At 39.2% G+C, this 137108-nt stretch overlaps 3 protein-coding genes across 5 annotated transcripts; all 3 read right to left on the bottom strand.

Moving 5' to 3' along the window:
* Positions 1-1523: 1523 nt before the first annotated feature.
* On the bottom strand, positions 1524-16511 carry LOC144043800 (insulin-like growth factor-binding protein 3). Its single transcript, XM_077557783.1, has 4 exons — positions 16136-16511; positions 12982-13223; positions 11006-11125; positions 1524-4239 (listed from the first exon to the last, which is right to left on the bottom strand). The coding sequence occupies exons 1-4, from the start codon at positions 16509-16511 to the stop codon at positions 4114-4116; spliced, it is 864 nt and encodes a 287-aa protein (XP_077413909.1). The 3' UTR covers positions 1524-4113.
* A 13936-nt stretch (positions 16512-30447) lies between these two features.
* tns3 (tensin 3) lies at positions 30448-81379 on the bottom strand. Of its 2 annotated transcripts, none has more exons than XM_077558126.1 (27): positions 81081-81379; positions 70165-70333; positions 69930-69980; positions 66957-67079; positions 65435-65499; positions 62687-62770; positions 60555-60667; positions 59835-59895; positions 59675-59750; positions 59458-59587; positions 58956-59021; positions 57626-57739; positions 48050-49213; positions 43817-43968; positions 43601-43733; positions 42135-42221; positions 41048-41168; positions 40445-40971; positions 40271-40357; positions 38805-38936; positions 35393-35488; positions 34356-34433; positions 34194-34271; positions 33758-33926; positions 32314-32382; positions 32210-32239; positions 30448-32132 (listed from the first exon to the last, which is right to left on the bottom strand). In XM_077558126.1, the coding sequence occupies exons 2-27, from the start codon at positions 70312-70314 to the stop codon at positions 31988-31990; spliced, it is 4101 nt and encodes a 1366-aa protein (XP_077414252.1). In that variant the 5' UTR covers positions 70315-70333; positions 81081-81379; the 3' UTR covers positions 30448-31987. The 2 variants fall into 2 exon arrangements, with proteins under 2 accessions (XP_077414252.1, XP_077414253.1); XM_077558127.1 differs by having other exon boundaries at positions 70165-70330.
* Positions 81380-82819: 1440 nt separating this feature from the next.
* Positions 82820-105297, bottom strand: dspa (desmoplakin a). Of its 2 annotated transcripts, none has more exons than XM_077556942.1 (24): positions 104850-105297; positions 103192-103276; positions 102923-103041; positions 102608-102836; positions 99861-99986; positions 98709-98768; positions 98460-98627; positions 98292-98396; positions 98099-98194; positions 97880-98005; positions 97060-97218; positions 95849-96003; positions 94587-94713; positions 94321-94507; positions 94045-94235; positions 92525-92706; positions 92306-92444; positions 91255-91448; positions 91000-91162; positions 90835-90918; positions 90605-90712; positions 89802-89900; positions 87919-89733; positions 82820-86529 (listed from the first exon to the last, which is right to left on the bottom strand). In XM_077556942.1, the coding sequence occupies exons 1-24, from the start codon at positions 105128-105130 to the stop codon at positions 83329-83331; spliced, it is 8199 nt and encodes a 2732-aa protein (XP_077413068.1). In that variant the 5' UTR covers positions 105131-105297; the 3' UTR covers positions 82820-83328. The 2 variants fall into 2 exon arrangements, with proteins under 2 accessions (XP_077413068.1, XP_077413069.1); XM_077556943.1 differs by having other exon boundaries at positions 89236-89733; positions 104850-105280.
* Positions 105298-137108: the final 31811 nt, after the last annotated feature.

Here is a 137108-nt window from a genome sequence, read left to right as displayed (position 1 = left end):
TGTAGGAACGTAGATCGACCGGTAAATCGAGAGCTTTGCCTTTTGGCTCAGCTCCTTCTTTACCACAACGGACCGATACAGAGCCCGCATCACTGCAGACGCTGCACCGATCCGCCTGTCGTTCTTGCTCCAACCTACCCTCACTCATGAACAAGACCCCAAGATACTTGAACTCCTCCACTTGGGGCAGGATCTCATCCCCAACCAGGAGAGGGCACTTCACCCTTTTGCCACTGAGGACCATGGTCCCGCTTCATACTCGGCTGCAAACTACTCCAGCGAGAGTTGGAGATCACGGCTTAAAGAAGCCAACAGCACCACATCATCTGCAAAAAGCAGAGATGCAATGTTGAGGCCACCAAACCAGACCCCCTCAATGCCTTGGCTGCGCCTAGAAATTCTGTCCATAAATGTTATGAACAAAATCGGTAACAAAGGGCAACTTTGGCGGAGTCCAACCCTCACTGGAAACAAATTCTGGCAATGCGGACCAAACTCTGACACCGGTCGTACAGGGACCGAACAGCCCGCACCAGGGGGCTCGGTACCCCGTACTCCCGAAACACCCCCCACAGGACTCCCCGAAGGACACGGTCAAATGCCTTCTCCAAATCCACAACTGACATGGTTGGGCGAACTCCCATGCACCCTCGAGGACCCTGCCGAGGGTGTAGAGCTGGTCCACTGTTCCACGGCCGGGACGAAAACCACACTGCTCCTCCTGAATCCGAGATTCGACTTTCTGACGGACCCTCCTCTCCAGCACCCCTGAATAGACCTTACCAGGGAGGCTGAGGAGTGTGATCCCTCTATAGTTGGAACACACCCTCCGGTCCCCCTTCTTAAAAAGGGGGACCACCACCCCGGTCTGCCAATCCAGAGGCACTGTCCCCGATGTACACGCGATGTTGTAGAGGCGTGTCAACCACGAGAGCCTTTAGGAACTCCGGGCGGATCTCATCCACCCCCGGGGCCCTGCCACCGAGGAGCTTTCCAACCACCTCAGGGACTTCGACCCCAGAGATAGGGGGCCCACCTCAGAGTCCCCAGAACCTGCTTCCTCAAAGGAAGACGTGTCAGTGGAATTGAGGAGGTCTTCGAAGTATTCTCCCCACCGATTCACGGCGTCCCGAGTCGAGGTCAGCAGCAGCCCATCTCCAGTGTTAATGGTGCACTGCTTTCCTCTTCTGAGACGCCGGATGATGGACCAGAATTTCATCGAAGCCGTCCGTAAAGTCGTTTTCCATGGCCTCTGTTATTTTTGATACATCATCGGTTTAAAAGAAAATTCAGGAAATATGATGCCAAAGATATTTGCATTTTTTACTCTTTGTACATAATGCTTAATGCAATACTGGAAAATGACTTATAAGTCTTGTATCTTTTTAAACATGAAGTGTTTTGTTGTACAGTAGTCACAAAATCTCATTGTATTTATTGGTTACAAATGTTACTAGTGATTGAGTTCACAAACAATCCCACAAAAGGAATTTAACAAACAAGACATTAAAATACACAACATGCATAGTTTCCTTGTGCCTTTATTAAGTAAAAATAGACCTTTGAGAGTTGCCTTGTACGTACTGTACATGCAAACGACATATTAACCTCACACAGGGTTTCCCAAATGTTTTCAGCACAAATATACATCCATAAAATTAACATAGTATAAACCAATAATAACATGAGCAGACAGTATTTTGGAAGAAAGAAATTGTGCGCTTGTTCAATATTTAAATAGCGATCCAATAAAAATGTGCCTGGATCCTATTTTGGGCCCCTGACCAAAACAACGGCTACAAGAAATAAGGAGTTGCAGCCTTTTTTCTAATTCTTATCATATGCTGATTAAATAAGTTAATAAGAAACCATCATGCTAATTTCTGTGCTAACTGATGTGATGTGGTATGCATTGGACAGGCTGACTCCCTGAGTAGTGTAAGCTTCCTCTGGAGAATGAATGCAAATGCACATTTGTAATTATTATTAGGGCCAAAGCAGCAGGCAGCGCAAAGGCATTTATGGAATTGATGTTATAAAAGTGGAAGTCAAGAATTATTATTATTTTTAAATCTTAATACTGTAAGTTCCATGTGCACCCACTAGTCTAAACACGGTATTCTGGTTAATGTTGCGTTTGTGGAATAGGAATTAAGCCGCAAAATCCACCCGTTTTTATCTATCACAGGGAGAGGCCATTTTGTCACTGGTTGTCAACTGAAAATGACATCACAGCTGCTCAGAGCTCAGGTAACGACCAATCGCGGCTCACCTGTTTTCTGAGTTTGGTCATGTGACTTTCACAAGCTGAGCCATGACTGGTCGTCACATAAGCCCTGAGCAACTGTCATTTTCTGTCAAAATCAAGTGGCAAAATGTCCGCCCCCTGAGATGGATTAAAAACGGGCGGATTTTGCTGTCTTATATCATGTTCAACAAATGCAATATTAAAACTCATTCAAACCCCAAAACGTATAAATACGTTTTTAATGCTTTGTCCTTCACTCCCAAAAAATGTATTTATACTTTTTTTTATGCTAGAGTTTAAAGAAGGCTGTGATCCAACTTCTGACCTGAAGAGCTTAAAAGCAATGGTAGTTATTACAAAAAAACGGCCAGCAGGTGGCAGCGTAGAGTATAAGAGATCAGCCAGGGCCATGTTGAAACAAGCTCTTTTTTTTTTCAACAGGTTTGTGAATGATGAAAGAAATCTAGCTATGATCTCGTGCTAATTGCTGCAAAATGGAAACAGATGCAAATATACTTTTTCCCTCAATAAAAGAAGAGACTCTAATCTTTCTTTTGGTAGGTTTCATGTTTTTATAGCAATAGAACTAGTGCTGTCAAAGTTAAAGCGTTAACTGATTCATTAATCACAAAAAAATATTGTATTCATTATTAATTAACGCAGATTAATCACACTTTTAATTTTGACCATAGATTACCCTTTAACGTGACAGCGGATGGCTAAATTTAAGGTAGCACAGGTTTTGTTTGAGCAATAGACATAATTACAAGCATTAAATAAATGTTTGCGTATCACATTTAGAATTTTTGTTCATGTCAAAATATTGGGGTCATATTTTTTTTTTCATTTTAAATCATGCAAGTAATCAACTGATTAGAAAAAGAGGAGGATGAGCGTGTGCAGTGGATCAAAAAAAATGTTGAAGACATCCTCATAACATTAAATATCAAAAGAATGAACACATAACTGGTGCTCTTCAAATTTGGCGGGAAAAAAATGTTGATAATAAAAGCCTTTTTTTAAGCCATTAATCAGAATTCTAAGATGTGAAAAAAATGTAATCGTTTGACAGTTCAATATTGTGTGGACCTTGCAAAAACAGTCAAAATCCAGTAAAACAGACAGGAATGGAGGGTATGAATGAGTTAATCAGATTATGTTTAGACTAGTGGGCCGCACACAACAAATTATTGTACAGAACATTTTTGACTTGGCTTCCGCTTTGAATTCATTTTTTTGAAAGCTTGACATGCTTGAAAACTCACCAATTTTTCCATGTGCTTGAATTCTGGTGAAAATGTTGGTATTTTTGGGGTGTTGAAAATGAACACACACCAAACAATTCATTAGGGAAATTAGAAATGTTCAGCCCATCGATGCAAAATTTGATATATACAAACAAATCTTAAGAGCTGAATAGCGAGTCGGCCATTTTGGCATGAAGAAGCCATTTTAGTCCAGTTCCACAGCTCATACTTGGTCCAATACTAACTAGTGAATTTGTCCAAATAGGGCGCGAATGGAAGAAGGTATTCTTGCCAGATGGACATTTGGGATGTCATCGGACTTTGATGATTTTGACGATTCACCGAAAAAATTGTGACCACTGATCAGTGATCACTCATGGCTGCTAGGAGGTTCATAATAATAATTAGTATTATTATTATGGCAGCACAACTGTGAGTTCCATCATCTTTGGACATCAATCGCTCGGCTCTTCTTTGTCAGAAATGTTCATGAAGAATCCATCTTGTTCCTTGTATAAAAAGGTCCCGCAGATAGAGAGAGCAAACGTCCACATATCGGCTCTCTCCCAATATCCTCAGTGTCTCTGCTTGTTTACAGATTTTTAGCCGTTTGGGCTCCTATTGGCTCTGCGAGCTGAAGTGCCGGGCTACTCCTCGCTCCTTCCCATCGAAACCTGGCAAGGGCTGCCCGTATTTGTCCACACACCAACAGAAGCCTCGCTTTCTGCCCTTGGATGGTCGGCACTGCGAGTGAAGAGGAGGGACAAGGTGAGGCTAAATGTACACAAAAAAATAAACTAGTTGAATGTGCGGCATTATGGCTAACGGGCCACTTTAGTCAATGAAGGAGAACGGCAATAGTTAAGAGGCATTAATGGGCAGATTGTGCTTGAGTGGACGCAGCCTTGGCCGCGCGGCGCGCTGTGGTATTTTCAGCAACTTTTATGGTCCACCTCCTGTTACGCACACATATAGAGGCCTTAAAGGTAAACAGAAACCTGCTCAAATATTTGCTTAGGGACCTTCGTGAACAACTGAGAACCCAGATCTATTTTCAGGAGCCGGTGGCAGCACGAATCATCTGTTGCTGATTATACCCCACAGCTCCAAATTATGGGTACTACAAATGACTTACAGAGTCTGCGTGGAGCAACCCGAGGGCTGTTATTTTATTGCCAATTTTACTAAAGGTCAACCCCCGCTCTAGTAAAACATGCAAGTGTTCGTTGCCGATCGGGATGGAAGTTGTGTGCCTGCATCACAGCACGCTTCATCACACTCTAAAAACAATATTTTGCCTTAAAAAAGATAAATAAATTTAAAAAAATCAATGCAACAGTTTCCATTAGTCATTCGTAGTTGTGACAACTTATTTGAATGGTGTTGAACCAACAAATTATATTACTTTTCCTCTTCAGTAAAATGTTATCAAGTACTGCTTATTTAATAACTGTTCGCATAAGGATACATTTCTTAGTTGGCAACTCAAAAAATGCATTACGACAACTGACTTTCCCATATTTTGAAATGCAAGTAGGCTAGGCTACTTTAGCTAGGCTAGGCTACTTGTACTTTAGCTTTAAAGTACGCTAGGCTACTTTGAATGGTGTTGAACCAACAAATGATATTACTTTGGATGAAATCGCTTTTCCTCTTTAGTAAAATATAATCAAGTACTGCTTATTTAATAACTGCTATCATAAGGACACATTTTTAAGTTGGCAACTCAATAAAGGCATTACGACAACTGACTTTCCCATATTTTCAAGTGCAAGTAGGCTAGGCTACTTTAGCGAGGCTAGGCTACTTGTACTTTAGCTTTGAAGTATGCTAGGCTACTTTAGCTTCTTGTCTTCATTACGAGCGTTTTCACATAGCTTTGTCAATACAAGTAATTAAACTACAGTTGTGATTAAAATTATTCCATCAGTTACTCTGTCAAACACGTACAAAAGTGGCATTCCAAACTCAGAAGCACATTACAACATGATTAGCAGCTACAGTTCACTCCCTGTGAAATACAGTAGTAAGCAAGACACTTAAGTAAACAGCAGACACTTCATATAAGTAATGGTGGGTCCCTCACGTATGTGTTTAATGTAAAACTAACAAATAAAAAAGGAATACAATAGAAGTAGAAAATACCCTAAAACACTATAAGTCACTTCGTAAATACATTAAAGAGACGTATTTACATCTTGAACATGGTGAAAGGCATTGTGGGAGTAAATCATCAAAATGGAGTCAATGTTGAGAAAAATTATCAAGTTTATGAAGTTATGCCAACTTAAATTTCTTTTCAGCCGACCCACAGTGAATTTTGAGTGTACATGACATGAGATATAAATAAAAATGATGGTAATTACATCTACTTGATTTTGCAACTAGCAGCTTAGAAAGTTTATCTAAATCAATAAATTACATTTATTTAACTTGCATTTATATATTAAATCAAGTGGTGTTAACAGATCTTCTCAGTTAGATATTTTTTTTAAGAGTGTAAAAATAGCAAAATGTCTCTAAGGGGACATTTATTGCTATTAAGGGATGGTTTGGCTCCACATTATGCGCATGTCCAAATTAGAGCCAACCACATGAAAGGAAGCACCCGGAGGCCTGCGTGCACACCGCGCACTGCACTGCATCGCATCCACTCTGCATAAACAAAGACAATGAGCCTGACTGCTTTTGAGATGATTGCGGGTCAAAGGAGAGCACGTCCATTAAGCAGGAGCGCCGCGCTGTGCAATAAGAAAAGTGACGCAGCAGCGCCCTAAGTGCCTCCATATGAACGCGTCAGAACCGCTCATTTATTACAACCCCGTTGTGGGCTGAGCCGCTTGCGCGAGGGATGCGGGAGGGGTGGGATGGCGGGGGCATGGCCGCCCGCCCGCCACTCTATTTCTGGGACCGCTTCTCAAAAGTCCGGCAATTATGGGGTGAGGACGTCGGGTGCCGGCAGCCACCTTGACGTCTGTCTCGCTGGGAAGGTTCCCGAGCGTCGTCCCAGCCAGGCAACGGCACTGGGGTTTGGGCTCCTGTGGTCGCAGTCTCCAGTGCCAGTGGCTCGGGGTCTACCTCACTGGTGTGGCGGTGCAATGATGAGGCTCTAATAACTACCGATGAATACAGGAGGACAGATTCACGTCTATAATTGGGATGCTGGAGGCCCACAGTTTGAGTCACTGCAGTTGGGATTGAATCTCTATTAATGCAGCCTGCAATAAGTAAGACATTTGGGCTTGCTCTTTAGAAGTAATACAGCGCTTAGGGGCTGTTTATGTTTTGAACTGACCTATTTTGGAACCTCAAAACAGCCTTACGAGTGTTGTTGTTGCAACTTTCGGCTTGTTCCATCTGCACTTGCCACAGAGAGTCACTAATTCGTTTGGCACAGTTTTTACGTCGGGAGCCTTTCCTGACGCAACCAACTCATGGACCAGCCACTGGGTATTGGGGCACAAGCCAGGAATTGAACGCACACGATCTGCATGAAAGGCAGCAGCATGTACTGTACCTCGAATATTGCAACAGGTGATATTGATTTGTGTTGAGGTCATTTTTCCGCCACTAGATGGCATAATTGCATTTGTAAGACATATGTGGCAGCTCAATGCATTTTTCTTTTCACATTAAGAGCTATCTAATCTTTAACATCCAGTAACTTGTGAAATTCTGCACATTTTGAAAATTGTAAAATACAACTTGACCCCATCTCCACAAATATATGCATTAATATTAAATTTAGTACTGCTAAATTTTGACGTGGACATGTCTGCTACGTTGCGACTGGAATTCCCCCAGTACAGGCTTTCCAAGTATAAGGGGCAGTCATTAAAAAAAAATTGTGGCATTAAAGGAACTTTAAATTAACTCAAAATTAATTTATATTTCTTGACAATAATGTTCTATGCAGCCCCACTAGTGTAAATAAGGTATTCTGGTTAATATTGTGTGAGTGGAATATGAGTTAAACAGCAAAATCCAGCAGTTTTTATCAATATCAGAATGTGGCCATTTTGCCACTTGCTGTCGACTGAAGATGACATCACAGTTGCTCAGGTAACAACCAATCACAGCTCAGCTTCAGAAAACAGGTGAGCTGTGTTATTGCCCGTTGCCTGATGCTGCATTTGAGCAAAATGGGATGTCAAACTTTTCCGACTTCAAACCAGGAAGTGTGTACGGGAACGCCCCTTGAAATCGGAAATCCCACTTGCAAAGTCGGAAAAAAAAGTACCCAGATTTCACCGACCGACTACAATGTGACGTCACTCAACTGCCATGTTTCGGTTTTGTGGGGTTGGGTTTTTGTTTAGTTTTGGGTGTTTGTGTCATCTGTTTTTTTATGTTGTCTTTGTGTCCTTCCCTTGTCTCGTCAAGCTTTATGTGATCCGCCTGTGTTTGCCTGACCTTCCTCGTGTGTCAACCAATCAGTGCCGCCTGCCACTTGTGTCTTGCCCAGCTGTGTCTCGTCATGTCAGTTAGTGTTGATATATTTAGGCCCCGACCAGACGAAAGCAAAGCTTTGTTCCTCAAACAAATCTCGCACACACAGAAGCATTTCAATACTTGCGTGTATCCTAAAGAAGACCCTGCCGACGTTTAACGGCTGTAATGTATATGCCAGGTCTGGGAGTATCGGAAAGCGTAGAAGAAGAATCAGCGAAGAAGACAAACACTTTTTTTTTACTAACTTTATTGCAATCTACACAACAAACATGGCGTTGCGTGTATCACAACAACATGAAAAAGACAAACACAGGAGAAGTGACAATGGCGGGTGATTCAAGTACAACACCGCTTGTTGAACGTGGGAATAAAGAAGCAAAATATTTTGCTGCGCAAAACGACTACGACACGGCTATCCGCCATTGTTGTTGTTCGCGCGCAGTCGCGCAAGAATTGGCGCATACGTCATCAATCTACGACAATGCGTCATCGAGCTGCGACCATTACGTCATCACTGGAGGAGTATCCTGCATATAATGTCCAGACGGACGCGTACGGGAGTGCGTTTTTTAAATCTTTCCACTCTGGAGCCCGGTTTCAAAAGTGATCGGTTTCAAGCTCTGAAACCGCGCCATTGTCTGGACGAACGGATACATTGAAACTGGCTTTCGTGTGGATGGTGCCTGATGGTGGGCTGACTGTCCAGACCATTTTTAGCAAGTGTCCAAATCCGATCTGGCCCTGTTCAGACTGAGCCACATTATTGACCCATCTGACACGTTGCTGTAGCGACGACGTTGAACGGAGGCGGCGCCCAACTAAGCGCGTGTAGTGTTTGACGTCATATGACGCGGTTTACCGAGCCGTACTTCCAGTTCCTTGCAAGCGCGTTAAGCGGTTTTCTTTTATTTTTCTTTCTTTTATTTTTTATATATATATATTTTTAACGACCATATATCCATGGCTATGACACTAGTTTGCTATTTCCGGTTGCGCATGTGAAGATGTGACGGGGTAGCGAGACCGGCTTCAGCGCAAGTAATGTAAACTGTCACTATACTTCCGGTTGAGCATGACGGGAGCCGTCAAGGCGATTGACTGCGGAGCATGCGAGGATACAGCCTGGCAGTGAACCGATTGGACGTTGACAGCGCGGGCGCATTAGTTTTGCACGCGTAGACAACGACAGTCAAATCCGTTCTGAGTGTTTCGAGCTGATCAGACTTAGACGCGCATCCTGTCCAAATCGTATATGAAACCCATTTTCCATTTTAATCCGTCCCGCAAAAATCGTATTTCATGTGCTTTGTGACTGTTCAGACTACAAAAGAGCCATCCACATTCAATCTGGATGGACTAAAAATTATATTTGGGCTGCCGGTCTGAACAAGACGGGAGCCAACAAGGTAAGTCTTTTTTTATTGATCCATTGTTTGTTTGTTGCTGTCAGTCTGTCATCCCCTTGTCATGTTTCCCTTTTTGTTCCTAGTCTGTAATTAAGCCCTTTTCCCCCGCGGTATTTGTTTGCTCTTGAATTGGACTTTGTTGAAATTAGTTTTTGGTGAAATTTAGTACCTGGTTTGCCTTTTTGGTTTGGCTGAATTTAGCAAGACTTTTCGGACTTCGCCTCTGCCTCCTCGCCTGCGCTTTTCTACATTTGGGTCGTCCACCCCACGCGCCTCGTGACATCAACAATGGCGACCCCTTTGGCAACACACACCGCTAATGGTAAAACGCAATTTACTCGAGTATAAAACTAGATAGTTTGCTTCATTGATAAATATTTGACATAACTTCACGTAACACATGAAATTGTACGGTTAACTACGGAACTGTATGGAATGCTTATGAAATAAATACATGAATAAATTGTGAAAAGGGAAGTTTGCTGGAAGTCAAAATGTGTTTTGAGGACCAAAATAAAACTAGAAAAATTCCCGCGGAAATAAAATAATTATCTCTATCCGCCATTTTGGTTGTTTACTTTCTTGTTGAACGCTTTCAGGTCGGAACTGGGACAATCCAAGTGGGATAAATCCAACTTCCGACCTTCCTCGAATGCAGCATGAGCCCTGAGCAACATTGTCATCTTCAGTCAACAGCAAGTGGCAAAATGGCCGCCCCCTGAGATGGATAGAAACGGCTGGATTTTGCTGCATAAGTCATATTCCACAAATTTAACATTAATGAATGTCATGTTTAGACTAGTGAGGTCACATATAACATGTTATTGTCAAATGTTTATGGTTAACTTTTCTGTTAAAGCAGTGGTGTCCAGACTATTTGTGGTCCTCTATCCATTTTAAGTAGCCTGCAATATATATATATATATATATATATATATATATATATATATATATATATATATATATATATATATATATATATATATATATATATATATATATATATATATATATATATATATATATATATATATATATATATATATATATACTAAAAATTACATATGCTACTATTTGTTTGATATACTTTAGAGCCTTTCTATATATGCAAATGAATTGTTTACAGTTAGACAAGAAATATATATAGTCTTTTTCTATATCTATCTATCTATCTATATATATATATATATATATGACAAAATTCTACTCTGTCAAGGTCCGAATTGTGAAAATATCACATGAACGACTGCCAAGTAACAAAAAAGGTCAGCTTTTGACAGATTGCTCCTGTTTTTGTAGAGAATGTATGAATGTAGAGATGGGATTCGGCTGCTGTTGTTATTCAGGTGGCTTAGGGTCCGACCATCCAAAAATATTGGCAAATCGGAAACTATTTGCCATTTGGAAAGCTGTTCAGGGAGCAGTTTTTCCAAAACAACACTAGAATGTTAAACATTGCATAATTTTTTGATTGACTGATTTTGGTGTGCTTGAAAAATAAATGTAAAAAAATCTTCAAAGTGGCCCTTGCATCCTTCGATTTTTCTGTATGTGGCCCTCGGGGGGGGTTTGGACACCCTTGTTTTAAAGGCAGTGTGAAAATTCATTGATGACACCCGACCACCAGCAACGATTGTGCTCATGTTCCCTACCTGCTTTTTCTTATAAAAGCCCTTTTTGTCGCAGTTGGGTATACGGAAACCTCGCGGGTTGAGGATGTCTGTAATCTTGAGGCTGCTGAGGATGCTCTCGATCTCTCGCCGACAGGGACCCTGCGCACAAAAGAAGACGCAAGCAGTTACGGTAAATTCGTACTAAAATTGTTGTGTGTCAATAATTGTCTGTTCATGTTCAGTTATGGCTCAAGTAAGACATTTAAGATACTAAAATAAGGCTACATTCACACTGCAGGGCTTAATGCTCCATTACGATTTTTTGGGGTGAAATCCGATATATATATATATATATATATATTTTTTGAGTAAGCATTCTCAGTGACCAATTTTGGGGAATTATTTTTTTGTACATTTTCATAGCTACTTTTAAATGTTTCAATTCTGCCTTTTATCTTCTTTTTGTTTGTTGCTATTTGATGTATTTTTTATGGTCATTTTCAAGATTTCTTCTTTCGTTTTTGGACAGTTTATAGTTTGTTTGTTTTTTTTGTTTTTTGTTTTTTTTTTTGGGGGGGGGGGGTGAAGGGTGGTATGGGGGTATTCCAAAGCCATTTTATGGTCATTTTTGGGATTTCTTTTTTTGTTTTTTGAACATTTTATGATTACTTTTTGAACAGTTTCTTTTCTAGCTTGTTATTAAATTCTCTGACATTTGTTTTCAATTTCACAGACATTTTATATGAATTTTCTGATTTTCCTCTTCCTTTTGGACATTTTTAAAAACTTTTTTTATCTACCTTTTATCGTTCTTTTTCTGACAACTTAAAAAAATTTTAACCTGACTAAAATTTATATTTAATTATGAATTTTTAAAATCTAAATTATTAATTTATTCAAAGAATATTTAACCTGAAAAAAATGTTAATACATATATATATATATATATATATATATATATATATAGTCTACTTTTTTCTAGAGATCCACAGGGAGCCACAGGAGAGGGACTAAAGAGCCAGATGTGGCTCCAGAGCCACAGGTTGCCGATCACAAGTCTAATCAATGCAGTCAATTGATGAAGAGCTTTTTTTATCCAGGTAAGAGATTTGATTTGGTATGGACTGTTATGTTTCCACTCTAGTACTCTGATCACAACCCGTTCTTGAAAGTCACATCCTAAACTTAATATCTGACCAATTGCAAACAAAAATAATGTCTTCCATTAGTGTTACTTTTCCTATGTTTTTAACTCTGGTTAACTTTTGGTCTTTGGGATGTGCATAGTTCTCACTTAAGATGATCTGAACTGCTTGTTGGGATCAATCTTGCTAAAATAACTAGTACAGCAACAAGAGTTTGTTTTAATCCAACCCAACACGGCAAATGTGAACAAAGCCTTAAAAATCCGTTTTCAGCCACACAAACTCCATAATTCAATTTCCTGTAATGTTGACTTGCGACCAGAACAAGATGTACCCCGCCTCTCGCCCTAAATCCACTGGGATGGGCTCCCCTGACACAGCATAAGCGGTATAGGAAATTGATGGATGGATGTGGGAAGGGGGAAGCTTAAAAGTCGGGCCAAAAAGGCCTGTCCTAAGCTCCAAGTACTCTGGTCGCTAATTAAAGCGACCATGCAGCCAAAGCCCAGTTCTCGTGTGCGTTCACGTCTCCGGCCAAAAGAGGAGATGGAAATAGTAGCAGGGCTTCCCAACAGGCGCTCGAGCCAACCAATCCATCATCCGTTGGCTCTCGGCGCAGCCGGCACGCGGACGCCTTGTGGTCAAACAACCGCCTGACCCGGGTCAGCCGCAGGGCCACGGTCCCCGCTCGCTGTCATGCCATTCTGTTGGTCACGGCGCCTGCCAACCTTCAGCACGCTTCCCCCAAAACATTTCATCACCCGCAGGAAGAGGAAAAACACCAAAACACAGAGTGAGAGAGCGAGAGAGGAAGAGAGGAGAAAAACATTCCAACTCCAGAGGAAGGAAACTATTGGTTGTGGTACTTACATACTCAGGCTCCGGTTTGATCTCGAGGGAGAAGTTCTGTTGGTCTGTCAGGAGTGGTCCGGGCACTTCCTCCATTTTAAAGCTTTTAATTCGCTTTTGCTTCTCCCGTCGTAGGATTTCAGCCTTGGCAGAGGGCAGGAAGGCGTTAAGCGGAGGTCGCACGGGTCCCGTGGGTCTGCTGTGCGTCTTCTGGAGGACGGCGCTGGTAGAGTTGTGCTCCTCGTCCTGAGTTTCGATGGTCTCTGCCAGTGTTTTGAAAGAGCACGTGGTTGTTCACTGTGCTGTGTTTTGGTTGCAGACACAAGCACACACATTCAAATACTGTTGGGTATAATTGTTTTTAGCCGTATGGAAAAACTCTGACATGCTAAGCGGTTTAATCGGTGTCAGTCCCTAAAGGTACAATCTAAAGTACTTATTATAGTTACAGTAGTTAAAGTGTCAAGGGCACTGTAAAAAAAAGAAAAAAAGTAATATTTACTTAAAAAAAAAAAAATATGTCAAGTTTTTTCACTCAAAAATTCTAAATACATTTTACAGGGAAAGTTGTGAGTACCTTTTACCAGTTAATTAAAAAAAGAAAAGGTATGTAAAGGTTGAGGAACAAACCTTCAAGTTGGGAGACAGCCACTCTACCACCTGAGCCACGCCACCCATGCAGTGTGTTTTTATATTGATGGTGTCAGACAGAACCCTTGTACCGCCAAGAGACCACACTAAAAATAGTTGGGTCAAAAATAACCCAAATTGGGTCAAGAATGGACCGACCTAACTTTTCCAGTTATTAAACCCAAAAAGTTGACTGAAATTAAATGATAAACTCACAAAGCAACCCACTTTTTAGGGGGTTGATTTATGGGTTATTTATTTGACCCAACTGTTCAGGCTAATTTAAGAACCCAATTGAATTGGGGGAAAAAAAAAAGAAAAAAAAAAAAGAACCGACCCAACTTATGGGGTTAAATAACTCAAAAAGTTAACTTTTGGGGTTAACTGAATAACACAATTGAATTGGGTCAAAAATTAACTGACCCAACTTTTTGAATTATAAAACCCAAAAAGTTTTTGTATTTTACCCAACTTTTTGGGTTAAATAACTCAAAAAGTTGGGTCAGTCAAATGTAACTAATAACCCACAAAGCAACCCAATTATTATGGGTTGCTTTGTGTGTTACTCATTGGTCCATTTTTTTTAATTTTTTAATTTTTTTTAATAACCAAGTAAGTTGGGTCGGTCCCTTTTGGGCCCAATTTGTGTGTTTTTTATTTTATTCTGAACACACCAGCAATGCAGGATAGTGACAAATGGCAAGTGTAGCATGGCTCGGGTGTTTTTTGTTTTTGTTTTTAATAATGATAAAATGTACTCAAAACTCTCCTTGTAAAATGTACTTAGAATTTCTGAGTGAAAAAAACGTAGCTAGTTTTTTTCAAGTAAATATTACTCTATTTTTTGTTATGTGTATTTTTATTTTTTAATTTTTTACAGTGATGCATTTCCTGGGGTCTGCCCCATTGTGAAGCCATACTGTGGTAAGCGTTCTAATCTAATCCCCAAACTACTAATTATGGGACCGCTGCGGAGCAAGCTTTTAGTTCCCCAAGGTATAGTTCCAGGGCAGAAAAGGTTTCGGTCAGCCCTACATGCAATCCATGCTGTAATTCAATGGATAACCCCCGAGTTACAACATTATACCAATGCACCCCATTAGGCTTATGATTTAGGACAGTCCCATTGTTGACAAGTCATATTGAGATAATAGTCCATTTCTAAGTCCCAAACTACCACAATACTGTTCATACAAAGCATTTGAGATGATCACTCCAGTGATAAAACACATAGTGATTCAATTTACAAAAATACATGAATGTTTAAAACTGAGTGCTGTGCCATCAGTGTCTGATTTGTTCAACTTTGGAACTCCATTTGTATTGGAATCTCTTGTATTACTGTATTTGGAAATAAAATATATAATTAAAATAATTAAGAAAAAATAACATTTTAAATAAAGATTTGCGCTCGTAAAAATTATCAACAAAGTGCCCTCCTTTGAGAACAAAGTAAAGATCTGTTCTTGAGAAGAAACCATTACCTTAATTTGAAATAAAAATAGATCTGCTAATAATTACCAGTAAGACATGACAACTGTCCAACCAACTGTCAAATCTGAACTTTGAATTGTTTCACTGAACTGAGAAGTAGTGAGACACTTGGGCTTGGGCTTCATAGAGGATCTTTTTTTTTTTTTTTTTGCACATCTTTAAATACACACTCTAAAAACAGTTGGGTCAAAAATAACCCAACTATGGGTAAAAAATGGACCGATCCTCTACTTGGGTCAATTTGACCCAACTTTGGGTAAAAACATTATAGTCTTTTCGTGTAAAACAACTCTTAAATATTGGTCACCTTTACGTGGGTCAAAAAATTGGGTCATTTTGTATAAAATAACCCAAAAAGTTGGTCAAATTGACCCATAAAGTGGATCGGTCCATTTGAGTTACTTTTGACCCAACTGTTTTTAGAGCGCATTTTAAAATCTCACCCTGCTGGATGTGCCTTCACACACCCCCATTTACATAAACCACTGCACTAATGCACACCTATAGGAATTATTATTGGCCTCATCCTGGTCCTTGGATGGATCTTAAAATGTACAAGCCACATGCCAAGCCTTAGCTTTGAGTGTACCACAAGATATGGCATATTTTAGAGTACAATGATGATAATATGATAAAAGTAAAGTAAAAGTCTCATTCTGAGCTGTCCATCATCCATCCAATGCACCTTTCCTCATTGGGGTCACGGGTTAGGGTATACAGCCTATACTGGTCGCCAGCTAATCAATATAATATAATCAGTATAGTTTTTCATCAAATGCCATCTAATATATTCCCCGCAAAATGTGACATTCAATTTCAGTCCATGCCTAGAGTTGAACGAGTAACATTCTTACTTTTTGAGCTCACATTGAAGACCCTCTTGTCCCTCACCCCCCAACACTTAATTAGTAGCCTATAAAGGTCCAGTATGAGCCATAAAGACAACCCTGTGCTCATTTTGCGCGCCGTTCCAAAGTCCTCAATGCACGCCAGTGTGCGCGCATGCACGCCGTTAAAGCGAGCGTGATGAGTAATCAAGGTGCACGCATACCTGGCAGTTCATTGACAGGAGGCGTCGGTCTCTCCGCGAGCCGTCGAGTGGTCGTGGCGTTGGCGCAGACCCCTCGTCCCTCCAGGAGCGCCTGCAGAGGTCTGGTCTCGCCGGGCTGGTGCTGGCAGGAGAGCCCGGCACCGCATCTGCCCGTGTACACGCCGCAAGGCTGGCCGAAGCTGAGCGCGCACGTCAGGCAGCAGCCGCAGCCCGGCTCTCGGACCCTCTCGGAGCAGTCCTTGGGCAGGGGCTTGCAGGAGAGGCGCGCGCCATCGTCGCACGGCTCGCACCTGATCACCGGGCCCAGCGCACCTGACCCGCGGCCAAAAGACACCAGCACGAAAGTCACGCAAAGTGCGCGGAAGCACGAATCCATGGTGGGGTGTGTAATCCTGCCGCGGTGACTCCTTCTGCGCTCTCATTCACGTAAATCCACCGCACAAAACATCCCAATATATAGACCCTGGAACAGTAGTCACTCCCCCCGTGGAACTCCACTGATGAATAGCCTCCACTGCACTCTGCCATTTCTAATCACAGCAATGCACTGTGTCTATAGACTTTATTACTCAAATAGCTATACATGGACTATCTATTTTTTTTTTTTTAGAACTCCACTATTATTTCTTAACCTCCAACTGAGATTTAGCATTTAAAAAGCAACTAGAATCCATTATCATTAAAAAATATTTTTATTTTATTTTATTTCCCTAAGCAAAAGGCAAACTGCATTATTATGTATTGTGCATAATTATTTCATTTGCGAATCAACTGCGTCTTGTGTTTTAGTCGCGCATGTACACAAAGTCGTCCACAGGGGGCGCCAAATATGAGCCAGTAAGTATGTATGTGAGTGACGGGTTCAATGATCCTTTGTTGTCTGGTCTAGTCAGGCCCCAAAAGTTTTGACCCTTTGCTACTTGTGGCACAAATGATAAATTGACTGTTTTCTGCAAGTAATTTCCCCTGGAAAAGCGACAAAAGATTCTGTGTGACATTTGCTGGTTTGTTTGTTTTTTTGTGCACAAAAAAAGGCGACAGTTGTGGCAGAACAACTCATGGCTGCTTCACCAAGGACAGCTCTCCTGCTCACAATATCTTGAGCATCTGACAGTTCCTGGTCGAGAAGCTGCAGAGCATCCTGGAAGTGTGAAACTAAAGGGGGAAACTAGTATATAGTTTGAATATGCAATGGTTTTATTTTATTTTTTTGACTGTAGTGCTGGAACGTTTCTGACACACCTCGTATAAATATACCGGTACGTGTATAGTAGTCGACATTATACTTCGGATTACATCAAAGAAAATACAAAGGAGTATTAGGGCAACACTGCATTGGGAAATAAGTTATTACAGCATTATTTCAAATAAAATTATTGTATTCTATATAATTGTGAAGCAATCTGAATAAAAAACAGGACAACTGAAGCAAGCATGATAAACGTATAATATTCCATAATTCACTGTAAAATAAAATAAAATACATTAATACTTATATAATACAAACAATAAATGTCATATCTAAAAATACATTTGATGAAATATACTAAAACACTAGATACATAATAAAAAATAAATAAAATACTACTGCTACAAAATATGGTGTCATTTATATATTCAGTCGTAATTTTATGAGGTTGTTTCATTCCAAAAACATTCACGTTTAGTTAATTAAAGACTTGAAATTGTCCTCAGGTGTGAATGTGAGTGAACTGGTTGTTATGTCTATGTGCCCTGCGATTGGCTGGTGACCGGTCCAGACAGGAAGTAGCCCCGCTTGCCGTTTAAAGTCAGCTGGGTAGGCTCCAGCAATGGAAACTTTTATGAATCACTGTCATATATTCACATTTGATTTTTGCATTTATTTGTTTGTTAATATACATGTTTTTTTTAAGGGAGTCCGAGTGATGTGGCGTGTAAATTGAAATATTCATTCTTAAAAACAAATAAAACCACAGAGGGAAAAAATATCAACAAAGATTTAACCTACAGATGCTCATTCATTCACTGTCACCATGCAATCTGAGACCAAGACTATATATCGAGATATTTATATATAGATAGAATGAGACCAAGACAAGAACAAGACTGTAGGCCTATATAGCTATCAAAGAAAAATCACACACACACGCGTAAAACAGAACGAGACCTGTTTCTTTTTTTCCCCTCATTACGCTTCCAACAAAAACAAATTCTGACACAGAGACAAGACCGAATAAATATGCCTTCAATTCCGAGATGAGACGAAGACACTTAAAAAGTGGTCTAACTACAACACTGCTGTAGGCACAAGCCATCAGTTTATAAAACCGCTTGACAGGCATTATTTAATAGTTGTAGCTACTAAGCGATAACAAATTCTGATTTGTTTATCAGTCATCAGCAGGGTTTAAAGTACTCCGGCACAGTACCGGATTTCCGGCGTAAGAGCCAATAGCGCAATGACAAATCTAGAGAAGTCAACATTTGACATATTTAACACGTCTGGCAAAACACCGCCAATGCGGAGAGAAGGCCAACTTCAAAATAAACCTCCCCATACCAAGTAATATGTGGAGCGCAATGCCAATGAACGCTTTTATTTTGAAGTTGTTCCCGGAAGCGTTTTGTCAGGCGCGGGCCGCGGCGCAACGGATGACTTGACTCGTCCTGCGCAACGTGTCTTTGCCGTTCTTATTGCCGGCGTGAACAATTGCGACCAACGTCAACAAAACAACTTCGTACAGAAATCACATTCGATCACCAATTAAGGGCATTAAAAAAAAGACTTAATTACGCTGACATTGTATTGCACCGAGCCTGTTGCCAGTGTTTAGGGCATCTACAGCGTTAGCGTGCTAACGGTGCTAGCGGGTGCAGCTAGAGTCATCGGACTACTTTTCAAAGTCTAATCGACGTGATGATTTGCACTCTTGATGCTGACAGCTGGACACAGTTGCCGTTCCTAATAAATAAACCGAGCTCACTCAATTGTGCACTTGACGGTCGGCAAAATCACAACTGTGTTTATGACGTCATTTGACGTCACCAAAAACTATTCAATTCGGAATTTAATTTTATACGAAGTGTTGTACATGGAGTAAAAATCAGTCATGGAATAGAGACAGGTAAAACAAAAATAACACTAAGTTAATAATTATCTTAAGTGGGTTAAGGAATAAGTCAATAAAATAACACAAGTAAGTAAATAAAATAAATAAATGAATAACGAAGTACAGCAGGCACCATAAAACATTGAAACAATGAATGAGTCTCATGCCGAGTCAAACGCCAAGGAACAAAGATGTGTTTTAAGAGTTGCTAAAGAGGGAGGTTGTCTAATATTTAACGAAAGGTCATTCCAAAATCCATGGGCAGAGATTTGTCTAAAATCTCCATAACTTTCTAGAGAGGAAAATAATGTGCATTTTCCCAAATGCCCAGTCCATCCACGGCGACGAATCAAATAATTAATGGCTTGATGTTTGTCGAACAGCGAATCGGAACGTTGGACACTGCACCACCGCTCCCCGGGAAAAGTTCAGGCTCATGATTTTTTTTTTAACTTTAAGCCCCTGCCTACACAAGTAGTTTACTTCCATTAGTAGTGTAAACAGTGAAATACGAGTCTTTCAGCAGTCACTTTGGCAACCTATGACATTCTGATGAGGTCGTTTGTATCATCTGGCTGACAACAAACTGTTAACTGTTTTTTCAGTAAACAGGTTATGTAATCGCAATTGATCACTTTGACTTGCCAGCTAAGCTGTTGAGCCATAGCTAACTAGATTACATTAATAGCTAGCTAAATTTACATTATTAGCAAGCTAGCCGTTGAGCTACCTAGCTAGATTACATTACTAGCTAGCTAAATTTACAATAATAGCCAGCTAGCTGTTGAGCTAGCTAGCTAGTGGTTTGTGATTCCAGTAGATAACTATTTCTCAAATTGTCCATCATTCAAGCCATTAAAATTAAAGAAGCTGACCAATAGTGGTTGTCACTTTCAGGAAAAAATAAAAACCTGTAAAATCTTTTTGGACATAATAAGGCAGTTTTATTTACAGGGTGTTTCATAAGTCTAAGCCACTTCAGAACATATCTCTCCTATTGAGGAGTGGTCCGCACCTCTTGCGAAAAAGTGAGACATTCCAACTTAATTACATCTGTGTTGATTACAGATCATAGTGGGACGACGTTAAAAGTCAATAAGGTGCCTCCCGACCCCTCAATGGCGTTTGTCAAACCAGGCCTGCCACTGTCCAATTCTTAACTAGGCAGCTCTACAGCAGAGCGTTCTTCTCACTGGAATGCCAAACATTTGTTTCATATTCAGGAAAAGAGCTGGGGGATGGGGGGGGGATGACTTCCCTCACTCTCCTCCTCAGAAGAGGGTCTTTTTTGGAGCCACCTGCACATTTTCCGCATAGCAGCAGCCAACGCCGGCCGCTGCTGGAATGTCATCCCGCCGAGCAGCCACTCAATAAAGAGTGAGTGTGAAGAATGCCGCCAGAGCGCACACACAGGATATTACTGTACTGTACATGTGTTCAACAGCCGAGTTGACACATTTGAATCTGGTGCAATTTGAAAAGTGTTTTCCGACCATTTGGGCGGCACTAGCCAGGCAGGTGTCGCTAAAAATAAACCTTGCTGCAGGGTGTGCACCGGGCTTAATATACCACATATGTCGAAGCCCCGTATAATACTCTCAACTCAATAACGCCTTTATGTGGAATTCTTTTTCCACTATGCATTAAAGTGTTATTTCACCCCAATTACATGCTAATGATGCACCTCAGCGAGAGTACACCGTAACTGCAGTTTTATCGGAACCAGGGCCAATTCCAAGAAGCGTAAAGGATGATACTTTTTCACAGAAAAGAGCTTCCATCTATCTGTACGTTTTTTTTTTCATGCCGAGCTGACTTTTTTCTGGCTGGTTTTCATGCAGCCTATCGCAGAGAAAATTATTTGCCTTATGGCGTTATACTGCAGCAATTGTAGTATACAAGAAATGACGTCTTTTAAATGGTTTAAAACTAAACTGTTGTTATTATAACGGATGGATTTAAGGTGAAGAAATTAATCCATAGGAGGGAGGGTGCCACTAAAAAAAGGTTGCCTAAAACTGGCTATACAAATACTGTCAATCCTGCAAGCTTTGAACAGTTCTTCCACCCTCTGATCAAGGTCAGCAAAGGTCAGTTTATCTGATGTCTCTTAAAGGGGAAGTCAACATTCACTGCCAGAGACGGCTATAGACGTCAAAAATTCATTTGAACTATTTCTATTAGTTTAACCTTTTTTCTACTTTTGTTGACAAGAGTACGAAAACCTATGTTTTTTATTGTACATTTAGAACAGATATAACATTTGTGATTAATTGTGAGTTAACTAGTGAAGTTATGCGATTAATTACAATTAAAAAAAGTTAATCGCCTGACGCGACTTAAAGATTATTAAAAATTTGGGCCGTTAGGCAATTACATTTTTTAATTGTAATTAATTGTCAGCCGATTATATATATTTTTAAATTGTAATTAATCGCATGACTTCAATAGTTAACTCACAATTAATCACACATTTTATATCTTTTTTTTTAATCTAGGTTTTCATACTCTTGTTTACAAAAGTGGAAAAAATGTTAAACTAATAGAAATAGTTCAAATGAATTTTTGACGTCTATAGCCCTCTATAGCCGTCAATGGCATTGAATGAGTTAAAGTTCACCTGTTTTCTGAAGCTGCGCTGTGATTGGTTGTTATCTGAGACCTGAGCAACTGTAATCTCATCTTCAGTCGACAGCAAGTGGCAAAATGGCCGCCTTCTGATATGGATAAAAACTGCTGGATTTTGCTGCTTAACTCATATTCCACTAACGCAATATTAACCAGAATAACGTATTTAGACTAGTGGGGCTCCATTGAACATATTATTGTCAATTTAAAAAAAAATGAGTTGACTTCCTCTTTACAAACGATCCAATCTGTAAATATTGAGCAGGGAAAAAAATTCATGGAGACATCGGACAATCAGACCTATCGTAACCTTGATTGGAACGTGGCTATAATTGGCCATAAGTGAAATAGGCTGTGACCACTCCCACAACGGCGCATCCAAGACTTGATCAAATTTGGGAGTGGTTGCTCTTTATAGTATAAGTTGTAGAATTATTATTTAAAAATTTCAATCAAACCACTGCTCTGTATATGAAATGCATATTCAAAATAAAGACAAATGCCATCTGGTTAGGCGCTGCCCCCAAGTACCAGGGTGACTCATTTAATGACTTTAACCCCCCCCCCCCCCCCAGAAAATACCTACCCTTTTCCAAACACTTTCTACCACAATGAATTGTAAGACACATGGTGCAGCCCCATCCTCCATTTATCACAACTTGAAACCAGTCCAAAGACCTAACTGTACAGTTTGTTATTTTCGAATAATTACCTCAATTTGAACCCCATTGCCCTAACCAGTGTTTATGTCTATGAACACATACATACTGTATATATTCTGTAGGTGTGTTTGGGTGAGACAGGACGGGTGGAGTCGTTGAGGAATGAGTCTGTCGTACATATCACATGACTAGTCGGGTATGGTCAGTGTTTTTCTTTTTGGTTCTTTCCCTCGCTGATCTTATCACAAATAGACTGCGTGCTAACGACTAATATTCTCAATCTATCCGTTTAATCGGACTGACTTAAAATATATATATAAATAAATAAATATATATATATCTATAGGGCCTACAGTCAACTAAATTGAAAGTGAAGCATCTTTTGGGTAATTCAGGTTATCTCCTTTTTTTTTGTTGGGACATTCCACTTTACAGTTAATGTTGGTCTTTGGTCACAGGGTAACAGAAACACAATTTAAGGATGAAAGATGAAAATTAGAACAAGGTCATGAATCAAGTTATACCTCAAATTACATTTCCAAAGTGGGGTAGTATAATCAGACCAAATGTGAATTTCCCCCCTTGCTGATCAACGTCAGACAAATTATCGAATGTCTATAGAAGAATATCCTGAGTGATAATTGTGTAGCGTGATTTCTGTTAAAAGTGTTTTTTTTCCTCCCCTGTATGCTCATCGAATTGTAATGGGTAACGTTCAACATTTACAATTGCAAATCCACCACTATCTAAATAATCAGGCCTTTTACTGCCTTTAACTCATTTACTCCCAAAAATGTATAAAAATTTGAAATATTACCATGGTCCCAAAAAACGTATTTATAAGGTTTTTATGGTTTAAAAAAATGCATACAGAAGGCTTTGATTCAGCCTCTGACCTAAAGAGGATGCTTAAAGCAATGATAGCTATTACAAAAAACGACCAGCAGATGGCAACAGAGTATAAGAGATCAACCAGGGCCATGTTGCAAAAAAGCTCTTTCCCCCACTGTTTTAAGCAGATTTGTGAATAACGATGAAACTTAGCTATATTCTAAGGCTAATTGCTACAAAATGGAAATAGATACTTTTTTTCCTGATGAAAGAAGAGACTCTAATCTTTCTTTTGGAAGGTTCCATGTTTAGTTTTTTTTTTATAGCAATTTAACACAATATTCTGTGGGCCTTGCAAAATCTGTCAAAATCCAGTAAAACAGCCGGGAGCGAAGGGGGTTGCTTCAGTGAACATGGCTGGGAGTCAATGAGTTTTTTGCTTGTTTTTTTTTGTATCATATCATTAACAATATGCGCGTGCCTAGTACAGAGCCATACGTTTGGTCTGAGACCTTTCCCACTTAATCCACCTTTTAACCCTACCACTATTGGCTCATATCTGATCTGAAGCACTTCAGAATCAATACAATATTTATCTAATAACGAGAGAAAAACTAGAGCATTTGAATAAAAACTCGTTAAATACTCGCTAGAGATGCTGAATATAAAATGTGTTGTGTGCAGATTACGATAGGCATGTTTTGCTTGGCAGTTAGCTTAACCAAGTTTTGCTCTGAGCAACCAATCAGATCACAGATGGCGGAGAAATAATGATGTCATCAAGGGCCAGTGATCTGGCCCCTGTGAGGCCGAATTTAAAATACGATTTGTTAAAGAAACAGTCCCTTTGCTTATTGCTAAATCATGTGCTGACACACATTCTGAATTCTGATTGGACAGAGGCCAGCTCCTTACTTTTGGGGGATTTCTGACACCCTCCGGGCGTTAATTAGCAAGGTAGAGGATGTTGGGAGATGCGCTAGCTAGCTAGCTAGCTAGCATAGGCTCAATTTGCTGGGTGTTCAGTTAGAAATTCCCCACTCCCCTTCCCCCCACTCCCAGACAATATGGCTTCCTATGTGTGCACTGGTCTGTGTGGTCCAGACTTTTTAACATGTTTTCACACATGCGCGTACATTTCCTCACATGTGTGAAGGAGGTCTGACCGCTCTGTCAGTGGCGCACGAGTGGACGACAGAGACGCACACAAAGTGCCTTTTCATTCACGCTTCATTTAGTCTGTTCACACTTCACGGCAATGAGCCTGGCTTTAAATATACAGTGAGTGAAAAAGCACCTGAACCAAGTGGCCTTGGCCACGTATACCGTATCATTACCGACACGCCATAAGTCATTGTAAACAAAGACTCAATTAAAGTGGCGATTTCCCTTACAGAGCCTATTTTTAATGCCCTGTTTGTTTTTGCAAGCGCCGGTGGTCTGCAGTTATATAATGTGATGTGAATATTGTCGAGAGCAAGTTATCACTGTTGAATGTCAATAGCAGTCTGTAGAATAGGTTGAAGGCAGAGTGGGCAGCCTGCGGTCGGTGGGCCAATATGGGACCCTTGAGAGCATTTGATACAGCCCACCGCGCAATTGTAAAAACAAATATAACTGTTTATTAGCAGCATTGCACTAAAAGCATCCACAACAAATTAATTCTGAGAATTAAGTGAGAATTCTGACTTTATTCTCAGAAGTCAGAATTCTGACTTTAAAGTGAAAATTCTGACTTCATTCTCAGAATTCTGACTTTAAAGTGAGAATTCTGACTTTATTCTCAGAATTCTGACTTTATTCTCAGAATTCTGACTTTATTCATAGCATTCTCACTTTTAAAGTGAGATTAATAGTAGCACTAATAAAGTCAGAATTCTGACTTTATTCTCAGAAGTCAGAATTCTGACTTTAAAGTGAAAATTCTGACTTCATTCTCAGAATTCTTACTCTATTCTCAGAATTCTGAATTTAAAGTGAGAATTCTGACTTTATTCTCTGAATTCTGACTTTATTCTCAGAAGTCAGAATTCTGACTTTATTCAGAATTCAGAGAATAAAGTCAGAATTCTGGCTTTAAAGTGAAAATTCTGACTTCATTCTCAGAATTCTTACTCTATTCTCAGAATTCTGACTTTAAAGTGAGAATTCTGACTTTATTCTCTGAATTCTGACTTTAAAGTCTGGCTTTATTCACAGAATTCTCACTTTTAAAGTGAGATTAATAGTAGCACTAATAAAGTCAGAATTCTGACTTTATTCTCAGAATCCTCACTTTAAAGTGAGAATTCTCACTTTATTCTCAGAAGTCAGAATTCTGAGATTAAAGTGAGAATTGTGCCAAACTTTTTTTTCTCTCTTCACTGGCCCTAACCCTCTTCCGTAGAAAGGCACGGTGGATAAAAATAAAAAAATAAAATAAAAACCTGGCTAGCTAAAACTAGCTGGATAATCTCACTTAAAAAAAAAGTTACCCACAAATGCTCATCTCTGGGAAAATCTTTAGCTGCATTGGTGTGGAGGGATCAATATCGTTAGGTGGTTTCCATCATGAATTGGGTGTTTTGACCCAAACCCGCAACACCCTCCCGATGGTGGGTCTCTCCTTTCTCACGTTGTAGGACATTTTGCCGTGGAAGTAAAGCCTGGTTTCGTGGGCACAGCCATCTTGGAAATGGGAGTTGGCCCATTGTTGCCATATCGGCCGTCCTAAAAGTCGCTAGATGTTGCTAAATGACGCCATTGCCTAATTTGCATAATTGGCCATTTGCATGTCATTGTAATGGCCCCTGTAGGAGAGAGGAATAACATCGAGGGAAGGCAAATCGTGAATAAAAAACAACAACAAAAACACCCTAAATATGTTAACTCTTTCACTGCCACTGACGTTAAAAGACGTCAAGTAAAAACCTACGGAGGGCCGCCAATGACGTTAAATGACGTCATCCAATTTTTTTATTTATTTTTTTTGAAACGGGTTTAGGCAAGCCTTCCGGAGCTGTGGTGAAAGTTTCAAGTAGGTCTGTTGTGCCTAATGACTATTTTTGGCCCCTAGAGGGCAGCGATGACTCTCTTTTGACAAGATCGGGTGGGCGTCAGTAGAGGCGGAGCTAGAGCGTCGAGCAGGAGATGACAATGGAAGACAAAGGAAAAATGGCGACCGGTTGCGAGCAGCTCACGCCCGAGCCGTTTTTTTCAAAGACCAAAAGCATCGACCAACGCTAAAGACCACATTGATGACGACGATGATCATCATCGATGATGATGATGGTGGTGACTCCGTGGATGGAAGCATTGACGCGGCAGTAGGAGACGTGGGGGGGAGCTAGATGGCTGAGGAGGAAGTGGACAAGGCGCCCGTTTGCAAGCAGCTCTACACTTACAAGACGAAAGGCATCGACCAACGCTAAAAGAGCACATTGATGACGACGATGATCATCATCGATGATGATGATGGTGAATCCGAGGTTGACGGCGAAGTTGCAAGCACTGACGCGGCGGCTATGACGACGTCATAACGCGGAGCACAACCGAGCACATTCAGGCGGACGTTCAATCGGACGACGAAGAGTGCCCCGAGTCCAATGCATATTCATCGGAGGAGTGTGTACAGTCTGCTACTTGCTATTTATTCCCCGGAAAAAAAGGCCGTCAAGAAAGTGTAACGTTTGCACGCGAAACGGACAAAAGCGAAAGTGAAAGTAATCTGTTGTGCGAGTCCTGCGGCGTCTCCTTGCACGCAGGGGAGCGTTATAAAAAGAAAAACTGTATTTGAAACATCCACATAATTGTAAATAGTACCACAGTTGCACACATTTGTAAATAGTTTGCGAAATTGTTTTGTCAAATTGTTACACTGTTGAATGGAAATAAACGTATTTTGCAAACTAAAAACACTTTTTCATTGTTGGTGGTGGTGTATTACAGAAGTAAAGCACTATTTAGGTGTTTGTGGCATCATTCATGGACAAAAAGAAGTGTAGAATTCACTAGAGTGCATGAAATAACATCGTTTCACAAAAAGCTCTTTTTCTCCGCTTTTTGTTTCAAAACAGAGCATTTCGGTGAAACTAACCATTTTCTATTGTTGATTACTGAAGAACGGAATAAGCTAGAAACAAACTTTTTTTTTCTTATGAAAGATGAGTATCCAATCTTTCATCAGAAAAATTTGGTAGTATGTGTGTTTTCATAGTCGAAACACAACATTTTCTGTGGACCTTGAAAGATCAGTCAAAATGCTTAAATCGGCTGGCACTGGGGACATCCCGTTTCAGAAAACGTCTGGCAGTGAAAGAGTTAAGAACTACAAATGAACTTTCTTCAGTTTTTTTTTTTTTTAATGTTCCTTTCAAATAGGCCATCACTTCTCAAAATTCTTCTTCTTCACTTCTCTTAATAACTTGACTTAAATGATTTAGACCAGGGATGGGCACACTTGGGATGGGCACACTTGGGATGGGCACACTCGGTCCTCGAGGACCGGAGTCCTGCAGGTTTTGGATTTTTCCCTTCTCCAACGAGCTGATATATGATCAGCTCCTCAGCAAGCTCTGCATAAGCTTGGTAACGATCCTGTTGATTGGAATCAGCTGCGTTGCAGCAGGGAAACCCCCAAGACCTGCAGGATCCATATTTTATGCATCAATCTTGTCGTTAAATGCTAGAATATCAAATTTAATCAAAAGACTCCCTTTCACCAGAAAAAGTCACTTTTGACTAGTGGTGTCAAAGTTATAGCGTTAACTAATTAATTAATCACAAAAAATTATCACATTAATCATGTATTTACGCAGATTAATTGTACTATTAATTTTGACTGCATATGATCCTTTAGCTGACAGCGGATGTTACGTTAAAGGTAGCACAGGTTGTGTTTGAGCAATAAAAATAACTACATGCATTCAAGTAAAGCATTTAATAAATGTTTGTGTATGACATTCTGAATATTTGTTCATGTCACACCAATGGGGTCGTTTTTTTCTTTCATTTTGAATTATTCAAGTAATGAACTGATTAGAAAAAGAGAGCATGTGCAATGGATAAAAAAAATATATTGAAGACGTCCTCATAACATTAAATGTGGAAAGAATTAATACAAAACAGGTGCTCTTTAAAGTTGGCGGGCAAATTTTTTTGATAAAAAAGCCTTTTTAATTCAGTGATTAATTCTAATTTGTGGTAAATCTGATTAAAAATGTAATAGTTTGACACAATAAATGACTACATAAATGGATGGATAGTGTAAGATTACATGTTTTTGTAATATTTTGCGTGTTCAAATAAATCAGAGTTGAGATCTTGTGAAGAAGTTTCCTTGCAAGGTTTATTCAGAAAGTTTCTGATGACACAAAATGAATAGTCACTTAAGCAATGTTCCGTCCAAAATGTGTGTCGTCTCTTGAAGAAACGGCACTTTTGTTAGAAAAACAGTGATTCACAGGAAAACGCCTCTCCCCTCCCTTCAGGTGGAAAAATCAGATTAGACTTTCTTTGAGTATCCTAGCTCGTCCTTGAATTTTCAAAAACCGGATTTCTGACGAACAGAAACTAGAAACTAGACTACTAAATAAAAGAAACGTATTAACTATCTCATTTCTAGGAAAAGAGAGCAAAGATAACAAAGGGCACAAAAGCATTACTCATCAAAACAGTTAAAATATAAAATGAAATAGTAAAATGTTAACAATAGCTAGCTAGCTAGGTAGTTAGCTAGCTGAATAGCTAGCTAGCTAGCTAGCTAGATAGATAGATAGTGAAGGATTACCTTTATCTTTGTAATCTTGTGCTTGTTCAAATAAATCAAAGATGAGATTCTTGTGAAGAGGGTCCTTGCAAGGTTAATTTATTACAGAGATCTCTGGTCACACAAATGCATATCACCCAAGCAGTGTCATCCAAGATGTGTGTCTGCTCTTTTGCCCACACAGCCTCTTTATTCAAAACATGAGGGAACGCCTCTGTCATCCCGTGAGGTACAGAATGAGTTTGCATTTTCCCAGTAAACTAGACCGTCCTTGAACTTTTGAAAACCGGATTTCTGACGAACAGGAACTAGACTTCTTAGATAAACATACGAAACATATTAACTTTCTCATGTCTGGGAAAACAGTAGAAAAAAGCATTACTCATCAGGTTATATTAGGTCAACATAATTACACCTACATCAACACATCTATAATGAAATCTAAAACAGGTCAAATGTAAAATAAAACAATAAAAATGTTAACAATGTCAACAATAGATAGATAGATAGATAGATAAAAAGTTACCAAGATGCTTTTGGAAAGTCGCCAGATTTAGCGAGGAATTCGCCAAGTTGGCATCACTGAATTGTCCTGTTGCACTGATGAATCAGGAAAAGTGCTGAGTGTAACAATTGACTGCCCCCTACATGTCAAAATCGGAACTGATTTAGACTCTCTCTTTAGGCTCAATTCAGCTCACCAAAAAACAAAAACAAACGGAGGCCACAAGATTAATTATAAGGACTTAAACTGGGACTGCATGCAAAAATGAGCTCTCATATTATCTCTAAAGCACATGGCATGCTGCTGTTTATTGCCACAGGCCCCCTTTACTGTACAGGCAAGATTTAATGCCTTCAAACTAAAATCTGGTCTGCTCTCGTGTATTTTTCCCGCAATTACCTCTCCTGTGTCATTAATCTTCTGCGTGGACCCACATAAACGATACAAATCTGTTTGAAATGTATTGTAAGGCAGACGTGTTCTTGTGTAGATTGCCACTTTTTTTTTAATCTGGACTTCCCCTGCAGCTTCTTGTATATTTTAAATAACAGAGCAAGACAACAAGCTTTTGGTTCCGCTGCAGTCGCCACACCTGCAGACCTGCACTTCCTTCCTTTCCTGCCCACCCCGGGAATTCTCAACTTTCACCACCTGCAAGTGGATAGTAGGGAAGAGGTGGAGGGGGATGAAGACCTCCCCTCAAGAAAACCTGCCCAGGCTTGTGTTGCAGGTTTCTGTCCGCAGCAACCAAGGTTGACTTCTTTTTCGTTAGGCTCACCCGTGACCACCCTGTTAATGTTAATAAAGGGACTTTGCTGATAACTTAAAAAAAATAATAATGCACACTATTTGATACAAGCGTTTCCTTGTTTTTATTTACAGAGCACGTCAAAACAATTACATTTGCATATACAAAAAAACGGATGCACAGAGGTCCGGTATACATGAGGTACACATACTGTACATGTGGCCGATTCTACCGTTGTGTTAACTGTATAAAGAGAGCCACACTGTGAACGAGGCGGAAACAAAATGGAAATACATTGCAGAGCGTTCCCACAGAAGAGACAATTACAGCAAGTATCTCTAAGAACAGCAGTTTTCAAAATGTGTGGGAACATCTCCCTCTAGCGGGCACCTGAAAACTCGAGGGGAGCCGCAGCAGCATGAAACTCCGTTGAATGAAGGCTTCTACTGTCATCCTCCAGCCGTTAGAGGGCGCCAAAACGCTTGAGATGGGCAGTAAATTAAGTTTTTATTTTATTTTATTTTTTTACCTGCTTATCGAAATTCAGCCACGTTCAAGAATCTACTTTGGGTAAAATTAGCACAAAATTCAGGGCAATAGTACAGAAAATCAGTTGCTGCTGCGTCATCAGTTAGGCGAATGAGGAGACAAAAGCTTTGAGTACCTTGAAAGTAGAAAAGCACGATACAAGTGAAACCCTCTTTACTATTTGTTACTGAGGGCGCAGCACCCCTAGGGGGCGCCAAAGGGCTTCAGGGGAGCGGTACTGCAGCATGAGAAAAATAAATAATTTAAAATCAAATCAAAACTGCTCACAGCAAAATGTTTGTTTTTTCGGTAGGGGGCTCGAAGATAATAAATATTGTTTTTTCTTTACAAACCTACTAAGATAACTTCAGTTAATGGCAATATAGAGATTTAACAAATGGTGATAATATAGCTGGATCTCTTTATATCTTGCTTTTCAAAGTAGGGGTCGACTTAAAACAAACTTATTTTTAGGATTTTAAGGAGTTTCTAGATTGTTTTAGAATAAGATAATTTCATTGAGTTGTTTTCAAATATTTTATTTAAATATTAAATTGTCTCAGTGTCTCATAATCGTGAATGGGGATGTGCCCTCACAGACAACAAAAACACAATTTAAATTTGGTATGATTATAACACCGCAACCAGCTGGTGTCAAGGGGGAACGGGGGTGGGGGGTATATAATATATATTAGGGTTTACTTAAAATAATTTTCATCACACGCACACAAAACAAACACTCTTTTTCATTTAAATGTTGACAGCTTTCATACACATAGAACTTAGAGGAAGACTTATAATGTTTAACATGTTTAAGTATGGTTTAAAAAAATAAAACATTTTTATGTTGCATAGATCATACTATATATGCAGGCCATCTATCCCATGAAACCAATTTATATACACGCACACTGCTTTAGCACATTTTCCATGATTTCATAAGAAAAAATGCATTCATCTAATCAACAAAGTTAATGCCCTTACTGTAATATCAAAATAGGGAAAAATACAAAAATCATGTATGAGTGTGAAAATGAAGTCACGAGAGTCCAACGTTCCGCTGAATATCCTGCTCGTAATCGTGTCCCATTTAAAGCTTCTCCTTTCTCCTCCTACTTACTCTTCAGCGAGCCGATCATCACCTTGGACACAAAGTTGACGATGGCGCTGGCCGGCTGCTCGGGGTCGTGCTCAGCAAACAGGTGGCACACGTTGTCCACGGAGGTGCCACTTTTTCTCGCCACAAATCCAAAAATCCTGCACAGAAACGGAGCAAATGTAAGAAGAACGCTCGTGGTGTTAAAATGATTTTCTCTGTATGAATAATGTCTTACTTTGCTGTCATGCAGCCATCCCTTTTCCACCTGTTCAACAAAACAAGGACAAATTAGCACTAGGAAAGCGTCCACGGTCATTCTTATCCAGGAACCTTACTCACTTTCTATCTTGAGGGTCCAAAGCACAGAATATGACTGTGTTGACATTGTAGTGCCTCCTGAAGAAAAGCCTACAAACCAGACAAGGTGTGACAACTATCATCTTGTGTGTGTCATGTCATGTTCATTTCCTCAACGAAAACAAAAACAAAAAAATTTCATCAACACACATTTTTCAGCGGACTTAAACGAGACTAGACTAAAACCCTCATTAATGTGGAACTAAATCAATATGCATTTTTGTGACTAATCTATGGACATTTTCATTCATGAACAAAAACGAGACGAAAATGATGTGATTTTGTAAAAACTCGTCTCCGCTAATCTGTCACTGTGACACTGTCATGTCTGCAGCTAGCGAGTGCAACATGCACAAACACATGGGTCAGACAGAAGGTGGATTCAGGGTGAAAGGTAAAAAAAAAAAAAAAAAAGAGTAAATTATTAGGGGTGTGCCCAAAAAAATCGATTCTCATTTAGTGCGATTCAGAATCGATTTAAAATGTCTCAAAATCGATTTTATTTAAATTATTTTATACTGTCTTGCCTTTGTCTGTGTGTGCCTTTATTTGGAGCACTGTTCATGTTGTACCCGGTTTGGCCACTAAGGGGCAGTATGGTTCCATGCGGTCTAATACACTGTTAAATTGTAGCCACATTAGAGAGTAGAAGGAAAAAGTCACGATCACGTTATTCCAATAAAAGTTGTTTTTTTCAGCGTGGAGCCATTCTTTTGAGTGATAAAAGTGCCGCAAGTAGCGCGCTAATTAGCATTAGCGAGTCAGACTAGAGTCGATCATTACAATTCGTTGCACATCTATAAATTGAAGTAAAAATCATTGTCAATCAAAAATCGCACTTAATCAAAAATTGCTTCTGAATCGAATCGCAGGCCCAAAAATCGGAATTGAACCGAATCGTGAGACATTAGATTCCCACCCCTATAAATTATAGTTATAAAGTAATACTAATTCGACGGCTACAACGTTCCAACAATAACATTAATTCGACCGCTAACTAATGCTGGCTAATTTAGTAGCTCGTAGCATGGAGCCGTAATAGCCACTTGTTGATATACTGTAATTGTGTGCCAAGTTGTTTTCCATCAAAAAGATGTGAGAACACTTGATGTGAAATTGTTTTAGATCCGAAATGTTCAACATAATCTGCTGAGAAAAAAAATATAGAGGGGTAAAATGATTGTCTTGACTAAAACTAGACTAAAATGCTGACAGTTTTTCTTGACTAAAACTAGATGAATAAAATTATGTTTTCTTGGACTAAAATGCTAGCTTTATAGTCGACTAAAAATGGAGTAAATAAAATTGGGATGAGGTTGACTATCTATGCTAAAAACTAACAAGCGTGATTGAAACTGAACTAACACTGAGACAAAATTCTAAAATGGCGGACCAAATGAACACTAGTGTCATGTGTTCCACTTACTTCCTCTGGTTGTCAGTGAGTGTGATTCCCTGCGAGGAGACCTTGAAGTGGACCACTGTGGATGTTGGAGGGGGGTTTGAGCTCAGGGTCACGCCGGTGGCTTTCTGCACCGCCTGCACCCCCGTCAGGGACTCCATGTCCACCGAGCCCAGGTACCACACGTTGCAGGCTGTTAACAAACACAACACAGATTTGCACTTTGATTTTTATTATGTACATTGTAATTGACTGTCTCTAAGGTATGTATGGAAATGGAAGGTCCAAGTGCATATTATATTTTTTCAAGGGGTCTATCTGATTTAGGTATCTGATTTTCAGATCTGAAGATATCCAATTGCATGTGTTTTTTTTTTCTTGCTGAAATATTCCAATTGAGAGCAAAAAAAATATTCGCAATTGTGTAGAGCACCTAAACCAAATCATTCTTAGAAGTTACCTGCTCCCTGTTTGAGCAGTTCTGCAGCAGAGTTAGTGACGGACTGAGACGTATTCTCCACCACATCTTCTAGAGGGTCTACAAAAAAGTTTAGTTTAGTTTCACCTAAAAATATAGTTCATATATTCAAATCTGAGCATGAGTGTGTGTGTGTTTTTTTACCTCTGTCTGGTATGATGAGTTTACAAGGCAGGGCCAAGGGAGTTATTGAATGTTGGCAAACCAGTGCGGTTAAACTTCCTGTAAAGCAAAACCATGTTCTTTTTATTTTATTTTTTTACAATGCACACAAGGGATTTGTTAAATGTTTTTAACTATTTCTATTAGTTTAGCATTTTTTTCCACTTTTGTTAACAAGAGTATGAAAAGCTATAATTTTGTTATTGTACATTTAGAACAGATATAAAATTTGTGACTAATCGTGAGTTAACTAGTAAAGTCATATGATTAATTACAATTACAAATTTTAATTGCCTGACGCACCAAGTTTTTTGTTTTCTTTTTTTCTTTTTTTAAATTCATTCACTGCCATTGACGGCTATACAATTTAAAAAAAATAATCGCCTGACGCCCCAAATTTTTTATAATATATATATATATATATTTTTTAATTCATTCACTGCCATTGACGGCTATAGACGTAAAAAATTCATTTGAACTATTCCTATTAGTTTAACATTTTTTCCACTTTTGTTAACAAGAGTATAAAAACCTAGATTTTTTTATTGTACATTTAGAACAGATATAACATTTGTGACTAATCGTGAGTTAACTAGTGAAGTCATGCAATTAATTACAAAAAAATAATAATAATTGCCTGTCGCCCCTAATTTTTAATAATCTTTTTTTTAATGAATTTATGTCAGTGAATGAGTTAATTAACAGGCAACATCATCACACCAAAATCTGTGAATTTTTACCTAGGTATCTACTATAAATACATAATAGTAGTAATAATAATAATAATAGTAAAATTGGGTAGCAAAAATTCATTAATTCAGCCACAAAAGTGATTGGCACTCCATGTTTGTTGTCATTAGTTTGACACCTCATCAAATGTTGCTAAAATGAAAACGGTTTGGCAATTCCTGGATTGTAAAATGCACCCGTGAACAACAGAGGGCAGTAGAGTGCATTTAACGACTGTTTGGCATTGAGTTGATGAACAGCCAAATGATGCCAGCGTTCTAATCACTCACCAAAATAGGGCTCATTGGGGCAACCCTTCAAGCGAACACCCTTCTGTGTGCACTCAATCAGGAAGTGGCGCACTAATTCATTGGCAAGATCTCCGCCTGCCAAACACAAACGCACAAAACAAGATCATGACTTCATCGCGATCGTCAGTGGCCTGTTTCAGCGCTAAACTTTCCGCTCCCTCCAAGCACGTGAAGTTGCTCCCACTCGTGAGATGAATGGGATTATGATCCCGCGGAAGAGCCTGGGAGGGGGGGGCAGGAGGAGCTGAGGAATGTCTCCACACAAAGACCCGCTCCTTGAGATGGGTTGGGTTTCACACTAATAAGGAACCACAATGGGTTTTAAGATGAGAGTGCGGAGGTCATGATGTCACCACAGCTACCTTTGGACTGCTTTGGGAGGATGGCGGACAAAAGGGACAGGTGTGTGTGTCGGGAAGGTTCGATTAAGCAGAAAGGTATGTCCGTAAACTTTGCGCTTTTAGAAATGTAAAAAATGATGACATGCTGGAACATGTTCAGAATGTTTGGTTTCCCGCATTTGGTTCCAAAAATAACTTTTCTCGCTCAACAATCCCTTTTCTGTGACCTCATCGTTGTGGGGCAGGAACCTTCCCAGGAGAAGATGCAGCAAGTCCTTTGTTAAGCGCTGAAACATTAGCTGTTCATCTGAGCCACATCGGGCATTAGCGCTGTGTTTTGCTTCATGGCGATGACGCCCAAGACGAGCCGTACAGTGTGACGAAGGGGAGACCTCTCAGGTTCCAGGCGAGTACAGTGGATGGTAAAACGAGATGACTTTGGGGAGTGATTCCCAGGTTGTCCCTGCAACTCGGAGGCCAACTCAGGATCATTTACCGTGAAATCTCGTGGATAACACGCACCCGTGTGAAATACTCCCCAGATCGCCATTAAAAAGATGATTTTTCTCTGTACTCGTGTATAATGCGGTCCACAGATTTGCTGGTACACCCTTAAAACGGGCCGATCTGAGCCAAGATTCTGGGTTGTAATCCAAAACTGGGTCAAATTGACCCAAGTAGTGGGTCGGTCTAATTTTTTTTTTAACAAAAATGGGTTATTTTTGACCCAGCATTTGTAAGAGTGTATCCTTGATTGTCAGTGGAAAATGTGAATGAATAAAGATTCAAAACATACCAATGAAGTGTATTTTTGAAATCTTTTTTTTATTTTTATTTTTTAGAAAATCTTGTTTTTATACTGTATGCTATTTTAGTATTTTTAGTAAGCTATTTTTTTAATTCTTCCCTTATTTTCTTTATATTATTATATTTATATATATATATTTGCTTTATTTATTATTATTATTATTATTGTTATTTACAGCTAGGTACTGCCTAAGTACTAGTAAATGACTAATAAACAATGTGATGTAATTTTTATTTTATTTGTATTTATTTATTTTGGGGTTTCTTATTCAGCCCGCTATATAAGAACCCCCCCAAACCCCACCAATATTTATATGGAATATAGTTCAACAAAATGTTTGTTTGTTTGTTTGTGGGAGGGAGATTATTAGAAATTCTGAAAGGCACTGAGTCAATTATGGATGAAGAGCAAATGTTGACATTCAAGACTAAGAAATGTGGAGAAAGCACTTGACCTTGCTTAACCACTGACTACGGAAGCTCCACTGCTGATGTACTACTTGGGTCTGCTAGTTAGAACATGGAAGTTAACAACTCTCAGGTTGTAAATGGTTAAAAATGTTCATCGTGTCTTCTAATTCATACAGTCATTATTTTTCTTTTTTGAGACAAAAAGGATTTTGTTTGCTAGTTTTGGCGAAGCTTCTGAGGAAGGCAGCAGTGGATGCCGAAATTAGTAAAGGTAAACAAAATCCTTTTTGTCTTTAAAAAGAAAAATAATGACGGAACTTTCAGGTTGACTTTCATCAAACTTGTAGCATGGAAGCTACACGGAACCAAAGTAGGGAAACAGCAAAAATCTTAAAATGTAATATAGAATGTTTCGCTAGCTAGCTATTTTGCGCGCTCAAAGTGTGTGCGGTGTAGTAAATGATCCCCACCCCCCTTAAACTAACTAAAACTAACGAAAAAACTAAAACAAAAATTTAACGAAATGAAATAAAAATTAAAATGCTTTTAAAAAAACTGAAACTACTTTTTATGATTACAAAATTAACTAAAACTACCTATAATTATAGCAAAAATGTCTTTCATTTTAGTCTTCGGTAATCAATTTAACGCATGAGCCTTTGGGGATGCTTTATTTTGATATTAACCGGAATAAGGACATTTGAAAGTGTGTCACACAAAAGTGACATCATCTAGCAGCAGCCAATAGAAAAGCACCTTCAGATGACGTCGCTCACATGGTGTTTTTTATAAATATTGCGATCAGGTAATACACACTTAAAAAAATAAAATAAAATTAATACTGAAACTAACTCAAACAAAACTAAAACTAAGCATTTATAAAATAACTGAAACTAATAAAAACAGAACCACCCTGAAAACTAATTAAAACTAACTAAATTTAAAAACAAAACAAAATAAAAACTAACTAAAATGAAAAATTCCAAAACTATAATAACCCTGGACCCAACAATTGTAAATGTCAAAAATTAAAAATCCTTACAGTATGCGTGTGGTCAACTGAGTTTGGCCGAGTTCCATGAAATGTAACAATAGCCAAATAGGGAGCTCGCTGAAACTTGAGTTTGTAGGGTTGACTTGGAGTTTGTTGAGTATAATTTTGTCTTGCTGAGTTTGTAAAGCATGCCGTTCATCACAATGAAAACCACAGTTTGAGTTTATAATTGCAATGTAGATATAGTGAGCAAATTCTGTGTTAACTACAATTTGTTGCTCTTTTTGGAATTTCCCAGCATTCTCCGTGATTATGGTGATTTGTGGAACAGGCCGATTTATTTTAATTTTTTTAAAGGGCATTGAGACATTTTTAAGTCAAGTCATCTCATCAGCAGTGAAAAGTATCAAATATTTTGTCCAGAATTAATTTGAGAACTTCATTATTTTTCACGTACAATTAATCTTCAAAAACAATTTTTTCCACTTGCTGTCGACTAAAGATGACATCACCTGTGCTGAGGAAGTAGGTAACGACCAATCATGACTCACCTGTTTTCTGGGTTCGGTCCGTAAACTGAGCCATGATTGGCACGTTATTTAACTCAGCACATTAATTATAGACAAAATATGAACTTTTTACTGCTGAAAATGGCTCAATGAGTTAAGTATGAATATATACCTCATGTAGGTTCTCTCACATTTACAAAACCTGTTCACGTGTTAACATTTTGCCTGCCTGCTACAAAGAATCAAGCCGCCTCCCCAAAAATATTCTGGACATTCCAAAATGTGAAGCTAATGAGTGAGCAATTCATCTTCTCCGATGCGTTTCGTACCTTTTTTGCTCTGCTGGAGAACAGAGGGCGGGGGTGTGGCCACCTTCATGGCCAGCCCGTAGGCGCCTCTGAAGGAATGGCTGTCACGCACAATGAAGCAGCCCGGCTCCTTGTCCTTTAAGACTGAAATGGCTGTGAGATAGAAACATGATGAGCGTGAGTTGCTTTAAACATCATTTGAAAGAATAAATCAACCTGAACGGACAGAGGACTTGATGTGAGTACGAAGCGTTTGAAGGAGACTGAAACGAGTTATGTCATCTGCACATTTCAGCCAGTAGTGGCCGCCTCTTTTCTGGTCCATCTTAACCTTAACTTAACCTTAACATCTGCGTTATTATACCTGTTGTATGAAAAGTCAACAAACTTCCTCCCATCATGCTCTAACATGCAATGTTGAAAACTCTTTTTTTGGTTGCAGTTTTTCATCAGACAGTTCAAATCTAATCGCAATCTGACAAAATGGACGTGCTTATTTTAACGCTGCCTGGAAATGAGCCCAATTGGGCCACTATAAACCAAAACCGTATTCTTCCAGTAACTTTTCCGGCACAGCATTCATTTCATGATAGACATGCCTATAAAATTTCATGTTATTAAATTGACTGGATTTGAACATGGGTACAAAACTACAAAACATTTTGAGCATGTAAAAGCCCACAAAATGAAAAATGACCCCGTAATTTTAAAGGGAAAGTCAACCTTAAACATTTCTTGACAATAATATGTTATACGGGACCTCACTAGTCTAAACATAAAATTCTGATTATTATTACATTTGTGTAATATGAGTTATGAAGCAAAATCTGGGGGCGGCCATTTTGCCACTTGCTGTCGACTGAGGATGACATCACAGTTGCTCAGGGCTCAGGCAACGACCAATCACAGCTCACCTGTTTTCTGAAGCTGAGCTGTAATTGGTCGTTGCTTGTGGCCTGAGCAACTGTGATGTCATCCTCAGTCGACAGCAAGTGGCAAAATGGCCGCCTTCCGATATTGATAAAAAAACAGCTGGATTTTGCTAACACAATATTAACATTAATAATTAATATTGACTTCCCTTTAACTCATTCACTGCTATTGACGGCTATAGACGTCAAAAATTCATTTGAACTTTTTCTATTAGTTGTAGATTTTTTCCACTTTTGTTAGCAAGAGTATAAAAACCTAGATTTTTTTTATTGTTCATTTAGAACAGATATAAAACTATTGAAGTCATGCGATTAATTATAATTAAAAATTGTAATCGTCTGACACCCCTAATTTTTAATAATGTTTTTTTTCCAAAAGTTAACTCACGATTAATCACAAATTTTATATCTGTTCTAAATGAACAATAAAAAAAAATCTAGGTTTTCATACTCAAAAAAAATGTGAAACTAATAGAAATAGTTCAAATTAATTTTTGACGTCTATAGCCGTCAATGGCAGTGAATGAGTTAAGAGGTCCTACTGCATAAACCTACCTTGGTCTCTTGAGATGTCAGGCTTGTACCAGAATTTGGATGTGTCTTGTACGAATTTGACAGTAACCTGCTTGCTTGCAAGCACATCTGCAAAACAAACAACAGCAGAATGAATTTTGAGTGCTCGCCAAGCGCCATTAAGACCACTAGGTGCTTTATTAGCTCTCGGCTCACCTGGCAACGGTGAGCCCGTTCTCGGAATCTGAGCCGACAGGTCCGGCAAGATGTTAGGGAAGGGGATACTCAGCGAACTCCCACTGTGTGGACTTGAGAATCCACTCAGGGCTGGGGAGGCTGCACCCCCATGTTCCCCGTCTGATACCCTCTTCTTCTCAGGCAGATGTGGAGGTAGCATCAGAAGGGGCTGCGATGGATTCTCATCCAAGGAGGTCAGGATATCCCTTTCCCTACTCCCGTTTCCGAGTAAAGCGGGGGTGGGACAGTGTGAACCATGACCTAAACCCAAGTCATCCTGCTCGTCAAAACTTTGGGCGGGACTGTGGTTGAGGGCGTAGCGGGCCATCCGGCTTCGCTGGCTGCTCCGAGGCGAGCTGTGGGCGTTGGGTGCCGGGTGGACGCGTTGGTGGCTGTAGTCCAGTGACGTGGGGTGCTGGGGGGCTTGCCTGTCGGAGGGGAAGCTGTTCAAAGAGGTTTGGTGGCTCACGACGGGATGCTCTGGCCAAGACTGGGTCACTGGTGGACTTCCGTTGTAAAAAGGCGAGAGATGGTCAACAACGATAGCGCATATCGAATATACAGAACTGGACGGCATCCTACCTGTCTGTCCGCTGATGAGACCCAACAATGGAGGCAGAATTTTGCATCCTGTGGCAGTTGATGGTGGAATTTGACACATCAACTCCAGCGTGATTGATCGTCTCCGAATATCCTCGTGATTCTGTGAGAGAAAATGACAGAGCTGTTTTCTTTCCATGTTGTATTCATTTGAAGCCAATTGGAACGCAACTAAGTTAGGAGGCACACAAATAGCCGTATAATTGGGAAATATTGCCTTAGAGAAGAGCTGTGGATTGAGTCCAATCAATATTGTGGTCTACAGGAAATGAAATCACGGGTCATCAATCTTCATGAAACACAGCTACCAATTATTTCCACCACAAACCAGATGCAATTGAGCAGTTTGACATAATTAGGTAAAAGCTCGGTGTTGTTCAGCTTTAGGGGGTTTCACAGATGTAGAGACGCTGGTTTTCTTGCTTTGTATTTCCCACTGTGTACACGGAGACACTTTCAAAAAAGGGGAGAAGAAAAGTTTGTCTTTGTGTCCTGCTTCCTGGCCCGCGGTAACCATGGTAACGAGACAGACGTGAATGTAGCCGGGATCCTGGCCTGGGTGTCTGGTTTTAAGAGGCACAGCGGGGGGCGACGTTTAGTTCCCAGGCCTTCCAAGCGAAAGATGAGCAACCGTAGGCCGCAATGGCAATTAACGATAGAGGGAAGTTGAGTCAAAATGAAACACAAGACGGCAATATCATCTGTGTTTGTGGGCATTTGCAAATTTACAATGTTGCTGTGACGTCCAAACCAACATGATGAAAGGATTTAGTCAATTTCATTGAAGTCCTCCTTCGCATGCTGGTACCACTTCCTATCTCGGAGAACAATCTGGAAGACAGTCTTCCACCACAGATAAACCCCACAAAACCAAAAGGGTTTATTTGAGTAACCAGACTTTGTATCGTCTACAGAGGTTGCCCCATTGAGTCACAGGATCGGCCAGGAAATCTCCCTGGGTTTGAATTTTTGCTCTGTTTTCAGTTTCTCTCGCAAAACCATGATCGTAAAGATGTAGTCACAGGGCAAAACCAAATCATGTAATAACGTGATGACATATTGGATTTACCATGGTCTGTCCTGAAGCCTCCATAAGAATGAATGCCGGGAGGTGGTGTTTGCCGGAAGGATTGACTAAACTCTGACACGTTTTTCACTGAAAAGACAAAAATAAGATTTTTTTTAAATTACAGTCAGGTTAACGTCATCATCAGCCAGGAAGGAGACTGAACATTTCTCCAACAACTTGTTGCTATTTATTAGCAACAGTACTTGAACAGTGAACCTCCAACCTGCGCTTCTGGAGCCACTCTTTAGTCCCTCACCTGTGGATCTCTAAAAAAATAGTGTAAATAAATATTTTTTTTTACACTTTTTTATAAAAAAAAAAAATATATATATATATATATATATATATATATATATATATAAAAAGGAGACCAATGATGATGACATGTCAAATGATCAATACTGAGCTCTCCCCAAAAAAAAAAAAATAATAATAATAAAAATTATTTTTTTACATATTTATTTTATTTTTTGATCAAATATTCTGTAAATTAATTAATGATTTAGATAAAGTTTTAGGTTGTCAGGAAAAGAGAGGCAAAAGGTACCAGTAGAAGAAAAAGTTGTAAAAAAATACCTAAAAATGTCCACGAAGTGATCATAAAATGTCCAAAAAGAAAGAGAAAATTACCATAAACTGTCCATGAAATTTCAGTCAGAAAATTTCTTTTTAAAAAGGCAGAAAATAAACTGTTCAAAAAGTAACTATAAAATGTCCAAAAACAAAAGAAGAAATCCCCAAAATGACCATACAATGTACACAAAATTGCTAATAAGGTCAGAAAATTGATTTAGAGCAAAAAGGCAGAAATGAAAACGTTCAATTAAAGTAAAATGTACCAAAACAAGAATGAATCCCAAAAATGTACATAAAATGTACACAAAATTGCCAAAAAGGTCAGAAAATTTATAGCAAAAAGTAAAAAATAAATAAAAATTTAAAAAGGTCAAAAGTAGCCATAAAAAGTTCAAAAAATCCGAAAATTACCATCATATGTCTGTAAAATTTTCAAAAATGTAAGGAATTTGACAGAAAGGCAGACAATTCTGAAAGTATGAAAAAGTACAAAATAAATAAATAAATAAAATCCAAAAACGGAAGACAAAAGGTAAAAGAAAATGAAAAAAGTATTGGATGCTGCATATTTTTCTGTTATAGTGCAACTCTAAGTAGCTCTTGGGCTCTCAGTAGATTAGGCTAACACAAACACACAGTTTCCTTCATCAAAATGTTTAAATGTTTTGTGGCTCCAGACAGATTTGTTGTTAATTATTTGGCTCTTTTGACAGTAACGGTTGCCGACTCTAGGATAACATTGGTGTCTGGGGACGTGTCTCGTCAGCCTTGAGTAGTTGGATGGACTACGTGGTTCCCTTCTCTGGCTCTTAACTATTAACCAGAGAGGCATACTAGCATCTAGCAAGAGTACACATTAGGATAGCAAGTCAGTCGTTCACTCGACTCACCGTAGGGTGTAGGTGGAGATATTGGGAAGGAGGGCGTGGGCGGAGTCATGTCACTCCCAGCTTCAACTCCGCTGTCTATATCTTGACCTTGCACCCTGTAGTCAGCATAGTCGGTCCTGCACAACACGGTATGCTGGAGACAAACAGTGCAAATTGTATCAAGCCACATGTAATAGAAAAAAGGCATGGGGGGGAAGCTTGTGGCGTTTAATGTACCTGTGACTGTGGTAAACAGGGAGAATATGTCCTCTGGCTTCTGTACTCTTCTGGCCCCGCCCACCCTGAGCTGCATAACCTTGAGCGATCTGTGACGCCACTTCCTTGACGACTTAGATTCCTTGTGACATCACCTTCATTTGACTGGACAGCTGGACACACACACAACCACAGAGGAAGCGGCAGGGTCATTAAATGTAAAATAAATCCTTCAAGGTACTGAGAGTCCGGGGTTCAAATCTCGGCTCTGACATTCCTGTGTGTTTTTTGCGTGCTTGTGTGAATTTTCTTCCGTCATTGCAGCTTCCTCCCTCGTTCCAGTTCGTGCAAATGTATGCGAATGCTTGTTTAATTGTGCCCTGTGATTTTGCTGGTGACCACTCCATGGCATATACCACATCTCGCTTAAAATCAATTGGGAGAGACTCCAGACCCGAAGCGTTATAGAAAATGGATGGATAGATGGGTGTTGAGTAACATTGTGAAGTTCTTTTATCTTTAATGCTCGCTATTCTAATAATAAATAGTAATATAACAGCCTTTTGCTTGCCTGGTGATCAGTCGAGGTTGTAAGACTACACCAGTTGCAATAGCCTATAGATGATAAGATGATAAATTGTTAAACTAATACAAAGCTAGAACTAAGCGCTTTTATATAGCTATTTGTAAAGTCAAAATTCACATTTTGCACCTCATTAAAATACAATGAATAGCAATATTGATCATCAAAAATCAGTGCAGACCTTCCCAAAAAGCTTCACTGGGCTGGACACACGCGTGAACAGGGTGAAACGCTCTTACGTCACCTACACGTGACAAGCAGAAGGTGGAAGCAAATGGTCAGTACGCCGCGGTGTCGGGCCACCAAAATGTTACAGATCAACACAATCTCACAATCTTATTTTAAAAAACAACTAATGTTGCATCCACGATGAACAGACACCCATCCTCGCTGCTTTCCGCTGCTATCGAGGCTAGCTCGATGCGCCACACCAAGCTAGCTAGCTAGCAATGAGCTTTGGCTGGCTTTAAGCGTGGCTATTTCAAAGAAATTCAAAGTTATTTTGAGTCTTGATAATGGAAACTATTGAAATATCCTCCGTCCTGGTCTTTTCACGAAAGAAAAGTGTCTCAAGACATTCTGGCGAGTTCCTCAAAGACTAATGCCCGCAGTCATGTCGTTAGAGGACAGATGAGGAATGCTGGGAGGCTATCTGGTGGGAAATGTGTGTATGTGGGGGAGGGGGGGGTCGCTACTGTGACTACCACCACTGTCACCATTCAGCACTAGGGTGTTAATTTGAACCCTCCGAGTGAGCTCTGAACTGTCAAACCCCAAGAATGCTAATGTTGCCCAAGTGCTAATAATGGGGCTCATTAGTCAAATTGTTTGGCAATTTACCATAGCTGTCACATAGTCACTTATAATTTTATAAACTGTGTGTGCTATTGACCCCCCCCCCATTAATCCAAATACAGTAATAGGGAATTAAGTAGTTTTGTCTTAAAAGTCATAATAACAAAAACGTTAATCAAGCTAGCGAGCAATGCCTGTCACTAGCCAGTTTGCTAATACATTGTGACATAACGTTGACTAAAAGAGAACAACCCATAATTTACTAGAGGCTATTTTTTTCATATTTGAGCTTGATTTATCCCCCCCTAAATTGTAGCTGATACGCACAGACAGGTATGGCTTGCTTTTTTGGATCAAATGGAAAAATATTTGCCTGCAGGCTCACAGTTCCTTCTTGGAAATTCCTCAGGCCAACCATCACCTACAGCCCCCCCAACGCCAACCGCAAATGCATGCTGGAGTTGTGATTCAAACCCAGCCAGATGGATGACTGTCGTTTCTCTCTGCCTCATTAGTTTCCTCTTCAAAACACAGACTTAAAGTGCATCGCAGCTGTCATGGACTACTCAAAGAGTTAAGAGAGTGAAACCTAATAACCTTGCTGTTGTTTCTTGGCTTGAATCACTGAAATTTGAAGAAGATAGTCATCGGTGACTTTCCAGTGTTGTCAACATCACACTAAAAGCTATTAAGGCACTTACATACTGCCTTGGTTTTTGCAGCGCCCACCTTGGTTTTGGGCACAGAACGGCAACTGAATGATGCAGCACGGCACAATCTTGCCCATATTTGGCTCAGTTACGAATGAGCAATTGAAAAAACTGTCTGGATTTCCTACCTAACATATAGTTGAACTTAAAGTGTATATACATTTTTTGTCATCTAATGGTGAGCTAATAGAATACAACGACCACACTTCACAAGCCTACCACTGTTTAATACGGTCGCCAAATTTGTCTCCTTCGGGTATCCGTAGGAGAAAGACGGCGACGAAACACGTCAGCCTCCTGCAAGGTGAGGCGAGACCCTATAATTAGCCATTATTTTAAATATTATTATTATTATTATTACGATTATTAGACCTATGATTATTATTTTTTTTAAGTAAATTGATGTGATATTATAATTTTTTTGCATATTAATAAAATTAATAGTGCGGTTTTAAATTAATGAACATGAACATAAAAAAATCTAAAACTTCGACACACTATCCCTTTCAAGATCATTCAGCAAACCAGATGAACTGTCTGGTGGGTGGATGTGTAATGAAATATTGCATAGAGAACATAGTGCCGTATCAGATATGCAATGGTAATAAACACATTTTCCATCCCCAAAACCACCTCATTATTTTTAAATAATTAAACTTTAGCCAACAGTAAGATGAATGTCCATCCATCCAGCCATTTACTATGTAACTTATCCAAGCTGACTTCTGAATTGGTCGGCAGTCAATCAAAGGGCACATGTTGATTGGAGTAGGTCAACCATTCACACAGACATTCTCACTGTCACCTGTACCAAATTCAGGCCAGTGTACCACTGCATCATGTGACTTCGACTGTGAGTAATTTCCGGAAAAAGGCGCCTTAGCAAAAATGACAAATTGAAGCAAAAACGTAACCATACAAAAGAGCTGGTAATGATAGAGGAACAAAGTTTAAAAAGGTCCTCCCTCCCTTTCCTCTCGTAATGTGCTGATGCCCCTTCAAATAGCTATACGGGCAGGCCTGAACAGAGAGCCGACCTGCGAAACAGACTGCAAACATCTGAAAAAGCTGGCAGCAACCCCGCTATTTCTGCCACTCAAACGCGCCAGGTTGGGAGAGGGGAGGGGAGGGGAGAGCTGTTCACTTCACTGTGCAGTGGAGAAGAAATTATGTTTTGGAAAGTTATATTAGCTAGTTATACATTCTAAATTATTTTCGGGCTTTTTCTTTAACCCTAAAAATTGCACCAAATGAATTACTCACACTTTTTTTGTGAGTACTCCGGTAAAAAAATAACTCAATTTGGGTCACAAACGGACTGATCCACGACTAGGGTCAAATTCACCCAATTATATAAAATACCAACCTCCGGTTATTTTATACAAAACAACACAAAAAAATGGCAAATTGACCCAGTTTTGTACAACACAACCCCACAAAAATGGGGTCAAATTGACGCAAGTACTGTTTCGGTCCAGAGTTGAACCAAATTGAATTATTTTTTATCCAACTGTATTTAGAGTGTGTTCATTTTGACAGGCAAAAATAAAAATAAAAATATATATATTATTATCATCATTATTATTATTATTATTTTTAACATCATTTTTTGGGAGTTGTTTTCTGGCTTAATTAACCAACATTTTGGTTTAAAGTAGCACTAAGGAACTTTTCAACCTTAATAAAATATTTTCATAACTCTTCTGATGAAACATCGACTTCAAACTTGTTGAATTGTATATTTGCCATGGCCTGAGGGGAGCTATTTCATTTTTACTGGCACTAAGCAACTTTGAGGAGGATGGTAGGAACACTGCCACATAAAAAACTACAAATGTGCTGACTGCTTTATGCCGTACATCAAAAGCTACCCCGGATGAAAGGACAGTCGAGGATCAACCCGGATTTCACTCGGTGGAGGGAGCTAAAAAAACAACGCAATGCGCTTGTCCTCATAGGAAATGTGGTCTTCCTTCAGACATAACAATACCGCTTTTGTCCATATAGTGTCGCCATAATCAACTGAAAGTTTCAATTTTGCTTTAAATGATTAACGCAGTTGGGTCGGTCCCTTCTTGACCCAATTTCTTTTTATTTTGACCCAACTGTGTACCCTAAACACCTTCGCAAACATTTCACTTAATCACCACCGTGTGACTGTCTTACCTATTTGGTGTGTGTTGTTTTCGCCAAATCGCAGCTCGACGCCATTGGTGCACTTGGAGGCTGAGCCGTTGACAAGCGTGCCGCCGTTCCTCTTGATGGAACTGCTTTTGCTCGACAGCGGCATGAAAGTGGGGTCAAGGTCCATGATGAGCTGGTTGAGCTGATCGATGGAGTTGTCAATATCCATGGTAAGGGATTTGAACTCGTCGTCTCGTTTGTTGTTGTTGTTATTGTTTAGTGACGCTTGTTCCTTATGAGGAGCTGTGTCTCTCAGGGAAGACGTTGCTGAGTCCTGCTGCTCCAAGGTCAGGCCTTCTTTGGGTGAACTACTCCTTTGTCTGTTCCCTTGGTACCTTTCTGCATCATTTCCATCCTCTGGCATGTAAATTAAGTGTTGAGCAGCAACCATCTGTTGCTGGCGGACCCAGGACTGCGTGGAATAGCTTCCCTGTCTGTAGACATGCTGCTTTGGGACAGAAGCACTGCTGGGGTTGGAAGTAGCCACGGAGTTGCTCCTGGAGCCAATATGGCCCCTTCTAGCCTCACTATAATGTCTCTCATAGTCCTCCATGGGAGAAGGTGCAGGGTGGTGGAGGTGCGTCTGGTTTTGGCTTTGCTGTTCCTCTCCTCCAGGACTCCCAAAGCCATCAGAGAGGAGGGAGTTCTGGCTGCTTTTGTGGCAAGAGGATGACAAGGTACCAAAGCTGTCCACGCTATGCAGATCCTGGCCCGTGATGACCTCATCATCTAGGATGTCCGTTTCCCTCTCTTGAGGACCTCTTGAGGGATCGCCATTAATGTGTACTTGAGCTGGGACTATCTGATGGATGCCCACTCTTGGGGCTGGATCATCCATCTCCTCCAACGAGGGGTCCTCCACTCCGAATCCACTCAACAGCTGTTTGAGTTGGACTTTTTCCTGCTGGCTGGGACCCTGGTTGGAGCGGATGGTGGCAGAGGTAACAGCAGCGGACGGCGCCGCGGGTCTGTCCGCCCAGAGGGAGGTGCTAGACAGGCCTGAGTCGCTGCTGACGGAGAGGGCGTGATCGCTGTGATCGGGGCTGGAGGTGGCGGAGGTTGTGCAGGTCCCCCGACCTAGCGTGGTCTCTCCTCCGTTGGGGGTCTTCTTGGTAACTGCTTTGTCTTGGCTTTGACAACGTGGCGCTGTAACATAGGAAACACAAGGTTTAGAGTATTGGATGCGCCATATGTTCATTATCAAGGTCATTATAGTTTCATTAAAACACTCCTGTTGTGTTCTTAACAAGGGGTCAATGTGACCCACCCTGATGTATAAACTTCCAAAAATATATAATGCAATGCAATGTTTTAATATTTAAAAAAATATATGGAAAAAATGGATGCCATAAAACTAAGTTCAATCGTCTTTTTTTTTTTGCAGTATAATATAAGTTATCACAAAAATATCATTTTTTTTCCATCTTTGTCAATTAATATCATACATGAGCTTTCGGGGTTCCTTTTAAAAGTATTTATTTCAGCAATGTTGTAGGCCCGTACAGAACAAGGAAGGTCAAGCAGTCGTTTGAGCAATTGTAGTTTAATTTATCACACAACACTTGGTTCCTTTTTTCTTATCTTATGCATGTCAAATGCTCCATACATGAACAAAAACTAAATCTAATACTAAAACCAGGGGTGTCAAATCCAGGTCCAGAAAGTGAAATCCCTGCCACAGTTTGGCTTTAACCCCTGATGCTAGCTAGCTAGCTCCTTAGCAAGTAAACGAGCACCATGGGAGATAGCTCGGTAGATAGCCTTGTGAGGAAAAGCGGTTAAGAAAATGGATGGATGGATGGATGGATAAATAGAATGAAAAATTCAAAACTATTGTAATCCTGTTCATTACACATTAGGTTACAGCAACTCAATTTAATTCATTTAAGTCCATCCATCCATCCATTTTCTTAACCGCTTACTCCTCACAAGGGTCGCGGGGGTGCTGGAGCCTATCCCATCTGGCTTTGGCCAGTAGGCAGGGGTACACGCTGAACTGGTTGCCAGCCAATCGCAGTCATTTAAGTCTTTTCCAGTTATTTTTACAATTCAAGGTAGTTGTGGCTATCATAAATAACTGGTTAGACGAACATTTATTCGATAATCATCACAGGTTTACCAAATTTGTGGTTCACTGAGCCTGACTTCAGTTCTAAACTCAGCGATAATGCGATTGTAAGAGTGGATGGTCATCTGTCTTAAGGTGTCCTGTGAGTGCCTGCGACCTGCAAGAGTAGAGTTTGCCTATTCCCACAATCAGCTGTGATCCAGTTTACCCTTGACCGTGAAGAGGACAAGCGGTATAGAAAATGGATAGATGACTAATGACTACAATGTCACTCTACCTCTACGGTTGCCCTTCGTTTCATTAATCAGCAGGCTTCTTGCAGACGGGCACCTTTATCCACACCTTCACAAATGAGAACACCTTTTACCTTGATCTCTATACAACTTGCTGTTGTATTGCTCTCTATAATCCTGCTAACATGATTGAACGTCAACCAATCCAAAATCACATAGTGCTCACTGCTCACAGTCAACTAGGACCAGATCCAGTTGTCTTGTGCTAAGCAAAACATGCTAAGTTGTATACAAAATGGATAGGTGAATCCCTTTGTGGCTAAATTTGCTAGTAAAGGCTTCAAAAACCATTCATAGAGGTGACAAATCCAGGTCCAGAAAGTAAAAACCTTGCTACAGTTTGGCTTTAGCCCCAAGTGCTAGCTAGCTAGTTTCCTGGCTAGCTCCCATGGTAATTGTTTACCTTTTACTAGCTAGCTAGCTAGCATCAGAGGTTAAAGCCAAACTGTGGCAGTGTTTTTACAATCTGGACCTGGATTTTCCACCTCTGCCGGGCCGGGGTCCGGTCAACCTCTTCTTCTTTTCTCTGGAGTAAGTCCCAGACTCTCCAGAAGATTTCAATAACGGCACAAAACATCCCTAATTTGTTGTCTATTGCCTTAAAAAAATATTTTTTTTTTTAAAACGCCTCATGATAGAATATCAGACACCTTTCCTAAAAACATATTGGACCCGTTTTTAATTGTGTAATAATTACACAATAAGTTGTCAGTCAGTTATGTCTTTTTGCTCCATTGCAAATATTTGATATTGTTGCTACAACAACTCCTTGCCTCCCACCAAAGAAGGGAAAACACACAAGAATTCCAACGCTCAGATTATATAACAAACCTCAAGTGTCTACTGTGTGTCAGACGACTGCACATCTTGACAGTGTTGACCCCTGCATTCCTATCCCTGCTGTGATCAAGTAACCCTTCTCCCCGCCGAATGACCCTTGACCCTTGGCATATGTCCAAACAACCTCTTTAATCCTCCAGAAACACAGGAGGTCAGTCATTTGTGGCCGGGCCCAGTCGCCATCCATCACTACGGAGACATCAGGAGCAATACTAGAAGAAATCTGCCTCATTGTTAGTTTAACTTTACGATTCCGCTGAGGAAACCCAAACCGTGCTTCTAGCTCAATCTATCAAGCCTTTGCTTCACACCCTGACCAGATCCAAATACCAGACACGCATGATAATGCTCTCCCTCCTCCTCCTCCTGTTGGTGCTCCAGTATGTATGACTTACCCCCCACATGCGCAAACTCACTGGTGGGAACGTGCATCCGGCCTTGCCGCGCTGGCTCGGCTCAGGCCTCCTCCCGTAGCTTTCCAGTAAATCCCTCTCGTAACATTCCGAGCAAGGTGCAAGCTGCTTTACAGGCAGATGTTTCCCCCTCCGTGCTGACCATCACTCCCCCAAACAAGTACTCCTACCTTTCCCACAAAGTGCAAGAGAATCCACATTTCCTGGGAAGTTGAGGAGGAGGAGAGGCCATGCAGAGACACGGCAGCGGACATGGCCTTTTCCACGCCGGATAATGTTCAGGGTCAAATCACTGGAGTGAGTTCTTTCTCTGCTGAGAAGGTGTGTGTGTGTGTTTGCACTACACACAAGGGAGTGTAAAAGGTGGGGGGGCTTCACATCTCCAAATAAGGGCAAAGGAATGTAAACATGTGAGGCGGAGCTTAGGGGAAAGAGGTGGGCCAGGGGAAGGGCAGTAACCAGACCTCTTGCCCTGCATCAGGGGGACTACCCCAGAAAAAAAAAGAGGCTGGCCCAGAAAGGATCAGAGAATGAAAACAACATTCCTTCCTGCACTTTTCGCTCTTCAGAAAGATACTTTTTAATTAAAGCAAGTGGCAGCCCGGTAGTTGTCCTCCTCCCGCTTGTGTGTCATTAAATCACATTCCTGCCATCTTGAATGTACAAAATGGTCCCGAAACAGATGTGGCTAGACTCAATTATGGGGTTCTGTAATCACATTTTACCTTCATCATGGATGGTATATTCTAGAGCGCTGATTTTCTTGTGGTCTTCTTGCTTGGTGGGATGTGGAGAGCAAGTCAAAAACATGCAATGATTCATAGAGAACTACGTTGACATTAATTTGACAAGGTGTTATTTAAAAGATGTATTTTGTTTAAAGGACAATTCAACCCAAAATGTCTTTATAATATGTTGTGCCCCCACTAGTCTAAATAATAATAAAGCAGCAAAATCTACTTGTTTTTATCCATCTCAGGGGGGCGGCCATTTTGCCCCTTGTCGACTGAAAATGGCATCACAGTTGCTCAAGGCTATCCTATCAACCAATCACGGCTCAGCTTGTGAATGTCACATGACCAAACTCAGACAGCAGGTGAGACGTGATTGGTCGTTACCTGAGCCCCGAGGAACTGTGATGTTATTTTCAGTTGACAGCATGTAGCAAAATGGCCGCCCCCTGAAATGGATAAAAACGGGTGCATTTTGCTGTTTAATTCATTTTCCATGAATGTAATGCTGTCTTCAGACGTAAAAAATTCATTTGAACTATTTCTATTAGTTTAACATTATTTTTTAAATTTTTGTTAACAGGAGTATGAAAACCTAGAATTTTTTTGGTACATTTAGAACAGATATAAAATGTGTGATTAATCGAGAGTTAACTAGTAAAGTCATGCGATTAATTCCGATTACAAATTGTAATCGCCTGATGCCCCTAATTTTTAACAATCTTTTCTTTTTTTTCCTTTTTTAATAATCTTTTTTTTCTTTTTAAAGAAAATATGATTAAAAATTAATTTTTAATCGTAATTAATCGCATGACTTCACTAGTTAACTCACGATTAATCACAATTTTTTTTATCTGTTCTAATACAATTTAAAAAAATCTTTTTTCATACACTTGTTAACCAAAGTGGGGAAAAATGTTAAACTAATAGAAATAGTTAAAATGGCAGACTGTCAATGGCAGTGAACGGGTTACGACAAAAGGCCAGAAATTGTGTCATACGTAGTATTGTGTGTCTTGTCATTTTTGGATTTTTCAGTTTTTATATTTAAACTGTGTAATTGGATATGAATTTAATTTTGTGCTCAAAGCAGACACCTACATGCGTAAATAAAATGTTCAACTTTATTATGGCCCTTCTCTATCATTTGATCTTTATAGCTGCAATTGTAAGGTTCCATCTCAGTGTGTGCTCAATGCAGATATACGTTGCCTTATTTATTTTGTGCAGGTTTGGGCTTAGACTCTTGGCTGAATCTTGTCCAAGACTCTAAATTGTCTTAGTGTGAAGGTTCATTTTTCTGTTTCCCCCGACCAGACCAAGGTGTACCCTGTCTAACTTTCAAAGTCAGCTGGAAAAGGCTCCAGTTCTCTATGACCCTTAAAGATTTTAGGCAGATAATTGTGCTTAGTTTGACTTGTGTGAAAGTGGGTTACAAAGTAATGAGCATGTGAAAATGTGACTCCCAAAGTCAAACAAGTTAAGAATTCCTGAGCTAGCAGAATTTAGCCAAAATTGAATGTATCACTATAACCTGTGGTCAGTCCCAAAACGATCCACAAGTGTCACGTCGCAAGTGTTTTGGAGGAGGTCTGAGCTACGACTATGCAATTACCAAATGCCATTCCTTTGGTCCTAAATTCCTACAATTCCAACATCCCGAGTGTCAAAACTTGGAAACATGACTTGGAATGACAATGACGATCCAAGCAACTACTCACAAAAGCAAAGCAGCAACCACAAGATGAAAGCATTGTGCAGTTGGCAAGCAAAATTAACACCCAGATTTAACTACTTACAAAAAGTAAGTGTGAATGTCTTTGTGTTCCTTTTTGAATGTTTACATCCCAAGTGTGTCTTTATTATTATTATGATTACAAGTAATGGAGACACTGAATATTTCAATTTAGTCTCAAGCTTGAAAACAATCAATTGATGATATATAGAGGACATATATACAGCAAATAGGGACCACGTGACTGCCCTATCAGTGGATTTTTAGAATTTTCCCAACATTGTGTCAACTAAGAATCTAATGACAAAGCTCAAGAACATCTAAATTATATATTTAATTGGCACTGATGGTGACATGACTACAAATGGATAAAAAATATATAATTCAAAAATGTGCAGAGGATCAAACAATGTTGAAGACTCATAACAATAAATTTTAAAAGAATTAACACAACAGGTGCTCTTTAAACTTGGCGGGCAAAAATGTTGATAAAAAGACTTTAATTAAGCGATTAATTGTGATTAATCAAAATTATAAAATGTGATTAATCTGATTAAAAAATGAATCTTTTGACAGCTCTAATATATATATATATATATATATATATATATATATATATATTTTTTTTAAATATATATATATGTATATTATTTTTTTCCATTTAGATTTGTTTTTGTATTTAATGTTTGACTAATATTTTTTACATCCATTTTTATTTTCACTTTTATTTATTTATTTAGTCATTTATTTATTTTTAACTCGGCAGTTTTGGTCCTCCATACATGACAGGCTGACGGATACCTTCAAATATCAACTTCCTGTGAGATTATATAGCGTGTGATGAGAGGGGGAAATGTACCTATTCACTGTTTCTCCTTTAATAACCAACTTCTAAACGTTTCCAGCAGTTAGCGCTCTACAAAGACAGCGTTTTGACAGTAAACACCCTCTCCGAGCTGCTTTTAAATCCCACTCTTAATTCACACTCTAGGGATAAACACACATTGGTACTGATTGGAGGAGAGAAAAAAAAAGCCATTGAAGTAAATGAGTTCATTCTTCCCGCCTCAACACACACTAGCTTAGCACTTTTGTGGCAAAGAGTTTTTAGACTTCCTCGGCCCGTGTCGCTTTGGAAGCTGTCAAAGAAGGGGACGCCATGTCTACCAGGCTGCTGAGAAGAAGATGTAGAATTCCCACAAAGTCCCGCTCGGATGTAGTGTTTACATGAGAAAGTAGGGTTGTAAATATCCCACATGAATGCTTCAAAATCAAGCGGCAGAGGGAGAAAAAATTGCGGCTTTGTTCATGTCTGCTCTCTTTTTTATTTTTTTTATTGAAGCATAAATGTTTATGTGAGCATAACACAGCTCATTTTCATCCAACGTTCATAAAAGTGACTCATGGGAATTGGGCGGATCTGCATCTATTCTGGGAGGCTGTTGTGAACGGCGCGGTTGCGTGGAGAGCAGTGACCACGGAAAGGACAGCACGCCGCCAGCCACCGACTGCCGAGGCGCTACCGAGGGTGTGCGATGGTTGCGAGTGCGCCTATTCATTTGATGGAACAACAAAATAGAAATGCCCTGAGAACTAAAGTCTTGGCCTTTGAAGCCGACGTTCACATACAACAACACTCCGCCCTTCTACTCTATTGAAGCCATTGCACGTCAAACTCATTTTTCTTCCCTTCTATAGTCATCCATTTTCAAAAACGCTTGACCTCATTAGCGTTACGGGTGATCGGGAGTCCCATCCTAGCCGATTTTTGGACGAGAGGTAGGATACGACACATATTGTAGGGATAGGCTAATAATTGGGGCCAATATTCAGCATTTTGATGAATATTGGTACCAGTCATTTTGTAAAAATCTGATGGCTGTTTGAAATTAAAACTAAGATAAGTGAAAATTTAACATTTCAGATATATTGAAATTTTGTAAAACTTTATTGCCGTAGACAGCAATAGGGAGCAATTTATTTGCTTAAATTTTCATTTAACTTTCTAAGACATGCTGATGAGCCTGGGAGCTTTGAGAAAATTTTAAAACAAAGATGTCTATCATCTAAGATTTTTTTTATTGCTATCACAAAAGTTGTTCAATAAACATATTGTCACCCTCTTAAATTAATTGCATAAGTCTTCTTTTTCTTTTTTTTTACCTAAATCATCTCAATTTTGGGTGTTTCCTGAAAAATCTGAAAAAAATGACTTTAGGGGATTATTTTAAGGCGCCGATATGCTTAAAGACAACAAATTTAGAGTTGGAGTTTGTATTTTCTAAAATGTTGACACCAATATTTTCCCTTTTAGCAAAAGGGATATCGGCTCCAAATATCGGTTATCGGTCTCCTTAACTACTAATAATCGCTATATCTCTAACATAGGCAAACAAGAATTCACACTCACATTCACACCCATTAACAATTTACAGTCTTCCATGTTTTTGGAATGCGGGAGGAAGCCGGATTACCTGGAAATGTTTGGAAACAGTGCCTTAACAGCGATTAATGGTTTTATGATGGTGGCAATTTGACCCAAGAACAAATTAATCACATTTAGACTATTTCCGATGAGGAATTGTTTTTGTGTTCTGAATTTTTAGCTCCCAGTTTACAGTGGACCCCCACTATTTGTCTGATATATATTAGGGGTGTGAATTGCGTAGTAGCTGGCGATTTGATACGTATCACGATTCATAGGTCACGATTTGATTCGATGCCGATTAATTCTGATACAAATCTATAAATTGATTATTGTGATGTTTTTCTTCTTTTTTTTAGGGGCGTTTAAAAAAATTGATTCGGCAATATATCGCGATCTTACAGTGCGCAATTCTCGAATAAATTCTATATGCGGCCGAATCGATTTCTAAACATACATTTTTTTATGGAAATATTCAACAAAACCTCTTACTTGGTGTTAGGGTTCACACTTTAAGCATGGAAAAATGTTGTATTAATGGAACATTAAGCCTTAATATTTGATTTCAGGGCTGTTCAAATATGAAACAGACTGCAACCTGTTTGTTAAATACAGTTATAAGCCTGAAGTTTCAGATAAACACATTTTCATACAAAGCTTACAGTGTACATGTGTACAAGTTTACTGATTTGTATTTTCTAAATTTGAGTAAAAAAAGAAAGAAGAAAAAAATCGCAATAATCAATTTATAGATTTGTATCGGGATTAATCGGCATCGAATCGATGACCTATGAATCGTGATACGGATCGAATCGCCAGGTACTACGCAATTCACACCCCTATATATATATATACACAACCATTTTCCAAACCGTATCTTTTATTTAAAAAAAAAATATTGAAAAAATAATAATCTCCGGCTAACCAGGTGCTGAACTGTGAGTATGCAGGTCTCCACTCTATTTCTTTTCAACTTTCTAATGTCTGTCTAGGATTCACACAAGCGGAAACCTGATATTGGCTTAAGAATGTACAGAGGAGTACGCCACTCACTTGCTACAGTACCGTCAGCCTCACACATGTTCTGGTAAGAGTCCCAGCGGATCAGGGGGTCAGCGGTATTGTAGTCCACAGTAACATCCGCGCCGTTATGCCATCTGTCAGCACCTGAAGCCAAAAGAAACATCAAACCTAGCAACAACCTCCCTTTAGTTCAACTTTGGGAATATTGTGCCGTAATAACTTCTAAAATATCACATATAACACAGAGCAATGCAAAAGTCATCATATCCAACTGTGTTCATGTCTACCATCCATGTGTGTGTTGTGTTTAATTCACATGTCCAAGGGAAGACATCTTCATAAGAAATATGGATTGCACATTTGCTTGGAGCCAGACAACTCTCGCATGTCTGACACGGGTAGCATAAATCTCTTCATCGAAACACAGTATGCGCTTTATGTTCCCAATTCTTTCACTACAGTGTTACTTACTCCTCCTGTATGTGACTTTTGCACAATATAATAAGATCAAATATCAGCGAGTATCTGTTTTTCCTACACGTGTCTGCATTAATTAGTGACAAAAAAAAAGCAAAGGGGTTTGAAAAAGTTGCCACACAAGTGGTACGATCTGTGAAGATTTTCCTCTGAAATCAAACAAAAATTGGAGTTCAAGCAGCATGTGTGACGTCACAAATTTTTTGAGATTTCATCTTAGTGAGTTGTGAAGGAGACCAATGGCAAAAAGAAAAAAAAGGGATGAAAAGCATAGAAGAGGAAATGGGAAAAAAATTGCGAGGTAACATACATACTGTCATTGTTATTGCATATTGGTGAGTTGGTTGACATTTTATTCTTGAGTTAGGGCATGTTAAAATGACCTTTTGACCTAAAACACTGCCTGTAATAGAATGTATGAATGATTCATGTTTCCTCGACCTCAAAACGGAGAGTAGCTTTAATTTCATTTTGTTTTATTTGAGGCGTGTACATGACTTATTTACAGCTAGGAATGTTAAAATGCTAAAACTTTGTATGTACGGCTAAAAAAACAAACATTTAAGTGACAGTTTGAGACTAGGAAAAATGAACGGAGTGAGTAGTGAGTAGCACATAGTTTTAGTTTTATAGAGTTTTTTATGACCCTTGAGAGTGTTAAAATGTTAGTTGAAAGCTGTAGTGTTGATAAAGGTTTTGGATGACGGTGACATTTTGAGAAACAGTTTGATTCACTCTGCAATGCTTTCTATGCAACATATAGTAAGTCAACCACCGTCACTACATAAAAATGTATATATATATAAAATAACAATAATAATAAAAAAAAAAATATATATATATATATATATATATATATATATATATAATATATCCAACTTACCAGGAATTTTTTCCGGTCCATCTGAGAAAAACAGCTCCACTTTGCCGTACTCTGGAAATCTGGAATCTAAAACAAAACACGCATCAATGATATAAGGTTGGAATTAGTTTTTGGGAGAAGAACATTATTGGTCTTTAAGTGCCATGAAGTGTAAATTAGACACGGTGTACTCTTTGAAATGGGGTATATGCCACGGAGGAGACTTCCTGGTTTTCACACATCAGCTTTGTTTCCGTTTCCTGTTTGCGACGTGTGGGCCGCGTCCCAGTTCGTGCGCTTCCGCCGCCGCCGGGTGCGAGAGTGTACTGTCTTGGTTGTCCGAAGCACTTCGGAAAGTTGAGACGCCTTGCCCGCTCCCCCCGATGGGCGGTTGGGGGGCGCCGGAGTAGGGTTGCGAGTGTTTGAACGCGGCCGGAAACGACGCTGATGTGTGAAACCCGGAAGTCGGAAGTCCGTGGCATCTCCCCCATAGCGGACGAGTTTTTTTTGTTTTTTTTTTAACCTTTGTTGGCGGCTTCCATGTCCTCTTTATCGAACATCAGCTTATAGCCCTGCACTGCTCCCGTGTGGAACTGCAGCCTGAAAATCACCTCACGCTCTGAAGAAACCTCACTCTTGTGGTAACATTTTATCTAAAATAAGAATAAAGAAAATACAGTGAAGCTGAAAGAAAATACTGATGTCATTCGGGTATATTGCGCACTGTTTATTTTCCTTACCATAATGTCCCCTTTGAGAAGCTGGGCAGGCTCCAGGGTGACGCAGATCCGCCCCCTGTGGCCTGAACCGATGTGGCTGTCAGGAAAAAAAATAAAAAATCCGAATCAAACTAATTATGCACTCCACATAAGGTTCAAACAGAGAGATGGCACTACTTACTAAATTCCAGAGGAATATACCGCTTGCATTCCCTGGTAGACTTTGACATACGGTCGACACACTGGGAACAAATACACACGTTTGTAGGAATTATGACATGCTTTCACTCATGTTAGAAATGAACATGCAAAAATGGGCTACTTTCTTTGGGAACCTCATTAGCTTTTTTTTTTTTTTTTTACACTTACGCATGGCCGTTAATAAAATATTAAGCATATTAGCATGTAGCTAGCAGCTATGGCTAGCATGGAAATTACTTTATTTTGGTTTTATTTCACTTTGTCTAACTTATTGAGGCACTTCGAACTAATGAATATCATGTAAATAACAAAAATATAGCTTCTCAGCTAACGGTTTTTTGTCCTCTCTGTTACATTACCTTGACTACATTTTAGTTTTATTCTGCTGTTGCTAGCATAATTTTACACTTGCATGACAGTTCACCACATTCAGTTAACATTTTTACACTTGTATGACAACTTCCAAGTGTTAAAATGTTACTTTCTTTGCTTGGCAGGGTGGCTCATGTGCTCACTCTGGCTGTATTTGGCCCACAGGTCGTAGATTTCTGCTGCTTTAAAGACTGCATGTGTCTGAGCATGTGAATGCATGTGTGCGTGTGAAAAAAAACAAACTCTGATGTGGTCGCGTCTGAGTTCCTTCTAATGCTCTTCGAGGCGCTGCAGCTGTGTGTGGCAGTAAACAAAAAGTATTTTTCACCTCCAGAGGACTCAAAGTTGGGGATTCCATGAAGGATGATGCAGTGCAGGAATAAAGGCGAAGCGTTGATCTTCATGGATCCGCTTAGGAGGCTGTTGAGGATCCAAACGTACCTAAAAATGAAAACACATTAGTCAAAGTTGGCCAGTCAAGTATGGAAAGTTTTGAGAATTAAATACATTTTTCAATATTCCTAATATTTAGTGGTTTGACGATTTGAATATACATGGCTTCCTGTTGTTGTAGCATTTATTCAAATTAGCAAGTCATCAACATTTTATTCTCAAAATTATTGAACATGCAAATTGGCTAACGTACTAGCAAAAGTGGTAACAAAATACTGCTATAGCCAATTTGGTCAAATACGTTGTGTTAGCTTCACTATTAGCGACCTTAATGTGATAGCTGTGATAGCTTTTACGCTAGCTTACTTTGATAGTAATAATACAGTCAGTCGTTTAACGTAATGGTAATATTATGTGAGTATTTTTATATCTCCTTTTATTTTCACCTCAAAGCTATTTTAGGTTGAAGTTCCTTAATTGATAACTTTCTCCCACGTTGATTGCAGGAGCTACAATGTTTGTTTCTGTATTTGATGGATGAATCATCTTCAAATTAGCTAAACTTGACACTTAGGTTGCCTTCACATGATAGCCGTGTTAGTAGCTTGATATTAGGTACCCTAACCAAGCACTTTTTGGCACGCAGGTAGGTTGTGATAGCTTTATTTGATACTTGTTCTAGCATCACTATTATCGACATTTGTTGTAGTATTAGGCTAATTACTGGCTAGTGGCTTTTGTTGTTAGCTTTACTTTGCGATCTACTGCATGTTTGCTTCATGTACCATTAGAGTTTTTTTGTTTTGTTTTTTTGTAAGTATATTTTAGCTACATTATTAGCTTCATTTGATAGTTCTTATTTTATTTTAGGCAGATTTGTTTTGTAAGGTTATGCTGAATTCATCATGTGATAGTAGATTTATTGCTAAGTCAATTTAATGGTTGCTGGTTTAGCGATCAAAAGAACCTTTTTTTAAAAAGCTTTTTTTATGGCAGATTGTGCTTTCTACATTCGTTGTAGCTAAACTCTAAGACAAATTGGATTACTGATGTCTTTAACTAGTTATGTAAGCGTAATTATTAGCTAAATGTACCAGTATATGTTGACTTCTACTTGTGACTCCTATGATAAACGTATAAAAACGTTCTATTTTAAATATTGCCATGGTCCCAAAAACGTATTTATAGTCATTTTTTTATGTTTTTTTTTATTATTATGCTAGAGCATACAGAAGGCTTTGACTAAGTCAATTTAATGGTTGCTGATTTAGCGATCAAAAGAACCTTTAAAAAAAAAAGCTATTTTATGGTAGATTTGGCTTTCTACATTTGTTGTAGCTTCACTCTAAGACAAATTGGATTACTGATGCCTTTAACTAGTTATGGAAGCATAATTATTAGCTAAATGTACCAGTTTATGTTGAATTCTACTTGTGACTCCTATTAACTCATTTGCTCCCAAAAACGTATAAAAACGTTCTATTTTAAATATTGCCATGGTCCCAAAAACGTATTTATAGTTGTTTTTTTTTATGTTTCTTTTTTTAATGCTAGAGCACATAGAAGGCTTTGATGCAGCCTGAAGAGGTCGCTTAAAGCAATGGTAGTTCAAAAACGGCCAGAAGGTGGCAGTAGAGTATAAGAGATCAACCAGGGCCATAAACTTGCAACAAGCTCTTTTCCCCACTATTTTAAAGAGATTTGTGAATAATGATGAAACTTAGCAATATTCCAATGCTAATTGCTGCAAAACGGAAACAGATACAAATATACTTTTTTTCCTGATGAAAGAAGAGACTCTAATCTTTCTAATTTGGTTCCATGTTTTTATAGCAAAAGAACACAGTATTCTGTGGGCCTTGCAAAATCAATCAAAATCCAGTAAAACACCCGGGAGCGAAGGGGGTTGCTTTAGTGAAAATGGCTGCGAGTGAATGAGTTAAGTGTTTTACTGTAGATTGGTAGATAAGAGGAAGTCAAGTATTTGATCATGATATTGAAACAAATATCAAACACTGTTATATACTGTAGTTGAGTTGCTATAGCAAAAATTGTTTAGCTGCTTACCGCTTCTGTGAAGGTGTCATGAGAGCAGACACCTTATCATCGTAGTATTTCCTCATGGCAAAGCGGTCCAATGCTTGATCAGCACTTTGAAGGAAGATGGGGCAGTGGGAGTGGGAGGGGGGGGGCAATTTATTAAACACTTCCAGCAACGATGACACAGAGAGATTCAACTTGCGCTGCCCCTGTAATTAAAGTGCGTTAACCCTGACTTGTGCAAGGTCAACACAGACACACATGCGTACACATGCATAATGGAGAAGAGTGAAAGTAAGCAGGGGGACAAGGGATTCCCGCAGAGAGGAAGAGAATGGCAGCTTTAAGTAAACAGGGAGGCGGAGAGAAGGGAGTGTGTGCACAACTCGGCCATTCAGGCATCCCTAAAACCAACAAGCATGGGGGCCTTTTCACCCGGACCCTCGTGCCTCCCCCCAGAGCCCCCCACGCAAATCTATTCTATTGTAAATCTGACGCATTGTTTTCCTATCTCTTCCTCTGACTCTCTTTTTTTAGGACTCCTGTCTTTCACGTTCACCTTCCCGACCGTGTCCTCCTCACGGGACGCAAACACTCGCTTCTTTCACACTGAGATTCCGCAGCTGCGTTTATGCACATACAGAACCCCTTTAAGTTTTGATATTTCCATGACATGCCATCCCGCAATCTGATATTTACATTTATTGTGACATATGTACTCAACAGAAATATAAACGCAACACTTTTGTTTTTGCTTCCATTTTTTAGGAGATGAACTCAAAGACGTCTTCCACATGCACAATATCAGCATTTCTCTCAAATATTGTTCACAAACCAGTCTTAACCCCTGGGCGTTATTTTATTTTGAAATGGCTTGGTCAGAACCAACAAAAAGCCAAAAAATGGTCAAATAACGCCCAGTGGTTAATCTGTGTTAGTGAGCACTTCTCCTTTGCCGAGGTCCATCCCACCTCACAGGTGTGCCATATCAAGATGCTGATTAGACACCATGATTGGTGCACAGGTGTGCCTTAGACTGCCCACAATAAAAGGCCACTATGAAAGGTGTAGTTTTGTTTTATTTGGGGTGGCCGATACAGCCAAGAACAGTGATAACCGATATTTGGAGCCGATGTCAATTTTCACTTAAAGAAAAAATATTGGCATCAAAATGTAAAAAAAAAACAAAAAAAAAACGCAAACTCCAGCTCTTAATTTTTAATTTTTTTTAAGCATATGTTTATTGAACAATTTTTACGGTTCATAAAATATTGGAGTAAAAAAATTTATAAAATAAAAATCTTAGTCAATTGACATCTTTGTTTTAAAATTTTAACAAAAAGTTCAAGGATTTCCCAGGGGCAGTAACAATTAAATTGCTCCCTATTGTTTTCTACAGTAAATAACGTTTATTAACATTTCAAAATTATTATTTACGTTTGAAAATATCTAAAGTATTAAAATTGTACTTATCTTAGTTTTAATTTCAAACAAAAACAGAAGGCGCAGAGAGTTCCCAGGGTCCGCAGCATCTCTGAAATTTTTTGACAAATGCTGAATATGGGCTCTGATAATCGGGCCATCTGATAATCGGTCTCTCCCTAGTGTCTGGGGATCCAGAAAGTACTCAGTACTGACCCCCCCCCCCCCCACCCCCAATAAAACAAAACTGCACCTTTCAGAGTGGCCTTTTATTGTGGGTAGTCTAAGGCACACCTGTGCACTAATCATGGTGTCTACTCAGCATCTTGATATGGCACACCTGTGAGGTGGGATGTAATATCTCGGCAAAGGAGAAGTGCTCACCATCACAGATTTAGACTGGTTTGTGAACTATATTTGAGAGAAATGCTGATGTTGTGTTTTAGATCTTTGAGTTCATGTTATACAAAAATTGTGAGCAAAAAGAAAAGTGTAGCGTTCATATTTTTGTTGAGTATAAAACACTTTTCAGACAATTGCTAATGACACAGGTGAGAGAAGTGGCAGAAAATTTTCCGGAGATGATATGATGCATGTGAAGTCCCATTCACATTGTTGGTAAAAGCTGACATTTTGACATTGACAAAATTGTCCACCTTAGGAGGTAGTATCAGAACCATAACAAAGCTGGGACATTTATTACTTGACCCTTTCATACTGCCTTTAAAAACGGACATTTTTCCATTTTCGTTGTTAACTGGCAGCGACACAGAATAGGGGTACAAAGTCAACCCAACAAATTTCCGCATTAGGAGGTAGTATGACAGCTGTAACGTGTAAGAGATCACTTAATTGTCATCACATAGCTAATTATTTGAATCCGGGATGTAGTGTCACTGTGTGAGCACAAAAATATCCTGTTTTCGTATACGGCAATGGTGGATAATAGTAATTTTCCTCTTTACACAGCCTCACCAGGAGGCCGAGTAAAATCCCTCACAGTGACTGTCCAAGATGAATAGATGTCATGAAAGTGACACCGTGGCCGGCAGCTTTTACAGACATGACTCTTTTTTTTCTCTCTCAAGCTGATTCACGTCATTCTATATGGGGTGATTCACCACTTAAATTGTGTGGTTTTCCTTCTTTCTTTTTTTTCTCTTTGTCAGCCTGTGAATCACATTGACCTTGAATTACAAGAGGTAAACAAATGACTTGACTTGTTTTGCGGTCGGCCGAATGAGTCACCAAGCATTGTTGTGGTTTGTTGGATGCCGACAGGGAGGCGTGCTAACGATGACAAACGGTGTCTAGAACACAAACATAGACATTCATAGACACATGAGCGCTTACCTGGCGGACACGTCTGTGAAATGCACAAAGGATGAAATGACAACACCGATTCGCCCTTTGCCACCCTAGGAAACAGGAGGACAGGAGATGATTCATCACGTTAAAAAACAAGTGGAGCTAAATTCATTCTGGGTTGCACTGCTGAAGTTTGGATTTCAAAACACTACAACGGTTGCCATAACAAAGGCAGCGTTTTAATAATATTGAATAATATTATAATCAAGTATAAATGTTATTAACACTGGTACACTGACATCGCTACAAGTAGCGTCTTGTTCTGCTTCTTTAGGTGAGCTGGAGTCTATCCCAGCTGAGTACACCCTCGACTGGTCGCCACCCAATCACAGCGTCTCTCATAATGGCAGACATGAATAAAGTTTCACATCCAAGTTTTGTGTAACTTTGGTGGCATATTTTTCCGAAAACTGAGGGTGGTGTTCTAAATGATTAGGGCTGGGTATCAATTCTAATCTCCTCAATCGATTCGATTTTGATTCACAATATTTCAGTTTGATTCAATTTCGATTTTTTTCCGATTCGATTTGATTCACTTCGATCCGATATTGATTAACTCATTTGCTCCCCAAAACGTATAAATACGTTCTATTTTAAATATTACCATGGTCCCAAAAACGTATTTATAATGTTTTTTGTTTTTTTTGTGCTACCGCATACAGAAGGCTTTGATGCAACCTCTGAACTGAAGAGAAAGCTTAAAGCAATGGTAGTTATTACAAAAACGGCCAGCAGGTGGCAGCAAAGTATAAGAGGTCAACCAGGGCCAGGTTGCAAAAAGGCCTTTTTCCCCCCCAGTGTTTTAAACACATTTGTGAATAATGATGAAACTTCTAATGCTAATTGCTGGAAGACAAAAACAGATGCAAATATTTTTTTTCCTGATGAAAGAAGAGACTCTAATCTTTCTTTTGGTAGGTTCCATGTTTTTATAGCAGTAGAACACAATATTCTGTGGACCTTGTAAAATCAGTCAAAATCCAGTAAAACAGCCAGGAGCGAAGGGGATTGCTTCTGTAAAAATGGCTTTTTGAGTTAATTATGGAACATTAAGTCTTCTTAAATATCAAGGGCATGGTAAAAACTCCACAAACATTCAATTCCAAATAAAATTATAATCACTTAAGTGGCATCAGCTAGGACGAGATGAAAATATTTTCATAATTCTAATTCAATAATTAAAAAAAAAAGATTCTGAATTGTCTTAAAGTACAATAAGCAGGTCTTTTATAAATGTAAGAAAATACTTTTAAATTCATGTGAACAGTATATGTCAAGAAAACAGTAAAAAACTTGGCCTTTAAAATTCTATTTTCTTATAAATTTATGGGGGAAAGCTTCATGGTTCTCTGAATCGATATCAGGCTTGAAAAGGAAAATTGATTTGATATGGATTTTTTTCAACCCAGCCCTATAAATTATATACAATTTAAGAGGTTCCACTGTAAACCAAAATAAACACTACTCCCTAAGAAATAAAAACAATCCGTTTGTTGTGAATGCTTACCCTGCAGTGGATGACCACCACATGCAGCGGGTCCGCATTGAGCCAGCTCTCCATGGCTTTACAGATGGTGCAGATCTTATCTAGAGGCGGGGCGTGCATGTCAGGCCAGCCTGTATCCAGAGTCTGAAAACACACAACATAGTGTAAACAACATACAATAAGGATCAATCAAATTTTCAACACCTTTATGATCAAGTATCAATATGTATTTTGCACATGACATTTCTACCACTTCCATTACTACTTTTACGGCTCCATGTTGTGTGCACTATTTTTTTTAAACTGTAAAATTGTAAAATGAACATTTTAAAAATAAAGCTCCCTTTGTTGTTTAAAAAAAAAAAAGTTTTTACTTAAAGGTAAAGTCAAGTCCAAAATTTGCTTTACGAGAATATGTTCTATGCACCCCACTAGTCTAAACACAGCATTCTGAGTAATATTGCGTTTGTGGAATTATTATTATTAAGCAGAAAAATCCAGCTGTTTTTATCAATCTCATAGGGTGGCCATTTTGCCTTATACTGCCACTTGCTGTTGACTGAAAATGACATCACAGTACCACAGGGCTCAGGTAATGACCATCACGGCTCACCTGTTTTCTGGGTTAGGTCATTTGACATTCGAAAGCTGAGCCCTTAGACACTGTGATGTTATTTTCAGTTGACGGCAAGTGGCAAAATGGCCGCCCACTGAGATGTAGAAAAACGGGTGGATTTTGCTGTTTAATTCATATTCAACAAACACAATTTAATCAGAATGCTCTGTTTAGACTGGCGGGGGGCACATAGAGCATACAGACGCTCCCCTACTTACGAACATTCGAGTTACGAACAACGGTACATACGAACATTTCTGCGCGTACAGTATGTCGAAAAATGTTCGGAAAGAAATGCTGTAAGTTAGATTTTGTATTGCGCGTAGTGCTTCTTTCCGCCGCTAATACCGACGATTGGCGCTGTGAGAGCTCATTGGAGGCTGAGCAACGTGGCGAGGAGGAGGAGGAAGAAACGCCGGTCCCCATGAAGGAGGAAATAACTTTTGAAGCCGATTCCAGCGACGACGAAGAATCTCTCATGATATAAAATCCTCCTCTTCCTCCTCCTCCATCATCTCCTTAAGCATCGAGTACATCTTCCAAAAGTAAGTTAAACTTCATTTTATTTATCTTATTACGTATATGTACATACTGTGTGTGTGTCTTTCGCTCTCTCTCTCTCTAACATACGTAGTACAGTACAGTACTGTACGTATTCTCTCCATTTTATTAAAAGTTTTTTTCAGTACAAACCAATGCAGGTTACTTGTACAAGCCTTAAACATACTTATATAAACCTTCAATATACTTATATAGGCTTTAAACATAAATTATAATACAAAATATAGCACTGAAGCAACTTACGAACAAATTCACCTTACGAACGATCGTCTGGAACGTAACTCATTCGTAAGGTGGGGAGCGTCTGTATTATTGTGAAATGTTTTATTTTTTACTTGACTTCCGCTTTAAAGTAGACCAGACAATTAATAAAATATACATGTTTTGTTGTGCTTGCTTGATTTTATTTCCGATACAGGACAGAGGTGGCAAATCCAAGTACAGAAAGTAAAAACCCTGCCACAGTTTGGCTTTAGCCCCTGATAGCAGGTAAACGAGCACCATGGGAGCTAGCAGGCTAGCACCTGAAAGTAAAAAACTCTGCCACAATTTGTATTTAGCCTCTGAATAGCTAGCTAGCTAGATCCCTAGCAGGTAAACGAAAACCATGGGAGCTAGCTAGGGAGCTAGCTTGCTAGCACCTGGGGTTAAAGAACTGATCTGAATATATGACTGCCGATAGCTCATACACGCTCGTGCAAGCCGTTGAAGTGACAGGGCGGCCATCTTGCTCTTCCCATCTCACGAGCAGACTACTTTATAAACTACACGGTATACGTACAGATTAGACATATACAGCTTGTAGGCAGTTAGTATAGGGCCCGGGGCAGGGTGCGGGTTTTGTGGCAGGTTGTTCACTATTTTTTAACAAGCAAAAAATATATAAAAAAATAACAAGTGGACGGTATGTGCTGCTTTGAACACCCCCTTTTTCTTTTATCGCCCAGTTCCTGAGACACCAATATTAGATTAGAGCAGAGTCATCTTTTGTTGAATTACATTTAGAATTCTTTAATAAAAAATATTCAAGTTTCCTGCTGTAAACACCATTAAGCATATCATTTATACGTGTATTTAAGGCAAGTTGTAAAATGTCCGAAGTCCTCTTGTTTATGTTTACCAAATTTAAAACATCATAAATCACGCTGTTTCTACCAAGTACTGTTCTCCAATTTCGATACTGTAAATGTATAGGAACGTATACCGAAAAACCTTTCTTGGGAGGAGCAATATGGCGACCTTGCAGCTTCAAAAGTCATATATTCAGACCAGTGGGCTAAAGAACAAACTGTAACAGTGTTTTTGCTTGCTGGACCTGGATTTGCCAATTTTGATACAGTAGTACCTAGATTTACAACAGAGTTCCGTTTCTACGGCAACAGTGTAACACAAATTCATAAATAAATTGGAGCATGCAATATTTTAACACTAATCTACACTAACGCATAAGTAAAATCACAATTACAGCAAATATTTGTATGAAAAACAGTTCTAAGCCAATCAAATGAAAATCACTAAGTATTCTTTGTATATTATTTGTATAATATTTTTTAATATATTTTTCTTTAAATAGTGACCACCCTGCCACAAACCCCCCACCCTGCCCCCCGGCCCTATACTAACTGCCTACAAGCTGTATATGTCTAATCTGTACGTATACCGTATAGTTTATAAAGTAGTCTGCTCGCGAGACGGGAGGAGCAAGATGGCCGCCCTGTCGCTTCAACTGCGCAAACATGTCCTTTGCGCACCGTTAGTAACCTCAAAATTGCATAATGTGTTTTGTAAATCCAGTAACACATCCCCCATAAATGTACCTTTGGATTCATTCTTGACAGGTCATGTCTTTTCTCCGACAGGTTGATAATCTGTGAAAAACACACGTAGTGAGTCAATCTGCGTGTTCTTTTCGGACAATGATTCTCTAAATAGGTAAATTAGAGATGTGCTCAGCATGAAAAAAAATCAGTACTCGGTCAACATTCATGCAAGAGTGACATCGATGCAGCGTGCTCTTTGACACGAGGCCACAACAGGTGACATTTTACTGACCAGGTAATTGTCTGCATGCTTGGACTTCAGCATCCGTGTGACGTCCTTCAGGTTGTGAGCGTAGATCTCTTCCAGGCATCCCCGGGGGAAGGACACGGCAATGATGCGCTCCGTGATGTACGTCAGGTCCAGCTCGTATCCCTCCTCCATGCTTGAACGCGGGGCTCTCCTTGTCACAAAAAAAAAAAAGACGGCGGTGAGTCACGGCCTTCCAGCCACTTCTCACCATCGCCACTTGCGACGGGTGACTTCACTCGAGTCAATATTTGATGGTCAAAGTCCTCAACGTTTTGTCAAGTTTCCCGCCGATATACTCGGAGAGTGACCACAAAATCAGATAACTGTCGTCGGCTTAGCGCCACCAATAAGCAATTGTGTCAGCTTGTTTATTTGGAAAGATTAAAACCACTTATCTAGGCTGCAACGAGATATCTAATACTGGTGACATGACAACAACAACGTGGGGGTGGGGGGCGGGGGACGGGTGGGGTGGGGGGCTCTAGTTGAAACATGTTGGCCTGACTAGCTGGCGTGTCGTACTGAGCTCATGACGAGACACTTCCTGGCCTGTCTACTTACAGTAATTAATAGATAATAGGACCTTGGCCAGAAAAAAAAAGCACAGGCCAGAAATACCTTTCACAAGTTGCAAACTGTTTCCCTTTGACAGTGTGAAGGAAACACCTGTCACCCAGGAGACTTTTTTTTATTGTATTACAGCTTCCCAGTAAAAAGTCCTTATCTCTGTCGGTGTTTCCTAAAAATTGTAAAAATAAAAAAAATCATTAACCGACAACTCTAGGGGGATTTTGCTTTCATTTGAGAGGGCCTGAGATCAGGTGGAGGTGGGGCTAAGAAAGTAAAAATGTTTTGCACAGTGGGTGGACTAATTTTCCTTGATTGACAAGAGATTCCTGTGTGGAGTTTTGATGTTCTCTTCATGCTTGCATGACTTTTCTTTGGGTGCTTCCTCCCACATTCCAAAAACATATATGTTAACTGAAGATTCTAAATTGCTCATATATGTGAACTAGTGCTATCAAATTAAAGCATTAACTCATTGATAAATCATTAAAAAATATATATTTTTTTTTTTTTACGTTTTCGGGATGTCTGCATTCAGTTTCATCCCATAAACATAAAAATATTCAATTAAATTAAAATTTTTAAAAAAGACAAAAATGGACATAAGTGTTTTTCACAGGACAGCAACTATATTATGTGAATCTATCAGAAAAAAATATATAATTTGAAGAGAGGCAAAGTACGTATTGGTCACCACTGTCACCAGACAATCATGTCGAAAAAACACAAAACAGAATGTAGCATGGATGTAAGTCGTAGCTGACATCTGTTCTTTAGAAATACGACTGGCTCAGCAGCACCTCTGCTGGTTGCAGCCAAGTAGTGCATTCAATTTGCTTGCATATAGCGTCACTGCCAGGTTTTGTTAAAATTTGGTCAATGTCATATGTTTCTACAAATCTATACTGTTGGTCAGTCCCTACAAGGGTGTGTCCATTTAAAAAAATAACATAAGTGTTGAAAATGGCTTGCTCTCTGACAGTGCACTGTCAATAAACATGTTGATTTTTTGCATTTTTAACTCAAGTAAGAAAAGTTATTTCGTGTACTTTGAAATGTGTGGTTCGCTCTGATATTTATATCATTTTATGACCAAGATTAAATCATTAACTCATTCACTGCCACTGGAATATAGACGTCAAAAATTATTAATATAACTATTTCTAGTAATTTTAATATTTTTTTCACTTTTGTTAACAAGCGTATGAAAAACTAGAATTTTTTATTTTATTGTACATTTAGAACAGATATAAAATGTATGATTAATCGTGAGTTAGCAATTGATGTCATGCGATTAATTACAATAATTTTTTTTTTTTATCCCTGACGCGATTTAAAAAAAAAGATGATTAAAAATTAGTGGCGTCGGGCGATTAAAATTTCTAATCGTAATTAATTGCATGACTTCCCTCGTTAACTCACGATTAATGACACATTTTATATCTGTTCTAAATGTACAATAAAAAAATTATAGGTTTTCATACTCTTGTTAACAAAATTGGGGGGGGAAAGTGAAACTAATAGAAATAGTTCAAATGAATTTTTGACGTCTATAGCCGTCAATGGCAGTGAATGAGTTAATCGCTTGGCGCCAGCGGCATTTCTCGATAAATGACAATTGGGACTTGATCTAAACATAAGCACGCAAACATGTTCACCTTTCCAGACGAGGCAAAAAGATATCATTATCCTTCTCAGATGACCCTCTGATTGTTAGCTGTGATGAAACTATTGACAGTCGAGAATATGTCTGACACTCAATTGTGAAATGACGGCACTTTGAAGGGGGCCCGAGAGGGAGCCATAGAGCTGAGCGGAATGAAAGGGGCCATGTGTCTGGAGAGGTCAACACTCGGGGAAAGAGAGCAGGCTGTTGGGTGAGTGCGCACGGAAGCCTGGACCAGAGGTCCTCGGGGATTGGTGACACACATGACAGGGTTTTAGCCCATTTCCCTTCAGACTCTGGAGAAAAATGTTGACTAATGACAAATTAATGAACAGACCGACCAGTAGTTAGGGTCCACCTATCTCCGTGGCAGGGATGAGGAGGGGGGAAAAGGTCTTTGTACTGTTTTGGATGTGTCAGAGTGCTTTGCTAACTGAAGATTAGATTGGAATCTAACCAACACTTAACCTCTGTGTGACCCGGTGTTGTGAAAGTCTTCGTTTATTTGGTGTGTCGATTGTGTACAGAAAAAAAGGGTTGTGTAAAGTTGTATTAAATTCTACACCGAGTCACATATATAGATGCGGTACCCACCTTCTTCACATGGCAAGGCAGTTTTACTTCTATAGCATATTCCATACACGAGGCAACTCAATGTGATTTAACGACATTCGGAAGCAGAGCAGAGGAAACAAAAGTAGCTTGCAAAAATTACTAAACAATACTGTGACAACATTAACAGAAAAAAATAAGAGTAGAGAAAAAAAGAGTAGTTAACTAAAATAATTAAAACTATGATTACAAGCTCTTAATCAAAGATATAGAAAAAAAAGCAGGGGTGTGAATTTCCTAGTACCCGGCGATTCGATTCGTATCACGATTCATAGGTCACGATTCGATACCGATTAATCCCGATACAAATCTATACACTTATTATTGCAATTTTTTTTAACTCAAATTTAGAAAATACTCATCAGTAAACTTGTACAAATGTATTTATTTATCTGAAAATTCAGGCTTATAACTGAGCCTAGATGAAACCCTTGAATTATAAAAGGGTTCTCAGTGGAACATTCTATGAAAGTTCTTAATGAAATCCTTGAAATACAGAAGGGTTCTCAGTGCAACTCACCGTGAAGGTTCTGGATAAAACCCTTGAAACATAAAAGGGTTCTTAGCATTACTTGCCGTGTAAGTTCTAGATGAAACCCTAGCAATATAAAAGGGTTCTTTGTGGAACTCGCTGTGAAGGTTCTAGATGAAACTCTTGAATTATAAAAGAGTTCTCAGTGGAACATTCTATGAAAGTTCTTAATGAAATCCTTGAAATACAGAAGGGTTCTCAGTGCAACTCACTGTGAAGGTTCTGGATAAAACCCTTGACACATAAAATGGTTCTCAATATTACTTGCCGTGTGAGTTCTAGATGAAACCCTTGCAATATAAAAGGGTTCTTTGTGGACCATTCTATGAAAGTTCTTAATGAAATCCTTGAAATGCAAAAGGGTTCTCAGTGCAACTCACCGTGAAGGTTCTGGATGAAACCCTTGAAACATTAGAGGGTTCTCAGTGGAACTCCCTGTGTGAGATCTAGATGAAACTCTTAAAGGTTTCTTTATCGAACCTCTCATACAGGGTTCCGGGTGAAACCTTTCACAGATGGTTCTCGGTACAACCCTTTGGAAGGGTTCCAGGTGGAACCTGCATAAACGGCTCTAACAGGAACCAAAAAAGGCTTCTCCTATGAGGACGAGCCGAGTGTACCCTGACAGAGGTATGAAAATGTCTAAATAAGCACCTGTCATCCACAATTGAAAAAAGGATCACCAATCTATTGTTTATCTATCACTAAGCTAAGAAAATCAGCTGGAGGCTTCCTAATTCCGCAGCAAAAGCGTTTACGCGCAGAACTGCCTGGAGCTGCGGCCTTATCCGAGACCACCTCTCCCATTCGTCTTTCAAGCCAACGTGAGCGACTTGCCCCAGCACGCACTAAACATAATTGCTCTTTAATTTGCTCCGACTGCTTTTGTTCTGGTACGAGGCACAACATTAGCTCACAAAGGCAGGATCAACTTTGCCAAGGAGCTCAAATCCCAAGGCCACCCATGGGCACTCTGACAGCTGGCCTGGCAGAGGGTCCAGGATAGACCGAGGTCTTTGCAAAACTGACAAACAAAATATGACGGGGGGGCTGATCTGGTCTGCTCGGAACAAGCTGTGACAGGTTTATTGAGGTCAGGATGTTTGGGGGGGGGGGGGGGGGGGGGTTAGGGTGTGTCTCGCTCATGCAGTTCTTACCCCTGCAGGTAAGAGTTTTGGACTAGGTGGGTGCAGGATCCTCCTCACTATGCGCCCAAAAGTGTTTATAGGTAAAACCTTCAGGAAAGGGAAGCAAGGGTTCGAATAAAAGTGTTAGCAAACCTTGATTGGAGGAACCACACCCTTTCACCTGGCCAGCAAGTCATGATGGAATATTCCACACAAGCAGCTGCAACGTGAGAGGAAAGTTCCCATTCCAAAATTTCCGTAATACGGGTTGGATCGCAGCCTATGTTTGTTTTCATTTTTGGGGATGACAACAATTGGCAAGAACTTTGCATATTTTGCCGTGGCGGTGAATGAGACTGGCTTGAATCGCGCAGATGTTTGTTTGTGTCTGATTTTGCCGGTTGCGGCATGCGTCGACAAGCTCCTGAGCTGTGTTTTCCATCAGCGGCGGCGATGTGGTCATCATTGAAGCGGATTGTTTCTGCATACTTGGAACAAAAAAAAAAAAAAAAGAGTTGTGTGGAGGAAGATGTGGGAAAGAAGCTTAAGGCATGAAGAAACGTTTTACGTAATCAGTCATGAATTGGGTTCAAATACAATTCAAATATTTTTATTTTCATTATCGAAGCAGCAATTTTAGGGCTGAGGCAGGATTCCCAAACTTGTTCAGCTCAAATTAGAAACTTGGTTCCTACATGAAGTTAATAAAATAAAGAGGGTCCTCCATTTATAATGGTCCATACTCGGGGTGTGAATTGCTCAGTACCTGGAGATTCGATTCGTATCACGATTCAATACCGATTAATTCTGATGCGAATCTATAAATTGATTATTGCAATTTATTTATTTTTTACTTAAATTTAGAAAATACTAATCAGTAAACTTGTACATGTACACTGTAAGATTTGTACGAAAATGTATTTATTGATCTGAAACTTTAGGCTTATAAGTGAGCCACTGCATTTAACAAACAATCTTTTGCAATCTGTTTCATGTTTGAACAGCATTGAAATAAAATATTAAGACTTTATGTTCCATTAATATAACATTCTTCCATGCTTAATGTGTGAATCTTAACCCTAAGTAAGACGTTTTGTTGAATATTCCCATAAAAAAAACGTATGTTTAAAAATCGATTCGGCCGCATATCGAATCGATTCGAGAATCGCGCGCTGTAATATCGCGATATATTGCCGAATCGATTTTTTTCTAACACCCCTAGTCCATACACACCTTTCATGCAAATATTTACTGTAATTATGACTTATGATGATAAGGTTATGAATGGGGCACAACTAGTTTCTCTAGACTCTCTTTCATTTCATTGTTTGCCGTTCATCCAAATTTTTACTGTACTTCTGATTTTACTTTTGCGGTAACATTGGTTAGTGACTGACTAAAGTACATTCAGATTTATGTCCAAATTAGGGTTTTGTTGGAAGACAACTACATGGTAAATTGAGGAAGATTGACATTTACAGTATGCTGCAAATCCACAAATTGTAACCAACATCGCAGACATTTATTTACATGAAGCAAAAAGACATTTGGCAAGAAAATGGAGCTAACAACATTATATGCACCCCCCCCCCCCCAACAAAATGTACCTGCACAACCAACTTGAGAAAATTAGACGCAAAAGAGCCCCAAGTCCATTATTCCAACCCCCCAAATGCATACCGTATAGTTTTACCGTACAAGCAATCAACCGAGGGCTATTTGTTGCCCATTTGTGAGTCATGCAGCGTTTTTAGCCCAATTTAAGAAAACTACAATTCCACCGCAATCGGCATGCCTGCAGACATATGAAAGCAATCTAAGGGCTACCTACCCCCCACCACTTAAATCATCCAAACTCCAAGCCAAGCAAGCTGGCATTTTGTGACATGAAATATACTTGTCAGGTTTTTACGTGAGGTACCTCTGTTGTAGAATGTGCTGACTTTTAAGCCGTTCTGTGGTCCCGATGGCTTCAATCCAAAATTTGAAAGCAAAAATAGCACACACAAAAAAAAAACCCGCAGGAACTGCACTTAATGCATTTCTTCCGTATTTTGGTGCTTTACAAATGCATGATTATTAGGGGTGGGAATCTTTGAATGTCTCACGATTCGATTCAGATTTTTGGGTGCGCGATTCGATTCAGAATCGATTTTTGATTAAGAGCGATTTTTGATTCAAAATGATTTGATTGACAATGATTTTTTGCTTCAATCTATAGATGTGCAAGGAATCGTAATGCTCTACTCCAGTCAGACTTGCTAATGCTAATTAGTGCGCTACTTGCGGCACTTTTATCACTCAAAAGAACGACTCCACGCTGCAAAAAAAACTACTTTTATTGGAATAACTTGATCGTGACTTTTTCCTTCTACTCTCTAATGTGGCTACAACTTAACAGTGTATCAAACTGCGTGGAACCACAGTGCCCCGAAGTGGCTAAATTGGGTACAACGTGAACAGCGCTCCCAATAAAGGCACACACACAAAGGGAAGACAGTATAAAATAATTGAAATAAAATCGATTTGGGGACATTTAAAATCCATTCTGAATCGTACTAGATGAGAATCAATTTTTGGGCACACCTAATGATTATCACCAAAACAAAAGTCAACAAAGGCCTGATTATCAGATGTCCCTAAAAGTTTATCCAGTAGTGATAGAAGTGATTTCTCCTCTTTGATCTGCTTGGAAAACATTCAGGGCAGACGATAGTAAATGCTCAATAATTGCGACAGTGAGGAGAGACCGGTTGTCTTCAATATGGAGAAAGAGAAAAGTTTGTAATCACAATTAAATTGCGAGATAACAGTAAGACTATCTTCTTCTTCTTCTTCTATTTCTATTACTTTATTCTCAAACTCCAGTCCTTAAGGTTCCTTAGTACTGCATGTTTTTGAGGTTTCCCTCCTCCAACACACCTAACTCGAAGGATTAGCTCATCAGCAAGCTCTGTAAAAACCTGATAACGATACTGATCATTTGATTCAGGTGTGTTGGAGGAGGGAAACCTCTAAAACATGCAGAATAGTGATATGTTTCAGACTGACATATTGAGAGAAAATGGTCAGTATAAACCTCCAAAACATTGGACTTCATGACAACCACAATAGAGCTGTCAAAATTAATTGACAAGTAATTGATTGTCAAATTAATCGAGAACTATTTTAACAATCGTTTGAAGCTATTTTTTTTTATTTAAAATGGTCCAAATCCTCTGATTTCAGCATATCAACAGTAATTATTCACTTGACTGATTTCTGTAGTCCTTCATAAAAGAAGACTGATTATCTTCTGTGTTTAATCAAAATAAGACATTTGAAAACATCGTTTTTTTACTTTGGAAAACAATGACCAAACCGGTAACAGTACAACAAAAATCCCCCTTTTTTAAATCACTATACGAATACGAAGTACGAAATAAACATCAATCACTGGTTTATAAAGAGTAGTCTGGGAACAAATGCTTTTGTAATACACTTTGAGGGCAAAATTAAAATGAATCTGATTAATCGATTGAGTAATCGATAGATCAATCAGTTCTAAAAATATTCGATAGTGACAGTTAGGGGTGTTAAAAAAAACGATTCGGCGATATTAAAGCGCACAATTCTCGATTCAATATGCAGCCGAATCGATTTTTAAAGCTCAATTTTTGATGGAAATATTCAACAAAATGTCTTAATTAGAATTAGGGTTCACATTTTAAGCATGGAAGAATGTTATATTATTGTAACATCAAGCCTTAAAACTTGATTTCAATGCTGTTTTAACATGAAACAGATTGCAACCTGTTTGTTAAAAACAGTGGACCACAGTTATAAGCCTGAAGTAGATTTTCATACAAATCTTACAATGTAAATGTACAAGTTTACTGATTAGTATTTTCTAAATTTGAGTAGAAAAAATAAATTGCATTTATTGACTTATAGATTCGTATCGGGATTAAATCAAATTGTGGTTTATGAATCGTGATACAGATGGAATCGAAAGCTACTAGGCAATTCACACCCCTAGTGACAGCACTAAACCACAACAAAGGCTTGAATTTATATAAAAAACAAAAAAAATTAAAATCACATTTCAATGTTCATTGTTCCACAGCATTAAGGCTCACAAGAGTTTCTTGACTCCTGTTGGTGCAAATCAAAGATCCGCCTAAATAGCTGTGATATCATCTCTCGTCCAAATGTCTTCATACTTGGCAGGAGTCTAACTCAAACTGCAGGAAAACATTTCCAAAGTGACATAATAGGTTCATTATAAAGCCAGAATTTGGTCCTGCCTTTTCCTGTCATGTCCTCAGGCAGGCTCGCACTGTGGCTATGACGGCCATTTGAAAGAACTGGAACCGTAAAAAGCCAAGGTGAAAAAGCCACAGATTGGGAGAAGTTTGTATTTTTAGCAAGTTTATACGCTAACGCTGGAAGCCTAACATGTATTTGTCAGGCTGTTTTATGAACGGAGGGGGAAGAAAAACAACACGGGCATCATCACACTTGGGGAGAAAAAAATAAAGGCTGCTAAAGTACTCCCTCATTATCCGTTCCTATCCCAAGGTCATGGTGGAATGTGTCCCAAAATGGATCTACATTCCCACTCTCACTCCGTGTTCATCTCAAGCATTTCTTGGTCCTTCCTCTCACTTTAATGGCTTACACATGGCAGCCAAGTGGCGGCAACTCCCTTTACCCAACAACATACGTACCCCAAAAAATCGGTTCTCTTAAAAATCACGATTCTCATCTGGTACGATTCAGAATTGATTTTAAATGTCCCAAAATTGATTTTATTTAAATTATTTTATACTGTCTTGCCTTTGTCTGTGTGTGCCTTTATTGGGAGCGCTGTTCGTGTTGTACCCGGTTTGGCCACTGAGGGGCAGTGTGGTTCCACGCAGTCTGATACACTGTTAAGTTGTAGCCACATTAAAGAGTAGAAGGAAAAAGTCACGATCAAGTTATTCCAATAAAAGTAGTTTTTTTGCAGCGTGGAGCCGTTCTTTTGAGTGATAAAAGTGCCGCGAGTAGCGCGCTAATTAGCATTAGCGAGTCATACTAGAGTAGATCATTACGATTCCTTGCACATCTATAGATTGAAGCAAAAATCATTGTCAATCAAAACATTTTGAAGCAAAAATCGTTCTTAATCGATTATGAATCGAATCGTGCAGGCCCAAAAATCGGAATCGAATCGTGAGACAGTCAAAGATTCCCACCCCTAATACGTACGTCGCATTATCACAAATCCTGGATTTTAAATAGCAGTGTTTAGTTACGTAGCGTTCACATTTTTCCAACTTCAAAACAGAACCAGCAACAAAAGCCATAATTGGCAGTAAAAAAAATGTTTCTCGTGCCTGTAATTAATGTTGAAAGGGAGGAAAGATGCACGAGGAGGAGCAAGCCAAACACTGGAGGTGAAGAGGAGAAAACTTCTCCCGCCGCTGCTCTTGTGATGGAAGTGGGCTGCTTACACGCCGTCAAAAATGATGGCTGCCCCCAGGCGGCGCATACAACACAGCAGATGTGCGCTCCAAAGACAATCTCAGTAGATCAGAGTAAACACTGACACGCAGAAAAAAGAAAAAAAGAAAAAAAAAGAGAGCCCTGTTCTTTTTTGGCGCTCTAAAAAAGACTCCCATAATAATGGCTGCATGTGTTTCACATTATGAGCTGCACCATATTGCACCGAAGCGAGGAACCGGTCATGGAGGGAGGCCTTGATGACTAATCTTTTTCTTCACTTTTTATACAGGATACTTAAATTTAGATATATTTTTTTTAAAAATGGCATCAAACCAAATATAATGTTGTGTGGTTGGCTAAAGTTCTCGGGTCAGTTTCTGTCTTTAAATGGCTTTAAGGTACTTTACGAATCTGCTACAAAAATGTATCACATATATTCCGTATTTGTCCGTTTCACATTTTGAGGCTTTTTGCAACACCAAAGAGCCACACCGAATGCTCCCAAGGGCTCATATGTGGCCCACGAGCCCTAGGTTCCACACCACTGCTTTAAAAGGTCACGCTGACCAAACATCATTTCCAATAACAAGGATTTTTTTTTTTAAATAAAAAAAAGACTTTCACATAGTGTGCTGGGTTTGAATGACTCCCTTCTCTGTCCTCAGGCTCATGTTGAAAGTAGCAAGCGCGCACACACATAGACATGAGTGCATGAAGTCCAAAGTAAATACTGTGTGAAACTTTGTTTTGCTTCTGCAAGCCCAATGAAATGAGTTTGTGGGGAGGAAAGAAAAAAAAGCTACACTGTGCTCCACTATTACCTTGTGAGCAGGCAGAGGTTGGAATCCAATCCTCCCTGCTGCTGGTAATGATTGACTGTGTGAATGAGAAGGAAGGGGGGGGGGGGAGGAAAGTTCAGCCTTACCTTTGCAGTCTGCGTGGAAACACTTTTTTAGAAGTCTTGCTTTTGGCCTCTTTTGTCAGGCAGAAGTGCAGAAAGTGTCGGAGGGAGGTCACTGAACCCTCAGCCCGTCATGGAGCTCGCTCATTCCAGCCTCGCTTTTTGGCCGATTACGTTGGACTCGAAATGCAGTCGGATTGAAGTTGTCGTTGTTGTTTTTTTTGATTGCGGAGAGATCCTTGCAGATTTGGTACTGGATCGCCACTCGTTAGCTCGGCGCACTTTCCTCCAGTCGAAAGCTGCGCGCTGCAGAAGCCGCAAGTCCTGGCATGGGGAATTGGTGATGGTCCTCCCACTTGCTGCTCCACTGGGTTGTCTCCCTGCGGTTAAGCACGCCCCCCACTCTGCTCCGACACGCCCCCCTCCTATGGCCTGCTCCCTCGGTTTGTTCACACGCACGTTTCCTCCAGACAACCCCCGACTGGACGAAACAACCCCCCCCCCCCCATTCCTAAATCGTCCCATGTGGAGGTGAGGCTAGAAATGAATGAATGATTTCATTTAACGCTTGCCTTATATTAGCCCAAAAATATTCTTGATAAACCAATTGATATTTTTCATCGTCTAATTGTAGGTTATTATTGTTGTCAAAACTAGATCCATGGATTGTAAAAAATAGTTGGTAATTTTCCGTCGTAGTTTTCTATAATTATATGTATGTTGTTGTTTTTTCAATTAATATAATAAATGTATATGGCTATTTTCCTTGACTTATCTACCTAATATATACATTTTTATTATTATTATTTTGTTCTTACTATCAAAATTAAATAAGACATTTTGCAAATGATTTAACATTTTTAATTGACCATCAACGTTCACACCACTTTGGGTTAATTCACTTCAAAAATAATAATAATAGTCAAATATTTTATATTTATATTAGTTTACTTATTTAGTCAAATCACTATAATTGTAGATATTCCCATTTTTTGCCATTAATAACCTTCAATGCCTTTGAGTGATTTTCCTTCGAGTTTCATTGACGAAGAATTACTTGATCAATTTGTTTATTTGGAATAGTATCTTCTTTTTTTTCTTGCGTTCAAAAATTATTCATAACTTCACCATCACCTTACAGGTGCAATGGTGCATCCCATCACATTTGAATATGGTAAAAGCGTTAATTAAATATTTCAATTAGAAACATGATATTTTGTAGTTTCATTAATGCATAGGAAAATACCTTTCCTAACCCCAATTCCTACCTAATTTATATTTTAAATGTAAAAATAATTTGGATTGTGTTTAGGCAATGTTATAATTTGAGATGATGAATTCAGGGGTTTTGCTAGCTAAAAACATTATTTTACTGTTACATAAAAAATCTAATTAAATATTTTGGCGAGTGTATGTAATGAAACTGTCACTTTTTGAACTGAACTACAGAAATAAATTAAGGTTGCCATTATATTCTAATTTATATAAGTATGATAAGTTTTAGAAAATCTTAAATGTTTTAAATGTTCATTGACTTCCATTTTTTTTTCAAAACTGGCATAGGATTCAGTGCAACCAAGTGTTCCGTTTAATTTTTGGTTTCGTTTCCTTGCACTCACCAAAGCTGTTAAAAAAATGTTTCTTTTTTAAACTGTCACTTAGCGCCACCTGTAGGTAAGAAGTGATACTACTCGATTGTAAACGATTGCTTTTACTTCCCAAATATCTAGTAAGTAAATGAATACACAACAAAGAATCAAAAATGGAAATAAAGCCTTTATTTTTTTCAATCACTTTTAAGTAATATTAAGTGGCAGTAGTATTTTTTTTTACAACTGATCAGAACTTTACCAACTCAGTGTGTAAATGCATAACAGCATTTAATGTAGCATTTTTTCTTGCTTAGATAAAACACATCAAAAGTCAAGCTAAAACAAAGTGTTATCAAAAAATGGCAAGTAAAGATAAAAAGTTGAACAAGCATTTCCAAATAAAAGACTGCACTCGTTAAAAAACATATATTAAAATGAGTTGTATTGAATATATTCCTTTATGCAGTGCTGTGAATTATAGTAAGCATAAGTTTAAAAAATAAACACCAGAGCCAAACACTCATCCAAATACAGAATCCTATTCAATTCTTAAGCATCCCAAATTCTCACACCAGAAAAACCTTAAATGTTAAACTGTAAAATAGTTAATAAAAAATCTATAGTTCTAACAGTGACACGTTATTTTTTTGTTAAATCTGTTCATTCACTAAAATGTTGAATTAGAAGTTGCCACTTGTGCTGTTGGACTCAAAGGTGTAGGTGTATGCGGATGAATAATCCACACTGCCTCTCCGAGAACCACTCTTGGAGCCAGACCTGGACCCAGACCGAGAGCTCGGGTTGGATACGTTGTAAGGGCTGCTGAGTCCCTTTGACGACACTGATGAGGCCTGCAGCATCTTCATCCCGTTGCTCTCTTCCACCATGCAGCTATCCATGGCTTCCTTGTAGGAGATCTTCAGTTTGGTCTTGGGACAGGTCAGGTTTTTGGGATAGTTGCGGGTATCCTGAAGTTTCTGTGCCCCGAGGCCGTCCAGCCAGTTTTTGCGGATGGCCTCCTCGATGGTAATGCGTTTCCCACTGCCGGGATCGATCAGGCCTCCGGTCAGGTATTGAAATTCCAGGAACCGATGTCCGGCTTCGTAAGGTAGCCACGTCTCCTTGACTGCCTCTGCTGCCGACATCTTCCTCTTGGTCTTCACATCCTCAAAACCAAGATAGGCTTTCTGTGCGGCCTTCAATTTGTTGGCCATGCTTTCATCGATGACACACTGATGGACAGCGTCCTGCAGCGTTAGCCTCTGGGCAGTTGCGGGGTTGATAATCCCTCCGGTGCTCGCCTGAGCCTCCAACAGCCTCTGTGCTGTGATGGTATCCATGATTCCTCGTCTCTGTGCTTCGGGAATGGTTATCTTCTCCAAAGTCTCGGTGTCAAATATGGCCGCCACTGGGCTCTGGTCGTCAAACATCTCTGGGGGAGAGACCGTAATGGAAATACTGTTGAAGCGCTTCCGAACGGTCGGGGAGGACGGTGCGGCCTGGGTGGGACTGCTGCAGGTGATGACGTCGTCAGCGGTGTTGGCTGTGATTGCCATGTCGGTGCTGGTGGTCCTGCTGGAAATGTTGTCAGCAAACTGTGTCAAGGTTAACTTTCCAGACCGGTACTGATCTAGGGAATTCTGGTCGATAATACCACGCTGCATGCAGTCTTGAATGTCGTACTGGGTCCCAGTCTTTCGGTCTACTATCACCAAGCGTGTGGAGCCATCAGACCCTTTGATGGTGATTTCTTCCCACTCGCACTCCTGTTCGGACAAGTCCAGAAAGGTGTCATAGTCGATTAACTCGCGGTGATAGGCCTCTCGAACCGACATCTCCAGATTGGTGTCTGGGTCAACGATCACCACCCGCCTCTTGCGGAGGACGTTGCTTCGGCTCTCTTGTAACACCTGAGCTTTCTTCTTGTCTTTGAGAGGCAGGAGTACTAGGCTGGTCTTGGCATCTGTGATGCACCTCTCCTTGAGTTGAAGATATGTCAGGTTCTCCTTTGTGTTTGGGTCAAAGAACCCTTTTGTGTCATCCCCCTCATAAGTTAGGATCTCATTCATCTCCTCGTCGAAATATCCTCGTTTATAAGCAACGGAAACATCAATCCGATGGCTCTCTTTGGGGTCGATAATCCCACCGCTGGCAATCTGAGCCTCAAGCAGACGTATCCCATGGCCTTTCTCGATAAGACCTTTCTCAATGGCCTGGAAAAGGGAGATTGTCTTTCCCGTGGCAGGATCAGTGTACCCAGTTACGGCCCTTTCTGCAGATAGCAACTTATTCTTAAATTCCTTTCCCACCAGGCCTCTCATTGAAGCCTCCTCTACTGTCAAGAAGACATTGTTTACGGGGTCCACAATGAAGCCAGATGCAGCTTGGGCTTCAAGAAGCTCCAATGTGGTTCCCCTCATAAGCAGACCTTCCTTCATTGCCTGATAAAAGGGCCATATCCTGTCATTGACCTCATCATAGATCCCTGCGATACAAGTGGATCCATACAGGTATGACCTCAGTTTATCCTCAATATCTTTGCTGGTGATTTCCCCTTCCCTAAGCTTTTGCAAATCAGTTTCATCGAGCAATTCAGATTTGATCAGCTCCGTCACAGAAACTTGTCCACGAAGCCCCTTGACTGTCAAGTTTTTTTCTGGGCCGTGAAGCAAGAGTAAACCATGAACAGGTTCCACCGTACACTTCCTCCTCAGGTCACCATAGCTTTTCTTTTCTCCTGTTGTTGGATCCAGGTAGCAGGCGGGTCTTCTGTTCAAAGCCCTGTAGAGCTCCTCATCGATAAGATTGCGATCCAGGGCCAAATCCTTTGGCAGGAACACACTGAGAACGGGATCCAATATCCCCCCAACAGCCTCCTGAGCCTGCAGCAAACGGAGTGTGGTCTCCTTGTTGATTCGGCCTTGTTTGCAAGCCTGGCCCACGGATAACACTTTACCCGTGTAGGGATCCTTGAAACCAACACACGCGGCTTCGGCTTGCACCAAAGCGTCTCTGTCTTCGGTGTCCACAATCCCCCTGGAACAAGCCGTGTCCACAGGCATCTTGTCATTAAAAGCAGGGTCTGCTATGTAGCCTGTTGCTGCTTGAGCCTCTAGCAACATGAGCGCGCTCTCCGGGGTGAGGAGGTTCTTGTTTTTGGCTTCGGTGAACGGCATTTTGCCTTGAGAAGCCGTCATCATGCCGGCAATAACGCCTGTCCCCTTTAGATTCACTTGGATGTCAACGGCTACCTCGTCCACGGTCTTCTTCCCCTGCAGCAGGAGCTCTAGCGTGGCCTTGCTGATCACACCGCAGTCACAAAGCTGGTGGGCTGTGACTTTGCGGCGCACCCCGTCGAATACGAGCTTCGAAGGGTCAATGGTCGCGACCTTCATATCCGTCTGAGTCTGTCTGTTCAACGTGCTCGGCCTTCTCTGCAACCTCTCTATCTCTCTCTGCAGTGCATCCCTCTTGAGACCCAAGTCATGCACCTCCTTCTCGGAGCTCAACAGCCTGCTCTTGTAACGCTCCTCAACACTTCGAAGCTCTCTCATCAACCTCTCAATCTCATTCTTTAGACTCAACCTATCCTGATCCGTCTTGGACCTGTCCGACTCCCACTGCCTGAGCTGGCTCTCCTTCAGCTCGTACTGGCTCTTCAGAAGGGTGAAATCCTTGAGGACGTTGTTCTTCTCGTCAACTAAACGCTGCTTGTTGCGAAGCTCAGTCTCCAGAGAGTGTTTGACACGGGACAGTTCCTCTTCAAGGCGTTTCTGACGGAGTTTGTCCTGGTCCAGTAATTTCAGCTTTGAAAGCAAATCATCCCTCTCCAGCAGCACCTCACTGCACTTGCTTTGAGACTCGTGTACCATGATGGATGTCTGTGGAGATATGAGCGAAGCACAAGATTAAAACACGTGAAGGGTGGTTGATAAAAAAAGAAAAAAAAAGAAGAAGCTGCCGGAACTACATGTACAGTGGACTCTTAGAACTCTCAGTTCCACACTTTCACCAGAGTATGCAAATACGAAAATGAGAGCTAATAACTTGGATGAATGAACATCACTTTTTATCGATTCAAACTATCGGCGCTATTGGACTTCCATCATTCCATTACAGTGCAACAACCTCAAGGCGTTTCGCCCCCTAAAGAAGAATAAAAATTAAGTGAAGCAAGAGCGAGTACTAAATGAGACAAAAGATTTGAATCAGTCCGTCTCACTGTGTCTTACTCGCTAGCGGACGACTGTTAGAAAACTGCATTTGTTTGTTTACATTCAAATTTGAGGTCCGGCAGCCATTGGAAGCGACTTTATACATGACGCAATCCCGTCACACTCATAATCAGTCGTCATTGGAGATTTCATTTATGTTCAACTTTTCACAACTAGTGCTGCCACTATTGAATATTTTTTTAATCGATTAATCTATCGATTATTCAATCGACTAATCAGATTTATTTTAATTTTGCATTAAAGTGTATTACAAAAGCATTTTTTCCCCCGATTACTATTTATTAACCAGTGACTGGTGTTTATTTCGTACTTCGTATTGATATATTGATAGAAATAAAAAAAGGGGGATTAATGTTCAGTCATTGTTTTCCAAAGTAAAAGCAGATGTTTGCAAATTTGTTATTTTGATTAAACACAGAAGATAATCAGTCTTTCATGAAGGACTATAGAAATCAGTGAGCAATTACTGTTGATATGCTGAAATCAGAGGATTTGGGAAATGTAAATAAATAAAATGGCTCCAAATGATACCTCAATTACAGTTCTATTCAGAACTTATAGACTGTGCACCAAACGGAAGTAAAACTCTTCACTTCCTGGATGCCATTTTTATATTTATTACATTACGTTTTTGTTGTTATTATTTCATGACCGTATATATAAATAGTTCATAAAACCTCGCTTTTCCATCAACGTTAATTCTATTTCGATTTTTCCTAACAAAATGAACAAACTGCCGTAATGGGACTATGGTTGGAGTCCACTGTAATGTATCCATGCATGTACAATTAGTATACAGTGATAATATGAGTTACATTCTGTGGTTGGTTATAGTTAAAAGCACATGCAGATCTGAAAAGCAGCGGAATTTTCTTACTAAACTCCCTAAATACACCATCGTGTGTTTGGTAATGTTACATAAATGTTTGGTGTTCAGTCTTAAGACTCCGTAATTGTTCATGCAAAAGCAGAAGATTAGGGGGGGGTGAAATATGGAATTATGCAGAGGCGATCCTTCAGTGCAATCAAAAATACCTCAAAAGACTGCTTTTGGAATTTGTCTATTTCGACCATAAGCTTTTCTCTCTCCTTGGTCAGGTCGTTGATGAGAACCTGGAGCTCCGCTGTCCTCTTGTTGCTACTCTGAAGTTGGACATGCAAGGCTGAAATCTGAGATGCATTCTCCCCATCCATGGAGTCCCTGCTAATCCTCAGGTGATCCCTCTCCTGCCTAAGGGCCCTCAGCTCCTCCTCCAGCCTCATTTTGTCCTTTGACGAGTTCTGAGCCAGAGTCTTCAGACGTTCTATTTCAACGCTGCATTCGTTGAGGTGGCGGGTTTTGTCCTCGATGGTTTTGTACAGACTTTCATTTCGCTGGTTGAACTCCACAATCTGGAGTTGATCAAGGTGGAACTTCTGTTTCAGTGCCTTCAGCTCGGCGGTCAAAGCAGCCAATTCGTCTTTGGTGAGTTTGTGCTCCCTGATGCTCTTATCCCGAGCCTCCTGAAGAGCTCTGAGATCCTGCCCGAGCTTCTTTTCAGAGTTTGAAGCCTCCACTTGAACGGACTTGAGGCTTGTGATGGTGGTGGTGTACTCTTTGCACGTTTGGGTCACCCTCTGCAGCTCCGACTCCAGCCTCTTCCTGCGTGTGAACTCTTCTTGGGTCGCCTTCTTTTGCTTCTCCACCTCAGCTGCCATGGCATCCAGAGAGGATTGGAGTTCCCGGATGCGGCTCTGCAGCCTCACGGCGCTCTGTTCCGCCTTGTTCCGGTCACTGGTCTGCTTCTCCAGCTCCACTCGGGTGATGCGGACGTCCTTCTCGGATAATTTGAGCTTGTCAATCATCTCCAGACAGGAGGCGTTCTTCGCCTTGAGTTCTGCCTCAGATTGTCTCAGGAGATTGATTTCCAATTCCAAGGCCCGCCTCTTCTTGCCTTCTTCTTCCACGTCACGCGTAAGCATGCTGATCTGACGGCCCTTTTCCTGAATATTTTTGGCAGCCTCCTTTAGTTTGAGCTCATCTTCGTCTCTCTGCTGCGTGACCTTCCTGATATGCACTTCCAGCTCGCTCCTCATCCGAGTCTCTTGGGTCAGCGACGTCCTCTGCTGGTTTGTCTCCAACTCCGCTCGGTTTTTTTGCTCTTCGGCGTGAGCGATGGAGAGTTTGAGTCTACGGAGCTCGTCTTCGAGATCTCGCTTCTCTCCGGTGAGCTTCTCGTAGTGCCGCCTAAGCTCGGCCGAGTCCTCTTCCTGCTGCTGCGAGGTTTTCAGGACGGTGGTCTTGGTGACGTGGATCTGGGTCTCGTACGTTTGCTTAAGTTGACTGATCTCCTGGGTGCACTGTGTTCTTACCTTTGAAATATCTGACTCGGCATTGCGGCGACGTGCCGCCTCCTCCTCCAGCAGTATCTTCAGCCTCTCAAGCTCACGTTCCTTGTCCTTGACAGTCTTTTCCAAGTCAATCTTGAGCCAGTTCAGCTCATCCAGCTCTTTCTGTCTGCGGCGAACAGCCGCCTCGTACTCTTCTTGTTGGCTGGTGTAGCGCTCTTCCGCCAGCCTTTTTTTCCTCTTTTCTTCTTCCAGTTGATACTTAATGCGGTTGAGTTGGTCGGTCAGCTCTTGGATCTGACCCTGGGTGCTGTCCAGGCTCTCCTTGGCGGCAGTTACTTGAATGGATGTGGTTCTCTTCACTTCCTCCATAGAAATGAGCTGGTCTTTTGATTGGCTGAGCTCAAGCTTGAGGCGGGCAAAGGCATCTTCCAAAGACTTATTTTTCCCGCCATAATCCGCCAGTTGTTCCTTAAGGCGCCTAAGTTCCTCCTCCAGCAGCTCAATCTTGGTGTTCCTAATCTGAAGATGGAAAACTATTTTAGATTTCGATTTGGTAGTTTACGTGACAAAATATTCGTGAAAGTTACCTTCAGCTCTTCCATGTTCTTCAGTAACTCCCCAAGAAACTTGTAGTAGTCACCTGAGCGAGTAAGGAGCTCGATGTAGTGGGACTGGATGTCAGACGCCTGATGGGAGGTAGAATTCCAGAATTACATTTCCAGTAGTAATAAACGAGATACCCATTTCGAGGTTGTGGGCATTTCATGAAAACACAGGGTTACAGGGTGTCCTTGGCTTATGACACACCGTACAGTATAATTATTGTACCCTACAACACGAATAAAGTTGCATTCACGGTAAATATTTCGTTAGCGTTGGGCCAAAATCTTGTCTCTCCGAAATTGTCACTTTTCAAGGAGACCTCAAAAAGGGCATATTTGTTCAACCATTAACACTGTATCATCAAAAGCAAGCCAGTTTCAACACTTTAGATTGATCAATAATTCGTAAAAATAACACACACGCATGTGGACTGACCAAAAGTATAGATTTTTGAAAAAATAGGAATTTTGCCAAATTTGGACTTAGGTTTTGGCTTTGGAGTTGAGTACGCTGTTATTGATTTGGAACAAATGGGGGGTGGTATTGAACATCCCTACTAAAAATCGAAATAAATACAGTAATAAAACTACAAATTCACATTTAAAATCTATATCCTATGATGTTAAAGAAAAATAAATAAATCACAAACCACAACAACAACAAAAATGCTAAACTTTGTGTTATCTTTCTAAAGGGAGATTTATGATACAAATATTATACGGACTCTCATTAGCTGATTCAAGTGTACCTAATGAAGCGACCAGTGAGTAAAGAACATTATTCATACCTCCTGTCTAACAACAGTAGCCGGGGATTTCAGCATGGTTCTCTTGATCGGAATATTGAGGAGCGTTTCCAGGCCGGAACTGTAGGAAGCCAGCTGCAGCTCGTAGTCCTGAAAACACAATACACAGTCAAAAAAAGGGTGGGGGGTTATTTATTTTGCAGCACAGGCGCTTGTAGTAGTCTACGAATATGTTTTTGTTATTAAGCGCACACACTTGAAGCCCGACTAACCTTAATGGAGGCGGCGCAGGTGTCTGCATCTTTCTGGACATCCTCTACCTTCTCCTTCTTGCCTTTAACCTCACCGTGAAGTATCTGTACGTAGGGGTTGTCAATTCAATGAAACGTTTTCATTTTTGGTATTTGCAAAACAAGGAAGCAAGGGAGGAAACTTGCCTTCTGCTGGTTGAGGTAGTCCATGACCATCTGGATATTCGTGAGTTGAACATTCTGAAGGACGTCCTGGCGCTTCCTGGCATTGTTTATCCAGTGGTCTATGGAAGTGCTGTTCTGCTGGTAATTCTTCAGTTGCTTCTCATGCTTCTCCTGATCCCACAATCTGAAAGCGGAAAGCGTGGGAGGAGGAAGGATGAATGGATGTGTTTGAGTTAAGTCACAAGAAGCAAAACAGGAATAAAAAGGTGAACTAACCGGGTGTCAATTTGGGTTTGGATGCGGCGCCAGCGGTCAGACAGTTGACCCACCAGCTCTGCGTATTTGGACAAGTCCACGTCGCACCTGTGGAAGGACTCTGAGACTTGACCGTTCCACTGAACTGCTTTGGCCAACTCGGACTCCATCGCGGTCAACAGGTCTTTTTTGAGGTCCAGCTCAATCTTCATTTGCTTTAAGAGAGAATGCGGGGTGTCTATAAGGTGCGTTTCCATTACCCTCAGTTTTGCGGCAAAAGCAAGCTGGTAATGATTTTTGAAAAAAACTCTCAAATATCGGCCAAAAAGTTTTTACGCTTGATGTGGTTTTTGAGACAAAGTATTTCACAAAAGTGAACACGTGTTGCGCATTCCATGTAGTCATGTGACCCCCGCCCGGTCACGTAGGAAAAGAAATAGGAAGTACGGGGCTACTCGCTTTCGTGTCGGAGTCTTTTTAAGCACAAAGCGATTCAGTTATGGAGCCAATATGCGGCCGTTCAACGCACGTCTCATATCGTTGCAAGAGAAATGGCCGACATACGGCGCACGTCGTCGTTGACATCCATCCGTCCGCACCATAACACGACTTATAAGCACGCGCACACACCAACACCAAATGACCGAACCTGCCCGATGAGGGGAGGGAGATGTTTTTTTAAGTAATATTAACAACCCCCGGGCGTCATCACCAGCACCTCCTACAGAACTGCGAGATCCCGTGAGACGGGACATTACGAGAATTGCGCCTCAGAAGCAAAACGCTCTTCAATGGAAACACCGGCAAGTCGAAATTGTACTTTATCGAAATAGTACAATATCGCTTTGATTTTTGCAAAAAACTGTAATGGAAACGCAGCTGATATGATCGTTGAGCAATATCCACTTTATGACAGCATTATTCTGCTTAATACAACAATGGCATAGATAGAGGAGTTGATAACGTTCAGTTCAGAAAAGGACGCCTTAAAAAATAACAAGTAATGAACATTTTGATTGTTAATTTCCCCCCCATAGTCACTGAAGGAAAGGAAGTCAAAATGTGTAAAAACCTTCAGAGTGCTCTGGTAGTTGTCCAGCTCTCGCGGGTCCAGTGAGGTGGTATCTTTTTCCGTCAGGCGGGCCTCATGGACTTTGACAACGTCTTCAACCTGGAGAAGAGTCTCCAGCAAGGACTTCAGCGCTGACAGTCTGTTGGCAATCATCGATTTAAGTGACTCGATTGTACGTTACTTTTTGTTCGATTTCTTCTTTCCAAAAGGAATGCACACCTTTGGATATAAGCTGAGTAGAGACCCTGCAGACCCCCCAGTTTCTGGCTGATGATTTCCAGCTCTGAGCGGAGGAATTTGGCTTGCTCCGAGTCGGGAGGAATCCCTTCCAGCTGTTTTAGAATCTTCTCTCTTAGGCGCAGGTACTCGTCGTGAATGTAGTCCAGATCTTGGTGCACAACCTAGACATCAAATAGTACCACACGTTAACTCCTGCATTGTCATTTTCTGTGGCTTTTATCTTTTTTTTTGGGGGGGTGGGGGTCTGCTTGGGGATCGATCCTACGCCCTCCGGTTTGGGAGCACAGAGCGCTACCAGTGGGCTAAAAAGTTTTTTTTTTATGTCATGCAATGTTATGTGATCTACCTTCAGAGGTGGGTAGTAATTAGTTACATTTACTCCGTTACTTTTACTTGAGTAACTTTTTGAATTTTTTTTACTTCTAAGAGTAGTTTAACCACAAAATATTTTTTACTTTTACTTGAGTAGATGTGTGAAGCAGTAACGCTACTCTTACTCCGCTATATTGGGCTACACTAGAGTAGCGGTAACCCGCTGCCCCATTCATGAATTTGATTTACCGTATTTTCACGTAAGCGCTCCGCTTGACTGACTGTGTGGGACACTAGTGATGTGACGTTCACGAACGAATCGAGTCTTTTGAACGGCTCTTCAATGTGACGATGGGAAACGGGTCTTTATAGTGACTCGTTCATTTGATGTTTTTGTCTATCTGTTTACATTGTTTTTTTAAAAAAAAAAAATCAGACTTCATGTTAAAGCAGTTACTCAGTACTTGAGTATTCTTTTCAGCAAATACTTTTTTACTTGTACTTGAGGAATATTATTTTGAAGTAACGCCACTCTTAATTGAGTAAAATTTTTGGCTACTCTACCCACCTCTGTCTACCTTTGCGATTGACTGGTCGATCACGATGAACGTATTGAGCACCCCAGCCTAGAATCGATCACTAGGCAATCATGTGACATATAGACAAAAAAGCACTCACTTTGACAACCGTGGACAATTTAGAGTCTAGAGCCCGTAGATGCCACAAGACAAAGCAAAACACTTCTTTTGCCTGAATGAAAGGCCTCAATTCACTGATATTCTACAAGATGGCGGCAAATCACTATTTTTGTCTAAATGACACTCAACTCAATTTGGACATAGGTCCTTGGCGCCAAGATGCCACAAGATGGCGGCAAAGCAACACTTTTCAGGCAATAACGGAATAGTTTCTCAAAAAATTAGCAAATGGGTGAATTTAGGTGGTTTACTGCATATATAATTGCAATTATGGTACATAAAAAAATAATGAGTTTGGCATTTTGGGGAAAAATTCACACAATCTCGAGGAGAACATGCAAACTCCATAGAGGAAGTCCAGAGCCGAAATTCAAACCATGACCTCAATACTGTGAGGCAGAAATGCTAAGCACTCGTCTACCGTGCTGCACTAGCGTCTTCAACTCCTCGTCATTTTGAAACTCAACTACAAATGAACGAGTACCATACCTGCAGTTTTTCAATGTGCACCAAGCACTCCTGCAGGCCGTTTTCCCCCGGGCAAACGTGCAGATGGCCGGTGAGCCCGGATTCGGCCAGCTCCAGCCTCCGTCGGAGCTCTTGCAGACTGTTGAGCAGTGTGATGCTAAGGGCCTGGATTTTGGGAGGCGCAGGTTTGCTTTCCTGTTTGGCATCCTCCTCTTCAAATGCGAAAAGAGAAGAATTCAAACACCTGATAGTTTAGCGTAAAGCACTCGATCGTTTATGTTGAACCAGACAACTCACTGTAGCCAGTCAGCTGGATAACCAGCGTATCATAATGAGTTTGGGCTTTGTCAAAGTGGCTCTGGATGGTGATTTTATCCTCCTCCCCGAAAAGGTCGCAACCTTGACTGGTGCGGAGGAACTCTTGGTAGTGTGTCTCCAGTCTCTTGATGATGCTGCGGTACTCCTCGGGGCGCATTTTAGATATCTGCCATGCAAACGACGACACGGGAGGTGAGCAAAATCGGGCTGATTATTTAAGTGGACTCAATATTGTAATACATTACCATGGAGAACGTGAGAGAGTTGATGTAGTTGATGTCTTTGAGGCAGTACTGCCATGAGATAAGGCTCTTGATGTTAATGTACAGCTGATTCCAGATGGCGAGGATGGCCTCGTAATACTGCTCATTCCTGGAGAAAAACAATGTTTGAAGCATAAGAGCACACACGGCAACGACGATTCCAAACATGCACCTGTTAGGTTTGTCGGATCATTTTAGTACTTTACAAAAGTAGACACGCAAAACACTTCACTAAATGAAATTAAAGCTCCCTGTGATGGACTGGCAAGCAGCCAAGTGTGTACCCCACTTCTCAAAGTCAACCAAAAGTCAGCCGTCTTTGGCTGCAGATCACTCGGAAGTGGTGTAGAAAATGTAATTAAATCAAATTGCAATATGTGTGTGTGTGTGTGTTTTTTTGTCTTAAATAAAATCACAGATTTTTTATGAATTGTGGCTAGAGGAGTTAAAAAAGTCTGTAAAAAAAAAAAAGTTGCAAAGTTACCAAACCCAAAAAACGTCCATAGGTGTCCACCACAAAATGGCGTGTGTGACAAGTGAATGTTATGTATGTTTTCTTTTTAATTCAGAAAACTTATTAATACACATGCGAACTGTTTCAAATTGTATTAATATGCATAATAAACCTTTAATGCATTATATGTCTCCTTTAACTCATTTGCTCTCAAAAAACATATCAATACGTTCTATTTTAAATGTTAAGTGACCCAAAGACGTATTTCTAAGTTTTTTATGTGTTTGTTTGTTTTTTAAATCTGGAGCATACAGAAGGCTTTGATGCAGCCTCTCAACCGCAAAGAACGTTTGAAGAAATTGTAGTTATTCCACAAACGGCCAGCAGGTGGCAGCAGAGCAAAAGTGATCAACCAGGGCCATGTTGGCCATGTTTTACTCACATTTCTAAAAGATTTGTGAATAATGATACAATGTAGCTATATTCTAATGCTAATTGCTTAAAAAAAATCCTGATGAAAGAAGAGACTCTAATCTTTCTTTTGGTAGGTTCTATGTTTTGTACAGCAATAGAACACAATATTCTGTCAAAATCCAGTAAAACAGCCGGGAGTGAAGGGGATTGCTTCAGTGAAAATGGCTGGGAGTGAATGAGTTAAGAGTGTAGACCCAAAAAACACTTTTACATTGTTTGGATAGCAAATACTGTATGTTTCAATGTGTATTAGTGAGATTATCTGAAGTACAATAATATCATATATAATGCAAGTGGACTCCTCAATTGCTCTTACTTTTTGGCGAGGCCGATGCTGAGGGGGTTTGGCGGTGGGATCAGCAGACACACGGAGGGAATCAACATGTCCAGACCTCCTGGTCCAGTCACGAGCCACTTGCTGCGCTGCGTGTTGTCTTTCAGTATGCCCTCATTTCCTTTGAGGATCCCTTTCTACAAAAAAACACATGAAAAAGAGGAAAAAAACATTCAAAACAATCCGTATCGAGTCATACCTCAAATTAAAGGTCTTGGCAAGAGCTTTCCAGATTGCCATTATGCCGTAATGACTGAAAAAGTACTCATTTTTGCACTCAATATTTGCTATAATCCTAACCCTAACCGTTTTCAATGAAAATATATTTAAAATACATTTTAATTGTTTGTTGATAAAAAGTTTAATTGCGAAAAAACACTAATTTTAAAATGGGTCAACTTAACCTGGGCTGTGTTTAATGTTCCGAAAGCATTCCGATAAACATCTAACATTTATAACTGAAAATATGTCAAAAATAAACCTTTTAGTTGTTGATAAAAAAAAAGAAGAAGTAACATTGTGAAAAACTACACATTTTTAAATGGGTCAATTTGACCCGGGCTATGTTTAATGTTCCAAAAGCATTCCAATAAAACATTTAACACTTAATTGAAAATATGTCAAAGTGAACAATTTTAAATTAAGAAGTTTCATAACAAAAAACAAATTTGTAGTTTTTCATTAGATTTGATTAATTTGACCCAGGCTATGTTTAATGTTCCAAACGCATTTCAATAAATATGTAACATTTTAATTCAAAATGACAAAGTAAACAATTTCAATTGTCTGCCGAAAAAAAAAAAGATTATTAAAATACGGGTCAATTTGGCCCGGATTGTTTAACATTCCAAAACCAAGACAATAAACATTGTTATAGTTTATTATTAAGTGATGGCCGGTTTTGCACATACTGTTAGTCGAAATCAACCATTTCTTATATTCTGTTGATGTGAATGTTTGGTCAGTTTGACCCGGTATATGCTCAATGTTCCGAAAGCATCCAAAGAAAAATTGTTACAGCTCTTTAGTGTTTTCATTGCGAATATATCTAAACATTTTTTTACTGTCTGTTGGTGCCAAGTTTGATTGCAAAAAAAAAAGCTGACGTTTTTTCTTTAGCTTGAAAGTTGGTCATTTTGACCCACAGGAGGGTTAAGTTACCAAATCCAGTTCATTGCCCCTTAAGGACCCACCTGGTCCTGCTTGAAGTCACACAATGCCTGAACCATGATGGGGTTGTTAGTTGCTGTGGGTTCCTCTGGGTTGCGGGGCTTCAGCCTCACGATCGTCTTGGACTTGTTGACCAGGCTTTGAACCTGTCTCTTATTCTCCATGATACGCTCCTTCTCTTTCTGTAGACGGTGAAAAGTGTGTTCAGTTAACTCATTCACTGCCATTGACGGCTATAGACGTCAAAAATTCATTTGAATTATTTCCATTGACGGCTATTGACGTCAAAAATTCATTTGAACTATTTCCATTTTCAAATTTTTTCCCACTTTTTTTAACAAGAGTATGAAAACCTAGGAAAAAAATGTATTTAAAAATGTATGTATAATTTAAAACAGATATAAAATTTGTGATTTATCGTGAGTTAACTAGTGAAGTCATGTGATTGATTACAATTAAGAAATGTAATCGCCTGATGCCCCATCAGACGATTAACAATTTTAATTGTAATTAATCGCATGACTTCAATAGTCACTCACGTTTAATCGCAAATTTTATATCTGTTCTAGATGTACAATAAAAAAAATTCTAGGTTTTCATACTCTAAAAAATAAAAAATGTGAAACTAATCGAAATAGTTCAAATGAATTTTTGATGTCTATAGCCGTCAAAATGGCAGTGAATGAGTTGAAAAAAAAAAAGAGAGGAAATGAGCCAACTGAAAAGACGTTTCAAACTATTACTGCTCTCTATCTCGTGGTTGGAGACCCCTGCCGCACACAACTGGCCAAAGTCGAAAAGTAGATTTTCAAAATAAAATTGGAATTTTAGCATTATCGGTACCTCCAGCTGTTTCAGAAGCTCCACAAGATTTTCCATTGGGGTGTTCTTGTTGCACGTGAACTTGGTCTGGATGTTGTCGCGGTCCTTTTTCAGCTTCGCGTAGGTCTCATTCGCCTCTTTGAAAAACTAAACAGGAGATTTGAAAAAAAACAAAACACACACACTCAGTTTTGAACCGAATCAGATGCTATTTCAAGGCAGGCCTAAATGAACGCTTACCTGGCTGTAGGCTGCATTCTCCTTCAAATGAATGTGAATGCACTTGGTGATCTGGAGAAGCCAACTCCACTGGGTCTGTAAGGTGTCCATGTAGGCCTGAGGGCACACACAAACACATTATCCTGTTTGCTTGGCAGTGGCCCGCCTCCTCCTCACATATTAGAGACAATAGCTGTAAAACTGCAAAACTCACGTCAATCTTATCCGACGCCGGATGGTTGTTGTTCAGGAGGCCGTCGGCTTTCACCTTGAGCTTGTTCAGATCTTTCTCCTTCTCCTCCAGATCTTTCATCAGCCTCTGTGTGACGAAGATGAAGGTGAACAATCGAAATGGTTCAAGTAAGTACGAGTTTGAGCTTACAGAGTAGCTCTCTTGCTTCTTGGGAATGTACTGCTCGATGTTTTTGTCACCCCAGTCAAAGACCAGCTCCTCCTCCTCCTTCTCGTTCACCCACATGATGGCACGGGAGATTTCCTCAATGATGCTTTGCAGCTCACGCAGCTGATTTACTCGGTTGTGTGACATTTTCTGTTGCACAGTCATTCAAATTTTAATAAAAAAAAAAAAAACTATTGTTTTTGCTTTAAAAAAAAATAAAAATTCCCCTACCTGCAGACTGTCCCAATCTTGTTCCATGATGTAAAGGTTGGACTTGTCACCCCTCATGCCCTAAAGACAAGTCCTCTTTTTATTGCCTTTTTATTTTGACACATGACCTCAGTTAAAGGGGAAGTCAACCCCCCAAAAATGTCTTGACAATAATATGTTCTATGCACCTCCACTAGTCTAAATGTGGTATTCTGGTTAATATTCCTTTAGTGGAATATGACTTAAGCAGCTAAATCCAACAGTTTTTATCAATATCAGAAGGCGGCCATTTTGCCACTTGCTGTCGACTGAAAATGACATCAAAGTTGCTCAGGTCTCAGGTAACAACCAATCACAGCTCATCTTCAGAAAACCGGTGAGCTGCGATTGGTCGTTGCCTGACCCCTCAACAACTGTGATGTTAAAATGGCCGCCCCATGAGATGGACAAAAATGGCTGGAATGTGCTTCATAACTCATATTCCACAAATGTAATATTAACTCATTCACTGCCATTGACAGCTATAAAGGTCAAAAATTCATTTGAACTATTTCAATTAGTAATTTTTTTTCCACTTTTGTCAACAATTGTATGAAACCTAGATTTTTTTTTATTGTACATTTAGAACAGATATGAAATTTGTGATTAATTGCGAGTTAACTAGTGAAGTCATGCGATTAATTATGATTAAAAACTTTAATCGCCTGACTCCCTGCATTTGTAATAATCTTTTCTTCTTCTTTTTTTTAATTCATTCACTGCCATTGACGGCCATAAACGTCAAAAATTAATTTTAACTATTTCTATTAGGTTAACATTTTTTCCCCACTTTTGTTAACAAGAGTATGAAAACCTAGATTTTTGGGGGGTACATTTAGAACAGATGTAAAATTTGTAATTAATCGTGAGTTAACTAGCAAAGTCATGCGATTAATTACAATTAAAAATTGTAATCGCCTCTTGCCTTTAATTTTTAATGATCTTTTTTAAAATGAATTTATGGCAGTAAATGAGTTAATTAGAATGCCATGTTATGTAGAACATATTATTATTATTATTATTATTATTATATATTATTTTACTATTAAGGTTGACTTCCCCTTTAAGAAGAGCTTGAAAAGACACAGGCACAAAAGGTGACAGTTAGGAGTGAAGGAGAGCGAGGTTACGTACCAGTTCGTCCCGAGCACGGTCGACTTCCTGGCTCCTTTGAATAGTGCTGTGGAATTTGTTGTGGCTCATGATTTGTTTCTCGATGGTTGCCGAGTCGTCCCCCCATGGAGCCGTCTGAATCATGCGCTGCAAAGTATAAGAATAAAACGTATTAACGTATAAGTTTGTGTATACTGTATATATTTATAATCACTAGTAATACACTTTCATTGACAGTGCAAATGTACATAATGAATTTCTCCAAACTAGCATTCTTCTCTTTGACCTCTAGATGGCAGTCTGTACAAATCTAATGTGAAGTTATAGTCAGGAAACTATTCCAACTATGCCCCTCTTTGTTCAGCTCTGGTCTTTTGATAAGAACAACCTCTGCCTGTCCCTGCACTTTACTCCCAATTTTTTTCACTCTCTCTTCTCTTTCGAGCCTTTGTTCACACGCCACTCCCTTCTTCCATGCTTACTGGGCCGAAGCCACACAAGACGGCCTCTTTCAGCAGCACCACTAAAAGTTGTAGTAGAAAGCAGTCAGATGGGATCAGGTGTTATGTTAGTGTCAGCAAACAACATTTTAGGGGTGAGTTTTTTGACAACAGAGTTTAGAGATGTCATGAGGGCGTTTTCCCATAAGCATGTGGACCTGCCTCGTCCTTACAGCATCTAACTGACAGGTGTCAAATTTCACACGTATTTACTGTTCTTTTTTGGCCTCCCTCTCGCGTTCGCGTAGCTTCGCTCCCTCCGAACTGAGCCGCCATATTCCCCTTCCCACGTCAATGTTTCACTATAGGCCTCATTCACCGGTGGATCAGGTTTTGGCAGTGAGTCAAAATGGTTTCAGTTACCATCAGGTCAGAGGGGGTGAGAGGGAGAGTGCGCACCCTCCTCCTCCACCTCCTAGGCTTGTGCATGCAATTATCCACGCAGCTTGAGCAACCTCAACGCGCAGCGTCGAATATGTCGAACGTGTTGCAACAACGCCGCGTTAAGAACAAACAAAAAAAAAACACCACGCTGGTGTTCATGATGTGGTGTTTAGTTGACAATAACCCGATATAGTTTGTGGTCTATGTATTTGTTTTTGCTTTAAAGGTAAAATAAAATAATAATAATAATAATAATAATAATACAAATATACAACGACGTATTAGGGCCACGAATAAATATATATTTTTTGAGGGCAAGGGCAATATTCAGAGAAAACAAAATTTTTTTCAGCAAATTTGCCATTTTATAAAATGGCAAATTTGCGAGAAAAAAACCCTCAATTATTAAATTATTATTTACACGTTCATACATTTTGGTATCTTTTTGTACAAGTATCTAAGTTGATGTGTCAAATCTACTGCTCTCTGTCATTCACTAGCATTTACCTAAAGTATGCTAGCATCTGATTGGATAGTGTTAGTCAGCTGATAGAGGATCAGGAAGTGTTGTCGCTCTCGCTGCGGTGAATGACGAGTAAAGTTTAAATTTAAGAATGAATCCGTTTCCATTCTGCCTTTTTATTTTATAAACAGTGTCCCATTAACCACCAACGAATCCTCACATGATTAGACTATAGCTACCCTTCGTGTATTTCTCGTAAGTTTCTGAGTTTTTTCTCGCAAATTTGCCACTTTATAAACTCGCAAGTTTACGAGTTTTTTTCTCTGAATATTGCCGCCGCCCTCTAAAAAAACATATATATTTATACGTAGCCCTAATACACCGTCGTACAAATAAAATAGATGTGATATCCATTTTTAAAAGCTACCACAAGCTTGATCTTGTTGCAAAGAGCGAGAAGAATAGTTAAGTACAGACTAACTGGCAGCAGCTGATGTGATTTTTTTTTAATGTTAATTTTGAATTTTTAAACGTGTTCGTACTGGTCCATCTAATTCAGCAGACAGATCACGGCTTCACCCATTTACTCAGTACAATTTTTTTTTCAATTTTTCTTTCTAAAATTGAAATGGAAAATAAGCGAGCATTTTTTTGAGGATTTTATTATTTTTCTCCACATATAATGTGGCATAGACTGAGAATCTTGAGAATCTCTATGCCAGATTTCAAAATATTGCTGCACGGAGGAGTTAGCATAACGCAGCTGTAGAGCAACTCAGCTTCCCATAACTGGCATCATGTTCTTCTTCTATTGCTGATAATAGTGAATCAACAGCGCCTCTACTGGTCATAATTATATATTTCTTCAATACATTATTAATCAACAATTCCACAGGTGCAGCTCCATAAATTAGAATATCTTAGAAAGTTCATTTATTTCAGTAGTTCACTTGTATTCATAACACAAAAATATGTCAAATATTTTATTGAAAATAATTTTTATGTTTTCTAATGTGTGCGTAATATTCTAATTTCTTGAGATGATGAAATAGTGAAAATCTGCAAGTAATTAACCCCAAAAAGGTTTCTACTTTCCTATGGATGCCACAGTTGGCAGCTAAGCACTACTTTTGCCTAAATGAAGTTTCTCAACTCACTTTCACGTAGTTCCTTGACACCAGGATGTCACAAGATGAGCACAAAAACAACAAATAGGTTTTCAGCAAAAATCTGCAAATCGGTGAAGCCGCAAATATGTGGCCTAACACTGCATTATCATTTCTCAATGCTCCCTTCATATGTATCAGTCTCATACCCAAACCAATGCTAAACACCTAAAAGTTAAGCATTATATGTACAGTAATACTTCTTTTTCCAAACGTTTGCATTCTAAACATCCCAAAATCAATTTCATATCTTACCTTCTGCTGGCTAATCCAGGCCATGGCATCTTGAAAGAGCCTCCCTCCTTCGGCGGTGCCCAAACTGCCGGCTGTGTTTCGTTTGATGGACATGGTGCCCATGGTACCCATGGTGCCCATGGTGGCCATGGTGCCCATGGAGCCCATGGTGCCCATGGTGCCCATGGTGCCCATGGTGCCCATTAGTTGCTGTTGGATCCCGCCATACATATGCTCCAACTGATTGACACTGCAGGGTTTAAAACAAAAGAAATGACATGTTCTATCAGATCAAGATTGTTCAAATTAGTGCATATAGAAAGTGGGGGGGCATACCTGGCAAAGACGTCGTTAGGTATGCGCATCTGCTGCAGGTCCATGCCATACGTCCTCAGCAGCTCCATATGGTCAGCCGCCATCATCAGCATCTTCTCGGCTTCCGCGGGTGGACCGCCCTGGCATGACATCAACAATGAATAAATACAAGCTGCGTTCTCTACTCCACTCAAAATATTGTCAACGAGTCATGTTAACAATGTTGTGCAGTCAACAACTAACCACCCAACTTCTTTGTGCTTATTTCTAGCAACGGAGGCGCTACTTACGCTCTGCACAATCATCTTCGCTCTTTGCAGGCACTCAAGACTCACGGCTTTCAGCTGCATTACTTTCTCCTGCATGTCCTCCACACTGCAATGCGAGAACGCAATAAATATTCCCATCTTGACAGGACAACTTTCATTAAAATGGCTTGCGAGACAAATTGCTATGGCTTATACTGAACACTTCATCCAAGTCAACATTTGACAACCTTTATTGGCACAGCTTTACATGCGAAAAAAACCTGATCCATCACCACACAAAACCTTCATAAATAGGTTTATTGTCATCAAGAGCTTGTAATTCTGCAGGTCACGATAAGTCACATGCATAGATAAAGAAAAATGTATTATTTGTAGTGAAAAGGTCATATTTGGGCTAATTAAAATTTAATAATATCCCGTGGCACACCTAATAATTTCTCACATAATGTGCACTAACTGTAATTTAAATTCTACTATGAGTGCTTGTCAAGGATGATTCCATAGTTCATGTCATGGAAGTTACCTTTGACCCTCCAAAGAAGAATATAATTGTGGCAAAAGTTGTTCTCAAACAAACATTTATTTACATGAACACATGCATGCACACACACAAATACATTTCCCATAGGAAATGATGTAAAGGTTCAACCCATAAAAATAAATAAAAATCATCCATGACAAAAATAGCATTACAGTATTATTAACTATACAAAGGACTTTATGTGTAACATTTTAATATTCATATTCACACAAGTGAAAAACAGAACTTAAACCCTGTATAGTAAAACGACAATTAAGAAAAACAACTCACGTTTGAGGAGTGTCATAAAAGTTTGCTAAAATTCATAAAGATGTGATTTTTTATTCATTAATCTATCTATTTATTTATTTAATGTACTGACTAACCAGCCATATTTGGCTCAATGGTTATCATGATAAAACACATAAAGTGTCACAAAGTTGATGGTTTAGGTTTTGTTTAGTAGTTTCCACTGTATAAATACAAATAATACAACACAAATAATCAATAGTGTTATTATCAACTATATCAAAGATATTTAAGTAACTTTTTTTTTACATGTAAAAAGAGTCAACAACTGTGAATAATGAATTCATGAGTTTGCTGAACTTTAGAAACCCTTGTCATTTTTTTTCAATTATTATTTTTGTACTGAGCAACCTGTTTGAATATCATTTCTGATTCTATGATTATCATCTAAAAAGTCCTATAATAATGAAAATGTTAGTTTTTGAAAGTTGAGGTTTTAAATAAATAAAAAAAACAACAACATTGTTAACATTCTTACAGAAGGCTTTGTTAAGAAAACATGAATAAACTAAGCGCTTTGCAATCGTCCAAAGGTCTAAGTGAGATCACGGCAGAGGGGAATTAGGGAGGGGCGTTCCAAGCATTTCCTCTGTTATGGTCAGAACCTTGAGCAACAGGATTCCATGAAATCAAAGTTACCGCTTAGTCATTACAATAATTGTTTATTTATTTGTACATGCTGATTCAGCAAACTTCCCACATGGACTATTCTTTTTTCTTTTTTTTTTAACTACTACTCGTGATTGTAATTGTAACATCCCTGCGTCGCATTAACGGCATTTAAAAAATAAACATGCTTTGCAATGGGTCTGTTTGAGCCAAAGCAACAGGTGATAATGGAGGGACTCACCTTATCACTCCACCTCCACCGCCGCCGCCGCCAGCCGCCATGCTAACTTGCATTTTCCGCCCGGTGCCCCCTCCGCCGTGCATGGACGACCTGGACTGGGTGGTCTTGTACGTGTAGCTGCCGCCGCCACCGTCCGCCATCTGGTAGTCCCCTCCTTGGAAGCCGTTCCCAGACACAAAAACGTCGTTCCTCATGTAGCTTGACGACGACAAGTCCGGCCGGGAATTACTCCGCTGGCCCATAGAGGCCAGTCTGGACGTGGAGCCGCCGAACATGCTCATCTCGGCACCAGGTCGGGGACGGGGGGGTTGAAACTTTTTTGGGGGGTGGGGGGTAAATCAGCCAGATAAGTTTTGGTGTTTTGACAGACCGTCAGACAGCCCTTCTGTAGCCGTCTCCTGGTGCGCTGAGTTCGGTCTGCTGTGAAAAGGCGGAAGCTGCGCGCTTTTGGATCGCGAAGAAACCACACCTTTGGCTGTGTGTGCGCGCTCGTGCGTGTTTGCGCGTGTTTACGAAACACTCCTCAGTCCTCACTCTCGCTCGCTCGCTGACAGGAAGGGGACTGAACTCACTCACGCTGACATTCTACTAAATTGTCGTCCAAAACTTTGTAAAGTTTGGAAATGGCAAAAGTGCGTTGAGCTTTTAATGCACCAAATGCATAATTTGATATATAAAACCTTTTACCGGTAAAATAAAGAAAATAAATAAACTATGCTTGTAGATAATAAAAAAAAAAAACTAAAACAAGAGGATTAATTTAGCTCTCGTGTTAGTAAAAATGTACAGACTCTGAAATGTACTGAATAACCTCTTCACACGCAAAATAGTATTCCTCTTTTACTACTTTGCATAGTGCGCAGCCGGGGGGTGTCACCCACCAGACATTTGCTGCAAGCTAAATTCTGACACGATAATCTACTGAACTAACACAATATGTCCTACAAGAGAAAAACAGAAGAACATAAATGCTAAATCAGCTAAAACTGGAGAAAAATATTATTCCCTGGCTGATGTTTTTCACATTAGATGAAAAAAATTGAATCAATTTCGGAACCGACAAAATCATGTGTTGCCGATGTCCCCTCAGCAACAAAATGACAAGAAAGTGTCATGCACTAAGCATAATCTATTGTTAAGCATGATTCATTTAAAAATGAGTTAGTATCAAACACACTCTGCAAAGTTCAACACACATTTAGGCCTCAAAAGTCAAACAAAACACTTGAAATTTGTCAATCTTGAGAGATTTTATGTAAATGAAAATCAAAAAATGGTTAACCTTGTGTTTTGCTTTTTCAATTACAAAAATACGTAAATGGTGATGATAACCATAGAACAGCAAATTGGACTTCAAACGATGATTTAGTAAGTGTTCTGGGAATTAGCGCTCCAAAAGTCATAACGATATCTTTCTGGGTTTGATATGTCATGCAGAGTTCAAACAAACACAAATTTCCAGTGTGGTGACTGTTGCGTTGACACCAATTAAACAAAGCAGCAGCAGCAGCAGTGGGGGGAAAAAAATGTAACTGATAGCGGTGGTTGCGTGAAGAATGTATCATCCCAGGTTCAACATTATTGAGGTCACAAGTCCATTTGAGAAAGTGGAGGCTGTTAAAAAGCAAAGTAAGTGACACTTGGGTCCAGCCCTTCCCTTACGTCTGGATGTGCGCTCTCACGCTGCCTAATTGCACCGTTTGCATGCGGCCACATGCAGGTAGGCGTGCCGGGCCCAGTGAAAAACAGTGAGGAGTGCGAGGGCGGGTCTGCGTGCATGCATGCAACAAAAGTGGCGAGAAAGTAACCAGTTGGTGCGCACGTGTGTGTCAATATGAGAATGCATGTATAGTATGAGGGGCGGCGATGACCTCACACACGTACGACTGACACACATAACGGAAATCTCATAAAACATACTAAAATGCTGCACTGTAAAAAAATAAATAAAAATAGTGCATATGTAAACAACTTTGCAGAACCATTTTACCACTGAGTCACGCCGCCCTGTTGTTGCTAAGTTAGCAGTAAAGGACTGTTGAATAATCTACAGGTTTAAAAATATTACAGTTCTAGAATACATAATATATAAGTTGTTCTGTAAAGTTGTTTGTATTTGCACAGTATTTTTTTTTTTTTACAAAATTATTCTGGCAACCAGAGCTGCCAGATTGTTTTTTGTAAAAAAGTACAGTTTTTTTTTTTTTTACAGTGTACCAAAGAGTCTACTGACAAAAAGTGTTATTCTAACACTCCTATGATTTAATTTTAACTGTATTTCTATTACAGTAATTTGTTTTGTTTAAAAACATTTTTTTTAAGTGATTTCTTTAACATTTTCTTACTGTCAAATCAACAGTTGCGTTTTACAACATATTAATGCAAATTACACAATGCTTCATTGTTTTTGTATTTATAGTTTTTTTATGTCACAATTTTACAGATTTGTTTTTTTACAGTTATGTGTGAGAGTGTTTCAACAGTTAATGAAAGCATTTCCATATTTTGTGTGAGAGCATTTTAGCATTTCAATAGTGTGCTTCAATTGTGTGTGTGGGAGCCTTTTAATTGTAAGTGTGAGAGCATTTTACTTGTCTAGGAGCAAAAAACACTAGTATGTTAGCGTGTTTCAGTTGTGTGTGACAAAAAAAAAAGTATGTTCTAGTAGTGTGTATGAGAGCATTCAGTAGAGTGTATGAGATGGTATTACAAGGTAGCGGTAAAAAATCTGTGTAACCCCAGTTAAGCAGATTTTTAGTTGATATTCTGAAAATATTCATAAGTGATATTCTCAGCCCCCCTTTAGCCCCACCAAGGGAGAGAGAAAAAAAAAACCTTGAGCCGGCCCTGGTTTTGGGCCCCTCACGTCCACATAGAATGTCTGCAGTGACAGGAAGAGACAATGTACCCTGTGGCTTTACAATTGCGGATTTATTGCAAGCTGCAGCGTCCCGCCGTAAATGTGTGGGAAAGAAAGGAAGGAGGGGAGGCATGGCCGTGCATAAGAAGTCAACTCAGACTGTAAGTTCTCAACAAAACCAACACCCGGAGGTGGAATTCTGCCTCCTCTACGTGTGTGTGTGTGTGTTTGGTCTCAGCTTCAGCGTAATCTCCATTTCCAAATAATGATGACAGTCTGTTATAAACCACCATTTCTGGAAAGGCCAGTCTTACGCTGAACACACCCACCCGCCGGGACACACCCAACATATTTTTGTCTCTGAGCTCAGGTGTTTTTTTTTTTTTATGCTCCAAACTAAACTTGACTGAACTCGTACGAGAGAGCAGCAAAGCCGATGAACTTTGCTGTATTTTTCAATCCTTATGTTGCCAGGAATCAAAGTGTAAAGTCTCACGAGTAAAAGTTGAACCTCCTCCAGCAAGATTGTCCTTGCATGATAAGAATCTGACGACACGCCATTATCCGCTTAATGCATTTAAGTTAGTAGTAAGTCAAACGCTCCCAACTGGTGGGGGGTGTAAATATTTAACACAATGTTTGTTTTGCAATACGGCGCGACTCACTCCTGTTTTGCAAGCCAGCGAGGAGGAGCACTGTGACACATGCGGCGTCCTCGTCCAACACAACAGCCGCTTGACTCCTCCATGTTACAATATGCAATGACTGCGACACCACCTTGTGAGACGACGTGACCTCATTTCCAGACACTCGTGCTGACATCATCTGCTGAGTAGACGAAATCTATACAGTATATGGAAACATTCCAAAATATATCAAGGATGGGTAACTTAAATGATGGAGGGGGCCACATTTTTTTCTATTTGGCAGGCATATATATGAATGAAAAAATTAGTGCTGTCAAAGTTAAAGCGTTAACTGATTAATTAATCATCCCAAAAAATTATCGCATTAACTCATTCACTGCCATTGACGGCTATAGCGGTATTGATGGTTATTTTTCTCCTCCATATCATTCCAAATTTATAAAAAAAAAATATATATAGTTTCATGTTGTAGTATAGGGTAGTACACGACCCAGTATAACTGCAACTAAGTCATGGTTGCCATCTAGTGCTGAATGTTAATATTACAACATAAAACACGTAATTTTTTTTTTCTTTTTTAAATTTTCTTTTGTCTTTTTTTAACTAGATTTTTCCAGTTGTTCTGGGATTTCCCCCCCTAATTTCCTCCCTGTATTTCGTGACACGTGAATTTAATGTTTATCACAGTTTTATGAAGAATTTGGGGGATTTGTGAAAAGGGCAAAAATAAATCTTCTTTCTTTCTTTCTTTCTTTCTTTGTGTGTGTGTGTGTGTGTGTGTGTGTGGGGGGGGGGGGGGGGTTAAGAGTTTATTTGCCCTACCCTGATCTTTATAACAACCTGACGTTGACGTTATCTCATTTTTTACTAACAAGCCAATCCCCCTTTCGCTGGACAAACCCAAATGTCTCAGTCGTGACTAATCGCGTCTTTGCAGGACAACTGATGAATGTGTTTTTTGTCTGTGTGTGAACATCATGGTGAAAATAGTGATTCACACGCATGTTACAGTTGTGTGTGGTTCAGGGTTTGAATCTTTGCTCTAGGCTTCCTTTGCTTTGTATTCCTTCGTAACGTTGTAATGCTAATATATTTATTGCCTCACAGTTGAGATTTTTTGCCTCTCATTTTCCCAAAACACGCTTTTGGGTTAATTGAAAACGACATTCTGGCCCGTGAGGGCAAAACACAAACTGTAGTTTTTCACGAAAATTAAATTATTGCTGATTTTGTCCACTGTAGAGCACAGCGATGACCACTTAAATGACATACTGAAATGTGGCTGTTACTCAAGATTTGATGGAAAATGTTGCCCTCATTTTGGTTAAGAAATTTCATATTAATCTGAATAATAATAATAATAACAATTGCACTTTAAGACAGTTCAGAATCTTTTTAATTTATAATTACAATTATTGAATTGAATTATGAAAATATTTTCATCTCTTCCTTGCTGATGTCAAAGTTTGTGTAACACTTAAGTGATTATATTGCTTTCATTAATAAACTAAATCATTTAACCAGTTACTGCCTCCGCAAAATTTAATTTGGAATTTAATGTCTGTGGAGTTTTATATTTAAGAAGAATTGATGTTAAATAATTAATCAAAATCAGATTGAAGTGAAGTGAATCGAATCGAATCAGAAAAAATGGAATCGAACTGAACTCTTGTGAATCTAAATCAAATTGATTGAGGAAATTAGAATCAATACCCAACCCTAATTTTTTATACATGTATTTAATGTGTCTTTTGCTTTTTCTTTGCCTATTTTTGTGTGTGTGTGTTATGTATCTTTGCTAGTGGCGGCAAAGGCTGAACGTGTGACTACTCAAACCATAGAAGTGTGAATTACTGCAGCACAGGAAAGGATCTCTATTATAGTACTAAGATAAGATAACAAAACATTTATTAGTCCATCGTATTCATAAAACACAATTCATAACGACCATTTTAAAGTCTGCATTTTGGGTCATTTGACGGTCCTTATGCTTAAGGGCGGGGGGGGGGGGGGGGGGGGTGGATCCTGTTTACACTATTTCTGTTTATCTCTCTATTTGCTATAGTTAATTGCATGCTCGTAAACACACAAACGCGCACAGAGTTTGCAATAGAATGAACCTGCCAAGGCAAAAATATTACATAATAGTTTGAGTATATCAGCTGGACTTTGAATCTGAAGTGTTTTCCTATCTTTATCGCATATTAGCACGGACATTTAATCAGTGATAATAGCAGCATAGCTCTTGGCTTTGTACTCTCTACAGACACACCCTAAGTTTTTGTTTTTTTCATTACACAAGTATCGAGCCGGTTTAAGAGTCACAACCACACACACACACACACACGCGCACACACACACACACACACACACCGCGTCATTCATGGCACAGCACAGGCCAGGGCGGCTCCTGACACACCTGCATTGCTAGGGAGGAGAACAATCCAGGTTCGAACGGCAACAAACAGCGCACAAGCGTAAATGCAGGCATGACGGTTGACTGGTTTCTGTTGGAGCACAGCCAGGGGGTTTACTTTTAAGCTTTGGCTGGAAGGGTGTGTTTGCATCAGGAGAAGGTGATAATGTCTTTTTAATTGTTTCTCTCCTGCATCACACTTCAAAGGACGATATTGAACAGTTTAAAATACTTGGGTCTCATTTAATGATTGCACACAATGCCAGGTACAGTAGTGATGAAAACTGTCATATAGCCTAAAGTTTAGAAAGAGATTGTGAGCTGTGAAATGCTACAAACGGAAGGGAGTTCCTCCAAACTTCCTGCAGGGGGCACTAATGTGTCAGAAACCACCAGGCAACCGCAGCTTATTTTCTCTTCCTGAGTTACCTCATATGACCTTAAACTTTTTAAGCCCTTAAGTTGAATATTAGCCATACAATTATGGTACACAATTCTGTTAACTACAAACGATAACATTAATGTGATAGTTAACAGTTGAAGGCTTAAAAGATTCCACAAAAAGGTGATCGTTGCATGTAATGACGCATTATGACCACAAGGGTGAAGCATTGCAGAACACATAGTAATGTGTTCTCATATGGTTAGTTCTTTATACTTCATTAGGCAATTGAGTGTGGGTAAAATATCAATACTGGATGTGGAATTTATTACTTTATTACATTACCATAATTTTTCATTTTAATCTAGTCATAATTTTTTTTTTTTTTTTTTTTTTTTTTTTTTTCTGGGAGATCTCAGTATTGATCATTTGAAATGTCATCATCATTGTTCTCCCTTTTTTTTTTTTTGTATGTGTGTTTGTGCGTGTGTGCGTGTGTGTGTGTGTGTGCGTGCGTGCGTGCGGAAAAAAAATAAAATAAATAAATAAGAATTCCCATACCGTTCACCTAAACCGAACACTTCAAAATCCAGCCAGAGTCGAATCTAGTCATAACTATTATACTAATTGACGACAATTCCTATTTTAAAAAATGGCACTTGTTTATGTGTTTTTCATGAGTTATGTCTTCCTTCATGCTTATATCAATTTCTACATTATTATTTTATTGTTTGATGCATTTACCCTGTAAATCACTCAATTTCAATGTAAGCAAGGCCAGGCTGTAATAAACCATAAGTGCAAAGTGCAAAATATGCTTTATATCACCATTGCAAGCTTAATGAGTCCAAACATTATGTTTTGGCAACCTTGTATAAAGCCACAAGCTACATGTCATAAAACTCAAAATAAAAATGTATGACATAATAAATTAGAAATTAAAATTAAAATCATCGATCCATTTGAGGGATTGGCCTCATGTGCACTTGTCTCCTTTTTAGTCGTAGATGGAAGACAAACCTCAAATGAATTATGCACATATACTCTAAATGTATTGCTTCATTAAGGACTTAATTTAAAAAAATATATACTTGAAGTTGACATTATGTTCAACCGCAAATTTGATTTGTTGTCATTCACTGGGGGCGAGGGATGTTTTTTGTTTGTTTTCCGTAAGAGAAGAAAGTGTAATTGCACATCCACTACAGTGGGTGGCAGTAGCGCTCTCATTACGAGAGCGTGTGCAAGGAGTACTATAGCTCTTCTGCAGAAGTAAACCCAAACGTATCGTGAGGGTTTGCTGGGAATGTCTGGCAGAATCCCTTGTTGTAAGAGTTTCACTGCCCACCTCCGGCAGAACTTCTCCCTTGTCCCAGGGGAGGTGGGGGACAATGAGTCCGAGTGGACCATGTTCCGCGCCTCCATTTTCGAGACAGCCGATCAGAGCTGTGGCCGAACCAGCTGATGGACACCAGCGGTAACGGATGCCGTCAAGCTGAAGAAGGAGTCATATCGGGCCTTTTTGGCCTATGGGACTACGGGGGCAGCTGACAGGTACCGGCTGGCCAAGCGGAATACAGTTTCAGCGGTCGCTGAGGCAAAAATTCGGACTTGGGAGAAGTTCGATGAGGCCATGGAAAACGACTTCTGGAGGGCTTCGAGGAAATTCGGGTCCACCATTCGGCGTCTCAGGAGAGGAAAGCAGTGCACCATTAATACTGTGTATAGTGGAGATGGGGTGCTGCTGACCTCGACTTGGGACGTTGTGAATCGGTTGGGAGAATACTTCGAAAACCTCCTCAATTCCACCGACACGTCTTCCTTTCCTGAGGTGGGCTCTCCTATCTCTGGGGATGAAGTCACTGAGGTGGTTGGAAAGCTCCTCGGTGGCAAGGCCCCTTGGGTGGATGAGATCCTAAAGGCTCTGGATGTTATGGGGCTGTTGTGGTTGACACACCTCTACAACATCGCGTGGACATCGGGGACAGTGCCGCTGGATTGGCAAAGCCGGGTGGTGGTCCCTCTTTTTAAGAAGGGGAACCGGAGGGTGTGCTCCAACTATAGAGGGATCATATTCCTCAGTGTCCCTGGATAAGCTATTCAGGGGTGCTGGAGAGGAGGGTCCGTCGGGAAGTGGAATCTTGGATTCAGGAGGAGCAGTGTGGTTTTCATCTCAGCCGTGGAACAGTGGACCAGCTCTACACCCTCACCAGGGTCCTTGAGGGTGCATGGGAGTTAGCCCAACCAGTCTACATGTGGAGAAGGTGTTTGACCGTGTCCCTCGGGGGATCCTGTGGGGGGTGTTTCGGGAGTACGGGGATACCGAGCCCACTGACCGGGCTGTTCGGTCTCTGTACGACCGATGTCAGAGTTTGGTCCGCATTGGCAGTAAGTCAGATTCGTTCCCAGTGAGGGTTGGACTCCGCAAAGACTGCCCTTTGTCACGATTCTGCTCATAGCTTTTATGGACAGAATTTCTAAGCGCAGCCGAAGCATTGAAGGGGTCCGGTTTGGTGGCCTCAGTATAGCATCTCTGCTTTTTGCAGATGATGTGGTGCTGTTGACTTCATCAAGCCGTGATCTTCAACTCTCACTGGAGCGGTTCGCAGCCGAGTGTGAAGCGGTTGGGATGAGGATCAGCACCTCCAAATCCGAGACCATGGTCCTCAGTCAGAAAAGGGTGGCGTGCTCTCTCCGAGTCGGGGAGGAAATCCTGCCCCAAGTAGAGGAGTTCAAGTATCTTGGGGTCTAGTTCACGAGTGAGGGCAGGAGGGAGCGGGAGATCGAGAGGCAGATCGGTGCAGCGTCTGCAGTGATGCGGGCTCTGTATCGGTCTGTGGTGGCGAAGAAGGAGCTTCGCCTTTTGGCAAAGCTCTCGATTTACCGGTCGATCTACGTTCCTACCCTCGCCTATACAGTAGAGACGAGCTGTGGGTCGTGACCGAAAGAACAAGATCTCGGATACAAGCGGCCAAAATGAGTTTCCTCCGTAGGGTTTCTGGGCTCTCCCTTAGAGATAGGGTGAGAAGCTCGGTCATTCGGCTGCTCTTCCGCGTGGAGAGGAGCCAGTTGAGGTGGCTCGGGCATCTGGTTCGGATGCCTCCTGGACGCCTCCCTGGAGAGTTGTTCCGGGCATGTCCCACCAGCGGGAGGCCCCAGGAACAACCCAGGACACGCTGGAGAAACTACGTCTCTCGGCTGGCCTGGGAACGCCTTGGAATCTCGTTAGAGGAGCTGGTTGAAGTGGCTGGGGACAGGGAAGTCTGGGTTTCACTGCTAAAGCTGCTGCCCCCGTGACCCGACCCCGGATACGCGGTAGTAAATGGATGGATGGGTGGATGGATGGATAGCTACAATAACTTAATAATTTTTGTGAAAGAGAAAAGAATATTAAAAAACAGCACAGTCAATAAGAATGCTCCAAAATAGAAATTTACTTTTATTTCTAAAATATTTACTTATATGAAAAAACACACCAGACTGCTGTATATAGACAATATTATATTTCTGTTTTTAAACAAAATAAGTACTTAAGAATGCTCAATGCAATGCAATGCAATGCTTATTTATATGAGAAAACACGCCAGACAACTTTATATTATGATGGCGTATTAGGGCCACGTATAAATATATATATTTTTTAGAGAGTGGGGGGCAGTATACCGAGAAAAAAACTCAACAATTTTTGCCGCTTTATGAAGAGCCAAATTTGCGACATTATAAAGTGACAAATTTGCGCGAGAAAAAAACTCAGAAACTTATGAGAAATACATGTAGCGTAGCTAGGATTCGTTGGTGGGTAATTGAACACTGTTTATAAAATGAACAGGCAGGACGGAGACGGATTAATTCTTAAATTTAAACTTTACTCGTCATTCACCGCAGCTAGAGCGACAACACTTCCTGATCCCCTATCAGCTGACTAAACACTAACCAATCAGAAACTAACTTTAGGTAAATGCAAATGAATGACGCAGAGCAGCAGATTCAACACATCAACTTAGCTACTTGTACAAAAAATAAAAAAATGTATGAATGTGCAAATAATAATTCTGAAAACAAACATGTACAGTACAAGTAAATATCTATTTTAACAAATTAACTTAAATGCTCGAGCCTCATGGTGTGAACCTTCGCAAAGCAAGGCGTTTTGTTGCTGGCAGTGCCCAACACAAAGCAATTACTATCTCCTTATTTGAAAACCTGACCAAAAAGTATTGGCACAAACATTCGAGTAGTACGCTAACATGTATTTCTCGCAAATTCGAGAGTTTTATTCTCGGAATATTGCCCCCACCCTATAAAGACATATTTATACGTGGCCCTAATATGCCGTCATATTATATGGTTCATGCTATAGATTTTTTTTTTTACTATTGTAAGTTTGTTAGTATGTTTAAATGTTATATTTCGTTTGGAAATCCAAAACAAATTGGTTTAAGCGTCCTGGAATGAATTTGGTTCCATCCTTGAGGTTTCACAAGACTTGACTGAAATACTGAAATAATATTCTGGCAGATCAAACGACATAATCGCTGTGATTCTTGTTCCTGGTCCTGTCATGCGTTTGGGTGGCCTCTTGTTATTAGGCAGAATTTGTGGAGCATAAAATCATTGCATAAGCCAGCCACGCCGGCTTGTTTATTGAATCGACATTGGACACAAAGACATACGGCCAAACACACTGTAAGAATAATGGAACAAGCTCATGTCAATTTGTTTTTCCTGTTCATGTCACATATTTGTATGGCCTTTTGTTTCACAGCAGCAGAGCGCCAAAAAACAGGAACAGGAACACCAAGACTTCAAAATGCACTATAAGAATTATGACACAAAATTATGTCATACTCTTTTACCTTGTCAAGTTACATATTTGTATGGCCTCTTGTTTCTTGGCAGCAGCGATCCAGCAGGAACAGGAACATTAAGGAAACTATTCTAAAGCACATTGTTAGAATTCTTAAACATGTACTTGTACCGGTTTGTACCACACATGTATGTGGCCTCTTGTTTCTCAGCTGAATTTGCGGAGCACTATCATTTGTGACGACAAAGTCAATGAAAACAATATACTATGTAGGCTATACTGTATGTATACATTTTGTCAGTCATGACAAATAAAAAAATATTTTGGTGGGTTGTTGCTCCAATCAACAATACTTCAATCCACAAGAACAGGATCACTCATGGAAATTACCTCAAAACACATTAGGAGAGTATGGGGTAATTTGTGCCAAGGGGCGAGTAGTTCTACCCCTGTTATTTAGAAAACCATAGAATAAGTTGGTCATGTGATTACATATCTTCGAAGAGACATCCATTTTGCTCATCCGGTAAAAAAAAAAAAAGGGAGACACATGGCTTGAGAGGTAAGCACATTTAAGTTAAAAAAATTTAATGAAAAATTACTCTCCAAAGTAAAATTTCTATAATTAAGTTTTTTTTATTGGTGTATTAATTATAGACAACTTTGAAAACAGTTCACACGTGTTTTAGTGCTTTAGTAAGCTATATCATGAGTCTATATGGTTAGCATGATGCTGGCTCAAAACAGCTGGGGGGATACATTTTTTTTTCCCAAAATGGTGGGCTTGGGGTAATTTGTGCCAAAGCACCTGGGTGAAGTTGTGCCAATGGTAATTCCCCTAAATGATGATTATTTACTCTATATTACGTTGTAAACTGTTTTCTTACATTTGATCACTAAAAGTATGCGCCATTCTTAATTTTTGACCATAATTCATTATGCCACCAGATAGAAAAGGAAGATGGACAGGGTTTCAACTCCTCTTGAGGAGTTGGTAAGCGCAATAAATGGGGGGAAGACTATACGTCAGGTTTGAAAGGAGATACAAATCTGCAGGATGGCCATAAAAAAAAAAAAACAGGGATAAGAAAAACAAAATAGGTTCAGGCTTACCCTCCCGAGCATTCACCAAGTGACAAATCTGGCTGTTCTGCTCACTTGGGTTATGTGTCTTCAGAAGTTATTTTTCCCATGGGAAAATCCACAAAAAGAAAGAACAGAATTGTAAAAAAAAAAAAAAGTGAAAACAAGACACACCTGAGAAGATGGAGTTGGAGAAGGCTCACAAAGAAAAAGGCTGGACAGGAAAAGAAAAAGAATGAAAGAAGAAAAGGCCTTTAAAAAGGGTTTTACTTTAGGGTTAGGGTTTCAAACTAGGGTTTTAAATTAGGGTTAGGGTTTCAAAATAAGGTTTTACATTAGGGTAAGGGTTTCAAACTAGGGTTTTATATTAGGGTTTCCAAATAGGATTAGGGTTTCAAACTAGGGTTTTACTTTAGGGTTAGGGTGTCAAACTAGGGTTTCAAATTAGGGTTGGGGTTTCAAACTAACTAGTTTGAAACTAACTAGTTTGAAACCCTTACCCTAAAGTAAAACCCTAGTTTGAAAGCCTAATCCTATTTGGAAACACTAACATAAAACCCTAGTTTGAAAACCCTAACCCTAAAGTATAACCCAAGTTTGAAACCCTAACCCTAGTTTGAAAACATAATGTAAAAGCCTAGTTTGAAACACTAACCCTAATGTAAAACCCTAGTTTGAAAATCTAACCCTAATTTGAAACCCTAGTTTGAAACCCTAACCCTAATGTAAAACCCTAGTTTGAAACCCTAATTTGAAACCCTAACCCTAAATTGAAACCCTAGTTTGAAACCCTAACCCTAATATAAAACCCTAGTTTGAAACCCTAACCCTAATGTAAACCCAAGTTTGAAACTCTAACCATAATGTAAAAGCCTAGATTGAAACCCTAACCCTAATTTGAAACCCTAGTTTGAAAACCTAACCCTAATTTAAAACCCCAGTTTGAAACCCTAACCCTAATGTAAAACCCTAATTTGAAACCCTAGTTTGAAACCCTAACCCTAATGTAAAAGCCTAGTTTGAAACATTAGGGTTAGGGTTTCAAATTAGGGTTAGGGTTTCAAATTAGGGTTTTACATTAGGGTTAGGGTTTCAAATTAGGGTTATGGTTTCAAACTAGGGTTTTATTATAGGGTTAGGGTATCAAACTAGGGTTTGAAATTAGGGTTAGGGTTTCAAACTAGAGTTTCAAACTAGGATTTTACATCAGTGTTAGAGTTTCAAACTAGGGTTTCAAATCAGGGTTAGGGTTTCAAAATAGGGTTTTACATTAGGGTTAGGGTTTCAAACTAGGATTTCAAATTAGGGTTAGGGTTTCAAACTAGGGTTTTACATTAGGGTTAGGGTTTCAAATTAGGGTTATGGTTTCAAACTAGGGTTTTATTATAGGGTTAGGGTATCAAACTAGGGTTTGAAATTAGGGTTAGGGTTTCAAAGTAGAGTTTCAAACTAGGGTTTTACATCAGTGTTAGAGTTTCAAACTAGGGTTTCAAATTAGGGTTAGGGTTTCAAAATAGGGTTTTACATTAGGGTTAGGGTTTCAAACTAGGATTTCAAATTAGGGTTAGGGTTTCAAACTAGGGTTTTACATTAGGGTTAGGGATTCAAAAAAGGGTTTTACTTTAGGGTTAAGGTTTCAAACTAGGGTTTTACTTTAGGGATAGGGTATCAAACTAGGGTTTAAAATTAGGCTTGGAGTTTCAAACTAGTGTTTCAAATTAGAATTAGGGTTTCAAACTAGGGTTTTAAATTATGGTTAGGGTTTAAAACTAGGGTTTTACTTTAGGGTAAGGGTTTCAAACTAGGGTTTTACATTAGGGTTAGGGTTACAAACTAGTTTTTCAAATTAAGGTTGTTGTTTCAAACGAGGGTTTTACATTAGGGTTAGGGTTTCAAACTAGGGTTTCAAATTAGGGTTAGGGTTTCAAACTAGGGTTTTACATTAGGGTTAGGGTTTCAAACTAGGGTTTACATTAGGGTTAGGGTTTTAAACAAGGGTTTTACATTAGGGTAAGGGTTTCAAACTAGGGTTAGGGTTTCAAACTAGGGTTTTACATTAGGGTTAGGGTTTCAAACTAGTTTTTCAAATTAGGGTTGGGGTTTCAAACTAGGTTTTCAAATTAGGGTAAGGGTTTCAACCTTGGGTTTTACATTAGGTTTAGGGTTTATAACTAGGGTTTCAAATTAGGGTTAGGGTTTCAAACTAGGGTTTTAATTTAGGGTTTCCAAAAAGGATTAGGGTTTCAAACTAGGGTTTTACTTTAGGGTTAGGGTTACAAACTAGGGTTTTACATTAGGGTTAGGGTTTCAAACAAGGGTTTTACATTAGGGTTAGGTTTTCAACCTAGGGTTTTACTTTAGGGTTAGGGTTTCAAACTAGGGTTTTATTTTAGGGTTAGGGTTTCAAACTAGGGTTTTATTTTAGGGTTAGGGTTTCAAACTAGGGTTTGAAATCAGGCTTGGGGTTTCAAACTAGGTTTTTACATTAGGTTTAGGGTTTCAAACAAGGGTTTTACATTAGGGTTAGGGTTTTAAAGTAGGGTTTTACTTTAGGGTTAGGGTTTCAAATTAGGAATTCAAATTAGGCTTGGGGTTTCAAACTAGGGTTTAACATTAAGGTTAAGGTTTAAAACTAGGGTTTTACTTTAGGGTAAGGGTTTCAAACTAGGGCTTTATATTAGGGTTAGGGTTACAAACTATTTTTTCAAATTAGGGTTATGGTTTCAAACTAGGGTTTTACATTAGGGTTAGGGTTACAAACTAGTTTTTCAAATTAGGGTTGGGGTTTCAAACTAGGGTTTTACATTAGGGTTAGGGTTTCAAACTAGGGTTTCAAATTAGGGTTAGGGTTTCAAACTAGGGTTTACATTAGGGTTAGGGTTATAAACTACGGTTTTACTTTAGGGTAAAGGTTTCAAACTAGGGTTAGGGTTTCAAACTAGGGTTTTACATTAGGGTTAGGGTTTCAAACTAGTTTTTCAAATTAGGGTTGGGGTTTCAAACTAGGTTTTCAAATTAGGGTAAGGGTTTCAACCTTGGGTTTTACATTAGGTTTAGGGTTTATAACTAGGGTTTCAAATTAGGGTTAGGGTTTCAAACTAGGGTTTTAATTTAGGGTTTCCAAATAGGATTAGGGTTTCAAACTAGGGTTTTACTTTAGGGTTAGGGTTACAAACTAGGGTTTTACATTAGGGTTAGGGTTTCAAACAAGGGTTTTACATTAGGGTTAGGGTTTCAAACTAGGGTTTTACATTAGGGTTAGGGTTTCAAACTAGGGTTTCAAATTAGGGTTAGGGTTTCAAACTAGGGTTTACATTAGGGTTAGGGTTATAAACTACGGTTTTACTTTAGGGCAAGGGTTTCAAACTAGGGTTAGGGTTTCAAACTAGGGTTTTACATTAGGGTTAGGGTTTCAAACTAGGTTTTCAAATTAGGGTAAGGGTTTCAACCTTGGGTTTTACATTAGGTTTAGGGTTTATAACTAGGGTTTCAAATTAGGGTTAGGGTTTCAAACTAGGGTTTTAATTTAGGGTTTCCAAATAGGATTAGGGTTTCAAACTAGGGTTTTACTTTAGGGTTAGGGTTACAAACTAGGGTTTTACATTAGGGTTAGGGTTTCAAACAAGGGTTTTACATTAGGGATAAGGTTTTAAACAAGGGTTTTACTTTAGGGTTAGGGTTTCAAACTAGGGTTTGAAATTAGGCTTGTGGTTTCAAACTAGGGTTTAACATTAGGGTTAGGGTTTTAAACAAGGGTTTTACTTTAGGGTTAGGGTTTCAAACTGGGGTTTGAAATTAGGCTTGTGGTTTCAAACTAGGGTTTAACATTAGGGTTAGGGTTTCAAACTAGGGTTTTACATTAGGGTTAGGGTTTCAAACTAGGGTTTAACATTAGGGTTAGGGTTTCAAACTAGGGTTTAACATTAGGGTTAGGGTTTCGAACTAGGGTTTTACATTAGGGTTAGGTTTTCAAACTAGGGTTTTACTTTAGGGTTAGGGTTTCAAACTAGGGTTTTATTTTAGGGTTAGGGTTTCAAACTAGGGTTTGAAATCAGGCTTGGGGTTTCAAACTAGGGTTTTACATTAGGTTTAGGATTTCAAACAAGGGTTTTACATTAGGGTTAGGGTTTTAAAGTAGGGTTTTACTTTAGGGTTAGGGTTTCAAATTAGGTTTTCAAATTAGGCTTGGGGTTTCAAACTAGGGTTTAACATTAAGGTTAGGGTTTAAAACTAGGGTTTTATATTAGGGTTAGGGTTTCAAACTAGTTTTTCAAATAAGGGTTGGGGTTTCAAACTAGGGTTTTATATAAGGGTTTCCAAATAGGATTAGGGTTTCAAACTAGGGTTTTACTTTAGGGTTAGGGTTTCAAACTAGGGTTTTATTTTAGGGTTAGGGTTTCAAACTAGGGTTTGAAATCAGGCTTGGGGTTTCAAACTAGGGTTTTACATTAGGTTTAGGGTTTCAAACAAGGGTTTTACATTAGGGTTAGGGTTTTAAAGTAGGGTTTTACTTTAGGGTTAAGGTTTCAAATTAGGGTTTCAAATTAGGCTTGGGGTTTCAAACTAGGGTTTAAGTTTAGGGTTAGGGTTTAAAACTAGGGTTTTACTTTAGGGTAAGGGTTTCAAACTAGTTTTTCAAATTAGGGTTAGGGTTTCAAACTAGGGTTTTACATTAGGGTTAGGGTTTCAAACTAGGGTTTCAAATTAGGGTTTCAAATTAGGGTTAGGGTTTCAAACTAGGGTTTAACATTAGGGTTAGGGTTTAAAACTAGGGTTTTACTTTAGGGTAAGGGTTTCAAACTAGTTTTTCAAATTAGGGTTGGGGTTTCAAACAAGGTTTTCAAATTAGGGTTAGGGTTTCAAACTAGGGTTTTACATTAGGGTTAGGGATTCAAACTAGGGTTTACATTAGGGTTAGGGTTTCAAAAAAGGGTTTTACATTAGGGTTAGGGTTTCAAACTAGGGTTTCAAATTAGGGTTAGGGTTTCAAACTAGGGTTTACATTAGGGTTAGGGTTTCAAAAAAGGGTTTTACTTTAGGGTTAAGGTTTCAAACTAGGGTTTTACTTTAGGGATAGGGTATCAAACTAGGGTTTAAAATTAGGCTTGGAGTTTCAAACTAGTGTTTCAAATTAGAATTAGGGTTTCAAACTAGGGTTTTAAATTATGGTTAGGGTTTAAAACTAGGGTTTTACTTTAGGGTAAGGGTTTCAAACTAGGGTTTTACATTAGGGTTAGGGTTACAAACTAGTTTTTCAAATTAAGGTTGTTGTTTCAAACGAGGGTTTTACATTAGGGTTAGGGTTTCAAACTAGGGTTTCAAATTAGGGTTAGGGTTTCAAACTAGGGTTTTACATTAGGGTTAGGGTTTCAAACTAGGGTTTACATTAGGGTTAGGGTTTTAAACAAGGGTTTTACATTAGGGTAAGGGTTTCAAACTAGGGTTAGGGTTTCAAACTAGGGTTTTACATTAGGGTTAGGGTTTCAAACTAGTTTTTCAAATTAGGGTTGGGGTTTCAAACTAGGTTTTCAAATTAGGGTAAGGGTTTCAACCTTGGGTTTTACATTAGGTTTAGGGTTTATAACTAGGGTTTCAAATTAGGGTTAGGGTTTCAAACTAGGGTTTTAATTTAGGGTTTCCAAATAGGATTAGGGTTTCAAACTAGGGTTTTACTTTAGGGTTAGGGTTACAAACTAGGGTTTTACATTAGGGTTAGGGTTTCAAACAAGGGTTTTACATTAGGGTTAGGGTTTCAAACTAGGGTTTTACATTAGGGTTAGGGTTTCAAACTAGGGTTTCAAATTAGGGTTAGGGTTTCAAACTAGGGTTTACATTAGGGTTAGGGTTATAAACTACGGTTTTACTTTAGGGTAAGGGTTTCAAACTAGGGTTAGGGTTTCAAACTAGGGTTTTACATTAGGGTTAGGGTTTCAAACTAGGTTTTCAAATTAGGGTAAGGGTTTCAACCTTGGGTTTTACATTAGGTTTAGGGTTTATAACTAGGGTTTCAAATTAGGGTTAGGGTTTCAAACTAGGGTTTTAATTTAGGGTTTCCAAATAGGATTAGGGTTTCAAACTAGGGTTTTACTTTAGGGTTAGGGTTACAAACTAGGGTTTTACATTAGGGTTAGCGTTTCAAACAAGGGTTTTACATTAGGGATAAGGTTTTAAACAAGGGTTTTACTTTAGGGTTAGGGTTTCAAACTAGGGTTTGAAATTAGGCTTGTGGTTTCAAACTAGGGTTTAACATTAGGGTTAGGGTTTTAAACAAGGGTTTTACTTTAGGGTTAGGGTTTCAAACTGGGGTTTGAAATTAGGCTTGTGGTTTCAAACTAGGGTTTAACATTAGGGTTAGGGTTTCAAACTAGGGTTTTACATTAGGGTTAGGGTTTCAAACTAGGGTTTAACATTAGGGTTAGGGTTTCAAACTAGGGTTTAACATTAGGGTTAGGGTTTCGAACTAGGGTTTTACATTAGGGTTAGGTTTTCAAACTAGGGTTTTACTTTAGGGTTAGGGTTTCAAACTAGGGTTTTATTTTAGGGTTAGGGTTTCAAACTAGGGTTTGAAATCAGGCTTGGGGTTTCAAACTAGGGTTTTACATTAGGTTTAGGATTTCAAACAAGGGTTTTACATTAGGGTTAGGGTTTTAAAGTAGGGTTTTACTTTAGAGTTAGGGTTTCAAATTAGGTTTTCAAATTAGGCTTGGGGTTTCAAACTAGGGTTTAGCATTAAGGTTAGGGTTTAAAACTAGGGTTTTATATTAGGGTTAGGGTTTCAAACTAGTTTTTCAAATAAGGGTTGGGGTTTCAAACTAGGGTTTTACATTAAGGTTAGGGTTTTAAACTATGGTTTCAAATTAGGTTTGTGGTTTCAAACTAGTTTTTCAAATAAGGGTTGGGGTTTCAAACTAGGGTTTTACATTAAGGTTAGGGTTTTAAACTATGGTTTAAAATTAGGTTTGTGGTTTCAAACTAGGGTTTTCCATTAGGGTTAGGCTTTCAAACAAAGGTTTTACATTAGGGTTAGGTTTTCAAACTAGGGTTTTATATTAGGGTTTCCAAATAAGATTAGGGTTTCAAACTAGGGTTTTACTTTAGGGTTAGGGTTTCAAACTAGGGTTTTATTTGAGGGTTAGGGTTTCAAACTAGGGTTTGAAATCAGGCTTGGGGTTTCAAACTAGGGTTTTACATTAGGTTTAGGGTTTCAAACAAGGGTTTTACATTAGGGTTAGGGTTTTAAAGTAGGGTTTTACTTTAGGGTTAAGGTTTCAAATTAGGGTTTCAAATTAGGCTTGGGGTTTCAAACTAGGGTTTAAGTTTAGGGTTAGGGTTTAAAACTAGGGTTTTACTTTAGGGTAAGGGTTTCAAACTAGTTTTTCAAATTAGGGTTAGGGTTTCAAACTAGGGTTTTACATTAGGGTTAGGGTTTCAAACTAGGGTTTCAAATTAGGGTTTCAAATTAGGGTTAGGGTTTCAAACTAGGGTTTAACATTAGGGTTAGGGTTTAAAACTAGGGTTTTACTTTAGGGTAAGGGTTTCAAACTAGTTTTTCAAATTAGGGTTGGGGTTTCAAACAAGGTTTTCAAATTAGGGTAAGGGTTTCAACCTTGGGTTTTACATTAGGTTTAGGGTTTATAACTAGGGTTTCAAATTAGGGTTTTATATTAGGGTTTCCAAATAGGATTAGGGTTTCAAACTAGGGTTTTTTACTTTAGGACTAGGGTTTCAAAATAGGGTTTTACTTTAGGGTTAGGGTTTCAAACTAGGGTTTCAAATCAGGCTTGTGGTTTCAAACTAGGGTTTAACATTAGGGTTAGGGTTTCAAACTAGGGTTTTACATTAGGGTTAGGGTTTCAAACTAGGGTTTAACATTAGGGTTAGGGTTTCGAACTAGGGTTTTACATTAGGGTTAGGGTTTCAAATTAAGTTTTTTTATATTAGGGTTAGGGTTTCAAACTAGGGTTTTACATTAGGCTTAGGGTTTTAAACTATGGTTTAAAAATAGGTTTGGGGTTTCAAACTAGGGTTTTACATTAGGGTTAGGGTTTCAAACTAGTGTTTCAAATTAGAATTAGGGTTTCAAACTAGGGTTTTAAATTATGGTTAGGGTTAAAACTAAGGGTTTTACTTTAGGGTAAGGGTTTCAAACTAGGGTTTTACATTATGGTTAGGGTTAAAAACTAGTTTTTCAAATTAGGGTTGGGGTTTCAAACTAGAGTTTTACATTAGGGTTAGGGTTTCAAACTAGAGTTTCAAATTAGGGTTTCAAATTAGGGTTGGGGTTTCAAACTAGGTTTTCATATTAGGGTAAGGGTTTCAACCTCTGGTTTTACATTAGGTTTAGGGTTTATAACTAGGGTTTCAAATTAGGGTTTTATATTAGGGTTTCCAAATGGATTAGGGTTTCAAACTAGGGTTTTACTTTAGGATTAGGGTTTCAAACTAGGGTTTTTTACTTTAGAACTAGGGTTTCAAACTAGGGTTTTACTTTAGGGTTAGGGTTTCAAACTAGGGTTTCAAATTAGACTTGGGATTTCAAACTAGGGTTTTACATTAGGCTTGGGGTTTCAAACTAGAGTTTTACATTAGGGTTAGGGTTTCAAACAAGGGTTTTACATTAGGGATAAGGTTTTAAACAAGGGTTCTACTTTAGGGTTAGGGTTTCAAAATAGGGTTTGAAATGAGGCTTGTGGTTTCAAACTAGGGTTTAACATTAGGGTTAGGGTTTAAAACTAGTTTGAAACCCTTACCCTAAAGTAAAACCCTAGTTTGAAAGCCTAATCCTATTTGGAAACACTAACATAAAACCCTAGTTTGAAAACCCTAACCCTAAAGTATAACCCAAGTTTGAAACCCTAACCCTAGTTTGAAAACATAATGTAAAAGCCTAGTTTGAAACACTAACCCTAATGTAAAACCCTAGTTTGAAAATCTAACCCTAATTTGAAACCCTAGTTTGAAACCCTAACCCTAATGTAAAACCCTAGTTTGAAACCCTAATTTGAAACCCTAACCCTAAATTGAAACCCTAGTTTGAAACCCTAACCCTAATATAAAACCCTAGTTTGAAACCCTAACCCTAATGTAAACCCAAGTTTGAAACTCTAACCATAATGTAAAAGCCTAGATTGAAACCCTAACCCTAATTTGAAACCCTAGTTTGAAAACCTAACCCTAATTTAAAACCCCAGTTTGAAACCCTAACCCTAATGTAAAACCCTAATTTGAAACCCTAGTTTGAAACCCTAACCCTAATGTAAAAGCCTAGTTTGAAACATTAGGGTTAGGGTTTCAAATTAGGGTTAGGGTTTCAAATTAGGGTTTTACATTAGGGTTAGGGTTTCAAATTAGGGTTATGGTTTCAAACTAGGGTTTTATTATAGGGTTAGGGTATCAAACTAGGGTTTGAAATTAGGGTTAGGGTTTCAAACTAGAGTTTCAAACTAGGATTTTACATCAGTGTTAGAGTTTCAAACTAGGGTTTCAAATCAGGGTTAGGGTTTCAAAATAGGGTTTTACATTAGGGTTAGGGTTTCAAACTAGGATTTCAAATTAGGGTTAGGGTTTCAAACTAGGGTTTTACATTAGGGTTAGGGTTTCAAATTAGGGTTATGGTTTCAAACTAGGGTTTTATTATAGGGTTAGGGTATCAAACTAGGGTTTGAAATTAGGGTTAGGGTTTCAAAGTAGAGTTTCAAACTAGGGTTTTACATCAGTGTTAGAGTTTCAAACTAGGGTTTCAAATTAGGGTTAGGGTTTCAAAATAGGGTTTTACATTAGGGTTAGGGTTTCAAACTAGGATTTCAAATTAGGGTTAGGGTTTCAAACTAGGGTTTTACATTAGGGTTAGGGATTCAAAAAAGGGTTTTACTTTAGGGTTAAGGTTTCAAACTAGGGTTTTACTTTAGGGATAGGGTATCAAACTAGGGTTTAAAATTAGGCTTGGAGTTTCAAACTAGTGTTTCAAATTAGAATTAGGGTTTCAAACTAGGGTTTTAAATTATGGTTAGGGTTTAAAACTAGGGTTTTACTTTAGGGTAAGGGTTTCAAACTAGGGTTTTACATTAGGGTTAGGGTTACAAACTAGTTTTTCAAATTAAGGTTGTTGTTTCAAACGAGGGTTTTACATTAGGGTTAGGGTTTCAAACTAGGGTTTCAAATTAGGGTTAGGGTTTCAAACTAGGGTTTTACATTAGGGTTAGGGTTTCAAACTAGGGTTTACATTAGGGTTAGGGTTTTAAACAAGGGTTTTACATTAGGGTAAGGGTTTCAAACTAGGGTTAGGGTTTCAAACTAGGGTTTTACATTAGGGTTAGGGTTTCAAACTAGTTTTTCAAATTAGGGTTGGGGTTTCAAACTAGGTTTTCAAATTAGGGTAAGGGTTTCAACCTTGGGTTTTACATTAGGTTTAGGGTTTATAACTAGGGTTTCAAATTAGGGTTAGGGTTTCAAACTAGGGTTTTAATTTAGGGTTTCCAAATAGGATTAGGGTTTCAAACTAGGGTTTTACTTTAGGGTTAGGGTTACAAACTAGGGTTTTACATTAGGGTTAGGGTTTCAAACAAGGGTTTTACATTAGGGTTAGGTTTTCAACCTAGGGTTTTACTTTAGGGTTAGGGTTTCAAACTAGGGTTTTATTTTAGGGTTAGGGTTTCAAACTAGGGTTTTATTTTAGGGTTAGGGTTTCAAACTAGGGTTTGAAATCAGGCTTGGGGTTTCAAACTAGGTTTTTACATTAGGTTTAGGGTTTCAAACAAGGGTTTTACATTAGGGTTAGGGTTTTAAAGTAGGGTTTTACTTTAGGGTTAGGGTTTCAAATTAGGAATTCAAATTAGGCTTGGGGTTTCAAACTAGGGTTTAACATTAAGGTTAAGGTTTAAAACTAGGGTTTTACTTTAGGGTAAGGGTTTCAAACTAGGGCTTTATATTAGGGTTAGGGTTACAAACTATTTTTTCAAATTAGGGTTATGGTTTCAAACTAGGGTTTTACATTAGGGTTAGGGTTACAAACTAGTTTTTCAAATTAGGGTTGGGGTTTCAAACTAGGGTTTTACATTAGGGTTAGGGTTTCAAACTAGGGTTTCAAATTAGGGTTAGGGTTTCAAACTAGGGTTTACATTAGGGTTAGGGTTATAAACTACGGTTTTACTTTAGGGTAAAGGTTTCAAACTAGGGTTAGGGTTTCAAACTAGGGTTTTACATTAGGGTTAGGGTTTCAAACTAGTTTTTCAAATTAGGGTTGGGGTTTCAAACTAGGTTTTCAAATTAGGGTAAGGGTTTCAACCTTGGGTTTTACATTAGGTTTAGGGTTTATAACTAGGGTTTCAAATTAGGGTTAGGGTTTCAAACTAGGGTTTTAATTTAGGGTTTCCAAATAGGATTAGGGTTTCAAACTAGGGTTTTACTTTAGGGTTAGGGTTACAAACTAGGGTTTTACATTAGGGTTAGGGTTTCAAACAAGGGTTTTACATTAGGGTTAGGGTTTCAAACTAGGGTTTTACATTAGGGTTAGGGTTTCAAACTAGGGTTTCAAATTAGGGTTAGGGTTTCAAACTAGGGTTTACATTAGGGTTAGGGTTATAAACTACGGTTTTACTTTAGGGCAAGGGTTTCAAACTAGGGTTAGGGTTTCAAACTAGGGTTTTACATTAGGGTTAGGGTTTCAAACTAGGTTTTCAAATTAGGGTAAGGGTTTCAACCTTGGGTTTTACATTAGGTTTAGGGTTTATAACTAGGGTTTCAAATTAGGGTTAGGGTTTCAAACTAGGGTTTTAATTTAGGGTTTCCAAATAGGATTAGGGTTTCAAACTAGGGTTTTACTTTAGGGTTAGGGTTACAAACTAGGGTTTTACATTAGGGTTAGGGTTTCAAACAAGGGTTTTACATTAGGGATAAGGTTTTAAACAAGGGTTTTACTTTAGGGTTAGGGTTTCAAACTAGGGTTTGAAATTAGGCTTGTGGTTTCAAACTAGGGTTTAACATTAGGGTTAGGGTTTTAAACAAGGGTTTTACTTTAGGGTTAGGGTTTCAAACTGGGGTTTGAAATTAGGCTTGTGGTTTCAAACTAGGGTTTAACATTAGGGTTAGGGTTTCAAACTAGGGTTTTACATTAGGGTTAGGGTTTCAAACTAGGGTTTAACATTAGGGTTAGGGTTTCAAACTAGGGTTTAACATTAGGGTTAGGGTTTCGAACTAGGGTTTTACATTAGGGTTAGGTTTTCAAACTAGGGTTTTACTTTAGGGTTAGGGTTTCAAACTAGGGTTTTATTTTAGGGTTAGGGTTTCAAACTAGGGTTTGAAATCAGGCTTGGGGTTTCAAACTAGGGTTTTACATTAGGTTTAGGATTTCAAACAAGGGTTTTACATTAGGGTTAGGGTTTTAAAGTAGGGTTTTACTTTAGGGTTAGGGTTTCAAATTAGGTTTTCAAATTAGGCTTGGGGTTTCAAACTAGGGTTTAACATTAAGGTTAGGGTTTAAAACTAGGGTTTTATATTAGGGTTAGGGTTTCAAACTAGTTTTTCAAATAAGGGTTGGGGTTTCAAACTAGGGTTTTATATAAGGGTTTCCAAATAGGATTAGGGTTTCAAACTAGGGTTTTACTTTAGGGTTAGGGTTTCAAACTAGGGTTTTATTTTAGGGTTAGGGTTTCAAACTAGGGTTTGAAATCAGGCTTGGGGTTTCAAACTAGGGTTTTACATTAGGTTTAGGGTTTCAAACAAGGGTTTTACATTAGGGTTAGGGTTTTAAAGTAGGGTTTTACTTTAGGGTTAAGGTTTCAAATTAGGGTTTCAAATTAGGCTTGGGGTTTCAAACTAGGGTTTAAGTTTAGGGTTAGGGTTTAAAACTAGGGTTTTACTTTAGGGTAAGGGTTTCAAACTAGTTTTTCAAATTAGGGTTAGGGTTTCAAACTAGGGTTTTACATTAGGGTTAGGGTTTCAAACTAGGGTTTCAAATTAGGGTTTCAAATTAGGGTTAGGGTTTCAAACTAGGGTTTAACATTAGGGTTAGGGTTTAAAACTAGGGTTTTACTTTAGGGTAAGGGTTTCAAACTAGTTTTTCAAATTAGGGTTGGGGTTTCAAACAAGGTTTTCAAATTAGGGTTAGGGTTTCAAACTAGGGTTTTACATTAGGGTTAGGGATTCAAACTAGGGTTTACATTAGGGTTAGGGTTTCAAAAAAGGGTTTTACATTAGGGTTAGGGTTTCAAACTAGGGTTTCAAATTAGGGTTAGGGTTTCAAACTAGGGTTTACATTAGGGTTAGGGTTTCAAAAAAGGGTTTTACTTTAGGGTTAAGGTTTCAAACTAGGGTTTTACTTTAGGGATAGGGTATCAAACTAGGGTTTAAAATTAGGCTTGGAGTTTCAAACTAGTGTTTCAAATTAGAATTAGGGTTTCAAACTAGGGTTTTAAATTATGGTTAGGGTTTAAAACTAGGGTTTTACTTTAGGGTAAGGGTTTCAAACTAGGGTTTTACATTAGGGTTAGGGTTACAAACTAGTTTTTCAAATTAAGGTTGTTGTTTCAAACGAGGGTTTTACATTAGGGTTAGGGTTTCAAACTAGGGTTTCAAATTAGGGTTAGGGTTTCAAACTAGGGTTTTACATTAGGGTTAGGGTTTCAAACTAGGGTTTACATTAGGGTTAGGGTTTTAAACAAGGGTTTTACATTAGGGTAAGGGTTTCAAACTAGGGTTAGGGTTTCAAACTAGGGTTTTACATTAGGGTTAGGGTTTCAAACTAGTTTTTCAAATTAGGGTTGGGGTTTCAAACTAGGTTTTCAAATTAGGGTAAGGGTTTCAACCTTGGGTTTTACATTAGGTTTAGGGTTTATAACTAGGGTTTCAAATTAGGGTTAGGGTTTCAAACTAGGGTTTTAATTTAGGGTTTCCAAATAGGATTAGGGTTTCAAACTAGGGTTTTACTTTAGGGTTAGGGTTACAAACTAGGGTTTTACATTAGGGTTAGGGTTTCAAACAAGGGTTTTACATTAGGGTTAGGGTTTCAAACTAGGGTTTTACATTAGGGTTAGGGTTTCAAACTAGGGTTTCAAATTAGGGTTAGGGTTTCAAACTAGGGTTTACATTAGGGTTAGGGTTATAAACTACGGTTTTACTTTAGGGTAAGGGTTTCAAACTAGGGTTAGGGTTTCAAACTAGGGTTTTACATTAGGGTTAGGGTTTCAAACTAGGTTTTCAAATTAGGGTAAGGGTTTCAACCTTGGGTTTTACATTAGGTTTAGGGTTTATAACTAGGGTTTCAAATTAGGGTTAGGGTTTCAAACTAGGGTTTTAATTTAGGGTTTCCAAATAGGATTAGGGTTTCAAACTAGGGTTTTACTTTAGGGTTAGGGTTACAAACTAGGGTTTTACATTAGGGTTAGGGTTTCAAACAAGGGTTTTACATTAGGGATAAGGTTTTAAACAAGGGTTTTACTTTAGGGTTAGGGTTTCAAACTAGGGTTTGAAATTAGGCTTGTGGTTTCAAACTAGGGTTTAACATTAGGGTTAGGGTTTTAAACAAGGGTTTTACTTTAGGGTTAGGGTTTCAAACTGGGGTTTGAAATTAGGCTTGTGGTTTCAAACTAGGGTTTAACATTAGGGTTAGGGTTTCAAACTAGGGTTTTACATTAGGGTTAGGGTTTCAAACTAGGGTTTAACATTAGGGTTAGGGTTTCAAACTAGGGTTTAACATTAGGGTTAGGGTTTCGAACTAGGGTTTTACATTAGGGTTAGGTTTTCAAACTAGGGTTTTACTTTAGGGTTAGGGTTTCAAACTAGGGTTTTATTTTAGGGTTAGGGTTTCAAACTAGGGTTTGAAATCAGGCTTGGGGTTTCAAACTAGGGTTTTACATTAGGTTTAGGATTTCAAACAAGGGTTTTACATTAGGGTTAGGGTTTTAAAGTAGGGTTTTACTTTAGAGTTAGGGTTTCAAATTAGGTTTTCAAATTAGGCTTGGGGTTTCAAACTAGGGTTTAGCATTAAGGTTAGGGTTTAAAACTAGGGTTTTATATTAGGGTTAGGGTTTCAAACTAGTTTTTCAAATAAGGGTTGGGGTTTCAAACTAGGGTTTTACATTAAGGTTAGGGTTTTAAACTATGGTTTCAAATTAGGTTTGTGGTTTCAAACTAGTTTTTCAAATAAGGGTTGGGGTTTCAAACTAGGGTTTTACATTAAGGTTAGGGTTTTAAACTATGGTTTAAAATTAGGTTTGTGGTTTCAAACTAGGGTTTTCCATTAGGGTTAGGCTTTCAAACAAAGGTTTTACATTAGGGTTAGGTTTTCAAACTAGGGTTTTATATTAGGGTTTCCAAATAAGATTAGGGTTTCAAACTAGGGTTTTACTTTAGGGTTAGGGTTTCAAACTAGGGTTTTATTTGAGGGTTAGGGTTTCAAACTAGGGTTTGAAATCAGGCTTGGGGTTTCAAACTAGGGTTTTACATTAGGTTTAGGGTTTCAAACAAGGGTTTTACATTAGGGTTAGGGTTTTAAAGTAGGGTTTTACTTTAGGGTTAAGGTTTCAAATTAGGGTTTCAAATTAGGCTTGGGGTTTCAAACTAGGGTTTAAGTTTAGGGTTAGGGTTTAAAACTAGGGTTTTACTTTAGGGTAAGGGTTTCAAACTAGTTTTTCAAATTAGGGTTAGGGTTTCAAACTAGGGTTTTACATTAGGGTTAGGGTTTCAAACTAGGGTTTCAAATTAGGGTTTCAAATTAGGGTTAGGGTTTCAAACTAGGGTTTAACATTAGGGTTAGGGTTTAAAACTAGGGTTTTACTTTAGGGTAAGGGTTTCAAACTAGTTTTTCAAATTAGGGTTGGGGTTTCAAACAAGGTTTTCAAATTAGGGTAAGGGTTTCAACCTTGGGTTTTACATTAGGTTTAGGGTTTATAACTAGGGTTTCAAATTAGGGTTTTATATTAGGGTTTCCAAATAGGATTAGGGTTTCAAACTAGGGTTTTTTACTTTAGGACTAGGGTTTCAAAATAGGGTTTTACTTTAGGGTTAGGGTTTCAAACTAGGGTTTCAAATCAGGCTTGTGGTTTCAAACTAGGGTTTAACATTAGGGTTAGGGTTTCAAACTAGGGTTTTACATTAGGGTTAGGGTTTCAAACTAGGGTTTAACATTAGGGTTAGGGTTTCGAACTAGGGTTTTACATTAGGGTTAGGGTTTCAAATTAAGTTTTTTTATATTAGGGTTAGGGTTTCAAACTAGGGTTTTACATTAGGCTTAGGGTTTTAAACTATGGTTTAAAAATAGGTTTGGGGTTTCAAACTAGGGTTTTACATTAGGGTTAGGGTTTCAAACTAGTGTTTCAAATTAGAATTAGGGTTTCAAACTAGGGTTTTAAATTATGGTTAGGGTTAAAACTAAGGGTTTTACTTTAGGGTAAGGGTTTCAAACTAGGGTTTTACATTATGGTTAGGGTTAAAAACTAGTTTTTCAAATTAGGGTTGGGGTTTCAAACTAGAGTTTTACATTAGGGTTAGGGTTTCAAACTAGAGTTTCAAATTAGGGTTTCAAATTAGGGTTGGGGTTTCAAACTAGGTTTTCATATTAGGGTAAGGGTTTCAACCTCTGGTTTTACATTAGGTTTAGGGTTTATAACTAGGGTTTCAAATTAGGGTTTTATATTAGGGTTTCCAAATGGATTAGGGTTTCAAACTAGGGTTTTACTTTAGGATTAGGGTTTCAAACTAGGGTTTTTTACTTTAGAACTAGGGTTTCAAACTAGGGTTTTACTTTAGGGTTAGGGTTTCAAACTAGGGTTTCAAATTAGACTTGGGATTTCAAACTAGGGTTTTACATTAGGCTTGGGGTTTCAAACTAGAGTTTTACATTAGGGTTAGGGTTTCAAACAAGGGTTTTACATTAGGGATAAGGTTTTAAACAAGGGTTCTACTTTAGGGTTAGGGTTTCAAAATAGGGTTTGAAATGAGGCTTGTGGTTTCAAACTAGGGTTTAACATTAGGGTTAGGGTTTAAAACTAGAGTTTTACATTAGGGTTAGGGTTTCAAACTAGGGTTTAACATTAGGGTTAGGGTTTCGAACTAGGGTTTTACATTAGGGTTAGGGTTTCAAACTAGGGTTAAGGTTTCAAACTATGGTTTTACATTAGGGTTAGGGTTACAAACTAGTTTTTCAAATTAGGGTTGGGGTTTCAAACTAGGGTTTTACATTAAGGTTAGGGTTTCAAATAAGGGTTTCAAATTAGGGTTAGGGTTTCAAACAAGGGTTTTACATTAGGGTTAGAGTTTCAAACTAGGGTTTACATTAGGGTTAGGGTTTCGACCTAGGGTTTTACATTAGGGTTAGGTTTTCAAACTAGGGTTTTATATTAGGGTTTCCAAATAGGATTAGGGTTTCAAACTAGGGTTTTACTTTAGGAATAGGGTTTTAAAGTAGGGTTTTACTTTAGGGTTAGGTTTTCAAATTATGGTTTCAAATTAGGCTTGGGGTTTCAAACTATGGTTTTACATTAGGGTTAGGGTTTCAAACTAGGGTTAGGGTTTCAAACTAGGGTTTTACATTAGGGTTAGTGTTACAATCTAGTTTTTCAAATTAGGGTTGGGGTTTCAAACTAGGGTTTTACATTAGAGTTTCAAAATAGGGTTAGGGTTTCAATCTAGGGTTTTACATTAGGGTTAAGGTTTCAAACTAGGGTGTTACATTAGGGTTAGAGTTTCAAACTAGCGTTTTACATTAGGGTTTCCAAATAGGACAAAGGTTTCAGACTAGGGTTTTACTTTAGGGTTATAGTTTTAAACTAGGGTTTCAAATTAGGGTTGGGGTTTCAAACTAGGGTTTTACATTAGGGTTAGTGTGTCAAACTACGATTTTAAGTTAGGTTTGGGATTTCAAACTTGGGTTTTACATCAGGGTTAGGGTTTCAAACAAGGGTTTTATATTAGGGTTTCAAACAAGGGTTTTATATTAGGGTTTCCAAATAGGATTAGGGTTTCAAACTAGGGTTTTACTTTAGGGTTAGGGTTTCAAACTAGGGTTTTACTTTAGGGTTAGGTTTTCAAACTAGGGTTTAAAATTGGGGTTGGGGTTTCAAACTACCTTGTAACCCTTACCCTAAAGTAAAACTCTAGTTTGAAACCCTAATCCTATTTGGAAACCCTTATATAAAACCCTAGTTTGAAACCCTAACCCCAATGTAAAACCTTAGTTTGAAACCACAACCCTAATTTGCAAAACTAGATTGTAACACTAACCCTAATGTAAAACCCTAATTTGAAACCCAATACCTAATTTGAAACCGTAGTTTGAAACCCTAACCCAAATGTAAAACCCGAGCTTGAAACCCTAACCCAAATGTAAAACCCTAGATTGAAGCCTTAACCCTAATTTGAAACCCTAGTTTGAAGCCCTTACCCTAATTTGAAATCCTAGTTTGAAACCCTAACCCTAATGTGAAACCCTAATGTAAAACCCAATGTTTAAACCCTAACCCTAATGTAAAACCCTAGTTTGAAACCCCAACCCTAATGTGAAACCCTAGTCAGAAACCCTAACCCTAATGTGAAACCCTAATGTAAAACCCAATTTTTAAACCCTAACCCTAATGTAAAACCCTAGTTTGAAACCCTAACCCTAATCTAAAACCCTAGTTTGAAACCCTAACCCTAATGTGAAACCCTAGTTTGAAACCCTAACCCTATTGTAAAACCCTAGTTTGAAACCCTAATCCTATTTTGAAACCCTAATATAAAACCCAATTTTCAAATCCTCACCCTAATGTAAAACCCTATTTTGAAACACTAACCCTAATGTAAAACCCTAGTTTGAAACCCTAATCCTATTTTGAAACCCTAATATAAAACCCTAATTTGAAACCCTAACCCTAATGTAAAACCCTAGTTTGAAACCGTAATCCTATTTTGAAACCCTAATATAAAACCCAATTTTCAAACCCTAACCCTAATGTTAAACCCTAATTTGAAACCCTAAACCTAATGTAAAACCCTAGTTTGAAACCCTAACCCTAATTTAAAACCCTAACCCTAATTTAAAACCCTAACCCTAATGTAAAACCCTAGTTTGAAATCCTAAACTTAATTTGAAACCCTAATTTGAAACCCTTATTTGAAACCCTAACCCTAATGTAAAACCCTAGTTTGAAACCCTAATCCTATTTTGAAACCCTAATATAAAACCCAATTTTCAAACCCTAACCTAACCTAGTTTGAAACCCAAACATTAATTTGAAACCCTAGTTTGAAACCCTAACCCTAAAGTAAAAACATAGTTTGAAACCCTAATCCTAATTTCAAACCCTAGTTTGAAACCCTAACCCTATAGTAAAACCCTAGTTCGAAACCATATTTAGAAACCTTTATGTAAAAGCCGAGTTTAAATCCCTAACCCTAATGTAAAACCCTAGTTTGAAGCCCTTACCCTAATTTGAAATCCTAGTTTGAAACCCTAACCCTAATGTAAAACCCTAGTTTGAAACCCTAACCCTAATGTAAAACCCTAGTTTGAAACCCTAACCCTAATATAAAACCCTAGTTTGAAAACCTAACCCTAATGTAAAACCCTAATTTGAAACCCTAACCCTAATGTTAAACCCTAGTTTGAAACCCTAACCCTAATGTAAAACCCTAGTTTGAAACTAGTGTTTTACATTAGGGTTAGGGTTTCTAACTAGGGTTTCAAATTAGGCTTGGGGTTTCAAGATAGGGTTTAAAATTAGGGTTATGGTTTCAAACTAGGGTTTTACATCAGGGTTAGGGTTACAAACTCGTTTTTCAAATTAGGGTTTGGGTTTCAAACTAGGGTTTTACATTAGGGTTAGGGTTTCAAACTAGTGTTTTACATTAGGGTTAGGGTTTGAAAATTGGGTTTTACATTAGGGTTTCACATTAGGGTTAGGGTTTTAAATTATGGTAGTTTTGGGGTTTCAAACTAGGGTTTTACATTAAGTTTAGGGTTTCAAACTAGGGTTTTACTTCAGGGTTAGGGTTTCAAACTAGTGTTTTACATTAGGGTTAGGATTTGAAAATTGGGTTTTACATTAGGGTTTCACATTAGGGTTAGGGTTTTAAATTATGGTAGTTTTG

The sequence above is a fragment of the Vanacampus margaritifer genome, chromosome 2, assembly GCF_051991255.1.
Source record: "Vanacampus margaritifer isolate UIUO_Vmar chromosome 2, RoL_Vmar_1.0, whole genome shotgun sequence".
Lineage (NCBI taxonomy): Eukaryota > Metazoa > Chordata > Actinopteri > Syngnathiformes > Syngnathidae > Vanacampus > Vanacampus margaritifer.
The sequence above is the reverse complement of the archived record's forward strand: the minus strand, read 5'-3'. Positions and strand labels throughout refer to the sequence as shown.

What these genes read in the sequence shown, in the direction of transcription:
- tns3 (XM_077558126.1), bottom strand. Translation starts at nt 70,314, where the DNA reads ATGGAGGAGGGATACGAGCTGGACCTGACGTACATCACGGAGCGCATC. An exon ending in TGTCAAGAATGAATCCAAAG is followed by an intron (nt 67,080 to 69,929) that starts GTACATTTATGG and finishes GTGTGTTTTCAG; the next exon opens with ACTCTGGATACAGGCTGGCC. An exon ending in ACTGCTCAAACAGGGAGCAG is followed by an intron (nt 33,927 to 34,193) that starts GTAACTTCTAAG and finishes GTTTGTTAACAG; the next exon opens with CCTGCAACGTGTGGTACCTG.
- dspa (XM_077556942.1), bottom strand. Translation starts at nt 105,130, where the DNA reads ATGAGCATGTTCGGCGGCTCCACGTCCAGACTGGCCTCTATGGGCCAG. An exon ending in AGCTTCTGAAACAGCTGGAG is followed by an intron (nt 97,219 to 97,879) that starts GTACCGATAATG and finishes CACCGTCTACAG; the next exon opens with AAAGAGAAGGAGCGTATCAT. An exon ending in TATCCAGCTGACTGGCTACA is followed by an intron (nt 94,236 to 94,320) that starts GTGAGTTGTCTG and finishes TCGCATTTGAAG; the next exon opens with AGGAGGATGCCAAACAGGAA.
- LOC144043800 (XM_077557783.1), bottom strand. Translation starts at nt 16,511, where the DNA reads ATGGATTCGTGCTTCCGCGCACTTTGCGTGACTTTCGTGCTGGTGTCT. An exon ending in TCAAACCGGAGCCTGAGTAT is followed by an intron (nt 11,126 to 12,981) that starts GTAAGTACCACA and finishes TTTTGTGCGCAG; the next exon opens with GGTCCCTGTCGGCGAGAGAT. An exon ending in GCTTTTATAAGAAAAAGCAG is followed by an intron (nt 4,240 to 11,005) that starts GTAGGGAACATG and finishes CTTCACTCGCAG; the next exon opens with TGCCGACCATCCAAGGGCAG.